This window comes from Pinus tabuliformis, chromosome 8 (assembly GCF_031772625.1).
Source record: "Pinus tabuliformis cultivar Carrire ecotype Pingquan chromosome 8, CPIR1, whole genome shotgun sequence".
In the NCBI taxonomy this organism is placed as follows: domain Eukaryota; kingdom Viridiplantae; phylum Streptophyta; class Pinopsida; order Pinales; family Pinaceae; genus Pinus; species Pinus tabuliformis.
In genome coordinates this window covers 194,953,241-195,097,419 of record NC_142294.1, presented here as the reverse complement: position 1 = coordinate 195,097,419, position 144,179 = coordinate 194,953,241, and the positions used below count along the sequence as shown (strand labels likewise).

Genomic DNA, 144,179 nt, shown 5'->3' with positions numbered 1-144,179 from the left:
TTGCAGCCTTGCGAGGAGTTCCCAAGTATCTGACGCTACGTGTACGAGGGACAGTACGTGGCCAACGAGTGTCAGTTTTGGTTGACAGTGGGGCTACCCACAACTTCATCGATGCACAGATGGTTGAGCGGAGAGGTATACATATAGAGAGCTTCGATGGGTTTTCAGTCTTGGTCCCAGGAGATGAGACCATGATGTGTGCTCACTATGTTCCAGAGCTTTCAGTGATGTTGGGCACCTACATATTGACCGACCACTTTTTTGTGGTTGATATTCCGGACACCAACATGACACTGGGTGTTCAGTGGCTTATCACTCTAGGGAAGGTCACGAAGGATTGGAAGACCCTAGAGATGGAGTTGGATGATGAGAATACAGGGAGGCATGAGAAGATATGGGGACAACACACATATCCGCCTCATACTATTTTGGCTCATCAGATGGAGGCAATCTTCCGGAAGGGAGACGTAGCATGGGCAGTAGAGTTGCATGCATCAGAGGCAGGGACTACAGGGCAAACGGTACATCCAGAGATACAGTCCATCCTCGATCGATATGCCATACTGTTTGGGGAGATTCCACCAGGACAGCTACCATCTTAGAGGTTTGAGCACACCATCGAGCTTGAGCAAGGAATACTGGCAGTGATCACCACCCCCTATAGGCACCCCAAGGCCTATCGGGATGAGATTGAGCGGGCTATCTAGGAATTGCTGGCTCTTGGGCACATTCTGTCGAGCACGAGTCCTTTTGCTTCTTCTGTGGTGTTGGTGAAGAAGAAGGATGGTACATTAAGGATGTGCATTGACTACAGGGCCCTGAACAAGAAAACCCTGAAGAATAGGTACCCCATACCCATGATCGATGAGTTGATGGACGAGTTGAGAGAAGCATGGTTCTTCTCAAAGATTGATTTGAGATCTGGGTACCATCAGATTTGCGTGAGGGAGCGGGACATTCCCAAGACTGCGTTCAAGTGTCACTATGGGCACTTTGAGTTCTTGGTGATGCCTTTTGGGCTAACTAACGTCCCCACTACATTTCAGTCCTGCATGAATCACATCTTCCATAGTCACTTGAGGAAGTTTGTGTTGGTATTCTTTGATGATATTCTCATTTACAACAGGACTTGGGAGGAGCATCTCCAGCACATTGAGACAATATTGCATATCTTACAGGAGCAGCAGTTCTATGCCAAACTCTCCAAGTGTGAGTTTGGGTTGACGGAGATGTTGTATCTGGGACACATCATAGGGGTGGACGGAGTGAGAGTCCACGAGGAGATGCTCAGGGCCATCAGAGAATGGCCGAAGCTGAGAAACGTGACGGAACTTTGAGGATTCATTGGCATTTGTACTTACTACCGGAAGTTTGTCAAAGGTTTCTCACAGCTTGTTGCACCCCTAATAGATTTGATGAGGAAGGGGGCATTCAGTTGGTCGGATACAACACAACGAGCCTTTGACAGGCTCAAGGAGGTTATGAGCAGCTGCCCAGTGCTTGTGTTGCCAGATATTACGCAGCCATTTGTTTTGGAGTGTGATGCATCGAGAGAGGGGATCGACGCAGTGTTGATGTAGGGAGGTCACCCTATAGCCTTTAAGAGCCGGAAAATCCTTCCGCATGAGAGGTTGTATTCCATATACGATAAGGAGATGCTAGCCATCATGCATGCATTGGCTAAGTACCGGTAGTATTTGGTGGGTAACAGGTCCAAGGTGAGGACTGATCACAACAGCCTCAAGTTCTTTTTGGAGCAGAAGAAACTACGGGAGAGGCAGTAGAAGTGGATCAGTAAGATCCAAGCATATGACTTTGACATTGAGTATGTCAAGGATAAGAACAACGTGGTAGCAGATGTCCTTTCACGTAGACCGGCCACGTTGTCTCTTATGAGCTTGGATACAGATTGGAGGGCTCGACTCTTAGTAGAGTACTCCAAGGACAGGTTTGCATGTGAGGTTCTGGATGGGCAGGTGGCATATGACAGGTACAGGGTGGTCGATGAGATCATCTATTACAAGGACCAAATCTTCTTGATTGAGGGGTCTCAGCTCAAGAAGAAGATACTCCAGGCATCACATGATTCACCATTGGCAGAACATCAGGGGTTTACCAAAACCTACAGGGCCATTAGAGAGAGGTTCTCATGGAAGGGCCTCAAGGAGGACGTACTCCAGCACATTCAAGAGTGCGATGTTTATCAGAGGAACAAGGGAGAGATGAGCCATCTCGCGGGTTTATTGCAGCCTCTTCCCATTCCGGAGGGGAAATGGGAGAGTATTTCGATGGAATTCATCACAGGGTTGCCTATGGTACAGGGCAAGGATTGTATCTTCGTTGTCGTTGATCGATTGACAAAGTACGCACATTTTGTTGCCATATCCGCACACTATACAACAACATAGGTGGCCGAACTGTTCTTCAGAGAGACCTTCAGGCTACATGGTCTTCCTTAGACCATCATCAGTGATAGGGACAGCCGTTTCATGGGTGGGTTTTGGCAGGAGCTTTTTCGGTTGGTAGGGACAGAGTTGACACCGAGTACCAGTTATCACCCACAGACAGACAGACAGACAGAGATAGTCAACAAGTGGCTGGAGGGCTACTTGCGTAACTATGTCAGTGGGCAGCAGCGAGCATGGCTGAAGTGACTGCATCTGGGGGAGTACTGCTACAATACTTCACATCACATGTCCATTGGTATGTCACCATTCTATGCCTTATATGGTTATCATCCTTTATATTTTGCTGATGTGATGTTTGGTAATAGCAAGGCTCCTAGAGCCAAGATTTGGATCCAAGAGAGTCAGGATATCCTCCGAGCTCTCAAGGATAACATGGCTACAGCGCAGAACCAGCAGAAGCTGTATGCCGACAGGGGTCGGGTGGAGAGACAATTTGAGGTAGGGGACATGGTCTACCTACGATTACAACCATACCGACAGTCGTCACTAAAGCAGAAGGGGGTTGAGAAGCTCAAGCCCCGATTTTATGGGCTATACAGGGTGATACATAGGATTGGACAGGTTGCATATGAGTTGGAGCTACCCCAAGGCAGCAAGATTCATAACGTTTTTCATGTATCATGCCTGAAAAAGGCATTGGGGCAGCAGGTAATAGTGACAAATGAGCTACCACCCATGGATGATGAGGGGCATTTGGTATTGCAGCTGGAGGCTATCATTGATACCAGGGAGAGGCAGCTGTGGAGCAAGACGGTCTGAGAATTCTTGGTGAGGTGGAAGAATTTCCCAAATGAGGATGCCACTTGGGAGAGTGAGAAGATCTTGTAGCATCCATCACTTCAGTTGCTTGAGGACAAGCAAAATTTTGCTGAGGGAGACTGTAATATTCCTAATTAGCCATGGCTAATTGGAATATTCGATTTTGTTTAATTTTTGCCTTCTATAGTTATTTGTAAATAAAAAAGTGAGGAAGGGGGACATAACTCACTTTTAGAATAAAAAGTCACTTCCTAGTAGCTCAACGTTGTGACTTAAAGGGGGGCCATGGGGGCCAAAGGGGGACGCAGAAGTGGAGCCCACGTAGGCACATGGAGGGACTACGCAGGAGGGAAGAAACACGTGGCAAGAGAGGAATCACGCAGGAGGAGGTGAGCCTTGGGATTGAGAGAGGCAAAGGCTATAAAGGAGAGAGGAGCCCCCTCATTTTGATCATTCAGTTATGTGCGTTTTGAGCTAGTCATTTTGACTTCTGAGCACGCTGGCTATTTAGCTAGTCTGTAGCACTGTTTAGTGCATTGAGTGTCTCCGTTCGGAGATCTCACCCTAAGTCCTGAGGGACTTTGAGTGCCTGCATGGGCAAGGAATTTCCATTGGCATTTCAGCAGTAGTTTTATCAACATTTCAGCAATAGTTTCATCAGCGTTTTGGAGGACTGCGCAACACTGAGAGAGGGACGCAGTTCCTTCTGGCAGTAGTGTTGGATTGGGGTTTGCAGGAGGATTTATGCTGGGTGATTGAGCAAGGGACCAGCCCTTGTCTATTGGAGGATTTTTGGTAGGGTTTCAGGCGGAGTTTCAGGCAGAGTTTAGAGGGGTTTCCTTCAGTGGCAGCGCAGAGCTTTGAGGAACTGCGCAGAACCCCAAGGGGGTGATTTTCGGGGGTCGGCTATTCCAGGAGAGCTTTCTGGGTTTTTTTGGGTTTCTTGAGTAGAGCCCGAATCCAGAGTTTCAGCTTATTCCGAGGAGGGGAGTAACCCCAAATCATCAGTTGTTCCCTAGCAGCAGTAGCAGCATAGCAGCAACATCCACGCAAAGAGGCCATTCTTTGTTATTCTGAGAGTATTTCTTTGCTTGCCTTGTGCAAGTCGAGGTGCCATCTTTCTGATCACCTCTTGTACTTATCTTATTGCTCAGTATAACAAAATGGCTTAGTATTTTACGCTGCATTTCTTGAGTATCTGCTTATATTTCCTGTCTACATTATTATACGTTGTACCACAGTTATTTTGTCATTTTTGGGTTATTGTATCATTTGCACGTATTTGGTCAGAGTTTTGCTAGGGTTTGAGGAATATTCCGGGTTAGGGATATTACATTAATGGAGAAAAAATAAATTAGGACAGTTTGAAAAAATTGAAAACTATAATTGTGAGCACTATATGAAAGGATGGTGAGAAAAAGAAGCACCAACGTCAAGGAACTTGCATGAGGAAAGAGTGGCACCAGTGCTTCAGAGCTCTCCTGCATTGTAGATTGTAAAATTGAAAATTACGGTTGAGAGGGTTTTTTATTTTATTTAACCCTCCTCTGGTGCGTTTTGGATAAACGCACCGGTGCAAGATATTTCCAAAAGCATTACATTTTTTTTAGTTAAAAAATATCATGGTGCTTTTCTTGAGACACCCTGGGGTGTTTCTATACAAATAGTGCACTTGTGTTGTGTTTTAACTATAGCACAACTATTTTTTGAGAATTTAAAAACCGCCTAGCGATGCTCTTCAGAAGATGCCTCGGGGGGTTTTGTTAATTGCACCGCACTGGGGATTTGTTGGAAATAACGCCACATTTCTCTGAAATTTAAAACTATAACAGTGCTCCTCACTTGTATGCACTGAGACATTTTACTATGTGAATGACACTAGAGCTATCAACTATTTAAGCATTGATGCATGATGTTATATAACGCATCGTGTTTTTTTATTTAAAAAAATTAAATTACTGACAGTACACCATGTTATTTACAACACTGGTGCTGGTATGGATAGCAAAGCACTGGTGCATTTGTATATTTTAGATGCACCATTAAAAAACATCCACTAAAACATCTGCCTGCCCACGTCCGCTAGTGACCTCTACTATAGATGGATTTTTGGGCTATTTTTATAGGGGCTTCTACAAGAACCTTCACTAGAGGGTATTTTCCTTGTAGTGATGGTTCCATTAACCATCAAAGTTCCTGGTGGTAGACTTGTAGTGTGTTTGGCTAAAAGTATGCCAGAGTGTTGATATCTCTGATAATGTGTTTGGCCTAGATTTCTTTCATGGTGGATATAATGATCATAATTCTCTAGAGCATGGATTTAAGTTTGAAGTGATCTGGAAAATTTTGTAGATACTCTTAAACACGAATATTCATCTATAGGACCTTTTACTTACACTTATATTTGCATGTGAAACATGAGCAATACATTCTCTAAACAATACTTCAGTAATCCATCAACATAAACAAGAAGCAAATAACCATGAAGCACACATAACACAAGATGTGATTACATATTTTGTCCAATGTGGACTACATCATTGGGCCCTAGGTGTAACATCTTTGGGTTAAATTTTCATGTAATAAAGGAAAACATAGACAAAATAAGACCAAGGTCACGGGACACGTATTCGAAGCTCAATGTTGGGAAAATACTATAGTGGGCATCACTTTTGGTTTCTTTATGGCTATAGAATTTGGCAAAGGAAAGAGGTAATAATTGGCATTTAATTATAAGAAACAAAGGAAAATAGGATAAAAGGAAGGTGAAGAGACATGTATGTGCATGCTAAGGAAATTAGAGGAAAAATGAAGGAAAATGAAGAAAAAAGACATCAATAATAAAAAGGCATCAGAGAAACACTTCACATCTTTTTGCCAGTTTTTGGCTTAGATCAATTTTGCGAGAGAGAGAGAGAGCTCCAAGAGGAGAAAGCAAGCAAGCAAGCAAAGACAATTAAAGGAAAGCAAAGGAAGGAAAATAACAAGCAAAGGAAAGCAAGGAGAAGGTTGGATCAACAACTTTAGCAGGAGGATTTTGCAGGTAACATGTTGCATGTATGATTTCCTAGTTGAGGTGTGAATGCATGGCACATGAATTTGTTTATTTGGTTAATTTATTGTCATTATCATGTATTTTTCCTGGTTTGACAATGGTTTCAACCTTTCCTTGTTGTTTCATTGATAACTATAGTGTGATGGGATTCATTCTTGGTTGAGCTTTGGATTACCTAAAGGTTTTGGAACCAGGTGAGGTGGTCTCAAGAAAATTCAAAAGGGTTTGGGGTGGAGATGGTTTTCTTGGGAAGCTCTCAACAAGTGGGTGGAGACAGGAAAATTTCTCAAGGTATGGTGAAGAAATTTTGAGGCATCCAAGATCGGTTTGGTTTTGTGATCTCAGACCCGGTTTAGGTGAGATCACAATAGCTTGAGAGTGGAGGTGGTTTAACCTATGGAGTCCCTTGTTGAGTATACCTTGGTTTATCCCATGAGATCCCACATTCATGCTTGGAATATGGAAAGGGGGTGATTGAATGAAAGAAATATTTGGTTCAACCTAATATATGGTCCAGTGGTATGTGGAAGTCACTGACTTGGTTGGATTTTGCATAAAGTTAATAAGAGATTTTTTCCTATTGTTATCTATGAGCACTTGTACTTGTTATTATATTGATTTGATGGCTTATTTGTCATGGTTAATATTCTGGTTATATGTTGGTTATAAGCATGGTTCTACAATGTGCTCTAGTTATGGCGCTTATTCATGTTTGATAAGTATTTGAATGGTTGATGAATGCATAGGCTAACAATTGTTGTTGCAACTACTTGAGAGGGCATTAGACCTTCTTGGTTATTCTCATATCAAGTTCAGAGATTTATGATCAGATACACATTCATGACCTTCAGCTTACATATTTACCATATGTTTGATGAAAAGTCTATCATGCTCTAAGTAGTCTAGGTCAATTTTTGGCTTCAAGTTTGAATTTTTGGCATTGTAGTTATGTTAATTATGATTATGGAAAGTTACAGGAAGTTCTGTGCAGTGGTATGGAGGCTAGCCTGAAAAAGTGTCTTAGATCTCAGAACTGTCGTCATAAAACTAGAGGATTTAGGTTGTAACCGCATGGATGCAAGCTTGTGCATGTGGTTGGGACCTCATAATTGCACTCTTGCCTTGTTATGCATGCAAATAGGGTGTTAGTTCAGTGAAAAATGGGTTCCAACTCAGGAATTAATCACCCAGGGTGGTTGCTCAGCTCCTAAGTGATTTGTAATCCTTGTGGGATGTCAGTAAGTGTTTACTTTGTAGGACCCACTTCCTTAATTGGAACTTGTAGGTTGGGTCATGTCATCGTGACACTCGTATCATGTTTACCCTGGAAAGCTTGTGAATTTGGTTAAATGTGGGAGGAGGCATTTGCAGGTTGGTATCAGAGCTTCCAGGTTCAAACACTTGGACTGGATGGGCTAGATGTGATTGTTATGCATGCATGTTAGTTGTATACATACATTGTAGTGGCTATGGTTTTTATTGTTGGGTGTGTGTTTTATTCTTTCCACGAATAGCCCTACCTATGGTTGTTAATTTTTTTTGGACCCTATATTAGGTGGAAGGACCGACCTATGGTTTTGTGCATGGATTCCGCACATGGTTTTGGGCATGATGGTTTTTTTCCCATGGTATTTTGTAGATTCGGTCAAGGGAACTACGGTTATGTTCTGATCTAGGGTTAATGGATTGGGGTTTATAAATGCTTTAGCGTATATATATATATATATATATATATATATATATATATATATATATATATATATATATATATATATATATATGTAACATTGACAGGAATATAATGAAAAATCAATTTGGTAGTCCCAGTTTTGGGATCCAGGGGAAATATCTGTGTGTGTGTAAATATACATATAATTTTATTTTTTCTTATGCTCTCATCATTGTTTATTTTCTATTTTTAGAATTTGTACGCGGGTAATTTCTGTACAGGGTAAAACCTAAGTTTGGTATTAGAGTTGTTTCAACTTCAAGGGGATGCCTTTGCTGTTAAGGGGTTTTGCTCAGGCTTGTGGTAGACCTATTCAGTGGGAGATCTACAGGATCAATTCTTTTGGTAAAAGAATATGGCAAGTAGTGGAAAGATAGAGATTGAGAAATTTAATGACCAGAGTTTTGAGTTGTGGAAACTCAAGATGGAGGATCTGGTGGTGGATAAAGATCAGTGGATCGCGTAGATCGGGTACTAAACCAATGGAAATATTAGATAAAGACTTGAAGAAGTTGGACTGGAAAGAAAAGAGCACAATGTGGTTGTGTATCTCAGATTCAATATCGTTGAGTGTATCAGGGGAAGCTTCGGTGAAGGCTTTGTGGGACAAGTTAGGGACTTTGTACCAATCTAAGTCTCTGGTGAATAAACTGTTGCTATGGAAAAATTTATATAATCCGAGGATGAAGGATGGAGACTCTGTGACAGAGCATCTGAACACATTTAATACTGTAGTAAGCTAGTTGTTATTTGTTGATATTAAAATTTCGTATGAAGATAAGTGCATCAGTTTGTTGTGTTCTCTACCAGATTCGTGGGATAGTCTGGTTGTTGCAATAGATAGAATTACAACTACCTTGCAGTTTGATGAAATAGTCTCATCCTTACTGTCTGAGGAGATGAGATGGAAAAATATGGAGGGACAGAATGGTGATGCCTTATTTGTATGAGGACAGTCCCAGAATAGAAACAAAAATAATTCCTCAAGTGGGCACTTCAAAAAGGACTATAGATCTAAAGTTCTTGAGAAAGAAAAGAGATTTGATGATGCTCCTTCTGTAGAAGTGAAAACCACCTTAGATGGAGGTGGGGATGTGTACTTGGCTTCTTCTTCAAGTACACATGTAGATCATGAGGCATGGTTGATAGAATTAGGTGCATCCTTTCACTTCACTCCCCATAGGGAGTGATTCCACGAGTATGAGAAATATGATGGTGGTGATGTCTTCTTAGGGGACGATAGGAAGGCTAGAAGTTTCGAACATGGAAAAGTCAAGCTAAAGTTACAAGGTGGAAGAATTATAACACTTCCGAGTTTTCTACATATTCCTGCATTGGCCAGAAATCTGATTTCTGTAAGAAATATGGATGATGCAGGTGTAAAAACAGTGTTTGAGAAATATACCTACAAGATGGTTTGAGGAGCACTGGTATTGATGTGAGAAGTTTGGATTGGAACTTTGTACAAGCTTCTGGGTAGCAATGTTATTAATGGGTGCAAAAATTTTGTGGTTCCTGAAAGTTGAGCAGAAAACCTTGTGGTCTTTGGACTAAAGACCATGCTATGGAATCGAAGGCTTGGACATATTAGAGAGAAATACTTTCGAATACTTCATGGTAATGGTATGGTAGAAGGTATGTCTAATTTCTCTCTGGATTTTGATTTTTGTGAACATTGTGTATATGGGAAGCAGAATCAGGTCAGTTTCCCCTCTAATGCTAAGAGGGCGAAACATATATTAGAGCTTGTGCACAATGATGTGTTTGGACCTGTGTCAGTTCTATCACTGGGTAAGTCTGTGTACTATGTATCATTTATAGATGACTTCTCAAGGAATACATGGATATATTTCCTTAGGAAGAAATCTGAAGTCTTTGATAGGTTTAAAGAATTTAAGGCTCTAGTGGAAAACCAGACAGAGAAGAAGATAAAGGTGTTGAGAACAAATAACGATGTAATTTTTTTCAGGAAGGAATTTGAAGAGTTATGTAAGAAGTGTAGTATAGAACGATATAAGACTACTCCATACACACCTTGAAAAAATGGAGTTGCAGACAAAATGAACATGATGTTGATGGAAAAGGCAAGAAGCATTCGTAGTGGTGTTGGGTTAGGACTAGAATTCTGGGCAGAGGTGGTGGAGACTACATGTTACCTGTTCAATAGATCACCTTCATCAACATTGGAGGATAAGTCTCCACAAGAGGTATGGACTGGTAAGAAACCCTCTCTTTCACATTTGAGGGTATTTGGTTATGATGCATATGTACATGTTCCAAAGGAGAAAAGAACCAAGTTGGATAGTAAATCTGAAAGGTACATCTTTATTGGGTATAAAGATGGTTTGGAAGGTTATAATGTTTGGAATCCAAAAACAAGGAAGGTTGTGCAACCAAGATGTGGTGTTTAGAGAGGTGAAAGATGTTACTAAACATGAAGTCCTACCAAAGGAACCTGAGAAGATAGAGTTTGAGCTAAAGGAGGAAGAATCAGAGTCTATAGTAGAAGATGAGTCAGAAGATGAAGAGTCACAAACTCTAGCTGTGAGAATATCAGTTCAAGAAAGAAGGCAGCTAGAAAGGTATAGTCCATCTGATTTTTGTTCAAATTTTGCTTGATCTATTACTGATGATGATCCTAGAACTGTGAGGGAGGTAGTAGATTCAGAGGATGGAAAACTCTGGAAAGAGGCCATGGTTGATGAAATGGCATCTTTGGACAAAAATGAGGCTTGGGATCTAGTGGAGTTATCGGTTTGAAGGAAACCCATTGGAAACAAATGGGTGTTTAAGAAGAAGATGAATGCAAAAGTCAAGGTGGAGATATACAAAGCTTGGTTGGTAGCAAAAGGTTACCCCTAGGTGCCGAGAATTGATTTTGGTGATATTTTTTCTCCTGTTGCCAAGGTAGCTTCTATTATATTTCTTTCATATGTTGTTTTTGCTTTTGATTTTGAGGTAGAACATATGGATGTGAAGACAACATTTCTTCATGGGGATCTAGAAGAAGAGATCTACATGAAGCAACAAGAAGGCTTTGCGTGGAGGGTAAGAAAGCACTGGTATGCAGGTTAAAAAAGTCTTTGTATGGGTTAAAATAGTCACCAAGGACGTGATATTAGAAATTTGATACATATATACGGGGACTTGGCTTCACCAAAAGCAAAGCAGATCACTGTGTGTATTTTAAATTAACTTGTGATCATGTTATTCATTTGGTCTTGTATGTGGATGATATGTTGTTGATTGGAAACAACAAAGAAATTATCCAGGAATTGAAGACCCAATTGTCCAAATTCGACATGAAATATCTTAGTGCTGGAAACTATATTTTGGGCATGGAAATTAAACGAGATTGGGCAAAGAGGAAGCTCTGCTTAAAGCAGAGGAAGTATATCGAGATAATATCGTAGAGGTTTAATATGTAGGATACTAAACTGGTGAAGGTTCCTATTCCTGTAGGTGTAAAATTATCAGCTGAATAGTGTCCCAAGACACAAGAAGAGGAAGATGACATGTCCCGTGCTTCATATGCAAGTGCAGTCGATAGCTTGATGTATGCAATGGTCTATATTAGACCAAACATTGCACACGCAATGGGAGTATTGAGCAGGTTTATGTCAAAACTAGGGAAGGAGCATTGGATAATAGTGAAGAGGGTTTTCAGGTATTTGCATGGCACCAATGATTATGGTTTGTGTTACCAAGGAAGATCAGGATTGGACAAAGTCTTGGACATCCATGGCTTTGCTGATGTATACTGGGCTAGAGATCTGGATTAGAGAATATCTACAAGTGTGTATGTGTTTAAACTATTTAGAGTTGCAGTCAGTTAGATGAGTAAGAGACAGTCTGTAGTGGCACTTTCAACTATAGAGGTAGAATACATGACAACCGCTCATGCAAGAAAGGAAGGAATTTGGTTGTAGATATTGTGTGCAAGTATGGGGTTAGTACAACGAGCTATAAGGACAGGTTGTGATAGCCGAATTGAAATTTTCTTGGCAAAAACCTTGCTTACCATTCAAATACAAAGCACATTGATGTTCAGTATCAATTTGTAAGGGATATGGTTGAGGACAAAAAGGTGTTGCTGGTAAAGGTGGACACTTTGAAGAATATTGCAGATGCATTGAAAAATCCTATGAGCACTGAGAAATTTTCTTGGTGTAGAGAAACAATGGGTGTTGCAGGGTTGGACCAATGACTAATCTCTCATGTGGCCCCTTGTGGAAAGAAAACAACAAGTTGGAGAATGTTGGGTAAATGTGGGAGGAGGCATTTATAGGTTGGTATCAAAGCTTCTAGGTTCAAACACTTGGAATGGATGGGCTAGATGTGATTGTTATGCATGCATGTCAATCATATGCATACATTGCAGTGGCTATGGTTGATATTTTTGGGTGTATGTTATATTATTTCCACGACTAGCCCTACCTATGGTTGTTAAAAAATTTTGGACCCTATATTAGGTGGGCGGACCTACCTATGGTTTTGTGCATGGATTTCGCACATGGATTTGGGCATGATGGTTTTCTGCCCATGTTATTTTGTAGATACGGTCAAGGGAACTACAGTTATGTTCTAATCTAGGGTTAATTGAATTGAGTTTATAGATGCTTCAACATGTATATATATGTATTGTAACATTGAAAGGAATAAATATGTCTCAGTTTTGGGATCCAGGGGAAATATCTGAGTATATTTCTTTTATGCTTTATGCTCTCGCCATTGTTTATTTTATGCTTTTAGATTTTGTATACAAGTAATTTCTGTATAGGGTCAGAACCTACATTTATGTATATAGTTGGTGTTACAGTTGAGTTATCATGCATGATGCCAATAGGTTGATAGGTTGGTGTCATTATATATATATATTGTGCCAATTTGGATTGATTTTTGTAGAGGAGATAGCCTCCCCTGAACTTCACTAAGGTATGATTTCCATTATGTCTATATTTGGCTTTTCTAACATGGTATGTTTGCATGAAGAAATCCAAGCCTCCTACATTTGATGGGGAGATGAAGAAACAACAAGATGCATAATCATGGTTGCTTGGGATGAAGAAGTTCTTCGAGTTACATGATTATACAAAGAATATGAAAGTTAGCTGGATAGTTATTTTTAGCCTCATATGAAAAGTAGATATCTGGTGGGAAGACGTGAAGCGTGTCAGAGGCATCAAGGTAGAAGAATTGAGTTGGCATGAGTTTAAAAGACTATTTGAGAAGAAGTATTTCTCATAGAGATATTATGATGGAAAGGATAAGGAGTTCTATGAGGTGAAGATGGGATCTATGACAAACAAAGAGTACACGACTAAGTTTCATGAGTTGTTGAGGTATGTGCCTTACCTCAAGGATGAGAAAATGAAGGTTTAAAGATTCATCAATGGATTGCCATAAGCCTTCAAGGATCAGATTGAGTATGATAAGGCTCGGTCATTGGGAAATTGAATCATTTTTATGAGCAGTCGAAGCGTAAGTTTGAGCCTAAGTGGGACTGGAAAGGGAATGAGAAGGCTAAAGTAAAATGGCCTCTGAAGTGAGAATGGCCTTAGGATGCGGGTGAGAAAGAAAATGTGGCTCCTTACAAGAAGTTAAGTACAACTGAGAAGGGACATGGATCTTAACCTAGAGAGCAGCAGAATAAAGGAAATGGAAGAGAACTATTGCAGTGTTGGATTTATGGCAAGGATCATTGCAAGAAGGATTTTCCATTGTACTAGGGTGGCAGGCCTCAGATCTATAGTGCTAAGGGGGCATAAATAGTTGGGGACGTTGGTCATAAGATCCCTCAGATTTATGCAACAGTTAATAACATGTAGGTGGATCATAAGGAATCCATTATTGAGATGGAAGTTAAGCTCTGTGATCGAGTTGTTTCCATTTTGATTGATCTAGGATCTAATTATAGTTATGTTAGTCATGACTTGGTGGATGGGTGTGGCTTGGATAAAGAATGCATGCAAAGTCTTGGTTGGTGTAGTTTGCTACAGGGACCAAGAAAAGAGCTCATCATTGGGTGAGAGCTTGTGCCTTTGAGCTTAATGGTATGCCTACATCCACACACCTAAATGTGCTTCCTTTGGGTTCACATAACATGCTTTTGAGTATGGATTGGTTGTTTACTCACAGGACCAAGGTAGATTGTTATGAGGAGGCTATTGAGTGCTTGGGTGATGATGGAGAGAAGAGAATATTGCAGAGAAAGAAGAATTCTGCATTAGTGATAATGGTTACAATGATGCAAGATAATCACAATTGAAGGAAAGGGTGTGTATTATTTGTAGTGCATGTTTCCAGTGACAAAGGGAAGGATGTTGAGGTTGATGAAGTCTTGAATAGGTATCCTATTTTGTAGCAGTTTCAAGATGTGTTTCTAGCAGATATTTTAGATTTACCACCTCATAAGGAAGTGTATTTCTCTATTGAGTTGGTACCAGGAGCAACACCAATATCAAAGGCACCTTACATGATGAGCACTTCAGAATTGCTGGAATTGAAGTTATAGCTTAAGGAGATGCTTGATAAGGGATATATAAGGCCAAGCGTGTCACCTTGAGGCGCACCAACGTTGTTTGTGAAGAAGGATGGTACTCTTAGGTTGTGTATTGATTATAGGAATTTGAACAAGGTGACTATCAAGAACAAGTATCCTTTGCTGAGGATTGGTGATTTTTTTATTAATTGAAGGGAGCAGCATCGCTCTCAAAGATTGACTTGAGATCACGAAATCATTAGGTGCGCATCAAAGAAGAAGATATCTACAAGACTGCATTTTGTACCAAGTATGAACATTATGAGTTTGTGGTGGTTCCTTTTGGTCTTACTAATGCTCCAATTACTTTCATGTGCTTGATGAACAGTGTGTTGTGTCCTTATATGGACAAGTTTGTGATAGAATTCATTGATGACATATTGATATATTCTAAGAATGAGGAAGAGCATGGATAGCACCTGGCAACAATTTTAAGATTGCTGAGAGAAAATTGTATGCCAAGCTCAATAAGTGCAGTTTCTTTCAGACCTAGGTTCATTACTTGGGGAATCATGTTTCCAAGGAAGGTATAATAGTGGACCCTGAAAGGATTAGAGTTATCATGGAGTGGCCAACTCATAGGAATGTGGATGAGTTCAGATCATTCATGGACTAGCAGGTTATTATAGGATTTTCATCAGGAACTTCTCACAGAGGACCTATCATATTACATCTTTTTAGATAAAAGGAAAGAAGTTTGAATGAACTAAGGAGTGTGTAGTGAGTTATGAATAGTTGAAGCATTTTCTTACAAATGCTTTGGTTTTAAAGATTGCAGATCCTTATAAGGAGTTTTTAGTATGTACGCTTGCAAGAGAGGACTTGGTGAGTCATTATGTAGGAAGGGTAGGTGGTATGCTATGAGTCAAGAAAGTTGCATGAGCATGGGAAAAACTATGTAACTCATGATCTTGAGTTGGAAACTATCATTCATGCCTTGAATATGTGGAGACATTATCTTCTTGGCATAAAGTTTATTCTGATGAGTGATCATAATGGACTAATGTTCTTGTTTGACTAACCTAATCTGAATGTCAGGAAATCTAGATGGTTGGCTACCCTCAGTGAGTTTGACTTCGAGATCAGATATATCAAGGGAAAGGAGAACAAGGTTGTAGATACTCTCAATAGAAGAGTGTAGGTAAATCATATTTCAATTATGAGCTCTTCTGGAACAGGTTTACAGCAGCGGATCTTGCAGATAGCGCAACATGATGACAAGTATCAACAACTAAGAAACAAGCTACAGGATTAAGGAGAAGGTGATATGGATGATGAGTATCACCTTACAACAAATGGCTTGGTGAGATTTAGGAACAAGATTTATGTCAGATTAGTGAGATCAAGAAGCTTATCTTGAGGGAGTTTCGTATCAAGGCATATTCAGGTCACCTAGGATATCAAAAGACATTGACAATAGTTAAGAAGTTTTATCATTGACTGAACTTGAAGAAAGAGGTGGTTGAGTTTGTTGCAAGATGTATGGATCGTCATCTGGTAAAAGTAGAGTGGAAGCATCCAGTTGGTATATTGCAACCTAAGATTCCATTGTGGAAATCAGAGGTCATTTCCATGGAATTCATTACAGGTTTTCGAAGAACATAAAAGCAGCATGACTCCATCATGGTTGTGGTTGACAAGTTAAGTAAGGTAGATCACTTCATTGCAGTTGTCTACAAATTCAACTAGTGAGGTAGATCAGATCTTCATCAGGGATATAGTGAGATTGCATGGTGTTCCCAAGAAGATACTATCAAACTAAGATGCCAAGTTCACTTCCAGGTTTTGGAAGGAGTTATTTGTAGGCTTGGGGAAAGAGTTGGATTTCAGTACAACTTATCATCTGAAAAAAGATGGACAAATAAAAGAGGGTCAGAAAGATTCTTGAGGACATGTTGGGGATGTATGCCATGCATCAATAGAGGAAGTGGGAGGAGTATCTTCCACTGGTACAATTTTCTTATAATAATTGGCATCAAGAATCCTTAAGGATGAGTCCATTTGAGGCTCTTTATGGATCGAGTTGTAATACTCCTATAACCCAGAGTGATCTAATGAACAAGGTGTTGATTGGACTGGATATGTTGGTAGAGATGAAACAAGAAATGTGGGTTATTAAAAGGAATTTGAAGGCAACACAGGACAAGCAGAACAATTATTCAGATCAACATAGGGCATTTAAGGAGTTTCGAGTTGGGGAGCATTTGTACTTGTGCTTCAAGCCAAAAAGGAGCTCCTTAAGGATTACATCATGTGCCAAGATGGAACCTCGGTATTGCGGGCCTTTTGAGATCATTCAGAGGATTGGACCAATGACCTACAAACTTTCACTACTGCCATTAGTGAAAGTCCATGATGTTTTTCATGTTTCATTGTTTAAGGTATTTGTGCAGGATGTTGATCATGTGATTGATTGGTTTGTATTGTAGGTGGAGCCAGAGGGAGAATTCCAACCAAAACCTCGGTGCATATTGCAACGAAAACAACTCATGCTCCAAAACCGAGAAATAGAGCAAGTTAAAGTGTAGTGGAAGCAATTTGGGGCCGACGAAGCTACATGGGAGATGGTTGATCATATGCGGGATTTGTATCCTTTATTATTTACTAGTTTAAGCATATGTGTTTTTGGTATATGTATGTATACATGTATGGTTTTAAATATCGTAATGAGTTATGTTATAAAGATCCAATACACAGTATGTTTGTTTTGCTTTCAACAATATGTCATTGTAAATATTGCAACGAGCTATGTTATAAGGCTCTATAAGCGGTATGTTTTGTTTTCAGCAGTTTATTGGTCATAAGTGTCATAGAATACCGAGGACGGTGTTCCCCCAAGGGGGAGGGGTTTGTAACAGCGCCAGGTTAAAGCTTAATGCAATAAAGGATAATAAAGACAAAATAAACCAAGGTCACGGGAAACTTATTCCAAGCTTAATGTTAGGAAAACACTATGCGAGTTTCTACCATACACCAACCTGATGAAAAATTGGGACCGCCTAAATTTTTTTTTCTAAGAAATTGAATGGTACCACCTTGCTCAGCTCGTCGTCCTGATTCTGATGGGCTAGATCACCAATAAGCGCCCCGGAAGATCTCAGACTTTTTTTTTTTTTGGAAAACTCCTAACGGAGTTTTACTCCTTCCTGATCAATACTGCAGTCGCCAAATCCTCAAAATGTCAATGCTGCCAAAATTCCTGTGAAAAGTATATCCAGGTACAGGAACCCTTCCGATCTGGTGGATCTGAGAGATCTGAATGGTGGAACAACTGCTGCTGCTGATCTGATGGAGCTGCTGGACTGATGTCTGCTGCTGCTGCACTTCTTTGCACCCGCTGATCTGGAATAGATGATGTGTGATCCCCCGATAGAAAGGGAACTATGGTCTTGAGGAGTGTCAGGTGCTACAGATCGCAATATACATAAGGGTCTGACAGTAGTACTCGGCCCAATGTTTCAGGGCTCTAACTAAGGAGGATCGACCGTACCCTTAGCCGTACAACCCGACTACCCTATCGTACGGGTGAGTAATCTCTCCGAGTGCTGTTCTCGGTGTACTGTAGCCATAAGACAACTGAAGGTTTATCTATGGCAAGGTTTCAAGGGAGCCTAGGGGGCTTCCTATATACCCAGAGGGTACGTGGAAGACAGTCCGTGCGCGGTTCTGTCTAATGCGCTACTACTCGAAGGGGTACCCACAGGGGTTACAAGGGAGTCCAACAGACGTGACCACCTCTTGTATTTCCTGCGTGCATGCCTCCCCAAATCCGCAGGTTTATGCGCTTAACGACAGATCCCGTGGTTTAAAGACGTCGGAACACATCTCTAGCCAAAATTTTTTTTTGCTAAAAATTGGAGATCCCACCGAGCCCTGGAAAGTGCTCTGATACCACTTGTTATGCTCTTAACCTGCAAAGTAATACCCAAACACAGAATATGCGAAGAAAAGATACCCAGAACACAGAATATGCGAAGAAAAGATACCCAGAACACAGAATAGCAATGATTTTATTATTCAAAGAGCAATGTTCACATGCCTCTTTGAGGGGGCAACCTCCAATAGAGCAGAGCTCGATTACAAAATAAGACACGATACTCCTCGCAGGGAGTCTCTATCCTTTATATATGACTCATACATGCAATACCATGGGCCAATACCGTGGGTTTTATTAATACCATCTATCTAATACTACTGCCCATTTGCAACTAACTGTGGTCCCGTCATTAATTGCGGGTTAACCACTTACAAATATTAATATGGGCTTTATTGACTCTTGACTATGACATGATCCCATGACATAAATAAGGGGGTTAGGGTGGGACCCTAACAAAGGACAAGCAGAGGAAAACAAGGAGAAGGTTGGATCAACAACTTCAGCAGGATAATTTTGTAGGTAATAGGTTGCATGTGTGATTTCCTGGATGAGGTGTGAATGCATGGTACATGCATTTGCTTATTTGGTTCATTTGTTATCACTGGCATGGGTTTTTCCTAGTTTGTCAGTGGTTTCATCCTTGCCTTACCATTTCCTAGATAGTCATGGTCTGATAGGATTCATTCTTGGTTGATCTTTGGATTGCCAAAAGGTTTTGGAACTCGGTGAGGTGGTGTCAAGAAAATTCCCAAGGGTTGGGGGTGGAGATGGTTTTCTATGAGAATCCCCTGATAGGTGGGTGGAGACAGGAAAATTCCTCAAGGCATGGTGAAGAAATTTTGATGCATCCAAGCTCAATTTGGTTTTCTGATATCGAGATCGATTTAGGTGAGATCACGGTAGCTTGAGGGTGGAGGTGGTTTAATCTTTGGATTCCTTGCTTTATTATGTCTTGGTTTATCCCATGAGATCCACATTCATGCTTGGAATATGGCACGAGGATGATTGGTTGAAAGAAAGATTTGGTTCGTTCCAATCTATGGTCAGGTGGTATGTGGAAGTCCCTGATTTGGTTGACATAAAGTTAATAAGAGATATTTTCCTATTATTATCTACGAGCAGTTGTACTTGTTATTATGTTTATTTGATGGTTGATTTGTCATGGTTAATATTTTGGTTATATGTTGGTTATAAGCATGGTTCTATAATGTGCTCTAGGTATGACACTTGTTAATGTTTTGGTAACTATTTGAATGGTTGATGAATGCATGGGTTAACAAGTGTTGTTGCAGCTAATTGAGAGGGACTTAGCCCTTCTTGGTGATTATCAGATAAATTTCAGAGATTTATGATTAGATATGCATTCATGACCTTAAGCTTACATATTTACCATATGTTTGACGAAATATTTATCATGTTCTAAGCAGTCTAGGTCAATTTTTGGCTTCAATTTTGAATGTTTTGCATTATCTTCATGTATTATGGTTATGGAAAGTTACATGAAATTTTGAAAGTGGTCTAGAGGCTAGCCTAAAAAAGTGGCCCAGATCTTGGAACCACAGGCATAAAACTGAAGGATTTAGGTCATAACCACATGGTTGTAGGCTTGTGCGTGTGGTTGGGGCCTCATAACCATATTGTTGCCTTGTTGTGTGTGCATTTGGGGTGTTAGGTCAGTGAGAAAAGCGTTCCAACTCACGCATTGATCCCATGGGGTGGTTTCTTAGCTCCTGAGTGATCTGTAGTCCCTGTGGGATGTCAGTAAGTTTTCAATTTGTAGGCCCCACTTCCTTAACTAGAACTTGGAGGTCGAGTCATGTCATAATGACACTTGTCTCATGTTTACCCAGACAAGCTTATGAATTTGGGTAAATTTGGGAGGATGAATTTACGTTGGGTCAAGAGTGGGGAGGCCGCTTCATTAGTCTCAACAAAAGATAATGAGTACATGGCATATTTTTTCAACACAAGTATAGATCTCTCATCTTTAGTGGAAATGTCTCTCCAATAAAAATAGGTTCTCCTAAAAAGAACTCTCATCCACAAAGTCTTCCTTTAACAAGATAAAGAAATGATTTCTCACAAAAGTGGCATAAATGGACACTCTCACATAAGAGGCAATGGGCCCCTTTGAATCCGTTGACCATATTCAAAACATCTCATCGTCATAATCGTCTCAAAATTTTGAGACTGGTGGTTGTAAACATGACTACTTTCACATGAAGTTTCAACATGGCCCTCTTTCAATTCTGTGCCATCTCAGTTTTCATACAATGGCTAAAATGATGAATTTCCTACAAAGATTCAGATCTCGTTGTCCTACTGTAGCATACATAGATTCCCAAAACCTGCAACATACATCCATCCTTTCACCAAAACAAAAAACAAGCAAAGTGGCCAAAATGAATCATTATACCTCCCTATCTGACAATGGTTTGGAAATTAGATGCTGAAGTTGCCAAAATAGACTGTTCCATCGTGATCCTTGTGAAAAATCATGAGATTTGAGTATAAAGGTTACCCTATTATGAAACTTTCAAATATGGGCCTCTAGGGAATCTAAGAGGTTTCTCATAGATTTTTGTGTTAATGTTCCACCCTTAAGCTTCCACATTCAAGGTTATACCTCTGGAAAATCATATGCTTAGATCAAAAAACAAAATCCAACATAACGATCCTTGCAATTTTTTGAATGATTTGAGTATAAACTTGATCCCATTTCATCACTGTCAATTCTGGGCCTCCAAGGAATCTAAAAGATTCCTCACATATTCCCTGCATCAGTGTCTTATCACTTCTAGGTTTCGTTCCCTGGTCTGGGTTCCATACACTCAGTTTCATCTAGCTTGTGTGGTTCCTTTGGTCCTCTCTTACCCCGTCGAATGGTAAGGATGACTTTTATATAGTTGTGTTGACGAAGTTTACAAAGATAGGTCTGTTGGGTCATTGGCTAAGCACATGAATTTGGTGGGGCAGGCCTAGGTTCCAACCCACGGCCTCCTAAAAATGGTCATAATTTGTTTTTTTTATTTTATTTTATGATGGGGCTGCCCATTGGGTGTGCTAGCCCTTGGACGATGCTGGTTCAAATCCCCCCAAGCCCATTTTATGTTGGACATTTGAGCCGTTGGGCGAGTCCCGGGTCACAGCCACATACCCCATCTCCTTGTATATTTTAATATAATATGAATTATGTGTGTGGCGGGTTTGGTGGGTTTCTGATGCTTTGCTTGATCTAAACTAATTATGCACCTGAGTGTTTGATGATGGATGAGATCTAATGATGGATCAGGATCATAAAACCTGAAACGACTTATCATTATGTGATCTGATAATGGATGGGCTAGATCTGAGTGCTAAAAAATGTTTTGTGCTTTAAATGCTATGATATGGGTATATCTGAAGTCTGGAATAGATGCGAAGTTATAAGTTATTATTTTCAGATCTATACGCTAGTTAGCCTTGGTGAAGGCCTGTATACACGTTGGTTCGACTCTTCTAAGTAGCATATGTAGAAGAAAATTATGTTGATAATAGATGACTGATCTATTTGATTAGTGTTACTGTTTTACTGTTGTTTGTCAATGATGTCTTCATTAGATCTGAAAGTAAAATTGATTGTATAAGGAGACTGAGTCTGGTTGATTGATTCATTGAGTAAGAAGGGTGATCTCTACTGCTATCTATTTAGAACTCTGTAATATGACATTAGATCTTCAGTATGTCATTGGTTGGTACAATTTTGATTCATAGTTTTTTAAGATTCAGTATTTTTGGAGATATACATAGGTTTGGATAAAGGAAGTAGCGTTTACATGCAGGTTGGCTTCACTAAAGCAACGTATACATTCTGACCTATGCTTTTTGAGGTTGTAGTTGGTTTTTGTTGTTAACGCAATGTTCTGGGTTTATACCTATGTTTTGGTTATAGTGATCTGACTGTTCACATTGATTGGTTGAATTTTGTTTAAGTATTGTTTGATTGGCTTTTAAGTGAATGGTTGATTCAGTTTGATCAGAGGTTCAATGTTTGTTTGATTCAATGCATCAGAGGTTTTAGTGATTGATTGATTCATTTTTGGTTGATTTAGTGATTGATGAGTGGGTTTTAGTTATATCAGAGATTGATGATTGGGTTTCAATGATTGGTTGATGTAGATATATTTGTTGACTATATTGCAGTGGTGATTGATTTTGAGCTTCAATGTTACTGATGGGTCCAGTATGAAAATTTGATGAAACGTGGCTTGCATATTGTATTGATGTGTACCAGGAGTATCCAGTCTGAAAATTTATGAAACGTGGTCCCTAGAGGATACTGAGGGTTGGAGCCTTCAGTGAGGAATTCGAAGCTTCATGCCAGTAGTGGCTAGTGATTAGATCAGGGGGGTTAGAGCTCCCTTCTAGTAGCAGCTGAAGAATGATAGAAGGTAGTAACCATATGTAGGCTGGCACCTATGTATTGGTAAACATATCAGCCAGTACAAGAGCTAGGGGGTTGTAGCTCACTTCCAGTAGAAGCTAGAGAATGAGACAAGGTTGTAGCCTTCTGTAGGTGGGTGCCTACATACTGGTATGAGTCTGCAATAGTACAAGATTGTAAATAGATTATTATTTATATTAAAAAGAAGACAAAGACAATAGCAGCAAGTGGTTTTTCTCCCGTATTGGGTTTCCACCTTAAATCTTGGTGTTCATGTGTGATGGTTTATTTATTACAACACATGGTTAATTTTTATCTAATAAAGTACTAATGCACTAGCTGAAGATAAACATATGATGGATCAACTTAAATTATAAGTTCACTGGATATACGCTAATTGGCTTAAGAACAATCATGTGCACACACAGGATTGATTTAGTAAAGTCATGTATAGAAATTTGAATATGAAATGTAAAAACTTATTGATTTGAAAATACTGATTCACCCCCCCCCCTCTCTCAGTATTTTTCCCAACAATTGGTATCAGAGAAGATCCTTTGGTAGAATCTCGATCGCTTGATGGAGATCTGCTGTAACAATGTGAAAGAAGCAAAAGAAGAAAGCACCTCAGAAGAAGAAGACATCTCAAAGGAATAGTGACAGCAGGAAAGATCATCAACTTCTAGGTACTTTAAGGGATATTGTTTTTCTTGCAATATATTTGGTCACAAAACCATTGATTGCAATAGAAGGAATATGAAACATATAAGCTGTTATGCTTGTAACAAGTTTGGGCATATATCAAAAGAATGCAGGGACAAGTCTATGGATCGTCGTAGACAATATGGTAATCAATCAAATAAGTAGATTTATATCAGACAATATGAAAAAGATGAATCCATCAAGAATCAAGAAAATGAAGATCAGATAAAGTATGATCTTGCTCTCTGCTCATTTGAAGACAAAGATGATAGTGGATGTGCTCATCACATGACTGGAGATAAGAGAAAAATGGAGTCTCTGATGAAGTACCATCATTGTAATGATATTCTTGGAACTGATGCTTCAACAAAAATTCTAGGATCAGGTACAGCCAGAAAAGACTCAAAAGGAACTGAAAGTATAAATTTTCAACGTTCTAATTCTCATACACAGATATTATAAGACAAGTTGCGTATATACGTGAGTTTGAAGCTGCATAGTCGCGTATATGTTTGTTTGATGAAAAAGTAGTGGGGCAGACTCAGAAAAAGGGTCTGATATAGTTCAGTCAATTATCAATTGTCTTTTCTACCTTGACGATTTATGATCACTTGATGTATAACCAGTTGGTGATGATGCCTTGATGATTCTTACTGATATTTGCAGTGATTAGATCTGATAGTGAACAGTTGGCACAGGTTCAGGGGGAGAATATGCTATGCTACTAATAATGCATTGTTGGAATTATATTTTGGCACACAATGGTTATTATCAATGGTGAGGATGCTTATGTTGTTGAAGTGTTTAAATGATGCATCATGCTATGCTGCGGTCTTCGGTGGCCCATGATGAAATCTCGGATGATACTTTGCTTGAGCCACATAGTTGTTATTCAGATCAGATTTATGGATGATTGAGATGATTCTTTTCATGATGCATATTGTTATGTCACTTACATGATGATCCTTGTAAGTTCAAGGAGAAGAACAAAGCTTGAGTACACATCTTCATTATTTGATGATGTCAAGTACCACTCATTTATGTTATACTACTGTCATCATTCCTTCAAAGATGCATAAACTACATATGTTGCAGTTATGAATGAGGATTCCTATAGTTCTTGACTCTCACATGGTTTAGGATTGTTGTTGTTGATAGTATCAAGAAATCTTGGCAAATTATTGTGAACTCCTGGTTTTCTCTTCACATTGATGAGAATCTAGATACACATTATGCTGGATTCATGGATGATTACTTAAGTTGTAATGTTGGTATAAAAGGTCCTCTTGTATGAAGAAAATTGGCCAAGAGAACAGTGTTATTGTAGGTGTCATGAACACACAATTATTTGGAGACATATCTTACTTATTCACATAATGATGATGATTTCTTACTTTATGATGAGAGGTTTGATACTCACATATGTTGATTATCATGGTTGATGCTTATCAGATGTGGGATGTTAGAAAATTCCCAGTGATGATTCATGGTTGATATATTGGGTTCTTGAGATCATGCTGTTCTTGCTACGATGATGATGTTATGGTCATAAATGATGTCTATGGTGTTTTCACATATATATGATATGATGAATGTTTTTGTATTACTGCTTGGAGAAAGGACATATTCTTAGTTGATTCATGGCAAGCCATGCTAAGGTTTTTTTATACTAAGGAAACAAAGCAAGTTGATCTTGATAAGATCAAGAGGATGAGTTGATATCTATATGTGACATACTTAGTCACAGGTTGATGATATTACAACTACATTGACATATCTTTCGAACTGATGATGGACATATACAGGTTGTTGTTCTAGATGCTGTTGATAGATGCATACGGTTTAGATCATATATGGTGCATGATAGTTGCTGATGACTATCTTGTTAGATCTTTTGTTTTTGTTATAAATGTCATGTATATCATTTGATGTAAAGTTCATGTAGAGACCTATAATGTAATAATTGTCATATTCAGTCATGTATGGACTTTTGAGATCATGTCAAATATGTAATCCCACTTGTTTGAGTGGTTGATTCATTTGGTGTATCCCCACTTGGCTGGGTGATTGATATATATATGAGTCATTAGTGATAGGAAGGTCATTATAGAGTCATGTTATTATTTTGAAAATATCTCTGCAGACTCTACATGTGCTCAGGGGGAGCATGGACAGTATAGTGCATCTCAACATGTACTAAGGGGGAGTTTGATTAGAGAATTAAACATGTGCCTAGGGGGAGCATGATTAGTGTTCATATTCAACAGTTCAGATATAGAAGTCTTCATTTAACATTGTTCGGTCAGCCCTTTGCCCTTGATGTCAAAGGGGGAGAGTAGCTTGGTGTTTGGAGAGTAGCTTGATGTTTAGAACAACTTGGTGCTTGTCTTGATGTTATTTACAGGTTGTGGTGACCAAACACCAAAGTAGTTGCCATCAAGTCCAAAGGGGGAGATTGTTGGAATTATGATGCATGTGTTGTCCTTGATGGAAACTCACTTGTAGCAAAACAACTCACTTGTATATGGTAACTGAATGAATCTACAGGATAGATATTAGAGATGATATAATGATGGAACACATAGATATCACAGGTGACATAATGATGGAACACAGAGATATCAGAGGTGACAAAATGATGGAACACAGATATATCAGAGGTGACAGAATGATGGAACAAAATAATGGTCAAAGGTTTGATACAGGGAGATTGTGTTAGTGTTGTCCTTGATAAGCAACCTAACTGATGAGTTGTCCTTAATGACAACATATTTGATGAATGGACTACTTGATAAAGGTATAAACAGGATGTGACATAATGCATGACAGTTGTGTTTACAAATGTGACAAAATGCAGGGCAGTTTAGAGGAATCAATTCGTAAGTGATGTATGATAGCAACTGACATTGTAACAGGTCGATTCAAAGGTAACTGAGTAATGGCACAAAAGAAAAAGATGATGAGACAAAGGATTATAGATTAGAACCAAGCAATTGAAGAAAAATAATGTTTTAAGTTATTTTAAGTTGTATACGTGGGTTCAGCTAGTCCAAGTAGCGTACACAAGTGGATTCATAGAACAAAAAGAGCTTATACGTATGCATGCACTTTCACAAGAGGAAAAAAACACATGGAATGGAAAATTAAGATTAATGAATACCAAGGGTCCTGTTATCACCCCAAAAAACTCTCCTAGGTTGTATATCAGAGATTCTCGGGAACATTACAAACTCAACAAAAATGTTGGAAAATGGTGGATGAATGGAAGGAATGATGCATATTCAAGCTAGATAACCACTTCTACTATGCTTAACCTCAGACATGGGTGAACACCCCCAGACTGCAAGGCTTTAGAGCACCAATTACTCATAGTTTGAGGATTAAGTGGAAATGGAGAATACTAATCACACCAGCAGATGCACATGACCCTGTGATGGCTAGCTGTAACCAGTAAGGAGGTCTGCAAATCTATTTCCGAATGCACAGATAAGATGACAGCTCTCTGGCATTAAAACAACATAAACCTGTATACACATTCAATAATACTTACTAGATTCTAACATAGAGGTGGGATGACAGCCCCTCTAATGCTAAACATCAAGAGCACATGAAAAATGCATAACAGGCACAGCCTGGAACAAAGAAGAAGTGGAAAGTGAGCAATTAACAACAAAATAAGCTTGCATTAGCTGAAAATGAAGACCAGATGCTACAGGTAACACAGTAGTTACAATCTCCAGAAGTTGAACCTTACATCAAAATAAAATTCATCAACCTTATTACATCTTGCTTTTGGGTATATATAGAGTTTGTTTACAAAATTGCTCTGTTGTGCTATGCGTGGAGGGGTCATAACTGGCCACCAACCACATTTACTATTAGATATGGTCTTTGATACAATTTGATTGTTTTAATGGACAAAATGAACTTTCTGCTGCTCTGTTGTACTTCATGAACAGGTGAAATGCCATGTTTATCTGCTCAAGGCTGTCCTTCTCGTCCTTGGCTGCGTTGCTCTTTAAATGTGGTTGCTGGGGATTCAATGCGCAGAGTACCGAATCATGGCTCCCTTTCTTCTTCGCGTGCACAGGACAGGCCCAAAACATGGAAAATGCATGGAAAATGGACGATGGGCTGGAATGAATATTAGTCGTTGGATGGCTCAGACGGACAGCCGAGATCTCTTGGCGGGCAGCGTCGAGAGGAAACAGAAGCGTGATTGAATATAAGCCATTGGATCTGACAAATTGGACGGCGAAGATCGGACTATGCGGGCTATTGGAAGGGAATGTGAATGGAGGAACGTGGACCATCGGATCATGGTCGGGCAGATCTGATGGCTGACGGGCAGCAGAGATGCGAGAGCGTTAGCGAGCGGGGACCGTACTAGATGGCGGTAAGCGGTTTCCCTGCACCGCTCACGGGAAAAGGTGGTAATCGTGTAGTGGGGGCGCGATCCAACATATTTGTGACACGTGGCAGGAACTACGACGGGGAAACTGCTTTTCCCGCGGGCTATCATTCGTGCGGTTTACGGGAGCGGGGGTAGCGTATGACGTTGGAACTTCGCGGGACGATTGGACGACCAAGGTATAAACACATGCTCTTTTAAAACTGATGTGACAAGGACAGAGCATGACTATATGAATATGGTCATGTGGGTTATGTAACGTTTAAACTTAAAGAACCCGAGTGCTAAGGAAAAATAACTTTTACACTAAATTCAGGTGTAAAACAAGGGTAATGGGGTTTAGATGGGTTATCGAGGTTTTAGGAGAATAAGGAGGATTAAGGGGAAGGAGGAAACAGAGGTGCGGGGAATTATCAGAACATGAGCAGGGTGAAGGGGAAAGAGGCGGGCTGGCCACTGCAACTCCTGTTTTATCATAGAAAACCCGATCAAGCATGCATTTTGGCCTTTAAATATCGAGATCAATAGCAGAGCTAAAACTGGCTCCTTCTGGGGATGAGATCCTCCCTGTGAGGTCTCAAGAACCTGTAGATCAATGCCTTTCCAGCCGAAACAAATTAGCCAAAATTCCTAGTGTTCCATTAGGCATGGAGTCTACTTTGTCTATACAAAATCGACAAAAACCAAATATTTACAACTTTTAAGGCCAAAAGACCTTAAACAACATAATTTTTCAGAAAATGCCCATTAACTGAGCCATCAAAAATTGCCTCTCCTCCCATAATTTTTAGTATGAAGTTGTTGTTCCCTTGAATTTGTGAAATGATGAAAGGGCCTATCCAGAAAGTTTCAAACTTCCCATGATTGCCTTTCTTTTCTTTCAATGCATCCCACTTCAAAACCAAGTCACCAACCTGAAAATTATCTGTTTTTTCCTTCTTGTCAAAGGCTTCCTTGATCTTTCTCTGATGTACTGCAACCTTTTCAACCAGCTATTCTCTAATCTGATGTACCTCTACTAAATCAGTGATCCTCATTGCCATTTCTTCTTCCTCGTTCTGCCCTTCTTGAAGAAATTTTGCCACATGGAGAGTTAACTAAATCGGGAATACAACATTAGTGCCATATATCAGCTTGAAAGGAGAATTCCTTGTGGATTTCTTAATGGTCACTCTGTCAGCCCACAGTGCATACTTGAGTTTTGAATCCCAATTCTTTTTATTTTCCTCTAGTAGCTTCTTAATTATCCTTATCAGGATTTTATTAGAGGATTCTGCTAGACCATTACCTTGAGGATAGTATGAGGTGGAATGAACAAATTTAATACCCATTGAATCACACATTTCCACTAATTCCTTTGCCCTAAATGCTGCTGAATTGTCTGTGATTCATCTATGTGGACAACCAAATCTGTTGAAGATGTTCTCTGTCAAAAACTTCATGACCACATTATGATTAGCCTTCCTGGTAGCGATTGCTTCAATCCACTTGGTGAAATAATCAGTGGCTACTAATATCCATCTGTGCTGGCCATTGGAATGTGGATTGATTTCTCCAATAAAATCCAAGCCCCACTGTTGAAAAGGTCCTTTTGCATGTATTGGTTTTAGGGGCAGGGACTTCAACTGTTGTTTTCCTTCAAATCTTTGGCACCTGTCACAAGATTTAACAAAAGCAAAAACATCAGAAAATAAAGTGGGCCAATAGTACCCAGCTCTGAGAATTTTATGTGCTGTAGTCTTCCAATAATGGTGCCCTCCACACATGCTGGAATGAAATTGTTGCATAACTTCTATTGACTGTTCTTTGTCCAGACACCTTAAAAGCACTCCAGATGGATCCCTCCAGTAGATCAGTTTTTGATTAATGCAATATTTAGCTGCTCTAATCTTGACAGTTCTAGATTGACTTTGAGTAAATCCTGAAGGGATTTCTAGCTTCAACAAGAAATTAGTTATTACAGAATACCAATCACAAGAAGCTAGATTCTCGGCCATTGACTACTTTCTGTCCGGTTCAGCTGCTTCCTCTTCTTCTGCCTGACCATTTTCTGCAATTGTGCACAGGAAATCAATATCTAAAGATCTACAATTTTCCTCTGCTAACAACCTGGCAAGACCCTAACCTCTGACAAGTTTGGTGGGCTTTAATTCTATATTAAATTCTATCATCTTTGTGATCGATTTTTCCCTTCTTCCATCAACATCAGGTTGTTTTAAGACATCTTTTATTGCAGCAGAGTGTACATATGCAATTATCTTAGAATGCAAGACATAAACTCTGAAAGATTTCAAGGATTTGATAAGAGCATATTCCTATTTTTCAATAATGTCATACCTCAGTTCAACATCCCTCAAATTCTTGCTAAAAAATGCCACCGGATGCTCTGAACCTTCTTCATCCGCCTGCAATAAAACTGCTGCAATGGTGTCTTCAGAGGCAAATGAGAATACTTGGAACTCCTTGTTGTAATATGGACTTATTAATGTGGGAGCTTCCATAATAGCTTCTTTAATAGACTCAAATGATTTTCTTGCTGCATCAGTCCATTTGATTTCTGCCCCTTTCTTCAACATGGAGGTAATATGGTTCACATATTCAGCAAAATTCGAGATAAACCTCCTCACAAAATTATTTTTTCCCAAAAAGGATTGGATATCTTTCTTTGATCTCGGGACAGACAAAGCCTGTATTGATTTGACTCTTTCTGGGTCAATTTGAACACCTGCAGCAGAAACAACATGTACTAACATCTTGCCTTCCTCTAAAGCAAATTGTGACTTTTTGGGATTGACTGAAATCCCAAACCTTCTACACTTCAAAAACACTTTTTTCAAATGTTGCAAATGGTTTTGATGGCTGCTGGAATATACTGTTATGTCATCGAGGTAGATAAGGACAAATTTATCCTTCTCCCCTACAAATGATATATCCATAGCTCTCTGAAAGGTGGCTCCAGCATTCATCAATCCAAAAGGCATCTTGGCATACATAAAAGTGCCCCAAGGAGTGATAAATGCAGTCTTTTCTTGGTCATCTGGGTGCACAACAATCTAATTAAAGCCTGAAAATCCATCCAAGAGAGACATTACTTTAGCTCCTGAGACCTTTTGCAGCAAATGCTCCATCTTGGGTAAGGGATAATTGTCTTTCTTAGAGCATTTGTTTAAGTTTCTGAAATCAACACACACTCTGATTTCTCCACTTTTCTTCCTCACCACTACCAAATTAGCTACCCATTTTGAATATCTGAGAGGGACTATGATCTTGGCAGCCAACAATTTTTTAATTTCTTTTTCAATTAAAGGAAGAAGCATAGGGTATATTGGTCCCAGATTTTGTTTGAAAGGAATGGTGTCTTTCTCTAAAGGGATTTATGATGGATTATGTTCTTATCATACGTTTTGAGATCACTATACTCCCAGGCAAACACATCAACAAATTGCCTCATTAATTTGCAATATTTAGCACTTCGATCAGCAGATATATGGGTGGACAGACTTATGTATCTAGGCTAACCTAGACTCCCTATATCATGCTTACAGACTGTAGATTGATCTTCTTTTTGGGCAGCCTTGTAAGACACATCATTTTGGTCAAACAGTCTTTCAAGAGGAATTAGACCCTTTGGAATATGATTGCTAGGAAGCTGGACAATGCTTTCTTTACCAATTTTATTTCTAAGCTGGGATTTGGGGTTTTCTTCCAAGGCTTGATTATCTTGATCAATTTGCATTTCAGAAAATTCATCAATGACTTGAAGGAACCTATTAATTCATCATCATCCTCAAAAGCTTTCCAATGCTGGACATTATCAGGCAAGGATGGTCTATATTTCATTTGGACTTCATACACTAGTCTGGGAGGCATGGGAGGAATAAATAGACTAGAAGACATAGCAAGGGAATCATCAAGCTGATTTTGGGCTCTAGGAATGTATGAAATACATAAATAATCAAAAGAATCTTTGATTCTCCATACCTCATCTCTGTATGCTTTTAGCCTTGGGTGCTTTGCTTGAAATGTTTTATTTACTTGCTGAATGATCAGATCAGCATCTCCAAACACCTTTAAATGCTTTATTCCTCTGTCTTTTGCTGCATTAAGAACCCAATAGAAAAGCCTCATATTTTGCTATATTGTTTATGACTTGAAAAGCCAGCTTAAAAGACAACTGTGTGCTTTCTTGCTCTGGAGATATCAGCACCACCCCTGCTCCTGCAGTTTCCCTGGAACATGCTCCATCAAAGAAAATCTCCCAAACCAGACTTCCTTGCTCTTCATCGGCCTGAATAATTGGTTTCTTGATATGGATTGAGGCCTTCTGAGATTCTTCTATTTGGAGGATACATGCTCCAAAATCAGTGTCCATAGCATATATGGGATGATTAGTAGGATTCTTCTCATCACTGATGATGTATGCTAATTGTGCTTCTCTACATAACCTCATGCTTTCTCCTCCAAACACTGGGACAGTGGCATAAGATAGATCATTCTGTAATGTCCCAACTAGTCTCTTAATCCATCCTCTAGACAGCAACATGCTGAATTTGGGAGGCACATCTGCTACCACAATATCCATCATTATACTCTTCATGGGTAGCTGAATTAAGATAATGGCCAAGTCTTTGATTAATCCTAAGCACTTCACTTTCCTTGAATCAAAAGAGAATAAATCATGATATGGTCTGGTGATATCAAGGCCTAACTCTTCCATGACAACTTTAGGCATTAGATTGTGGCTGGCCTCTGTGTCTAGCAGGAAATTGTGGAGGATTTTATCATGAATGGTCAAGGAGACATAAAAAGATGGAGAATTATTATCAGCAGGTTCAATCATAGGACTAAGCACAACAATAGGCTTATCATCTTGTAAATTGACAAAGTCAGTGGAGGTTTATGTGGTTTCCAGCTCAAGAGCTTCAAGGACAGGCTTTCTAAATACTTCACTCTTCACCAACTCTACTAGGGGCACATATATTTTTAATTTTTGGACTTCTGATTCAAAGCTGAAAGAAGAAGATAACTTATCAAAACCTTTTACCTCTTGAACTGGAGCTTTGAGAAAGACTGAATCAGCTGCTGGTCTTCTCTGTCTGATATCCTGTGACTCTGTTTGGATAGAAGCTCTTTAGGCAAAATTATCCTTGAATTTTTTTGCATTTGACCTCAGATTATGTCTTTGCCGCTCCTCAGCTTGCAGGACAACTTCTCTATCCCATTCCTGACTGTCTTGTTCCTGCAACAAAGAATCTTCATAAGCAACCAATGTAAAAAAAGCAGCAATGCCTTTATCTTCCATGTAGTGAATTTCATCCTCATCTTCAAATTGTTCCTCCTCCATGACTACATTTTGGAAAGGAGCTTTAACCTTCTATTCTTCTTTTGTTTCTTCACCCCTCTGAATAATTTGTAACTGCTCATTTGCTCTTCTGAAAGGATTTGGGTTTCTTGGAGGAAATGTGTTCTGCTGCCTTGTTTTTCCTGAATTTTGCTCAACCTTTAGCTTAGAAATTTCAGCAGCCAATGACTCTATCATCTTAGTCATTCTGTCTAATTTAGGCTCTGAAGATGATGTAGAGGAAGTAGAAGCCTGACCTCTTTTCCTCCTTCTATCAACTTGGTTTTTAAGCTTTTCTACAGCCATAATATTATATTCCACTTCTAGTGTTGCATCCTGCATATCAGCTAGAGTGGCACATCTTCTTTCTCTCAACAATAGGTAGAAATCAGAATCAAAAGCATTGGCATAAGTGAGTTTGGCCGAGGTGGGGGTAGGATTTACCTCAGCTAGTATCTTACTATACATACGATTGAATCTTTTTATTAAAATCAGGGAATGATTCCCCATTTTCCCTCTTCAGGTTACCAAACTTAGTATGATAATACAACAAGTCCTTTTTATCTCCCTAGTGCTTCAAAAATGCATCATCTAAGGCTTCAATATTAGTTATAGATCTCCGGGGTAATTCTCTAAACCACTTCCTGGCCTCTCCATCAAGACTCTGGACAAAAACTCTCATCCACACATCATTTTCACTTATATCTAAATTATCAGCATAACTGTAAAAAGCTTCTAGGTGTTCTTCTGCTGTTACTCCCTCTGTGCTAGTGAACTTAGGCATATATTTCTAATATCCCCCCACGGGTATAGGATTTAAAGGAACTGGCAAAACCAAAGGTCCATATCTAGCAACAACAATTCTCTCTATTTTCGTGGGTGCTTGCTGGCCTTCCATGACTGGGATATGTGGAAGAATACTGGCAGATTGAATGGTAGGAAGTAATGTGATGGATGACAGAGACAAAGGGATGTTCTGGACTGGATGGGAAGCTTTCTTTGGACTGAGATTCAAAGGGGAACTAACTGCACAAGGGGCTGAATTAATCTCTGAAGGAGTTTCCTTATTAACAGTGCTGGGCTCTGAATCTTCAAACTGTAAATCTTCAGCTATAACTTTATCTTTCAGAGATGACTGAGATTTCTTAGGCTTACCTGATCTTGATGCCCCTTTCTATGATGCTTTCTTCGATTTGACAGTCCTCTCAGGGTTAGGCACTGATTTAGCTGGTGATTTCTGAGGATTTCTTCGATTATGTCTCACAAACTGATCTAGAACTTCAATGTGGAGTCACCAAAGGTTGGTCTTCCCCCAGTGGAGTCGCCAGATAGATGATTACAACCAGAAATTGTGTTCAAACCTTGTCGATCATCAAAGCTTGAAACTGTGTCGTTCTCTCTGGGAAGCTAAGCTTAAATTCTCCTCTCCCCGGCAACAACACCAATTAATGTTATCACCCCAAGAAACTCTCCTAGGTTGTATATTAGAGATGCTCGGGAACATTACAAACTCAACAAAAATGTTGGAAAATGATGGATGAATGGAAGGAATGATGCATATTCAAGCCAGATAACCACTTCTACTATGCTTAACCCTAGACATGGGTGAACACCCCCAGACTGCAAGGTTTTAGACCACCAATTACTCACAATTTGGGGATTAAGTGGAAATGGCGAATACTGATCACACCAGCAGATGCACAGGACCCTGTGATGGCCAGCTGCAACCAATAAAGAGGTCTGCAAATCTATTTCCTAATGCACAGACAAGATGACAGCTCTCTGGCATTAAAACAACAAAAACATGCATACACATTCAATAATACTTACTAGATTCTAACACAGAGGTGGGATGACAACCCCTCTAATGCTAAACATCAAGAGCACATGAAAAATGCATAACAGGCACAACTTGGAACAAAGAAGAAGTGGAAAGTGAGCAATTAACAACAAAAGAAGCTTGCATTAGTTGAAAATGAAGACCAGACGCTGCAGGTATCACAGTAGTTACAATCTCCAGAAGTTGAACCTTACATCAAAATAACATTCATCAACCTTATTACATCTTGCTTTTGGGTATATATAGAGTTTGTTTACACAATTGCTCTACTGTGCTATGCGTGGAGGGGTCATAACTGGCCACCAACCACATTTACTATCAGATATGGTCTTTGATACAATTTGATTGTTTTAATGGACAAAATGACCTTTTCGCTGCTCTGCTGTACTTCACGAATAGGTGAAATGCCGTGTTTATCTACTCAATGCTGTCCTTCTCGTCCTTGGCCGCGCTACTCTTTAAATGTGGTTGCTGGGGATTCAATGTGCAGAGTACCGGATCATGGCTCCCTTTCTTCTTCGCGTGCATAAGACAGGCCCAAAACATGGAAAATGCATGGAAAATGGACGATGGGCTGGAATGAATATTAGTCGTTGGATGGCTCAGACGGACGGCCGAGATCTCTTGGCGGGCAGCATCGGGAGGAAACGGAAGCGCGATTGAATATAAGCCATTGGATCTGACAAATTGGACGACAAAGATCGGACTATGCAGGCTATTGGAAGGGAACGCGAATGGAGGAATGTGGATCATCGGATCATGGTCAAGCAAATCCGATGGCTGAAGGGCGGCAAAGATGCGAGAGTGTTAGCGAGCGGGGACCGTACTGGATGGCGGTAAGCGGCTTCCCCGCACCGCTAATGGGAAAAGGTGGAAATCGTGTAGTGGGGGTGCGATCCAACATATTTGTGACACGTGGCACGAACTATGGCGGGGAAACCGCTTTTCCCGCGGGCTATCATTCGTGCGGTTTACGGGAGTAGGGGTAGCATATGACGTTGGATCTTCGCGGGATGATCGGACGACCAAGGTATAAACACGTGCTCTTTTAAAACTGATGTGATAGGGACAAAGTGCGGCTATATGAATATGGTCGTGTGGGTTATGTAACGTTTAAACTTAAAGAACCCGAATGCTAAGGAAAAATAACTTTTACACTAAATTCAGGTGTAAAACAAGGGTAATGGGGTTTAGACAGGTTATCAAGGTTTTAGGAGAATAAGGAGGATTAAGGGGAAGGAAGAAACAAAGGTGCGGGGAATTATGAGAAAATGAGCAGGGTGAAGGGGAAAGAGGCGGGCTGGCCACTGCAACTCCTGTTTTATCATAGAAAACCTGATCAAGCATGCATTTTGGCCTTTAAATATCGAGATCAATAGCAAAGCTAACAGGTCCATACTATGGTATTAGCCCACAATATTGAGTGGAATAATGGTTACTCGATCCTGTCCAAGAATACCACAAGTTCTAAGTGTTGTTTTGGTCCGAGGTATTGAAAAAGGCTCTAAGTATATAAGGAGGTGAAGATCAAAGTGTGAAGAAGTGAAAACAATGTATATCTTATGAAGAGTTATGTCAAAAGAAAATATGCAGGTTATGGGTTTATGATGCTTTGCTTGATCTGAATTAAGTATGCACCTGAGTGTTTGATGATGGATGAGATCTAATGATGGATCAGGATCATAAGAGCTGAAATGACTTATCATTATGTGGTCTGATAATGGATAGGCTAGATCTGAGTGCTAAAAAATGTTTTGTCCTTTAAATGCTATGATATGGGTATATATGAAGTCTGGAATAACTGCGAAGTTATACGTTATTGTTTGCAGATCTATACATTGGTGTACCTTGGTGAAGGCGCGTATACACGCTGGTTCGGCTCTTCCAAGTAGCATATGCAGAAGAAAATTTTGTTAATAATAGATGACTGATCTATTTGATCAATGTTGCTGTTTAGTTACTGTTTGTCAATGATGTCTTCATTAGATCTGAAAGTAAAATTGATTGTATAAGGAGATTGATTTTGGTTGATTGATTTATTGAGTAAGAAGGGTGATCTTTGCTGCTATCTGTTTAGAAATCTATAATATGACAACAAATCTTCAATATGTCATTGGTTGGTACAATTTTGATTTAGAGTTTTTATGATTCAATATTTTTGGAGATATACGCAGGTTTGGGTAAAGGAAGTAGCGTATACATGCATGCTAGCTTCACTGAAGTAGCATATACATTCTGACCTATGATTTTTGAGGTTATAGTTGGTTCTGGTTGTTAATGCAATGTTCTGATTACAATGATCTGACTGTTCACATTGATTGGTTCAATTTTAATTAAGTATCGGTTGATTGGGTTTTAAGTGAATGGTTGATTTAGTTGTGTTAGAGGTTCAATGTTTGTTTGATTCACTGTGTCAGAGGTTTCAGTGATTGATTGATCCAAAGATTGATGATTAGGTTTTAGTGATTGGTTGATGCAGATATATTTGTTGACTGTATTGCAGTGGTGATTGATTTTGAGCTTCAATGTTACTAATGGGTCCAATATGAAAATTTGATGAAACGTGGGCTACATATTGTATTGATGTGTACCAGGAGTATCCAATCTGAAAATTTATGAAACGTGGTCCCTGGAGAATGCTAAGGGTTGGAGCCTTTAGTGAGTAAGTCAAAGTGTCCTGCCAATAGTGGATGGTGATTAGATCAGGGGGGTTGGAGCTCCCTTCCAATATAAGTTGGAGAACAAGAAAAGGTAGTAGCCTTTTGTAGGTCGACACCTAAGTATTGGTAAACATACCAGCCAGTACAAGAGCTAGGGGGGTTGTAGCTCACTTCCAGTAGAAGCTGGAGAACGAGAGAAGGTTGTAGCATTCTACCGGTGGGTGCCTGCGTATTGGTACGAGTCTGCAGCAGTACAAGATTGTAAACATATTATTCTTTATATTAAAAGGAAGACAAAGACAACGACAACAATTGGTTTTTCTCCCACATTGGGTTTCCACCTTAAATCTTAGTGTTCATGTGTGTTGCTTATGTGTGCTGGTTTATTTATTACAACACATGGTTAATGTTTATCTAATAAAGTGCTAATGCATTAGCTGAAGATAAACATATGATGGATTAACTGAAATTATAAGTTCACCAGATATATATTAATTGGCTTAAGAACAATCACGTGCACACGCAGGTTTGATTCAGTAAAGTCGTGTATAGAAATCTAAATATGAAATGGAAAAAGTTATTGATTTGTAAATATTGATTCATCCCTTCTCTTAGTATTTTTCCCAACACTGTTGAATTTTACAAAGTATATGCTAATTGGTTCATTAGCTATGCACACAAATTTGGTGTGGCAGGCTCGGTTTTGAAACCCACGACCTCCCCAAAATGGTTTTTTGTTTGTTTGTTTTTATGATGGTGTTGCCCGTCGAGCGAGCCGGTAGGTGACCAACACAAATTCTAATCCCGCCATCCTAGTTTTATCGTGTTCGTTTAAGCCATTGGGTGGTTTCCAAGGTTAGAGCCACAAACCCCAACCCATTGTATATTTTAATATATTTTGAACTGTGGGGTGGAGGGGTTGGTGGCATGACACCATATATATATATATATATATATATATATATATATATATATATATATATATAGATATATATATATCAATGACAACAGTTGGTTTTCCTCCCGCATTGGGTTTCCACCTTAAATCTTGGTGTTCATGTGTGTTGCTTATGTGTGATGGTTTATTTATTACAACACATGGTTAATGTTTATCTAATAAAGTACTAATGCATTAGCTGAAGATAAACATATGATGGATTAATTGAAATTATAAGTTCACCGGATATACACCAATTGGCTTAAGAACAGTCGCGTGCACACGCAGGTTTGATTTAGTAAAGTCGTGTATAGAAATCTGAATATGAAATGTAAAAGGTTATTGATTTGTAAATACTAATTCACCCCCCCTCTTAGTATTTTTCCCTACACTGTGTTGTTGAAGTTTATAAAGTATATGCTAATAGGGTTGTTGGCTATGCACACAAATTTGGTGTGGCAGGCTCAGTTTCGAAACCCATGACCTCCCCAAAATGGTCATTTCTATTTGTTTTTATGATGGGGTCGCCTATTGGGCGAGCCGGTTGGTGACCAACACGGATTCTAATCCCGCCGTCCTATTTTTATCATGGTTGTTTAAGCCATTGGGCGGTTTCCTGGGTTAAGGCCACAACCCCCAACCCATTGTATATTTTAATATATTTTGAATTGTGGGCTGGAGGGGTTGGTGGCATGCCACCATATATATATATATATATCAACGACAACAGTTGGTTTTTCTCCTGCATTGGGTTTCCACCTTAAATCTTGGTGTTCATGTGTGTTTCTTATGTGTGATGGTATATTTATTACAACACATGGTTAATGTTTATCTAATAAAGTACTAATGCATTAACTGAAGATAAACATATGATGGATTATCTGAAATTATAAGTTCACCGGATATACACTAATTGGCTTAAGAACGGTCGCGTGCACACACAGGCTTGATTTAGTAAAGTCGTGTATAGAAATTTGAATATGAAATGTAAAAAGTTATTGATTTGTAAATACTGATTCAGCCCCCTCTTAGTATTTTTCCCAACATTGTGTTGTTGAAGTTTACAAAGTATATGCTAATTGGGTTGTTGGCTACGCACACAAATTTGGTGTGGCAGGCTTGGTTTCGAAACCCACGAGCTCCCCAAAATGGTCGTTTTTTGTTTGTTTTTATGATGGGGTCGCCCATCGGGTGAGCCGGTTGGTGACCAACACGAATTCTAATCTCGCCATCCTAGTTTTATCGTGGTCGTTTAAGCCATTGGGCGGTTTCCTGGGTAGAGCCACAACCCCCAACCCGTTGTATATTTTAATATATTTTGAACTATGGGGTGGAGGGGTTGGTGGCATGCCACCATATATATATATATATATATCAGCAACAACAATTGGTTTTTCTCTCACATTGGGTTTCCACCTTAAATCTTGGTGTTCATGTGTGTTGCTTATGTGTGATGGTTTATTTATTACAACACATGGTTAATGTTTATCTAATAAAGTACTAATGCATTAGCTGAAGATAAACATATGATGGATTAACTGAAATTATAAGTTCACCGGATATACACTAATTGGCTTAAGAACAGTCGCGTGCACACGCAGGTTTGATTCAGTAAAGTCGTGTATAAAAATCTGAATATGAAATGTAAAAAGTTATTGATTTGTAAATACTGATTCACCCCCCCTCTTAGTATTTTTCCCAACACTGTGTTGTTGAAATTTACAAAGTATATGCTAATTGGGTTGTTGGCTATGCACACAAATTTGGTGTGGCAGGCTCGGTTTCGAAATCCATGACCTCCTCAAAATGGTCGTTTTTTGTTTGTTTTTATGATGGCGTCGCCTGTCGGGTGAGCCGGTTGGTGACCAAAACGAATTCTAATCCCACCATCCTAGTTTTATCATGGTCATTTAAGCCATTGGGCAGTTTCTTGGGTTAGAGCCGCAACCCCCAACCCATTGTATATTTTAATGTATTTTGAATTGTGGGGTGGAGGGGTTGGTGGCATGCCACCATATATATATATATATATATATATATATATATAGTAATCGGTTAAAGTAATTATTTGATCAACACCATTTGAATACTATGTTGAGGCATAGAATTGACAATATTCTTCCTATCAGTTGCCCATTTTTTTACCCCTCTTAAATCCCTACTTTTGTCCCTATATAGTCCTCTTCTATGCATAATGAAGGAAAAACATGTTAATTAGGATTAAAGGTTGCTAATGAAGGTTTGTGGGTGTGTTATAATCCTTGAGAGTTATTGCAACTAAGCTCCATGTTTGATGTGGATGTGTGCCTTCTGAATTGGAATGGACACATGGGTTCTCTCGAGGTCAACCTCAAGATGTTTTTCCACCTACTAGATTGGATCTCTAGTTCACACGCAATGCCCAACTAGCCTACCACCTCAGTGGTCAACCCTAGCAAGATATGGTTGAGACTGAAGGTGCTCTATATCAGATTTTTTCAACTTGGATTCAACCACTCAACCTTAGTTTAAGATCTCATTACTTTCTCGTTCCAAATTAGCATAGAGGTTGTTAGATCTCTTGGAGCCTTAGTCAGAATAGGCTTTCAACCATGGAGGATAATGATCTTATCAGGGAAAACTTTAAGGGATGATATTGACAGTTCGCATTTTCCATGCTTTTTCCAAAGAAAATATTCAACACTTTCTATTTTTTTTCTAAAAATGATCCGCCCAAATTTTATAATATAAAATTATTTTACCTTAAAATTTTCCAAAATTTTATACAAACTAATATAAAATCATCAGACATATATTTTTTTTTACAAAAATAGCGCTAAACATTTTATAATTTGCATGTTAAGGACTAGTGAGATTCATTAAGGTTTTTAAACTTTCAAATAAACTTCGATCCTTAAAATTTTCGCTAGATGTTATTTTGTACTTTTTCATGTGTAAATAGAGTATTGACTCTCAATATTTTTTAGTACTGACAGTTTATATTTTTGTTCTAAGTTTATAACACAACCCCCATATTGTGACCGTTAGGAGTGCTCCTACACATAGTTATCAATGTAATATGTGGATTATGAAAATAAAGCTTGTTGTTGATGGTTAATTTGTGCATTTCATGATAAATCACAGTTTGAGTTAATTTTATTCAAGGCAACACTACTAGTTGGAAAGGGCCCACGAACCCAACGCGTTTCATCATTGTTTTCTTATGCTTTCAATATGAGTGTGGTGTGCCATCAAGTTTAGTAAGTAGAAATATATATTAATGTGTGATCTATTTTGCTTCACAGCAGAACTATCGATTTAATATTCAATGTGTGAGTTTGTGTTGACAAATATGTGCTATAACAAATGTGTGGATTGATCATGTAATGGTCATGTTCATTTGTAAAGTAAGGATTTGGTTCATAAATTTTATATATGATGTTATGTTTTGTAGCACAGACATGTGTTCTAGTCTCAGGAGTTGTCACTAAGGCTAAGCGCACAAGAGAAGAAATTATCTCCAAGCCCAGTAAACTGTTCTAAGGAAAAATGTCTTAATTAGATATTAATAAATTTTTAGTATTTTTCCTAAATCTAACTTAGGAAAATAATTTAATTAATCAACATTAATTGAGACAAGTCGATTTCTCTATAGTGACTTCTAGAAAAGGTACTTGGTAGAGTCAATATTATTTTAGCCATTGATCAGGAATAAATCTTGGTTGTTGAATTTTCAATGAGATATTATAAGAGGAAATCAATGGACATCTTGGAGACACAACGATTGAGTTGAGGCGCAACAATAGGGTGGGGTTTGACACCAGCGAGGGTTTCACTAGTGATTGATTTATAAACATTTTCTAGAGTTTTTCTTCATTCGAGATACTTTTAACTTCATAGGGAGTTTCATTGGCCAGTTTATTTTTCCGTAGAGGAGGCTGAAATTGTCTCCAAAAAGCCAATGTGAATTACCAGAGAGCTAGAGTAAATTACTGGAGGGCAGCGCAAATTTCCATAGTAAGGCAATGCGAGTTGTCGGAGGTAGTGCGAGTTACCAGAACGACAATGTGAATTTCTAGTTAGTTTGTTTGAGTTGCTAGAGAGGTCGCGCATATAGCCAAAGAGGCAGTGTGAATTGCAGAAGAAGGGTCGAGGATTTATTCCCTTTCCAATTTGATCAACAAACAAGAAGATAAAATTATTTAATGGAGATTTTCCATTTTATAACAACCAGTTGTAATATTTTCAATTACATATTTTCCGAAGAAATAATAGAACCCTCATCTGAATAACTAGTTTTCCCCACATTGGGGTTTTTCTAGGGACATTTGTTCAAAAACATCAATGCTTATTTTATGTGTGTGATTTTCTCAATTCCTATGAATTTTTTAGAGGGTGAATATTACAATTCTGTTTTTATTCATTATTTGTAGTAAATATTTTTCGTTGAGACAAATAATATTTAAAAGATAGGAGGATAATAACCAGATAATTGTAATAAGTCCATATCAGAGTTATATCTGGGAATTTTCACATGGAATTAGAGCAGTTATGAAGTGCAAAATGTTATTTGAGAAGCTTAGCACAAGGTGTAGGAGAGGAAACTAAGGGTTTGTAAATCCCAGATCAATTCGTTACAGATTTACTTAGGGCTTACTTATTTTATTTCGAAGTTTTATGAGAAGTGGCTTTAGTTGGTTTACAAAATCATGACATATTAGGGGTAGCATATAACTTTGGAATATGGAAATCAAGAATCCTATTAATCTTGGAGGAGAATGTTCTAAAGGAGTATTTGAACAATGTTGTAGCCATACTGATAGATGCTACACAACTCCTCACCTATAAGAAGGAAGATGCCAAAACCATACATATAATTTTGGATGGGATCAAGGATCACATTGTGCCTCATATAGTTGAAGAAGATATGGGGAAGTAGATGTGGGATGCAGTTTGTAAACTTTATTAAGGTTCCAGTGTAAACATGAAGTTGATCCTAAGGGAGAAACTTTCAAACATGAAATATAGCAAGGGTGAGAACATTGTATCTTAGCTTACCAAGGTGAAACATTTCAAGGAAGAATTGGCAGGTGTTGGTGAGAAAATTGAAGACGATGAGCTCATCAGGACAACCCTCGATGAGTTTTCTAAGTAGTGGGATGTCTTCGTACATGTTATTATAGGAAGATGAGATATTCCATCTTGGGAAAGATTATGGTCATATTTAATCTAGCTTAGGAGAAGTCTCGTCAGTGGCATTAGTGGCAGTAGCCAAAAGGGTGGGGTAAAAAAGGAAAACATAGCTCTTGTAGGGAAAAAAATAAAGAAAAGAAAGGGTCCAAATCCAAGGGGGGACAAGAAGAAGGACCTATCGAAGGTCAAGTTTTATGGATGTCACAAATTTGGCCATTATTTCAGCAATTTCCCACAGAGGAAGAAAGGTGACAAGATGGGAAAGAAGCATATGATAGCTTCAGCGAATGAAAATGAGATTTCTATCTAGATGGAACAGGAGTTCACACTCATAACTTGCCTAACTAGAATAACCTCACAGGGTGTTTGGTATATAGATAGTACAATTTGCAGATGGATACTCAAAAGGCACTGGTAAGAAACAACAATCCAAGAGATTAGGGAAATATTTGGCATTGGATGATGGGCCATATCCTTCATAAGGTGCTTAAATTGCTCAGGGATAAAATGGCAAGTAAGCACAACAATGTAAGGGATGCATATTGGGGAAGTTTGATAAGGAAACTTTTCCAAGGAGTGACAACAAGTATGAAGGTGTATTGGATTTAATTCATTTGGATATATGAGGTTCAATGTTGACTCAATCGCTTAGAGGGTATGAATATTTTGTTACCTTTAAGATGATTTCTCTAGGAAGACCTAGATTTACTTCTTGGAGACCAAGGATGAGGTCTTCAGTTGCTTCCAAGAGTTCAGAGCTCCTGTGAAGAATTTGACAAGCAAGAGGATAAAGGTTCGATAGTCAGACAATGGAGGTGAGTACATATGAAAAGTCATACAAGATTTCTTTACTAGGGAGGGAATCAAGAAGGAATGGACGGTTCCTTACAAGCCATAAAGAATGGGGTTTCTACGAGAAATAATCGTACCATATCATAGGAAACTAAGGCTATGTTATGTGACCAAGATTTGCTAAGATATTTTTGACGGTGTTGCACCCACAAACATTTAGGGGATCTCTCTGATAGGAAGTCCCAATTTGACCTCACACTGTTTAGTGTAGTAGTCCCATCTAGAATATGACCTGGTTGTCGATGTAGTGGATTTTAATGATATGCCTTGGCTGCAATAACGCATAGAGTGATGTATAATGATTTTGGTGAGAACAAGTGTGTGACCATGTAAAGAGTCAAGTATGATGCATGAAGGTTCTGCCACACAGAAGGGAAAATAAGTGAGCCCCTTAAAAACCTGCAATAGTACGCAACTTGAAAGGAACACACGAGCATAATGAAACCACAAAATAATATGTGGAATAGTTCACAAGTTAACAATGACAAATTAACAAAACAACACGCATTCAACAAGATTTATACCAATGCAAATGAAATAGTTCATAAGCATAAGTGTAGGTTAAATAACATACATTGCAAACATAAAAGGAATAGTCCTACTATATTTACAACATATGCATGAAAATGTGTCGGCTCTGTGCTTTTATTAAGTGAAAGTTCCAACCATACATACACCATTGATGGACCGCTAGCCCCAATAGTGGAACGTGAAGTCAACATCACCTGCTCCTCTAAAGAAATATGCTTCCTCTACGCTATGGAGAAGTCAAGGCTCACATAAAACTCCCAACCTCCCGACTCTAAACCTAAGCCTTGCCAAAATCTTGGCTCCCAAAATCCCTTTACATGAGTTATGAGGTTCTATTTATAACAAGAGGGGGTGACTTTTCAACTCCCCTGTTGGGATGGGGTCCCTGGGGTCAATTTTGTTAAGTTTTGGGAAAATTTTGTAATATTTTTTGTAACGAATGTAAAGTCTCCGCGGAATGTGGAAGTGGAGCGCGAAGCTAGTAGAAGTAAAAGGGGCTTTAGTCCCTTAGTTGGGTAGATGATAGAGTTTTTTTGAGACCCGCCCATGGTCCGTGGTCCATGGTATTGTAAATAAGATGCTATAAATAGATAAGTCATAGCGAGTCTAAGGAGTAATAAAATAGTAAAGAATCATTGTAAAGGCAAGGTGCTAAGGCAGGAAAGGTCTGTATCCTATACTTAGGCGAAAGGGGAAGGCTCCTGCAGCTGAGTGTGCAGAGACCTTGGTAAGTCTAAAGGCCGAGTTCTTGGGCCCCTATAGCTGAGTGCGCAGGGAGAAGAAGTCTGTAATTGAACGCTTATACTAATAAAGACTGTTTTGGGCTGAAATTGATGCATCTGTGTCTTGTTATTTACCTATGCGAAATTTATGTATCTTTGCTCTGTGATATGTTTTATGTGAATTAATTCTTATTCACTACATGAAACTGGTGGATCCGTAATACATATACATGATAAGTACACTTAAATACCTTCGCGAAGATTTGCAAGTTGTTTAGATAGATTTGCAGTAGTTATCTGTTCAAAAGGATTGGAGTTGCGCGAAGGTAGATCTAAGTCATAGGAACTTCAGGAAACCATTACACAGGCCTCTAGATGCAAAAACCTAGTTCTAGCATCCCCCAATATTGCTTCGGGTGAGACTGTAACCTGTGATATGCAGGTTGTTGCCGAAAGGGCCAACAGTTAGGGTTTTGTTGGTTGGCGTAGTTAAAGTTGAACCCGGGTCAGGCACCATCAATCCAACAAATGGTTCTGTTTCTAGGACCAGGATCTATCTGAGGAATGTGTGATGTTGAATAAGTGGTTCCCTACTAATAAGGAAATCGAAAAGTGGCTCAATCGAAAGTTGCACATATTTGCAACTCAAGAGAATAGAAATCTGCAGTTATCCAAGGAGCAGTGGTTGAATAGATATATGTACAGAGATGAAACCGAAGCCTTTTTATGTTTCTTCCCTTGTGAATTGCACGAGTGTCTATCTAGATTAGTGGATAGTCAGGGTACGTGGAGACTTGATGACCCTATTGTGTGGAATATATTGCTGGTGAGGCACCTAGAAGCTTTAGAAAACAACATCACGCGGTCGTTGATCATTGGATTGATCGCATATTAGGAGGATTTGTCACTGAAATCATGATTGATATGACCATCAGCTATAGCAAAGCAGGGTGCAGGTTCTTCAAGGGACCGTGAGGTATGTACTTAAAATCTCTGAAAACTTGGATTAAGATGTTGTTGTGTGAAAAACGGGTTATACCATTACCTTGATGTTTGGGACTACACGAAGCAAAACATCCTTAAGAAGGAACGAAGAATCAGGCCCTCAATACTGTCCGCTGTTAGGATCCTCTTCCGGCGACAATGAAGGAACTGTTCTGAGTACACCACGAAGCATGCTGCAGATAGTAAGTCAAGGTATCCCGAGGATACCTCTTCCATCCACTCCACCCCCACCTCCACCTCTGTCGCATACACCTACACCTACACCTTCACCACCACCTCCAACTTCGCATCAACCATTCAACATGGCGAACACAATGAATATGTCGATCTTTAAAGGGGTAGAAAGCGAAGACCTTGAACAATTCTAGTTTATTGCAAACATTGTGTGGACAACGCATCAGATTACTGATGATAATATAAAGAAAGCGCAACTGGTCACAACACTGTAGGATAGGGTGTTGACTTGGTATATTAAATTATGTCAATATAGACCTGGCGCAATGTTGGAAGAGACTCCGCAAGGATTGAAAAATTATTTTAAGAAGACTAAGTCTTAGGCGTAGTCTATAATAGAGTTTAAGGAGATACAAAAAAAGGTAAATGAGTCCTCATGGGATTTCGATCAGAGGCTAAAATGCCTAATCCGACAGGCTAATATGAACATCACGGATGATCAACACAGAGACTGGTACATTGCTTCATTGTTGCCTCATCTAAGATTACCATTATCACAATAGAAGATAGGAACACAAGCAGAGGCTGTGGAGATCGCGATGAGGTTGGAAGCCTCGCTAGTACATGATACAAACATTGGAGTACAACAGATTCAGTCGCAGCTGGAAAGTCTGCACATGGAGTTGCAGAGCTTAAAGATAGGGAAGGAAGCTCATTCAAAGGTGCGGGCTAAAGTATGGTGTATAAAATGCAAAGACAAGGGAAATGAATAGGATCACTGCCCTGTTTATCAGAGTTACTTGATCAGGGGAGGTCTTGTGCCTCTAAAACCTGGTAACACTACAGGATCAAGCGCAGGAGTACCATTATGGTGCATTATCTGCCAGATAGCTGGGAAGCACGCGACTGATAATTGTCACCTCTTGCAAAAGTTTGTTCAGACGCTGCAACAATTGTTTTGTACTTTTTGTAAATCGGTTGGACATGATGAGAGAAACTGTTGAAGCTATGAATTGATGATGGAGCGGATCCCTACATATCAAATGCAAGCAGAAAATCAGCCTTAGTATAAGGGCACGAGAACTGCGTGCGAGAGATTTCAAGGCCATGGAAGAGGAAGGGGAGCAGGAGTTGGCAGAGGTCACAGACAAGTTATTTGTTATAACTGTGGCGAAGCTGGACATTTTGCGCGCAATTGTCAGAATGCAACGCATCCATCCCATGAATCGTGCAGACAGTTTGATCATGTGATATAAGATTGTCTTGATCTAGATTTAAACAGGAACGCAACAAATTACAGAGATAACCATAAACACGGAGATGTAGCAGAAATAATACTTCATTTCATTAATGTAAAATATTGAAATATGCTTACAAACAGGAATGGAAATAAACAAGCTGGGCAATGGTAACTTATCTCTGAGAAGAGATGTTGTGGCTACATGCCTCTGAAATGCCTTACAATGAGGCTCAAAGGCCTTTTTATTATTGAACAATAAGAGCAAACCCTAAACAACCAAAACCCTAACTCGAGGAGATGTAACACCAAGAGTTTATGGGCCCCTTTGTGTTGAGTTGGACAACCAACTTCTCGGGGTCTCGACTTGCTCATATTTTCTTCGTTTGACGTGCATGATAGCCCGTTGGAAAGATCTCTCCGAGGATTACAACGAAAAATATGATTTTAGACCAGAGAAATTGTTGGCGTAGATTTCCAAAAAAATGTCGTTTAGGGCCTCAAAACGACTTCGGAAGTTTAAGACCCGAAAAACTGCTAACAATAATAAACTGTGCTACATTTAAGGAAACTGAAAAACTGAAAGAAGCAATGGTTGGGGTCTAAGTGGATATGGTGGGTGGCCACCAATATCCACCTGGATCATTCCTCCCCCCTTAGGAAGCAATGGTCCCCATTGCGTTGAGTTCCTCCATGAGATGAGGGAACTTTTGCTGAACTTGGTCCCTGGTGAGCCACTTGCCCTAGTGAAGGAGTTGGCCTGCTTTGACAACTCGATACAATTGGATATTCTGCTGGCAAGTGTGCTTGATCTATGTGTCCATGATCCGATCAGTTGCAGCTTGTTCCATGCAATCTGTATTTAACTATGTGGGTGTGAGTTGTTCTACAATGTTGGATATGTCTAGTAATGATGGAAAGTATGGCTGAAGGTGGTCCACATTGAACACTAGGTGCAGGCCAAGGAATGGGGGAATTCTGAGCTCAAATGCATTATCTCCAATAGCCTTGGTAATGGTGGAAGGACCATATTGGAGTGGTCTGAGTTTCCAATAGGCTCCAGTAAGGCATTCCTTTTGCAAATGCAACCAGACTTTGTTACCCACCTGAAACTTGTGTGGCACTCGATGTTGATCATGTTGCTGCTTGTACTTGGCATTTGATTTCTCCAGAATGTCATGGACCTGCTGGCGAATATTTTGGATGTGCTCAATGAATTTGTTTGCCTTATCTGTTTCGGACTGGACATGATTCAAATATGTGTGAGTAGTTGCAAATGGCATGGCCACATCAATGGGACATAGTGGCTAGAATCCCAAGCCCACTTGAAAAGCGATGTGGCTAGTCGAGCTGTGGAGAGCCTAGTTGTAGTTGTGCTGAACATAGGGGAGGCTCTTGTCCCATGTGCGTGGATGATTTGAGTTGTACATGCGCAGAATGTGTACGATCATCATGTTGACAACCTCTGTCAGGCCATCAGTTTGAGGATGGAAGGTTGTGGACTTAGTGAGTTTGGTGTCCAACATTGACTAGAGACTGGATCAAAATGTATTGAGGAACCTGCTGTTCCGATCTGAGATGATAGACTGTGGGATCCCAAAGTGTACCCACACTCGTTCAAAGAAGAGTTTAGCAGTGGCTTCTGCTGTGATATTCTTCTTATAGGCCGCCATAATGGCCATCTTCAAGAACCCGTTGATGACCACAAAGACATAGTCATTTCCATGTTTAGTGGAAGGAAGGCCTGACATGTAATCCATGGAGATGGATTCCCAAGGTTGAGTAGGGGTAGGCAGCAGGGTATAGAGGCCTTGCTTCTTGATGGTCGGTTTGGAAATGGCATAAACAGTGCATGATTTGATGTACTTCCTGACATCCTGTCGAAGATTCGGCCAATAGAAATACTTCTGCAGTACTACCACCATTTTCTCGACCCAGAAATGCCCAACAGCCTGACTATAGTGTGCTTCCAAAATCATCTTGGCACGCTCGCTTGAAGGAACAAAAATGTGACCCAGGTGGCATAACAAGGCATCCTGAGGTGAAAAGCTGGAACATGCTGACCCTCCAAGAGTGTCTGGTATGTGTGGCTGAATTCTGGGTCATTTTTGTAGAGAAGTGGCCAATCAGAAGTCTCGTGCCCACAAGAGTTTAGCACGGTGGTTAATGCCATGATCGGTGGCAGACTGAGGCAATCTGCAACATTATTGGTGGTCTGTGTGGATGATCGTTTCCTTCCCCAAAATGTAATGCTTCCATTTTCGACAAGCCTGCACAATGGAATACATCTCTTTGTCATATGTGGGATACTTCCAAACTGTGTCTAAAAGTGTCTCACTGTGATATGCCACTGGATGCCCGTGTTGAGTAAGGACTGCCCCAATAGCATAGTCAAAGGCGTCTGTCTCGACCTCAAATGGTTGTTGCAAGTATGGTAATGTGAGAACTGGTGCCGAGCAGAGGCAATATTTCAATTATGTGAATGCCTTCTGTTGAGATTCAGACCAAAAGAATTTTTCTTTCGCTCTTGGTGACTTGACTCAAGGGCCAAGTTATATGAGAAAATCCCAACACGAACCTGCGGTATAAATTGGCAAGACCTAGAAAGATGCGAAGCTCAATCAGAGTGGTTGGAGATGGCCAATCCCGAATGACTTAGATCTTGGCTGGATCCACATGCACCCCTTTTTCATCAATAATGTATCCCAGATACTGAACCTGGGTCATGCCAAAAGTGCATTTCTACAAATTGGCACATAACTTGTGTTGTTGTAGTGTTTGGAGAACCTGTCGGATGTGGTGGAGGTGCTCTTCCCAACTCTGGTTGAAGATTAGGATGTCATCCAAGTATACCACTACAAATGAGTTGGTGAATGGCCGTAAGATGTCATCAATTAGCCTCATGAAGGTTGCAGGAGCATTCATCAATATGAAAGGCATAACCAACCATTCGAAAAGGCCCTCCTTGGCTTTGAAGGCAGTCTTCCACACATTGGAGGGTTCGATTGGTACTTGGTGATATACTGACTTCAAATCGATCTTGCTGAAATATTTTCCCCTCTTCAGTTGATCCAGGAGGTCATCAATCCGTGGGATCGGGTACCTATTATGGACAATGATCTTGTTTAGTGCCCGATAGTCAATACAGAGTCTCCAACTCCCATCCTTCTTCTGTACCATCACGATCGAGCTCCCACAGGGTGATGAACTCAGATGGATGTGACCTTTTTGCAACGGCTCCTGAATCTGCTTCTTGATTTCATCGTTCTCCAGAACGAAGCATTGATAGATTGGTCCATTCGGCAGCGACGCACCTGGGGTCAGATCGATGAAGTGCTTGACCTGACAGTGCAGAGGAACCCCTACGGGGGAAGTGAAGATTTCCTCATACTCCTCAACGACCTTGTCCATCTGTAGTTGTTGTGCGGAGGGGCCCTGTTTGGAGGTCATGGCCACTATCTTCTTCTTTCCTCGAGGGCATATCATAAGGAAAAAAAAATTCATGGTTTTGGAAATGAGCTCACTGCATTGTTTTGCAGTAACCAAAGAGATATTGGTAGGCGGTGCTACATCTGGTATCCTGTACAACTTATTTCTCAAAGTAACAATAACAGCATGGGGCCTTGATTCATACACAACATGTTGCTTCCACAAGTATGGTTGTCCTAATAATACATCACAAACTTCAAGGGGAGTAATGTCATACAATACCTCATCTGTGAAGGGCTTGATGTTGTATGGAAGGTGACACTACTAGCTCACGCGAAGATCCCGTCCTTGGTGAAGCTACCTGATGGTGTACGATTATGGATGTGTTGTGGTCGGTAATCCCAGCCGCTTCATGACCTCTGCCGAAATGAGGTTCTTTTGGCTCTTGCTGTCGACAATGAACTGTAGCGGGGAGCCCTTTACCCACATCTGGGAGTGGAAGAGACGCTCCTCCTCCTCTGGATCTTTGGGTTCCTCCTTCTGGATCTTCGTGGTGGCAATTGTGGCATTGGGCTCTGCATCGATAATCTACTTACCTTTGTCATTCTCCTTATCGGGTTCTGACTCAGAGTCGGAACATGCATCTGATTCTGAAACCTTTAGCTTGGCCACTAGTGACTGCTTGGCCCGACACTCACTTGCATTGTGAGTGGAGCTCTTATGGAACTCACACCACTTTCTCGTGTCCTTTTTCGGCTTCGCGGCGCTGTTCTTTGCTTGTAGCTTTGGTGGGTTGTCTTGGGTTGCCCCACCTTGGCTTTGTCCTTTGTTCCTGTAGTTTGGGGGCACTTTTCCCTTGCTTCAGATTCGAAGATCCAAAGTCTTGCTTCTTCTGTTTAAACTTTTGCTTGACCTTGACAGCATATCAGTATGCCGTGCCAAGTGAGGAGATGTTTAGGAATTTATTTCTTCCTAGATGTACTTATGCAGGCAACCACAATATTTGAGTACCAAATGCTGCTCTGTATCCTTGATACCCAACTTTGTGTGAAGGGTATGGAAAATATTGGTAAACTCTGGCACATCTTGGTCCCTTCCCTGCCGCAGCGTGGTCCACTTTATGTATTGATCCTCATAACTTTTGACAGGGTAGTACTACTCCTTTATGGCATCCCGAAATGAATTCCAAGTGGGTGCAGCTGAAAATAGTGAACCTTTACTTTCATCTTTCTGCTCGCAGTAGGGTTCCCGCCAATCCTTGACATGGGGGGCTGCTTTGAGAAGAGCGAAAATAATCTTTTCCCGAATGGAAAAATCATGAACAAAAAAATAACCCTCTAGCACATTTAACCATTTATCGACGGCACCTGGATTTATCTGACCCTGAAATGTGGGGATTTCAAAATTAACTTGTACCATAAATGTGTGGCGTTTCTAGAGTAGCTGTTGGAAGCCGATGTGTCACCCTTGGGTAGCCGCTGAAGGATCTGGGCAAAGTTGTCCATCATCGCATTCCTTTGTCACTCAAGGGCTTCTTTGAGAAAGATTTTGATAGGATCTCCTGCCACCTCATATTTCTTTTCATCTGCCATTGGAAGCCATCGGGATTTCCAAGGCTGGTCTTGTAAAGGTTCGACCAGTTCAAGCCCTAACTCCTTATATCTCGACCTCATTGGGGACATGCAAAGAAAAACAGAGAAGAAAAACAGATCGCTCTGATACTACTGATCCAGATTTAAACAAGAGCGCAACAAATTACAGAGATAACCATAAACATAAAGATGCAGCGGAAATAATACTTCATTTCATTAATGAAAAATACTGAAATATGCTTATAAACAGGAATGGAAATAAACCAGCAAGGGCGATGGTAGCTTTCTCTGAGAGGAGATGTGGCGGCTACATGCCTCTGAATTGCCTTACAATGAGGCTCAAGGGCCTTTCTATTATTGAACAATAAGAGAAAACCCTAAACAACCAAAACCCTAACTCGAGGAGATGTAACACCAAGAGTTTATGGGCCCCGTTGGGGTGAGTTGGACAGCCAACTTCTCGGGGTCGCGACTTGGTCATATTATCTCCGTTTGACGCGCATGATAGTTCGTTGGAAAGATCTCTCTGAGGACTACGACATAAAAGATGATTTTCGACAAATTTTTATTAGTGATAGATTTCCAAAAAACCGTCGTTTAGGGCCTCAAAACGGCTCTAGAAGTTTAGGACCCAAGAAACTGCTAAAAATAGTAAACTGTGCTACAATTAAGGAAACTGAAAAAATGAAAGAAGCAATGGTGGGGGTCCAAGTGGAATTGGCGGGTGGCCACCAATATCCACCTAGATCATTCCTGCCCACTTAAGAAGCAATGGTCCCCATTGCGTTGAGTTCGTCCATGAGATGAGGGAACTTCTGTTGAACTTGGTCCCTGGTGAGCCACCTGCCCTGGTGAAGGAGTTGGCCTGCTTTGACAACTTGATACAGTTGGATATTTTGCTGGCGAGTGTGCTTGATCTGTGCGTCCATGATCCAATCAGTTGCAGCTTGTTCCATGCAATCTGGATTCAACTTTGTGGGTGTGAGCTGTTCTACAATGTCGGATGTGTCTAGTAATGGTGGAAAGTATGGCCGAAGGTGGTCCACATTGAACACTGGGTGCAGGCCAAGGAATGGGGGAATGCTGAGCTCAAATGCATTATCTACCACAACCTTGGTAATGGTGTAAGGACCATATCAAAGTGTTCTGAGTTTCCGATAGGCTCCGGTAAGGCGTTCCTTTTGCAAACGCAACCAGACTTTGTCACCCAATTAAAACTTCTGTGGCACCCAATGTTGATCATGTCGCTGCTTGTACTTGGCATTTGATTTGTCTAGAATGTCATGGACCCACTGGCGAATATGTTGGATGTGTTCAATGAAGCTGTTTGCCTTATCTGTTTCGGACTTGACATGAGTCGAATCTGCATGAGTAGCTGCAAATGGCATGGCCACATCAATGGGACATAGTGGTTGGAATCCCAAGCCCACCTGAAAAGGGCTGTGGCTAGTCGAGTTTTGGAGAGCCCGGTTGTAGCTGTGCTAAATATAGGGGAGGCTCTCGTCCCATGTGCGTGGATGCTTTGAGGATGGAAGGCTGTGGACTTAGTGAATTTGGTGTCTAGCATCGACCGAAGATTGGACCAAAATGTACTGAGGAACCTACTGTCCTGATCTAAGATGATAGATTGTGGGATCCCAAAGTGTACCCACACTCATTCAAAGAAGAGTTTAGTAGTGGCTTTCGCTGTGATATTCTTCTTGCAGGCCGCCATAATGGCCATCTTCGAGAAGATGTCAACGACCACAAAAACATAGTCATTTCCATGCTTAGTGGAAGGAAGGCCGGACATGTAATCCATGGAGATGGATTCCCAAGATCGACTAGAGGTAGGAAATGGGGTATAGAGACCTTGCTTCTTGATGGTCGGTTTGGAAATGACGCAGACAGTGCATGATCTAATGTACTTCCCAACATCCTTTTGAAGATTTGGCCAATAGAAATACTTCTGCAATACTGCCATTGTTTTTTCAACCCCCAAATTCCCAGCAACCCGACTGTAGTGTGCTTCCCAAATCATCTTGGCATGCTCGCTTAAAGGAACACATATATGACCCAAGTGGCATAACAGGGCATCCTAGAGGTGAAAATCTGGAACATGCTGACCCTCCAAGAGTGTCTGGTATGTGTGGCCGAATTCTAGGTTGCTTTTGTAGAGAAGTGGCCAATCAGAAGTCTTGTGCCCACAAAACTTGAGCACGGTGGTTAACGCCATGATTAATGGCCGACTGAGGAAATATGCAACATTATTAGTGCTACCCTTCTTATACTTGATATTCAAATGGAACTGTTGTGGGTATGTGGAACACTTCTGATGGCGACCATTTTGTAATTTCCCTTGGGTCTGTATGAACTGCAGGGGTCGGTGGTCTGTTTGGATGACCGTTTCCTTCCCCAAAATGTAATGCTTCCATTGTCGGCAAGCCTGCACATTGGAATACATCTCTTTGTCATATGTGGGATACTTATGAACTGTGTTTGAAAGTGTCTCACTGTGATATGCCATTGAATGCCCATGTTGAGTAAGGACTGCCCCAATAGCGTAGTCAGAGGCATTTGTCTTGACCTCAAATGGTTGTTGCAAGTCTGGTAATGCGAGAAATGGTGCCGAGAAGAGGCAATCTTTCAACTCTGTGAATGCCTTCTGTTGATATTCAAACCAAAAGAATTTTGCTTTCGCTCCTCCCTTGGTGACTTGACTCAAGGGCCAGGTGATATGAGAAAATCCCAACACGAACCCGTGGTAGAAGTTGGCAAGACCTAGAAATATGCGAAGCTCTAACGGAGTGGTTGGAGATGGCCAATCCTGAATGACTTGGATCTTGGCTGGATCCATATGCACCCCCTGTTCATTAATAATGTATCCCTGATATTGAACCTAGGTCATGCCAAAAGTCCATTTCTCCAAATTGGCACATAACTTGTGTTTCCGCAGTGTTTGGAGAACCTGTCGGATGTGGTGGAGGTGCTCTTCCCAACTCTGGCTGAAGATCAGGATGTCATCCTAGTATACCACTACAAATGATTTGGTGAATGGCCACAAGATGTCATCCATTAGCCTCATGAAGGTTGCAGGACGATTCGTCAATCTGAAAGGCATAACCAACCATTCGAAAAGGCCCTCCTTGGCTTTGAAGGTAATCTTCCACACATTAGAGGGTTCGATTGGTACCTAGTGATATCCTGACTTCAAATTGATCTTGCTGAAATATTTTTCCCCCTTCAGTTGGTCCAAGAGGTCATCAATCCATGGGATCGGGTACCTATTACAGACAATGATCTTGTTCAGCGTTCGATAGTCAATACAGAGTCTCCAAGTCCCATCCTTCTTCTGTACCAACACGATCGGGCTCCCACAGGGTGATGAACTTGGACGGATGTGACCTTTCTGCAGCAACTCCTGAATCTGCTTCTTGATTTCATCATTCTCCAGAACGGAGCACCGATAGATTGGTCCATTAGGCAGCGACGCACCTGGGGTCAGATCGATGGAGTGCTTGACCTGACAGTGTAGAGGAACCCCTACGGGGGAGGTGAAGATGTCCTTGTACTCCTCCACAACCTTGTCCATTTGTAGTTGTCGTGCGGAGGGGCCCTGTCTGGAGGTCGTGGCCACCATCTTCTTATTTCCTTGAGGGCGTGTCATAAGGAAAACAAATTTCTTAGTTTTGGAAATGAGCATACTACATTTTTTTGTAGTAACAAAAGAGATGGCGGTAGGCGGTGCTACATCTGGTATCCTGTACAACTTATTTCTGAAAGTAAAAATAACAGCATGGGGCCTTGATTCATACAGAGCATGTCACTTCCACAAGTATGGTTGTCCTAATAATACATCACAAACTTCAAGGGGAGCAATGTCACACAATACCTCATCTGTGAAGGGTTTGATGTTGTATGGAAAGCGAGACTGCTAGCTCACGTAAAGATCCCATCCTTGGTGAAGCCACCCGATGTTGTACGGTTGTGGATGTGTTGTGGTCGATAAGCCCAACTGCTTCATGACCTCTGCCGAAATGAGGTTCTTTTGGCTCCCACTGTCGATAATGAACTGTAGTGGGGATCCCTTTACCCACATCTGGGAGTGGAAGAGATGCTCCTCCTCCTCTGGATCTTTGGGTTCCTCCTTCTGGATCTTCGTGGTGGTAACAGTGGCGTTGGGCTCCGCATCGATAATCTACTTCACTTTGTCATTCCCCTTATCGGGTTCTGACTCAGAGTCATAACATGCATCTGATTCTGAAACCTTTAGCTGGGCCACCAGTGACTGCTTGGCTCGACACTCACTTGCATTGTGAGTGGAGCTCTTATGGAACTCACACCACTTTCTCGTGTCCTTTTTTCGCTTCGCGGCACTATTCTTTGCTTGCAGCTTTGGCAGGTTGTCTTGGGCCGCCCCGTCTTGGCTTTGTCCTTTGTTTTGCGTTTGGGGCACCTTTCCCTTACTTCGGATTCATAGATCCAAAGTCTCGCTTCTTCTGTTTAAACTTTTGCTCGACCTTGACGGCATATCGGTATGTCGTGCCGAGCGAGGAGATGTTCAGGAATTCTATTTCTTCCTAGATGTACTTATGCAGGCAGCCGTGGTATTTGAGTACCAAATGCTGCTCCATATCCTTGATACCCAACTTTGTGTGAAGGGTATGGAAAATATTGGTAAACTCCGGCACGTCTTGGTCCCTTCCCTGCCACAGCGTGGTCCACTTTATGTATTGATCCTCATAGCTTCCGACAGGGTAGTACTACTCCTTGATGGCATCCCAGAATGAATTCCAAGTGGGTGCAGCTGAAAATAGTGAGCATGTAATTTCATCCTTCTGCTCGCAGTAGGTTTCCCACCAATCCTTGACGTGGGGGGCTGCTTTGAGAAGAGCGAAAATAATCTTTTCCCGATTGGAAAAATCATGAACAAAAAAATAACCCTCTAGCACATTTAACCATTTATTGACGAAATCTTTGTCTATCTAACCCTCGAATATGGGGATTTCAAAATTAACTTGTACCTTAAACGGTGTGGCGTTTATAGAGTAGTTGTTGGAAGCCGATGTGTCTCCCCTGGGTAGCCGCTAAAGGATCTGGGCGAAGTTGTCTATCATCGCGTTCCTTTGTCATTCGAGGGCTTCTTCGAGCAAGATTTTGATAGGATCTTCTACCCCCTCATCTTTCTTTTCATCCATCATGGGAGGCCGTTGGGATTTGCAAGGCTGGTCTTGCAAAGGTTTGACTAGTTCAAGCCCTAACTCCTTATATCCCAACCTCGTTGGGGACATGCAAAGAAAAAAAGAGAAGAAAAGTAGACCACTTTGATACCACTGATTTGGATTTAAACAGGAATGCAACAAATTACAGAGATAACCATAAACATAGAGATGCAGTGGAAATAATACTTCATTTCATTAGTGTAAAATACTGAAATATGCTTACAAACAGAAATGGAAATAAACTAGCTAGGGCGATGGTAGCTTATCTCTGAGAAGAGATGTGGTGGCTACATGCCTCTGAACTGCCTTACAATGAGGCTCAAGGGTCTTTTTATTGTTGAACAATAAGAGCAAACCCTAAACAACCAGAACGATAACCCGAGGAGATGTAACACCAAGAGTTTATGGGCCCCGTTGGGGTGAGTTGGACAACCAACTTCTTGGGGTCGTGACTTGGTCATATTATCTCCATTTGACACGCATGATAGCCCATTGGAAAGATCTCTCTGAGGACTACGATGGTAAGGATAAACATAAAAAAAAATTGCTGGTGGTAGATTTCCAAAAAAACGTCATTTAGGGCCTCAAAATGGCTCCGAAAGTTTAGGACCCGAAAAACTGCTAAAAATAGTAAACTGTGCTACAATTAAGGAAACTAAAAAACTAAAAGAAGCAATGGTGGGGGTCCAAGTGGAATTGGCAGGTGTCCACCGATATCCACCAGGATCATGTCTAGTACTGATTACCAATATGTAGGAGAAAAAGATGCAACAACCTACACAAAACATATAGATGATAAGGGAAGAGGATCATAGCATCAATATCGTAATGCACAGTGGTGTGGACACATGAGAAGATAAAGGAAAGTAGGCAAAGATCGAAAGATGGGTGCACAAGGCTGCTGAAAAGGAAGTCAGGTTTGACCTGAACTGGGCTAAAGAAACTTTTATGGAGGACAAGAAGAATTTTGTTGAAGCTTCTACATTAGGGAGTCAAGAGAAATCAATTGGAAACAATGAAGTACAGGACGTGGATCTCTCACTATTAGCCACTTTTTTGAAAACTTGTATGAAGTTGTTGAGGGATAAGAAGGTAGTGGAAGGGCTCTAGGAGCTAATCAACAATTGTACGAGAAAAATTAAGATTCCTTCAGAACATTGCATTGTGAGGAAGCTAGGTAGACATAGGAAGTGAATAGGGTGCGAGATGAGGCTAACCGCATGGATTAGAGAATATGAAATGGATCAAGTCATCCTGGATTTGGGTTTTGACGTGAACGTACTAACTAAGTAGACATGGGAAAGGATCGGGAGACCTGCGTTACAATGGTCTCCTATATAACTACGCATGGCCAATCAGCAGAAGATCATTCCTATGGGGTGCCTGTATGGGGTAACAGTAGACATTGAAGGAGAAAGTGCTCTGGACGATTTTGAAGTAATTGAAATAGTGGATGACAACAATCCTTACCCTGCACTATTAGGGATTGATTAGGCCTTCGACATGGATGTCGTAATTAACTTGAAGAAGCGAAGGATTACATTTGAAAGGAAGGAGCTGCGAGTTATTGTACCACTAGATCCAGCGGAGGGAGCGTGCTACACTGAACTGGTCCGCGACAATGTGGATGGTGACTTGGATCAAATATAAAATATTACTGCGTGTGATGAAGATTGGATCAATCCCACTACAAATGGGCAGATCACGTGGGATAGAAATAGCTCTTGTACCTTAGATTCAGATGAAGAGCTCGAACACTGGTAGAATAGATTTCATGAAGTATCTACGCTACAGTGCAATACGATGAAAAAATCCCTACGATGTGTACCAACGGAGGTAAGGAATCTCTTGCATTATGATAATTTATTTTTGGATGAGTTTGAAATGGAGGTGCCCGAGGAACATCGATTCCAAGCATTGGATCTGACACTGTGTGCTACACTTTCCCATTGGTGGGGTTTGCATAAGGATAGCTTCGTTGAATGGAAAGAATACAAGTGAATGATGAAGATAAGGTTTGGATACGCAAATATCCATATGACTGAAAAATACAGTGGAAGGGTTGATTCACGCGAGCATTTTGCGTGGTGGCCTAAAGCATGGGGCGAAGAGCCACAACAGGAATGGGTGCATATCTTTTGTCATACTCTAGATACGATTCCAATGAATTGGTATTTAGAAACATAGCTACTCCATGGGACAGCTGAATGGGATATCTTGAGGGAAAGTTTCTTATTAACCTTAAGCTTTCATGATGGATTTGAGTGCATTGATGAAGCGCTTCAGGAAATTAAGGCTTCTATTTTTAGAGCGCGTGCAGAGCCGGTAGAATGGGTTCAATCGGACTAGAGTACCTAGCTGTGCCATGCGCTGGAGTGCTACAATGTGACTGCAAAAGAAGAAGAAGAAGATCTGTGAAAAATCAACATTATGGAGACCAAAGGACAACGCAAGGTCGAAGGACCTAAAGCAGCGAACCTTGATATATCAGAACCTTTGAAGACTAGGCAAGTCAACATTGGGTCCAACATGCAGCCTAAGTTTACAAAGACAGGTGATTATTGGGATGAAGATACAGTTGATAAAGTTGCGGAGCTACTGCGCGAGTACCAGGTCTTATTTCCCACCAAGTTCTCGGACCTGAAATAAATAGTAGGGGATATGGGAGTCATGAAGATCACCTTAAAGCCCGATACTAAGCCCATAAAATAGAGATCTTACCGTCTAAATCTGAAGTATAAGGAGAAGGTGCGCAAATAGCTAGACAAAATGTTGGAAGCCAGAATTATTGAGCTAGTAGAAGAATTTGATTTGGTGAGCGCTATGGTTGTTCAAGAGAAGAAGAAGTAGGGTGAAATTAGAATATGCATAGACCTAAGAAAGCTCAATGATGCATGCATTCATGACCCATTTCCAACACCATTTACATATGAGGTTTTGGAGAATGCTGGAGGACAAGAAGCTTATTCATTCACTAATGGGTTCTCAGGGTACCATCAAATTAAGATCATGCTGGAGGATCACAGCAAGATGAACTTCAGGACGGAGTGGGGATTCTTCTAGTACACAATAATTCCATTCAGGCTGAAGAATGTTCCCGCAATCTTTTCAATGGTTGTAATTGTAGCGTTCAAAGAATTCATCCATAAATTATTAGAGCGCGAAGGATTGGTGATGGTCTATGCATTGCAGAAATTCCAACATTACCACTTAGGCACACATTTTAAAATGTATACAAATCACTCCACTCTCAAGGACCTGGTCAACAAGCTTGTGTTGGGGGGAAATATCTGTAGATGGTTATTGTTGTTTTAGGAATATGACTTTGAGGTGATTGTGAAGCCTAGGCGGTTGAATGCAAGACCAGATCATCTATCCAGAATTGAGAGAGGCAAAGAACCCCAATAATTCAGAGGAAGGATTTTCGAATGGGAAACTCTTCATTGTACACATCGCAGATGATCCTTTTGGTGATATAATCAAGTTTTTGTCTACTAGAACAACCCCGGAAGGATACTCTACACAACAGAAAAAGGAGTTGGTGGTCTGAGCAGTTGACTTTTCTATGATTGCGGGACACTTATACAAGATGGGCACTGATTAAATTCTGCAATGGTATGTTCCAGAGTTTGAACACTCTATCATCCTCACCGAAGCACGTGGAGGAGTGGTGGGAGGACACTATGCAGGTAGAGCAACCGCACAGAAGATTTTGCATGTAGGATTATGGTGGCCGACGGTGCACAAGGATTTTAAGGCATATTGTAGGGCATGCGATGCATGCCAGAGGATGGAAAACCATCGCGAAGAGACGAATTGCCCTTAAATCCTCATATTTATTTACAGGTGTTTGAAAAATGGGCGATTGAATTTGTGGGTCCAATACAACCACTAGGGAAAAAGATGGGCATGTGGTACATTATTATTGTGACAGAGTATTTGACAAGATGGACAAAAGCACAACTGGTGAAGGACTGTAATGCTACTACGACTGCGAAGTTCCTATTTGAATATGTCTTAACAAGGTTTGGGTGTTCGAAGTTACTGAGGAGTGATAGGGTTACCCATTTTCTAAATGAAACTACTGTTATGATGCTCGAAGAATTTCAGGTTTATCATCAAAAGAGTACACCTTATCATCCTCAGGAAAATGGTACAGTTGAATCATTCAATAAAATTTTGGAAAATGCATTGAAGAAGGTCTGCAATGTGCAGAGGAAAATTTGGGATGTGCACATACCAACTGTCCTATGGGCATATAGGATGACATGCAAGAAATTAACAGGACAAACCCCGTTCAGGCTGGTCTATGGGATAGAGGCTGTGATGCCCATGGAATATATTGTGTCGAGTTTTTGAATTGTAGCATTAACTGATATGGTGGACCGTGAGACTATGGAGGAGTGCCTCACATAATTATTGGAGTTAGAAGAAGACAAGTTTTTAGTAGGATTTCACCAACTGGTGCAAAAAGAGTGCAAAAAGGCATGACATGATCAAAATATTAAGCTGCGCACCTTGAAGGTGAATGATTTGGTCTTACTTTATGATAGAAAATTCACGAAGTTTCTTGGGAAGTTTCAAATGCACTGGTTGGGACCCTATGTATGTTGGGTTGTGTTATATTCTTTCCATGACTAGCCCACGTAGTCAACCGGGGGGTTAGAGGGGGGGTGAAGCCCCCCCTTCGTTGCATCAATTGTGCAGTAGGGGGGTGGCAGCCCCCCCCTGTCTGGGGGGTTTGAGGGGGGCGGGTAGACCCCCTCTACAGGGTCCGGGGCAATGCCCCAAGATTTTTTTTTTTTTTGGACCCTATATTAGGTTGGGCGGACCTACCTATTGTTTTGTGCATGGTTTTGGATGCGATGGTTTTTGGTCCATGGTTTTGGATGCGATGGTTTTTGGTCCATGGTTTTGGATGCGATGGTTTTTCGGTCTATGGTATTGGATGCTTCAACATCTATAAATATGTATTGTAACATTGAAAGGAACATAATGAAAAATCAAGCTGGTAGTTCCGGTTTTGGGATCCAGGGGAAAATCTCTGTGTATATGTGTTTTATGTGCTATGCTCTCGCATTGTTTATTTTCTATGTTTTAGAATTCGTATGCAGGTAATTTCTTTATGGGGTTAAACCATACATTTGGTATCAGGGTTGTTTTGGCTTCAACGGGACGCCTTTGTTGCTGAGGGGTTTCGCTCGGGCCTGTGGTAGGCATTGTTAAGTGGGATATCTACGGGATTGATTATGGTGGTGAAGGAATATGGCGAGCAGAGGAAAGATAAAGATCAAGAAATTTAATGGTCAGAGTTTTGAGTTGTGGAAACTCAAGATGGAGGATATGTTGGTGGATAAAGATCAGTGGATCACGGTAGATCCAGGTACTAAACCAATGGGAATGTTTGATGAAGAATGGAAGAAGTTGGATCGGAAGGCAAATAGCAAAATACGATTGTGTGTCTTAGATTCAATATTGTTGAATGTATCAGGGGAAGCTACAGTGAAGGTTTTGTGGGACAAGTTAGGGACTTTGTACCAATCTAAGTCTCTGGTGAATAAACTGTTCCTACAGAAAAAGTTGTATAACCTGAGGATGAAAGATGGAGACTCGGTGACAGAGCATCTGAATGCATCTAACACTGTGGTAAGTCAGTTATTGTCTATTGATATTAAAATTTCATATGAAGATAAGTGCATTAGTTTGTTATGTTCTCTACCAGATTCATGGGATAGTCTGGTTATTACAATAGGTGGCAATGCAACTGCCTTGCAATTTGATGAAATAGTCTCATCCTTGCTATGGAGGAGATGAGACGGAAAAATATGGAGAGCCAGAATGGTGATGCCTTGTTTGAACGAGGATGGTCACATAAAAAAAACAAAAATAAGTCATCGAGTGGGAGATCTAAATCTAGAGGCAGATCTAAATCTGTAGGAAAACCTGTAAAGGTGGTGTGCTGGAAATGTGGAAAGGAAGGGCACTACAAAAGGGAATATAAATCTAAAGCTCTTGACAAACAAAGGGATCTGATGATGCTCCTTCTACAGAGGCGAAAACCACCTCAAATGAAGGTGGGGATGTGTACTTGGCTTCTTCAAGTACACATGTAGATCATGAGGCATGTTTGATTGACTCAGGTGCATACTTTCACTTCACTCCCCTAGAGAGTGGTTTTGCGAGTATGAGAAATACGATGGTGGTGATTTATTCTTAGGGGATAATAGGAAGGCTAGAATCATTGGTCGTGGAAAAGTAAAGTTGAAGTTGCAAGGTGGAAGGGTTAGAACACATTCGGGGGTTCTGCATATTCCTACATTGGCCAAAAATTTGATTTCTATAAGAAAGTTGGATGATGCAGGTGTAAAAACAGTGTTCGAGAAGGATACCTGTAGTATGGTTTGGGGAGCATTGGTATTGATGCGGGGAGTTCAGATTGAAACTCTATACAAGCTGCAAGGTAGCACTATTGTTGAAGGGTGCACCAGTTCTGTGGTTCCTAAAAGTGGAGCAGAAAATCTAGTGGTCTCTGGAGAGAAGACCATGCTGTGGCATCAAAGGCTTGGACATATTGGAGAGAAGGGCCTTTGAATACTTCATGGTAAAGGTATGGTAGAAGATATGAGTAATAGCTCTTTGGATTTTGATTTTTTTGAAAATTGTGTATATGGGAAACAAAATCGGGTGAGTTTCCTCTCTGGTGGTAAGAGGGCGAAACATATATTAAAGATTGTGCACAGTGATGTGTTTGGACCTGTGAAGGTTCCATCACTGGGTAAGTCTGTGTACTATGTATCATTTATAGATGACTTCTCAATGAATACATGGATATATTTCCTTAAGAAGAAATCTGAAGTCTTTGACAGGTTTAAAGAATGTAAGGCTCTGGTGGAAAACCAGACAAAGAAGAAAATAAAGGTGTTGAGGTCAGATAACGGTGGAGAGTTTTGCAATAAGGAATTTGAAGAATTCTGTAAGAAGTGTGGTATAGCACGGCAGAAGACTACTCCATACACACTTGAGCAAAATGGAGTTGCAGAAAGAATGAACAAGACATTGATGGAAAGGGCAAGAAGCATGCTCAATGGTGCCGGGTTAGGATAGGAATTCTGGGCAGAGGTGGTGGAGAGAGCATGTTACCTGGTCAACAGATCACCTTCATCAGCGTTTGGATAAGACTCCACAAGAGGTATGGACTAGTAAGAAACCCTCTCTTTCACATTTGATGGTATTTGGATGTGATGCATATGTACATGTTCCAAAGGAGAAAAGAACCAAGTTGGATAGTAAATCTGAAAAGTGCATCTTTATTGGGTATAAGGATGGTTTAAAGGGTTATAAGCTTTGGAACCCAGTAGCAAGGAAGGTTGTGTATAGCCAAGATGTGGTGTTCAAAGAGGTGAAAGATGTTATTAAACATGAATTCCAACCAAACAAACCTGAGAAGATAGAGTTTGAGCTAAAGGAGGAAGAACCAAACTCTACAGCAGAAGAGGAATCAAAAGATGAAGAGCCACAAACTCTAGGTGTGAGAAGATCAATTCGAGAAAGAAGGCAGCCATAAAGGTATAGTCCATCTGCTTTCTATTCAAAATTTGCTTTATCTATTACTGATGAAGTTCCCAAAACTTTTAAGGAAGCAGTATATTTAGAGGATGACAAACTCTAGAAAAAGGCCATGGTTGATGAAATGGCATCTTTGCACAAAAATGAGGCATGGGATCTGGTGGAGTTGCCGGCTGGAAGGAAACCCATTGGCAGCAAATGGGTGTTCAAGAAGAAGAAAAATGCAGAAGGAAAGGTGGAGAAATACAAAACTCGGTTGGTAGCAAAAGGTTATTCCTAGGTGCCGGGAATTGATTTTGGTGATATTTTTTCTCCTGTTGTCAAGGTAGCTTCTATTATATTACTTTTATCTATTGCCGCTTCTTTTGATTTTGAGGTAGAACAGATGGATGTGAAGACAACATTTCTTCATGGGGATCTGGAAGAGGAGATCTACATGAAGCAACCTGAAGGTTTTGCGGTGAAGGGTAAGAAATAACTGGTATGCAAGTTAAATAAGTCTCTGTATGGGTTAAAACAGTCACCAAGGATGTGGTATCAGAAATTTGATACATTTATATGGGGACTTGGCTTCACCAGAAGCAAAGCAGATCATTGTGTGTATTTTAAATTAATTAGTGACTGTGTTATTTATCTAGTCTTGTATGTGGATGATATGTTGCTGGTTGGAAATGACAAACAAATTATCCAGGATTTTAAGAGCCAATTGTCCTCCAAATTCGACATGAAAGATCTTGGTGCTACAAACTATATTTTGGGCATGGATATTAAAAGAGACCAGGCAAAGAGGAAGCTCTAGTTAAACCAGAGGAAGTATGTCGAGACAATACTGCAGAGGTTTAAGATGCAGGATAGTAAAACGGTGAAGGTTACTATTCTTGTAGGTGTAAAGTTATCTGCTGAACAATGTCCCAAGACAAAAGAAGAGGAAGAACATGTGTCGTGTTCCATATGCAAGTGCAGTCGGTAGCCTGATGTATGCAATGGTCTGTACTAGACCAAACATTGCACATGCAGTGGGAGTATTGAACATGTTTATGTCAAAACCAGGGAAGGAGCATTGGACAACAATGAAGTGGGTTTTCAGGTATTTGCGTGGCACTAGTGATTATGGTTTGTGCTAGCAAGGAAGACCAGGATTGGATAGAGTTTTGGATATTCATGGCTTTGTTGATGCAGACTAGGATGGAGATCTGGATCAGAGAAGATCTACAAGTGGGTATCTGTTTAACCTTTTTGGAGGTGTAGTCAGTTGGATTAGTAAGAAACAATTTGTAGTGGCACTATAAACTACAGAGGCAGAATACATGGCAGTCACTCATGCAAGCAAGGAAGCAGTTTGGTTGCAGAGATTGTGTTCAAGCATGGGGTTAGTACAGGGAGTTATAAGGATAGACTGTGATAGCCAAAGTGCAATTTTCTTGGCAAAGAACCCTGCTTATCATTCAAAGAAAAAACACATTGATGTTCAGTATCTCTTTGTGAGGGATATGATAGAAGACAAAAAGGTGTTGCTGGTAAAGGTGGATACTTTGAAGAATACTATAGATGCATTGAAAAAATCTGTGAGCTATGAGAAGTTCTCTTGGTGTAGAGAAACACTGGGCATTGCAAGGCTGGATAAATGACTAAGATCTCCTATGGCCCCCTGTGGAAAGAAAACAACAAGTGGGAGAATGTTGGGTTGTGTTATATTCTTTCCATGACTAGCCCTACGTAGTCAACGGAGGGGTTAGAGGGGGCACGAGTAGCACCCCTCTATGGGGTCTGGGGCAGCGCCCTGGGATTTTTTTTTTTTTTTGGGACCCTACACTAGGTTGGGCAGACCTACCTATGGTTTTGGACGCGATAGTTTTCGGTCCATGGTTTTGGATGCGATGGTTTTTCAGTCCATGATATTGGATGCTTCAACATGTATAAATATGTATTGTAACATTGAAAGGAACATAATGAAAAATCAAGCTAGTAGTCCCAGTTTTGGGATCCAGGGGAAAATCTCTGTGTATATGTGTTTTATGTGTTATGCTCTCGCATTGTTTATTTTCTATGGTTTAGAATTTGTAAGCAGGTAATTTTTGTACGGGGTTAAAACCTACAATGTAGTCAAGGAAATCTGAAATGGTGGCGTAGTTAAGTTTGCGAAGCTGAATGGGGAATTATTCATGGGAAGAATCAATGGAAGTGGACTGAAGTTATATCAAGGGGATCCTGCCCTTGTGCAATGACTACATGATGGCCAGACTGCCTTAGTACTCCATGCAGTTGCAAGGAAGTACGTGACTATAAACTACACTGCCCAAAGACTGGGAAAATGAAGTAAGGGGGTTGCACGAGGGAAGCCAGAGGCATGCCAAGAGGAGCTACGCCAAGAGAGTTGCACCATGGAGGATGATGCCGCACAGATGAGTCTAAAAATAGACGTTGGATGCACTGTAGCTGATTGTATGGCAAAAATCCAATTAGGAGGAGAAGGTACGCTACATTTATGGCACAAATATTTAATCTACCGCCAAAGATGCATTTATGATCAAAAATTGGAGGGAACGGTCAAATTTGAATTTTAAATCACTTATAAATCTGGTATGTTTGCCTGTAGTAGAACACTTTGCCTTCTGAAAATCACTAGTGAATTTTCTTGCCTTAAGTCTATGAACTGAGAAGACTAGGAGGAACTTCTTTCACGGTTGGAGTTCACAAACTTGCCTGATTGGAGCTCTAAGATCATCGTTGAGAAAATCACTGATCCTGCAGAAGCCGCTATCTCTAAATTCGCAACCCCTAAAATTGAGTCAGAAATGGAAGCTACACCATCTGTGCCTACGACGCTGAGGTCGCCTAGGCCTAAACCATCTATTGCTAAGGAGAAACAGAAGAAACCACAAGTTGTACTAGTGAGGCAGTCACTAAGGAAGAACCCTACGGAGGTTTAGCAAAAAGGAAAGATGGATAAGTCGAAACAGCCACACGAACCCTTGGATATTCATAAAGAGGAGCTTCGTGAAGGGGTTGAAGAGTTGGATGTTGAGGAGGGAGATCCTATCACTAGGGTCTCAAAGTATATCCATTCGGGAAAGGGCAAACCAAAGGTCCTGAAGGATGCCGATTTTGGCAAGTTTATGGTATATACATCACTATTGTCGGAGAAAGTGCCATTTGAAGGCATACTCTTAGGGCACATTCTGACACTCAAAATGGAGTATTGGGATCTAACTTCATGAGAAATTCCTGAATTTGGCGACAAACAAATATTTGGAAAAGATATACTATGAGGAGACCAGAGTCACGTGATTGGAGCCTATGAAGTGGGTTGCGAGGGTTGAAAAGGTTGGGTTGCTAAATTTGCTATGTGTACCACATTTTAGCAGAACCATTATCAGCACGGTATGCATACGATAATTGCTTACATTGGTTCATGATGGGTGTCTTTGGTTGGGAGAGCCCATCCCCATCATAGATATGTCAATCCACTGTATCACCAGGTTGCCCTACCAAGAGGTGGATCCAACAGAGGATTTTGGAGGCAAGAGTAAAGAAAAACAACTCACGGACATAATGAAGAGTGAGTTTGGGTTAGTGAAGAAGTCATGTGGATACTCTGTCTGTTTGATCATAGACAAGGTGGTGTAGTTTTTTGCCTAGATTTTGGCTTGAAAAGTCATGAGAAAGTATCGTGCGGATGAGGTGCTAGCGCTAGTCATTTCGTTGGCTACACAATTCGCAAAGGGGGTGCAGTACAACAGGGAATAATATCTCTGCAAAGAGTTTCTATTGAATTGTCGCGAAGCACAGGACGATGGCAAGGCATTCCACTATGCCTGGTTGTTGTTGTTAATTTCCCTAGTTACATGGAGACTGCCAGAAGACAGTCAGTTCCCTCCACAGGATGTCAATTTACCAGAGGCCATGAAGTTCACTTTGCTATGGGAAACAAAGGATCCGGAGAGGGTCATGGAAATGAAGATATTATGGGTGTTGGTCAAGATGGACCTCTGCATGGTGATCAGCCAGAGGCCAAGGCTGTCACCTACCCTATTTGGGCAGTTAGAGGCTTCGTGGATTTTAAAGCAGATTTTCACAACGTATCCATTCGCGTGAGACGAGATCCTAAGAAAGTATGGTACAAGTTGTAGTACCTAGTCACTAACATAGATGTACAGGAAGTTGTGGGAAGATGGCGAGGGGAGTGGCTACACCCCATAGATCTTGGCATAGGAACAAGAAGAGGTAGAAAAAACTCCTCCACGCAGGCCGAAACATTGCAGAAAAAGAAAGAGGCTGAGCAGGAAACAACCCAAGAAAAAGCAACATAGAAAAAGAAGGAAGTTGATGCCAAGGCAGCTGCTAACAAGGAGCACATCGTGAAGGAGGCCACATTGGAGGTTGACGAGTTTGCTTCTCAGCATACTATGGACAAGGAAGGGCTTGAGGAGGAAGGAGGTGGTGGCGAGGAGCATAACACTCCCTTTAAATTGCAGAAGCAGACTAGGGAGACCACTTCCGGGCCCAGAAAGAAACAAAGATCTGATAAACATGCACATGTGGATCCAATGGTCCTCATTAAGGGGGACTTGGATGAGATAAAAAACAAGGTCTGAGACACAATGACGAAGCTATGGACACAGTTCAAACAACAATACATGCAGATGTTGGGGAATGTGTAGAAGGATCTGCATGACTTGAAGATTCAAACAAGTCGACTTCAGGCGAGCGTGGGACAGGATAGTGGGATTCAAGCAAGCATGAATATGCTAGAAATAGATAGGGCTTTGGACCTCAGAGTCATTCCATTACTAGAAGGATCACTGTGTGAAGAGGTAGATGAAGCAAACACCCAACTCGGATAGATCAAGGATGTGGGTTTCAACTTAGCCATGTTGCCTATTCAGACCCTCCACGCACTTCATCAGGGTGTATCAAATGAGTTCAGGATCAGGGAGTAGCCCACATTATCAGTTATCAACCTGGTAAATATGAACAATGAGTAGATCTTCGCCGAAAAGGTTCAAGTGCTGAATGAAAAGGAAGAATTGGCCGCATGAAGCCAGACTTTGGAGGTATCTATTACGTAGGTATGTAATGAGCTTCTAGAGCTTAACATTCCTAAAGATGCAACATCAGTAGTGAAGATTCAAAAATTGGTTGTGGCAGTTAGAGAATCAAAAGAGGAAATCAGTCGATACTTATTTGAATTTAACATGCAGATCTCAAAATTACAACGAAAAATACAACCAACTACTCCGCGAAAGGTAAGGGAGCAGCGTGAAATAGCCATCTAGGAGAGCATGCCCACTTTGGATGGATCAGTCATAGGATGCACACTGATATTCGAGCAGGCAATGGAACCATGGACAAGTCTACAGGAGAACCCAAACCTACAAAAACTTGGCACAGATATCCGGGAGACGCAACAAAAGTTTGATGAACTCAGGGCGATTGCGCGCACTTTGGTGCCAGTCTAGCGCCTTGCTCGATTGAAAGAAGGAAAACACTTGCAATCATAAATTGAAGAGTTTAAAAAGAAAGAGGTTGTCTTAAAAGCCAACATATAGCCATGGATAGAGGAGGCTAGCCAACTTACTCTGTAAGTCCAAGAAAAGTTGAATACACTCCAGTAAACACAAAGGATGATGCATCTCATGATGGAAGGCTCGACTAAAAAAAATCTGGTAGAGGAAGTGCAGCAGGTCGCAGTACAGGGTTCTGCTAACATAGAGGTGTTGAAGGTGTTTTTCAGTGACCTCCACAACAAGATTGATGTGCCAACTAAGTGACTCGAGGGAGAGTCACCTAATTTGTGTTAGGGGCCTATTGGGATGAGGTCCCTAGGGTCAATTTTGTTAAGTTTTGGGAAAATTTTGTAATATCTTTTGTAACAAATATAAAGTCTCTGCGAAATGTGGAAGCAGAGCATAAGGCTAGTAGAAGTCAAAGGGGCTTTAGCCCCTTAGTGTTAAGGGATAAATTCCCCTAAGGTCTTGGGTTGATACCCTAGCAGATCGGAGGTTATTTACACAGAGAAACACTCATTCCATATAGCCGTGATGCTAATACAAACAAACTATACAAAAATGGGGTGCACATAAGGTCCTTCGTTTGAGAAGATCCAGTTAAGGTCTAGACCCTCTTTTAGTTCCTTTTAGTTCTTCAACCTACAAAAAAAACAATTCCAGAAAGTACAACAGTATATTGACGAAGCATCATAAAGAAATCATCTTCATAACATAAGGAAAGGTAGTTAGTTATATGATTAGAAACAGCCATTCACATATGAATTATAACATTGACATCATGAACATGAAGAATATTTAAATCAGGAACGAGACAAGTGTTTCTTTTATTATAAATAACTAAAGTACATAAAGGAATGATTTCACCTAATTCGTCCTTTTGCAGGCTCCAAGCAGAACCATCCTTCGGATTCATCCAGTCTCAAGCCTTCAACAAACTCCTTCCATGACTTACTCCATGATCTCTCAAATAGAAAGACACCATCACACAAGGAAACAAGAGTTTCCTGCAAATGGGGGAAGTGTTGGAAGCATAAGGATCTTCATACCTGGTTAGGGAAAATCTCAGCAGAGTGATCTTTCTCTCTATTCTCTCCTCCCTTAGGCCTTCCCATTAAAGCCTTTTTATACTTCTCCCAAAGTAGTTTTTTAGCTGGGAACAATTGGGCCACGGGCACTAATAGGTAATAAGCAGCTAAAACCAGCGATCTCCACCCGAAATCAAGGATTTTTAATTTTTTTTAAGTGTTTTAAGACATATACACGGGTTGGGTATACACGGACCCGCGTACACACGTGTTTAGCTCAGGGAAATGTTGCGTATAGGGAGTAAAACACAGTTTTTTGAATATTTGGACCAGGTCTGGAAGGAGGGGTTGCCCTAGGCCATGAGTGCAACATCACAAACATCAAGAGTGAGGTTTGGAGCTATAACAGATGCCCCCTAATATATGAGGTCAGAAGGGGTACATGATGGCCAAAATATATTAAGCAAGTTCATGGAAAGGAAATCTGCCCAAAACTGAGAAGGACTTCACCAGAGTTCAGCCTGCCAAGCCACAAAAGGAGATCAGAAAGAAACACTGTCTGAGATGGGCATACCCATGCTCAAAGAAAGTAAAGCATGTCCGCATATCAAGTACAAGTGGATCCACTAAGTATACAAGTATACAGAACTGGAAAATACATAATGGATCATCTGATCACGATCGAACAAGTACATGTCTGAGTATCACATATAATAATGTCAATGATGCTGAATAATGAACTGGATCACTGATATCAAAGACTGATCATGAAAGGTACCAAATGAACATGATGGAGTAGGATGGTACTACACTGAAAAATCAGGTGCCAACATATAGAATGTCGCCATAAATGACTGCAACATATAAGGTAGAGTGGTATCAACTAGCAGCAATAGGAACAACTGTCAAGTGACCCAAATGAATGCTGATGCAACCTGAGGTCTTCACCGACCACCGTGGTACATTTCTACACTATGGGAATAAATGATTTGGAGTTGACCATATGAGAAATCATTTGATTACCGGTCATTGATGTATACTGTTAACAAACATGAGACTACTCACCGATAATGATAATGAGCATTAAGGTACCCAGTACAATCTAACAAGTGTGAATAGATGAGATGGAGTTGAACACCTGTAAGAATCTATCAATCAAGAGACAATGATGGTTTCCCACTGTCGATAGTGAAGGATCTACCACTGATGACTGCAAACCCCAAGGTACTTCCAAATGGAATCTATATCTTTTCCCCAGAGCAATGTGTCGTAGTAAATAGGGAAAGATCCGCTAGAAGGAAGGCATTAAGGCATCTTCATCAATCTAGTGTGAGTGTAACCCGTAGGGCAATAATGTGGAAGGAATCGGATGGAAAAGATGTAGTAACCTGATCGAAGCACGTTTCCGACGTACACAAGATGTGGCTAGCGCACGACAGAAACCCTCTGAACCAACCAATAATGAAAGCTGAGATAGACTCAAGGTATCCACCAATAGGGTCAAATGGAAACCAAGGTACTGCATGAATCCCAATGTGTGATAATGTAAGCTGACGTTGAACACAAGGGAAACCACTTAGTCAAAGACCCATGATACTGATCGATGCTGAGCACAAGGTGACCTATCAATAATGAAAATAGGGCCAGGGTGCAACTTTAGGCTTGTCCTCAAAGCAAGATGTCGCCGTCAATAAGGACAAGACCCACCAGCAAGAAGTCAATGGGGACCTTCTCAAACTGGCACGAGTAAAGGACCAATATAACTGATGTGATGATAGACATGATACTGACAACCAGGGATGGCCGACTGAAAAATGAGTCAACAGACATCGCAGAGAGGCCGACTTAGGCTAACATCCCTTGAACAAAAGCATGACTCAATGTGACTATGTGGCAGCATATGATGACTCTGTATAAGTTCATCATGCAGGAGGCACGAATGAACCCTCCATATGATTGGAAGAGATAACTAATCGGGGGAGGACTGACTCAATAAAAAGGTTAAGGCATGCCTAGGTCAAACTAAATCCCGCCCAAACGGAGGAGACTTTGCTTTGAGTGCTTTGTTCAAGGGCGACATGACTGACTCTAGCTGCCAACAATAAGTGGAAATATTGTCCCGTTCCCGCTCTTTTTTTGGAATATATAATTTTTTTCCTTTTTCTTTAAGCTGGAAAAAGAATAAAAGAATGCTATAATACAGTGGAAAGAACGAGTGTCAGTGAAACAGATGATCTAGTTCCTGGGATCAAAATGTTCCTATGCTCAATGCAGGGAGGTGAAAACTGGTCAAAGACACTCAAAGGTGTGTTCCTTCCATAGATCAAGGTATGTCAAGTTGCAGAAGGCAAGGGCATGCAAGTTTGATTTCTCTGTAGTCATGGTCAAAATTTGGCTTAAACACGAGTCCAAGTGAAGCCGGCTTAAGGCCAAAAGGGTGCAAATGGTCAAAATGAAATGTAGTAGTACAACTCAACACAAAGGAGCCTCTAGGGTATAAGGCCAGAACGAAGCGAAGAAGCAAAGAGGAATGAGTCTTCATCACATAAGTCATGGCAGGACTACAGAGGACTCCCGAGCCTACTCAGATTGGAGCAGCATGGGCAACAAATGTCAGTGAGGTGCTAACTACAATGCCCATGAAAAGGATGGCTCTACCATCATGTCATGATTAAAAAATCGGCGAGTGAAAGTGGTTTACGAACCATAACATGACGGGATCGACCCTATGGCAAGTTTATCGACAAATGGAGGCTAGTATGCATAATGCAACAGAAAAAAGGCGTCTCTAACCTATATGCCAGTGAGAAAAAGATACCTGCCATGACGGGTCCACAGTCATGGAACCGTCGAAAAACGTCCAAAATGTCCTGAAAATCAAACCATTCTCGCCATTCCAAGTTCCCAAGTTAAAAGTTACATGAGTCCAAACAAAATCAAGTTTTGAAAAAAAAATTGCATTTTCAAAGCCTATAAAATAGTTTTTGGACTCACCATTTGAGTTTGAGAGCAAAGGATTGGAGTAAAGGAAACAAACTTTACCATATGCCAAATTCAACTGTTCAGATCCTTCCAAAATCACCAGGTAACCTTTATACTTGTCTTGCATTCAATTGTGACTAGTTTTAGAATTTTTAATTTAAGTTTTAATTTTGAATCTTTTGTCAAAAATTTCGCCGCGACGTATACGTGGGTTGGATATATGAAACCCGCGTACACGCAGGCCCTACACGCGACTGTGTGTAAATGGACCCGCGTATACGCCGCAAACATTTCAAACAAAAAAACTAACGGTCCAAAATCATTTTTTCTTCAGGATGCTAGTCACTTGGCGAGAAAGAGAGCATACCTCAGTGGATGATGAGGTCATGAACGATCCCAATGCTTTGGATGCCTTACGGGGATGTGGTTTGCTAAAATTCTTCAAAATGCCAAATATGAAAGCAAACACACACCTACTTGAGATGCTCATTCACTACTGGAGCATCGAGGATGATTCATTTATGATTGACCAGATGCCACTCAGGATAGAAGTGGACGACATTTATTTCATCACGGGCCTTTCCTGAAGGGGAGAGGTAGTACATTCGAGGGGCAGGACATGAGGCAGTCTCTCGATCGAGGACTACGTACATATATATTTCCCGGGACATCCAGAGAAGGTTGGAAGTCAAATTCCAATCAAACATGTGGAGAGTCTATCGCTGAGGATAATCTTGTTCACTATAGCTAGAGTGAACGGATCAACTTCTCTGCACCAGGCATCACGGCCAGCCATGAGCTTGGCGGTAGATTGTCTCACCACTGTATTTGACTGGTGTACTCCTCTTCTGGCCAGCCTGAAAAGCCAACTTACTTCCATCAAGAGAGGGCAGACCAAAAACTTTGGATATGGGACTATTTTGTGTTCCTTCTCTTTTGAGAGGGTCCCTGCACTTCGACCTAGAGTACTGGTTTCAATCAGCACCCCACGAGATCCACGAATGGGCAGGTGGGCTGACTTGATGAAACGTCTAGGAGGTGGGGACATCCCACGGACTGCATTTGATGATGACTTCTTCTCCTGGTGGGAGGATCAGATCATTGCCATAGATGACTACCCTTATGCTGGGTTGGATTTCCGAGGGGATCCCGATCTAGTATTACCACCGACCGCAGCATGGGGCGACATAGGTAAGTATTTTTATTTTTGTGATTTTCTTATGATTTTTTCAAATTAATGAATTTTGAAAAATGTTTTTGAGAGGATTCAAATGATTAATGTGATGATCATGTTCCAGATATTGGGCCGGTATGACCAGATGAGTTCCCACAGCACAGACGTTGCGATTGAGGGACCGAAGAGGCAGCTGCAGACACAGAGCGATTGCTACACACAGTTCAGCGGCACTTGGTGAGACTCACTCATGGAGTACCGATGGCTGTCATAGAGGATCTTCCTGTAGATATGCAGCGTCATGTGGTTGGCATGCCACGTGATTGGGTTCGCACTCTTCGGCGTGTGGCCAATGCGATAGTTACCTACTTAGCCGCTCATCCTGAGCCGGGGCATTAGATGTACTAGACATGATTATGGACATTTGAGTCCCAATTTTTGTATATTATTTTGGACACACTTATGTACACTCGAGATGTTTTATGATATATATATATATATATATATACAATTCAACTTTTTGATGCTTGATTTTATTGTGATGAATGATTGATGTGCCAGTCTAATGCTTGATTAGCGATAGAATCAGCTAACCAATTATGAGATCTTGGAATGTGAAAATAATTAATGTAAGTAAATGATATTTGCAACAACCTCACCCTTAAATACTGGCGATATAAACATGGATCCCTTACCCGATAAATGTTATTTAATTGTGACACTATCAATTATGAATCAAGATAGACTACCAATGGATCAATTTCATAAGAAATGGATTCGGATAGTAAATTAATGATGGAAGTATACTCAGCTATATTGTTTAAAGCAGGACCAATGCATACTCCCCTTGACACCATCAATTGACCAGTTGGATAGTAGAGTACCCAAGCTGCGGAAGCGAGGTTCCGAGTGTGCCGACTAGCACCATTGGTGAATCCAAAATAGACCAAGTCGTCCATCAACTCCTGCCACATCAGACCAAAAGTGTCGATATCAAAAAATCTCGACGAGATATGTACAAATATACAAAATGTACAAAGAAGCCATTGTCTGGTTACTACTTAAGCAAATTACTTCTTAAGGTAGAGCCCGTTTCGAGGCTCCGCCAACTTGTTTCCTTCAAAATCGATTAACTCATGTGCCCCTTTTTCTAAAACTCGTTTAATAATGAAGGGACCATACCACATAGGCTTAAACTTGCCTACCCCAAAGGTGTCCTTATCTTGGTCATAGACCAAGACAAGGTCACCTTCAGCAAAGACTCGAGGACGGTCAGCTTTATCATATTGCGTTTTAACCCTTTTCTTATGAGCCTCATTGATTGTGGCGACATCTTGACGCTGCTCATCGAGATGTTCCAAATGAAGGAGGCGCTCTTCGAGAATAGAAGTCTCTGGAAGGAGCTCAATAGCTAACTTGAGAGATGGAATTTCACATTCGATAGGAAAGATAGATTCCATCCCGTAAACTAACTGAAAAGGTGTAAAACTAGTAGCAGTCTTTACGGAGGTTCGGTATGCCCAAAGAGCTGGATACAACATAAGATGCCAATTAGACCGATTTTTGTTGATTGTCCATTGCAGGATCGTCTTGAGAGTTTTGTTGACTGCCTCAACCTATCCATTGGCCTGAGGATAATAAGGAGACGAATGTTCCTGGCGAAAACCCAATTTAAGAGCCAATTCAGACATTAGTTGATTCTGGAAATGACTGCCATGGTCAGTGACAATCTCTCTCGGGATACCGAATCTTGAGATAATATGATTAAAAAGGAACAATGCTACTGTTTCACTATCATTTTTATAAGTGGGCATGGCCTCGGCCAGCTTCGTAAAGTAGTCTACAGCCACGATAATGTACTTGTGATTCGCCGCTGAAGGCGGATTACAAGTTGTAAAATTAATACCCCACTTAGTAAAAGGACTGACAGTGACAACGGGAAAAAGAGGAGCTGGATGTGCGCGCATCTTCCGAGTATAGATTTGACAGGGGTGACAACGTTTGACCGCTTCAACACAATCTTTGAAGAGCGAAGGCCAAAAATAGCCGGCACGTAAGATACGCTGGGCTGTAGCAAGCCCTGATAGATGGCCACCAAAAGCTCCACTGTGGCAGTCATTGAGCATTGACTCTACTTCCTCTAAGGTTAAACAACACTGAAGGATTGAATCAACCCCTCGACTGTATAATGTATCACCTATGATAACATAGTTCTTGGCCAGGTGACGTAATTTCCGGCGTTCATCCTTAGAGAAAGTAGAGGGAAACTTCGAAGTCTGGAGATAGACAATGATATCTCCATACCAAGGGTCGAGTGAAGAGATGAGGAATAAATGTTCGTCGGGAAAACTTTCCTCATAAATAGTATCCTCTCCACAAGGCAGCTCGAAAATTAGCTCGGCGAAAACCATGGATTTCTTAGACTTGGCGGACAAGAACTCGAGATCAAATTCTTGTAAAATGACTATCCATCGATTATATTTGCCCCCAATCACTCGCCTACTGAGGACAAATTGAAATGGATTGACCACTGCTAAGACAAAAGTTTTGCGTAGCAAGATATAATGACGGAGCCGCTGGACAACATGGACAACTGCCAAAGCCAACTTCTCAACCGGAGAATAGCGAAGTTCAGGACCTATCAAGCCTCGGCTCAAATAATAAATCACATGCTCTGTGAGAGCATCGTCTTCCTGAACGAGAACCATACCAATGGTTGGTTCTTCTGCAACGAGATATAAAAGGAAGTCCCTACCATAATCCGATGGACTCAAAAGCAGGGTAGAGACTAATGCCTTTTTCAAAGCATCGAACGACCGCTGCACAAAGTCGTCCCATACAAATAGAACTCCTTTGCGTAGCAAACGCATAAATCCTTTAGTGATATCAGCATAGTTCGCTATAAACCTTCTTAAGAAATTAGCTTTCCCTTGAAGACTTTGAAGTTGTCGAATTGAGGGCGGAGGAGGTAACTGAATTATTGCCTCAACCTTGAGGGGATCAACTCGAATCCCTTCATTTGACACGATGAACCCTAATAACCGACCAGATGTAACCGCGAAAATGCACTTATTGGGATTCAACCGGATCTTATAAAAATGACATCGCTCAAAAACCAATCGAAGGTGACTAGGATGATCAGTTCTCTTTCGAGAACGAGCAGCTAGATCGTCCAAGTATGCTTCAATGATATGTTTAATGTCGTGGAAAGCATATGACATGGCCCGCTGGAAAGTAGCTCCAACATTTTTAAGACCAAAAGGCATCTTTCTGTATGCAAAGGTACCCCAAGGACATATAAAAGTTGTCTTATGTTGATCTTCAGGACGGATAGAGATTTGATTATAACCGGAAAAACCGTCCATGAAGGAAAAATTCTCATTACCCGCACACTCGTCAATAATATGATCAATAAATGGTGTGGGGTAATTATCTTTGGGACAAGCTTTATTTAGGTCCCTAAAGTCAATGCAGACTCGCATTGTTCCTTGCTTTTTATCTACCGGGATTGGATTAGAAACCCAAGCGGTAAGAGGAACAGGGTATATAATACCTGCCTTGAGCAGCTTCTCTACTTCAGCTTTAATGGCTGTTGCTTTCCTGGGATTAACTGGCTGAAGCCTTTGGCAGACTGGTTTGGCATTTTGATACGTCTTGATCTCATGTTGAACTATAGATGGATCAATGCCAAGCATTTCTTCATAAGACCAAGCAAATACATCTCGAAATTCCTTGAAAAGCTCGGCGTAAACTTGAATTTCTTCAGGGGAACATTTGACTATGATGAAGAGATTCTCGATCACGTTAGGTTCGTAGAGATGTTTATAGATATCATTTTTGAAATCACCGACATATTACCTTCGGCACGAAAGTGTGCTGGAGCCAAAGGATTTGATACCGTACAAAAATCCCTACTAAAGAGCTCAGAGAACCTAGATTCTACTTCCTGCAATGGAGGAAGAAAATATGAGCGATGGTGTAAGTCTTCCCAAGGTTGATCTACACCCATCATTACTTCTAGGATTGCTTCTTCAGAAGGTAAAACTGTATCTAAGTAGTCCAAGGCGGAGGTAGAATCAAGGGTCCAGGCCGGGGCCACATCACCATCTAGCTCCTCAAAAAAAGGAGTAGAGTGGTCGTCTGCAGAGTTAACGATAGACTGGTATCTAAGCTCAGCTGCAGATATAGGGAATGCCATTCCATTAACTTTTCCTTCAGCTAATGTGGTCATAGGTGAAGGCAAGGTCCAAGGGTTTGAAAAATAATGGGTTCGAAAGAACTATTTTTGAGGAGACTCAGATGACGAAATGACATTGATTCTAGTGATAGGAGAGGGAAGATCAAAGGTACCCATCAATGAAGAATACATCCCAACTCCTAGATTCTCAGTATGCAGATGAGGGTTATCCACTAAAGGAATAGTAGAGTCAGAAGTTGCTTGAGGATCGACTGGACAATAATCCAATTGATCAACCTTAACAATTTTCCCTTCATGAGGAAAGCAAATGACACGAAACATAGTTGAAACAATGGTGTCCATTTCATATACCCAGTTCCTTCCTAAGAGGAGATTGTAGTCTAGGTTAGCATCAATGACTTCTACTTCAATATTAACGACCTTCCACCCAACACATATGGGAAGGGCCGGGATAATCCCATGTGGCTTATGAGAATGTCCATCAAATGCAGTCAAGAGGGTAGGTGAAGGAACAACCGAAGGCGATCCAATAGCCTTCTAGCATGACATCGACATGACACACGTGGAAGCTCCTTCATCAATAACGATATGAAAAATGTTAATTTTCCTATATGTAGACTTTATTTGGAAATCCATATGATGAGGGAGTCACATTTTGACATTTAACATGTCGAAGGTGAGCATTAAAGGGTTAGTTGGATCAACTGCCCCAATCGCGAAAGTAAAGCACTTTGTTGAGCTAGACACGACTGGAGAACCTCTAAAGCGGACATGGCACATGGAATCTGAGCCAGATCCTCAACAATGGAGTAATTCTGGGCGGCCCTAGCATTATGATTAATAGTCGTGCGTTTAGCGGAACCTTTCGGTATCCGTGGTATAGTCTCGACAGGGGGTCACTCAATATGAAGGTCGGTATTTTCGGGAGCAGTTTTGTCCTTGGAAGTTTCTGCTTCACCATAGTCACGTGACCGAGTGGCCACATGGACATTGGAACCCATCATGAAAACATTTGATGACTTTTCCCCTTCCTGGTTGCCCCTTGCGGAGGTACTAGGGTTTGAACTCGCACCAACAAGAAGTTGCTGTCCTTGGGGAAAAGGGTTGGTTAACACAGCTTGAGAGCTAGAAGTCCCTTGCTACCCTAGAAAGCGCTGAGCATCTTGAATCTTTGGGCAGAGATGAGTTAAATGGTCTCCATTGCATAACTTGCATGGAAACTTGACTTTCTTTTTAGACTCATTTCTACCACCACCAGCATTATTGCTGGATTTATTTGCGTCAGTCTTCTCATCTTGACTCTTTTTCTTACCTCGTCCTTTCTTCTTCCCATTGGAATTTTTATTTCCTTTGGGGTTGGCAGATTGGACGACATTAACTGAAGAGGGTTGGGAAGACGAAGGGTTAGACGATGTGACCTGGTTGTTAGAAGCAGTTTGTAAAGACAACTGCTGCAATTGACTCAATAGGTTCACCGCATTTGTGTCTACCGATCCAACGATACCATCCGCATGGGGACCTGGCTTTGACTTGGCTATATCAACCTTGGTCCCGGGAGCATCAGGCAAGATTTTTGTAGAATCCGAGACTAAGAATAAATCAACTCTAATTGTTGGGCTCTAAAAATAGCTTGCTCCTCATAATAGACTCTGGATAGGGAGACATCCTTAGAGATTTCAGGTTGTAAAGATTTCAAAAACCATTCGAGACGGTATTCCGGGGGAATTTTGGCTTTAATAAGCCTCTTTCTCCGTCTCCATTCCTAAATGTGGTCAGAAATGTGAGTTGTTGTGTCCTGATGGAAATTTGCTGGAAGTTCAGTTCCGGCATCATAACGGATGGGCAACTGGAAATGATTTAAGAAAATATTAGCTAAGTCAGAAAAATATGTAAAGCTGCCCCCTGGCAACTCTATATACCACTTGGCTGCATTACCAGTCAAGGTGTGTTGAAAAAGTCTCAACCTAATCAAGTCATCAATAAGGGAGTTTGATGAGCACCATAAATGGAATGTGGTTACGTGGTCACCCGGGTCTTCGCCACCCTTCCCTTCGAACTTTGGAATGTCTGAAGGGAGTTTAGTTGGGACTGGAGGCCAGGTCGGATTGTATTTGATTAGATCATTTGTCAATTTCGTGAGATTTGGCAACAAGTTCAACGTTACCAAAAAGGGAAGCCTACGAGGACCTTGGGGATTCCACCTAGACTGGGCGGAGTTCCCAAAGTTCTAAAAATATTGGCCTGGATTCTGGAAGGCACCAGGCTACCTGAAGTAACCTGCAGAACCAGCTGAACCAAAAGGCAGACCTTGTGATCCAGTAAAACTCAGAGTTTGACCAACTCCAGCTGAAAAACCTCCATAACCGGCAAAGCTCCCTCCTAAAGGATTATAAGGAGTCGATAACCCCTTATAAGGATTCCAAGCAGAAGCTAAGGGATGAATACTTCAAAATGAACTAACTGTGGAGTACGACCTATTCCCTTGTTGGCTGAAAAACGGATTCCCAGTTCCCATGCTACTAACCACAGGGTTAGTCCAACCTTGAAAGGGACTACTGCTTTGTCCTGTAGCAGAAAAAGGCATAGATCCTATCATCGGGTTGGAATGTGGTTTATGACCACTTCCAAAAGGAAAACCCTGAAATGAAGCCGATCCACCCATCATGGATGTGGAGGCACTAAATGGAACTAACGGAATACCTTGTGAATGGGTTCCAAATGGGAAGAATCCAGTACTAAAAGCATTGGCTTGGGAATTTCCACTTGTAGAAGGAATGGAGGTAGACCCAACTAAAGATGTGCTAGCAAAAGACCCAAATAAATATGCAGAGGGGATGGAGATAGTTCCTCTCCCTTGTACTAATGTTGGAGTCTGCATAGTTATAGCACTTGTGGTAGAAGCCATGCTTCCAGTAGTATCCATCGATGGTAAGTGCGTAATATGACCTAGACTTGACGGTCTATGAATCAGAGACCCAGCGTATTGTAATACTTCTGGATAGCTAGAAGGTCAGGGAGAATTCGGAGCCGCTAACAACTCTTGAAATTCTTCTACTTCTATGTTATCTTCCGATTGAAAGAGAACTCAAGAAAGAACTGGAGTGTTCCTCTCTTGTTCCGCGGAAGTACCAGGCCTATTTTGAACACTAATGTCCCTGTGAGGAGGATCAATCCCCGACGTGTCAGCTACCACAGGACGAAATCCACCGGCAGTATTACCTCTGCGCCTTCTAGGAGAAGGCTCTAAACTTGGTGGTGAAAGACCACGAAGTCTTCGACACCGTCTAGGTGATTGGTCAACCACTTTGAATTTTTTATTAAGTTCTAGCTAAAGACTCAAGAAAAATGAAAGCTAGGCCAACTAAGAGCAAAGAGCACACACTAAAAAGTCCCTAAAAGACATCAACGAGTCAAACAACTTTCGAGTATTTCTGCTCTGGGTGATGAGGACCGGACACCAAAATACAAGAAAGTGAAGTAAGGGGCCTTCCGAGGATAGCCTAGGATAATGATGGCCCACTCCTACCAATGAAGGTAACAGAGGAAGTTACGTTGACCTCCTAACAACAGCTTGCGCCGGTGCAAGCCCCTAAGCTTCGCAAGGGTGCCCACTAGTAGTACCATTGAGAGTGATACAACGTCGACCTAAGGTGCCATGGGATTCCCCTCCGTAGCCACCTATGTAGATCCCTAGGAGTAGCAATTAAGGTTACCAACTCGTATCAGAAGCCAGGCAGAATAGTCTTGAGGTTAGATCCGATAAGTAGGAGAGGGGGTATCTCTCTTCCTTATCTTCAAAAAACCTTGTGCTTAACTCCAAGATTCGGTCCTGGTCTCCCTAATGCTATTGGATTTTCACTCACTATTCAGACTCCTATGTTTGACAGTTTAAATGACCTTGGAGAGTGTTACACAGCAATTTGTCACCATTTGTCACCGTCCCTATTACCTCTCACCCGCACACTGGAGGAATCATTTCGGGACCTGTGAGAAGTGACATGACCTGAAACCACTTGCATTATATTCCTCTAAGTGTGAGCTTCATATGCCCTGAAGACATCTCCTGCAGAATACCCATAAAAAGACCTCTTTTTGCATTAGCGCGGTTCCACAGTGTATTGCTCGCGCCAATGGGGCAAAATCCTCTAAAGAGGGCGCGCCAATGGCGCTCTGTCTCAGAGTCACACTCACACCAACCGAATTGAGTAAAGTTTTTAACGAACGAACTTCCGAAGGTTCTCCTTAACCCATCCACCAATTGAATCTATGTTGAGCTAGGATGGTTTGGCTTCGAATCTCCATAGAAGGGAAGTGGTTTGCCACCTTTCATGGAAGTTTCCAAGTGATAAAGCCAATCCCATGAATAATGTGGTTGATCCTATCTCTTTCCTCTCTATCTATAAAAGCTTGCCTCTATGCCTTGAGCAAGCTAGTCAGTAGTTCCAGCATAGTGATAGAGAATACCAGGAGTTCAAGAATTTGAAGCTGCAAGAGCCTTCTTTGCACCCATAAGGCAAAATCTAAGTAAGGAGATTCTTGTCACCCAAAGAGAGAGAGGCTTGTTCCCTATCCCAACAAGCTTTGCAAGACTTGTGTAGCTGACTACCCAGCCAAAGGAGGATTTGACGTCAGAACAATGGTTGTATTCTTCTTTGTTATTTATCAATAATAGATCACTATCATTATGGTTCCACTCTCATTGTCTTATGTTCGATGTCGAGTTATATCTTTTCTGACTGATATATAATTGCATCTACTAGATTTTATGCTTGTATTCGTGTTATTCTTTGCATGTGCAGGTGTCCAATCACGGAGATCGTGGGGATCGTGACCGGCTGAGGCAAAGGAACGAGAGCGACGTCTCTTCTACGAACATTAGCGTTGGAATCCAAGTAGGTTCTCACCATCCACTTTTTATTTTCAATTAGGAACTTGCGTGATAGCATTGTGTGATTATTGCTAGACCCGATCTGGGCTAGTAGGGATCGTCTCTGTCCGTAGAGAGGATTTACCTGGGTTGGATGCTCTGTTGTCTCTTGCTGCCTAGTCTGTCTGGATACTGTCGACCAAGCCTTGGACTGCTTGTTTTTATTTTTAAGCTAGCAAACTTGATTGGCGCTCTTTTTTGCATGACAGTCGCACCACTTGCCAGTGTACAGCCCACGCTAATCCTCAATTGGCGCTAGTTTTCCGCCTGACAGTTGCGCTAGGCCTATGAACTTTTCCAGTTTGCTTGTTTGTAGCCTTCCAGGCTTGGGTTTTGTGTCTAGCTACACCATTTTCAATCACTTGAGTGCGTCAGAGTCTTGTTTGACTGGTTTTGAGTTTTTTTTTTTTTTGGCAAATTATTAATTTGATTTCCTTTGATCATTACTTGGAGGTTTGTCTCAGTCTTTTCATAATTTTGCATCTTTTTGCTTTTGTTTTTGCAAAAAAATTTCCCCCTCATTCGCCATGGAGGCAAGAGTTTGCTGCGACAAATTTTTCATCCAACAGTTCAGGGACATAATAACATAGTACCAAGCTTGGTATCAGTTCATCATCGAAGATTACCGCAAGAAGGTTACCGAGTCGGTCTTTCCCAAAGATCTCAAGTGATGTTGTTTGTCTTGTTAGGCCGACTGAAGCCTATTTTTGTCCCACATGGGTATATGTGGAAATTGTATTATTGCAAATATGTTGTAAGTGGAATTCCAAATGTCACTAGTGGAATGTGAACAATCACTATTGTAATGTGAAGAGTCATGAGGGTAGTCCAAGAGTCAAAGAGGAATGTTAAGGGTCACCCCACCCTTTGATATATATATAGAACCTCATAACTCATAGTAGAGGCTTTTGGGGAGCCAAGCTTTTGTCAAAGCATTACTTGAGTATTGTGACGAGCCTTGGCTTCTCCACAGTGTAGAGCAAGGACATCTCTTTGGAGGAGTAGGTGGTGTTGATTGTAATGTTCCACTATTAAGGCTAGTGATTGTCAATGATGTAGGTATGGATGGAACTTTCACTTAATAATATATAACAGAGCCAACATATTTTCATGCATATGTTGTTATTGTAGTTGGACTATTCTGGTTGCTTTAGCAATGTATGTTATTTAACTTACACATTTGTGTATGAACTATTTTGTATGCAATTGTATGAATCTTGTTGCAATCGTGTTGTTGGTTTAACCCGTCACTTTGGATTGTGGACTATTCTGATTTCCATCTTGTGATGTCATTCAGCTTGTGTGTTCCTTTCAGGCTATGTACTATTACAAGATTCTAAGGGACACACTTCCTTTTTTCCCTCCGTGTGTTAGAAACCCCCATGCATCTCACTTGACTCGTGGCAAGGTCACACACTTGCTTTATACAAAGATATCACACTTACCTTTGTGCACTATCGCAGTCAAGGCATTGCTCGACTACCCACTGTTGGGACTCCTACTCTAAACAGTTTGAGGTCTAGTTGGGACTTCTTACTGAGGAGATCCCCTGACATGTTCGGGGGTCCAGCACCGTCAACAAGCCCTTGGCCATTAAAAACAAAGAAAAGGTATCTCTCTCTCTCTCTTTTGTTGGAAATAATACTGAGAGGGGGGGGGGTGAATCAGTATTATCACATCAATAAAACTTTTTCATTTCCATATTCAGATTCATATATGCTACTTCCACAACTTCTTATGATTCAGGTAGTTGATCCTTAATGAGTGCATTAGAACATTATCAACCATATTAACAGTAAACAGGTGCAGTAAAATAGAACAGATCATCACACATAAGTCACACACATGAACACCATGATATAAGGTGGAAACCCAATGTGGGAGAAAACCACCTGCTGCAAGTCATCTCAATCTTCTTCTTAATGAGAAAAACCTTTTACAATATTTATGTACTGGTGCAGTCTTATACCAGTACGCAGGCTTCTACCTGCAGAGAGCTACAACCCTCTCTCGTTCTCCAGTCTCTCCTGGAAGGGAGCTACCACCCCCTTAGCTCTTGTACTAGCTAAGATACTAGTACGTAGGCGCCGGCCTACAATCTTCTCTCCTCCAGGTACCACGTTTCATGCATTTTCAGACTGGATATTCCTGAAGCACAACACATAATCTGAAAGGCCACGTTTCATCCAATTTTCATACTGGACCCATTAATATCATTGAAGCACATAATCAATCAATCTTCTAAATCACCCAAACACCAGATCAATACATATACAAGGATAATATATGTGTTAGCACCCAGATCTAGTCCATCAGATCACATAAATATGAGTTATTATGATCCTGATCCAATATTAGTTCTCATCCATCAATACTGAAGCTAAACACAATCAACCAAACAGGATATGCAGAATACTGACACCTTTAAACATTTGATCCCGATCTATCCTTAGATCTTGTTCTCCATCAACCGGTGAGATCCCTCTTTAGCTCAGATCTAGATCTGCACCATAACCCAATCACAGTATTCCAGATCTAGCACTTTATCAGATAATCAGATAATTCGAATGATGCTTTGTCAAATGATCTCCTTCCTCTTTTATAGCCTTAGTCCTTTCTCAATACCACGGTCCAAAACCATAGGATCAAAAAAACTGTTGGACTAATACCATGAACCAACCATGAAAGTGCATGAGACCAACACTTTTGGATGCAATACCACGGGCCAAAACCATAGGATCAAAAACTGTCGAACTAATACCATGAACCAACCATGAAAGTGTGTGAGATCAACACTTTTGGATGCAATACCACGGGCCAAAACCATAGGATCAAAAAATTTTGAACTAATACCATGAACCAATACTTGGTATCAACACTTCTGATGAGGTACCATGGTCCAAAACCATAGGTTCAAATACCAAGGACTAACTACCATGGACCAAAGGTAAGTTCTCCGACATATACATGCTTTTCCTTGTGAGATCAACACTTCTGATGAGGTACCATGGTCCAAAACCATAGGTTCAAATACCAAGGACTAACTACCATGGACCAAAGGTAAGTTCTCCAACATATATGCGCTTTTCCTTGCATGAAAGTGCGTGAACTTTTTCTCTACATGAAATAAACTTTTCTCTGCATAAAAGTGCGTGAACTTTTCTCTACATGAAATAAACTTTTTAACTACCATGGACCAAAGGTAAGTTCTCCAACATATATGCGCTTTTCCTTGCATGAAGATGCGTGAACTTTTTCTCTACATGAAATAAACTTTTCTCTACATAAAAGTGCGTGAACTTTTCTCTACATGGAATAAACTTTTCTCTGCATAAAAGTGCGTGAACTTTTTTCTACATGGAATACACTTTTCTCTGCATAAAAGTGCGTGAACTTTTCTCTACATGGAATAAACTTTTCTCTGCATAAAAGTGCGTGAACTTTTCTCTACATGAAGGAAACTTTGTTGCACTATAATTTATCAAATAAATTTGCTGCACTATAATTTATCATTTGTGTGATTTTCCATCAAGGACAACACTTGTCTCATAATGCCAACAATCTCCCCCTTTGGACTTGTCATACTGAGAATTGTCATCTGATATCTCTTCCGTAGATTCATCTAGATATATATAAGTGAGTTGATCTTCTATGAGTTGTTTGCCATCAAGTACAACACATGCATCATAATGCCAACATCTCTCTCTCTCTCTCTCTCTCTCTCTCTCTATATATATATATATATATATATATATATATATATATCTATCTATATCTATATCTATATCTATATCTATATATATATATATATATCTCTCTCTCTCTATATATATATATATAAAGAAACTATCTATATAATTAAAAACTAATTGATTAAATCAAAGATAGAAAAAAATTATTTTATTTTATTTTTAAATAATAAAAGTAAAAACACAAAAAATAGTGTGGTCACACAACCACCATGGACAACTTGCAACAGTGGATGCACAACCACCATCAACAACCTATAACAATGGCTACCACTACCAACTGAATTTGACTATTTCCTGTTGAAACCCACATCGTTTCCTCATCGACTCTCCACATGCTGCCAAATCCCCTCGTCAACTTTATACCCTCAGGCATCATCACAATAAGTCATCATGTCACTACATTGCAATTTTTGCCACACACAAGTGATTCCCTAGTCGATGCATCTATTTTCTACCATTTTTGTCAGACATCCTCAACGGTCCTGCTCATCCACCACCCTCTAACATTACCAACAGTCAGTTTTTCTCTGCCTAACCACTATCGCAACCATGTCACTTCTACGCAGTCGCAACCACTCTTTACCTTGCATCAATCTCTACCAATCGTCATACTCTATAATTAATCATTAATATTTATAAAGTTATCAATCCGCAATCAAATCATATACCTAAATAGTCGTTGCATAATTAAATTTGTATTCAATAGTTGGTGCATGATCAATTCTATGTTCATACCATTTTTGACACGTACCTTTTAATTTTCAAAAAAAACACAATCTAAAGGTGTGACCTTTCATTATAAGTATGTTACTTATGTTATAGTAAGTTGTGAAGGGTTTGTTTAAAGATAAAAACATGATTATATCTATATCTATATCTATATATATATATATATAAAGGTTTCGCTTAAGAAGAAGTAATTCAAGATTTTAAAAGGAATTATACTTAAAAGAAGTTTGAGGGATTAATAAAAGTTTAAAAAAGGTTACTTTCAAAACCTTAAGCTCATCTCGAAAAAGTAAAATGAGACAGTAATGGAAGATTTTCTAAAAGTTTTAATAAAAGTGTTAATGCACTATTTAAAATCAAAGGATCATTGCAAGAAAGGTTATTATAATCTCTATCAATCCTACTCAAGATAATAATTATATTATTATTGAATGTGCTAACCAATTAGTGACTCCTTAATCGAATATAAATGAAACTATGGATTCGATGAATAAAAAACAATGTGACATAAGCAATCTACAACTAAGTATTGGAGACTATAATTTTATATGCAATTCACCGTGAAATCCTTATTTTGCAACAATAGCGATATAATTTTGGGTTTTCCATTGATGGAATCACTAGGGTCCTTCATTCTAAATACGAAAAAGGAAGTTTTTGGCATTCTCCTACAAAATGAAAAAAAATAATGCTAGAGGATGTTACATTGAAGCCAAATTTTGTAACACCAGAAAACATAAAATATATCTCAAAAGTAATTCTTTAATAAAAAACAAAAGGAAATGTAAAATATGTAGAAAAGACAAAAAAGAAGAAGTTAATCACCTCAAGAACCACAAAAAAACTTATGGATGCAAATTAAGAAGCTTATGAAGGACAAGAAGTTGTTGGAAAATAAAGTACAACAATTTATCGAGAAGGAGACGTCAAAATATTTAGATGTTTAAGTCTAAGAAAAAGGAACAAATATTGATCCAGTCAATATCACAACTCAAGACAATGACAAACAAATTGAAGCAAAAATATATCCACATGTTGCAGTTCAAACAACAGAAATTTCAAGTGAAAATATAACGTTTAACTAAGCAACTTCAATACGTGAAGCAAATCAGATACTTCAAGTAAATCAATAAATCACGAACATGATAAGGGGAAATCAAATCACAAGAACTCCTTATCGACACCTAAATCATAAAATCAGGCATCTCAACTAGTCTGCAAATCCATTTCACTCATACTAGAAACAAGTGACTTATGTTCTAAAGAATATTGATGTCACAATAATTTAGTCATATGATAAAAATTCATCCCAAGTTTCTAGTAGCTGTAAGATTCCACTGAAGATTAATTTGGGTGGCTAAAAAATTTTACTATGTGACGATTTTATACCACACTTAAAAGTTCATATCATCTTGTATTTTCGAAGATGATAGATCCACAAATTGAGAAGAAGAAGAGACATTACGAGATAGAAAAATATATCAAGACTTTTCATTGATAAGCTTCTAGGAAAATACTTTTCTAAAGGGAAAGGAAATATTATGAATGTAACTAATTAATAATTAACAGTGATTAATATACTGAGGAAGCTTGTCTCAAAATAAATGATTGTTCATGAAGGGGTCCTGCCTAGGTAAATATATGGGACCCTAAATTGTAACCAAGCCATATTCTCATGCATGCATTTTTAATATATATGTGTATCCTTAATGGACATCTTTGTATTCCAAGTGTTCTGAAGATGATTGCAAAGTACAAACTTTGTTCGTTACAAGACTGCATTTATGCAATAGTATCAAAAAAATATGAACATGTGTAAACAATGCTAGCTCTAGTTGAGTAGTCTAATTAGCATCATGCATATACAAAAAATGAGGAAAATATAGGAGCGTTGTAAGAGATTGTCCATGGAAAAGATGTTCATCATGTTGGTGCCAAATACAAACTACCTCTGTGCAATAGTATCAACAAAATATGAACTCGTGTAAGCAACGTTTGTTGTAGTTGAGCAGTGGTATTAACATTATGCATGTAGGAAAAATGTCACATACCTCCTTGACCCATTGTCAACAACCACCTGCAAATGCTCCAATCACTACATCTAACTTTTATTTCTTTTATATATACATTAATTGTCACATGCATGAGTATTCAATCATTTTACATACCAAGATATCACTTGCAATTATACTCATATGCTTAAAGATTTGACAACATAACATAAAGAGTAAATAGTCAACATAATAAACATACGATGCACTTAAATCAACTCGGATTAGTGGAAAGAATGTCACTTGGAAAACCAAGCACTGCCACCCTACCTAGAACTCACTTCCTCTAGTTCACCCTCGAGCCGAGAGTTCTTGCCATGGATCAAATGCCTCTTGTTGATCTCATCAATGGATATTAAATTCCTTCTTTCATGATATGGTTTCCTTTATCGGCAACCTGCTTTTATGGATCTTTTTATCCATTTGCCTAGGCATTTCTCAGAAAAGCTCGCCTTTCTCTCCCGCAAGACATTTCCTCATAAAAGCATTCATTTCTCTCCCGCAAGGATTTTATGTTTTTCTTAAACTTAGCATATTTCTCCAGCTAAGTAACTTAATGGATATTTATCTCCCAATCCATTAAGCTTATCTAGATTTATATCTAGAAGTCTTATCATGAAAGATTTATCCATTACCATTCACCAATGGGTTTCCATTTGGCAAGAATCCCATATCTTGGTGTCTCATTTTCCAAGTGATTGCATTATATTTATTATTTATTTAATAATAAAGTATTTATTTTCATTGTTATACCTCAGACCTAAATTTTCTTAGCTTAGGTCAATAGAGTGTTACATACTCCCCCCCCAAATTTACACCATCCTTGGTGTATTACTGCATCTTACAATTTATTTCCTCGTTCAGAGGTAGTTGTTTCTTAATTTTCAAGTTCCCATGGCCTTACCACCTGAAACAGATCTTCTAATATATAGGTTACAAAGGAGTCCTACCTCAATTCTCCTTCAATTGCTACTTGTAACATTTGTTCAATCAATTTTGCGAGAGACTTTGCCATAAAAACAAAACTCAAATTTGTTTATGACAGCTAATTTCATAACTTGATATAACAGTACTACTATTTGAGTAAATACATGCGAATGGTGCCTGCCATTTAACTATGATTCCTCATTTTCATTTAATTATAATAGGAATAAATGCATGTTCTTCCAATGCATTTGTGTTCTTTCCGAACACTTGCTTCCTACAATCTCCCTGCATCAATCACAACAATTCAAACTAGCACATTTGACCAATCAACATGTATAACAATATCACATCCAGTTAGATCAAAGCATAACCATCAAAACCATAAATCATATGTAACCATCAATCATAGATCAGATGTAATCATTGTAGACCAAAATCATAAATTTCATGCATACTAAAACTAAAATAAAATATGGATACTTATGTTTTAATCAATCCTTAACTTCCACTTGTGTCTTTATTCTGCACACACCATGGATTGGTGACCACATCAGAAAACCACCCGGTGCCTTCTCCTCAACCATGTGCACATACACATAGTGTGCCTCACACACATAAATCTATACACGTCATCCAACCTCATGCAATGCTTGCATACACACGAGTACCATATGTACCACATGTGCATAGTACCAAATGTCCATAGCATTAAATGCACGACATGTACCTTGTCCACATTTTTCAAACAATGTTACTATAATTAACATAACATCAAATCCATGCCATAATTTCCTTTATTTATTCCCACTACCTTTAGGCAATTCCAATCAAACCATGCTAGGTTTTTCGATTAAAGAAGAAGGAATTCATGGACCTATTCAGCTTCTGCAACCAGAGCATAACTGAATAATTTTGTGTCAAAGTATTCAAGTGCTTTATTTAGCTAATCCTTTTCATGTATCTTGTGGTTGCAGAATTTTTTTAGCAAAATGATAACATAGAGGTGATCAGGCTAGTACCACTTTACAATACCAATAACTTTGAGTTTTGGGATTGAATCTATCACTTAGACAAGGTTTTAATAACAATGAAATATGGCCTCCGCCCAATCATACATCAGGCTGACTATGATAGTTAGTCTAGTATGGACTTAAATGTTATATTTGAAGTTTAATAATAATATTAACCTTGTCTTTAACCAAGAAAATAATTGTTTAGTACTCAAAAGTACTCCACACATAATCTAGTTATGCCTTTTGATTTCTTGTTTTCTCTTTTTACCACTACTCCCAACACCTTGTTGGCCATGAATAATTTAGTGTATATTCAAAATAAATCAAAAAATCAGTATGTAAGTACATACACCTCCTATACATGAGTCATAAGTGAAGGTTACCATGTTCTCAATTCCACACCCACTAAATTTTTAGGCACTATGTGTACTAGGGTGTGAACCTAGGTCATTAGCATGTTGATACCCCACTTTACACTAGATCATGACCTAGTAGAATATCATTCATCAATTTTTAAATTCCTTAAAATAAATTGTTTATGCAATAATTGATATGTTTTCATATTCAAAACCAGACAACACTATCCATGCAATCTGACAGGTAGACTTCCCAAGATTTCTTGATAGGAAATAGTGGTACAAAATATGCATCTCAGATTGTACAATTGTCAATTTATTTGAATAGATTGTTAAATATCATTTTATCGAAACCAATTATCTTTGTACACAACAATCTTGCTTACTAGTACCACTTAGCCATCCAATATGGTTAAAGCATATTATTGATTTAACAATGAGTTGTTGCATGGTTTATTATTCTCTCTCTTCTAGAACCTTTTATATGTCACACCTTACTTGGTGCATGTATTATTTTACTACTAGCATAAGATCCTTAGATCATCATAAGTTGCATTAATATGAAACCTTTTGGGTTTACCAAGAATTTGTTTATTAATCCGGACAATCATGTTTTGAATCTAGTGTACAATTCCTGTTATTCATTACGCTGCTCTAAATTGCTCTACCATATCTAATCTGTTTGTCATTTATGTTTTTCATAAAGCATGTATAATTTGTTTATATATAGTAGAAGCATACAACTTATTTCAATCTTATCCGTTTCCCGAGAAAGTACATTCTTAAGATCTACCAACATTCTACTGGAAGAAACTTTTCTTTGTTATAGATTTGCAAGGTTTTTATTTTTGAGATATTATTAATGGAACCCATCTATGCACATCAAGGTTGTGGAGTTTGAGGTTTCATACCGTGAATTGTAATAATTGACATATTAGAATTGGAGTGAATTTGATAATGTGCCCTTGAGCTTGTATTTAATATTGTCTTACTACTATTAATCTAGAAGCACTAGGAGTTGCTTTCACACTCCCATCATGTATTTACTCTAAATGTACTTTTGGGTGCCAATCCCATTGACCTACTTATGAAGGTCATAAAATTATTAATGTATGATGTCTTCTTCCACATGTATATAGTAAATTGTATTACATGTGTATCACAATTCTAACCCTAGTTCAGTCTATATTGGAAATATAACTTATGCCTCTTGCATATCTCAGTTACAATTATTAGAATATTGCTTTATTCAAACAGAAACTTGTAGGTTCCAAACTATGCATATCTAATTACATATGCATGTTACTACTGAATATCAGAATAATGAACTGGTAAAGTTTAGTTCCCTTCAATGGTGTATATTTGGAGTATTTTCCCCATAAGGGTGAATTAAACGGTTCAACCAGTGGAAAAACCACATCCAAAAATGAACTGCATCCTTACATGTAGATGCATCAATTAACACATAAATATTAAATTGAAAGAAAATTTAAAAAATACGTACTCTCGTACCACATACAAAGACTTGTCTTTTAGGAACTTAACGATGTTTCATGGGAAACTTCATGAATAGATACAATTTAAACAAAACCTTCAAAATTTGTTCTTGGAGGGAAACCAATTAATTAACCATCAATTTCTGCTAATATTGATAGAATGTCATGAACTTCTTTCGTATGACCTATATAGATTCCATCTATATACTTTTATTTTTTATTTTTCCTCATGTTGGCCATGATCTATGGAAAGAGCACTTGTCATTTTATCTATTTTTGTTTGTCAATTACCTCATAAGAGTTCAACATTTCTTCCCTTGATGTTTCATCCCTTCCTAGGATATTTATAAGTATAAAATCCCTTCCATTAATCTATTTCCTTGGACGGACTATCTTTACTGACATTAGCTTGTATTTTAGTTATGTCCTTGGATCGCAATCATACAACTCATAATTTAATTTTAATATGGGAAAATAATATGATGACAGTATGGAAGAAGAGATCTATTGGCCCAAAGTTAAACATAGGATTCAAACTTTTTTTATCCATCATTACTTCTTTCAACCCTTGCATTCACTAAACTCCATCATCTGAACTTTCAATACAATAACCATACTTTAAAAATCACTTATTCACCACCATTATTTATTCATAACTTTCATTACATAATATATTAATTATTCTTCCTAAAGTTGTTTATACGCTTTACTCCTCTTATGTCGAGGCATTTAGTATTTGAGCCTTCTCTTACCTCAATTTCAATGATATATATTATTCTTACATATATACTACATGTTATCTAATTGGATATCTTATTATCACTATGGGTATAACATCCCACTTAATTGCATGTAATTCCTAACACTCAATAAATAACACAATAAAACAGTAAATTTATGGTTGACCATTTCTACTTATTGAAATAATCAATATGTTAATTATTGTCCTTTCTTTGCATTACTCTCTACTCCACTACAACACTGCAAGGTTTTATGTTATATAACGCATTACAAAATTATTTGTTCCCATATAACCTTACAGGGTTTCTCCTCCCCGCAATGCTACTATAGTTATCCATCATGGTGTATGAAATATAATACTTAGACTTTAGAAATTCAATAATAAGTGAAAAGATTACTATGAAGTGCATATAAAGAATAAACTTCTTAGAATGTTGGCATAGGTGGCCTACTATAAATTAATTAATTAATTAAAAAAAAGTAATGCACAATCGTATTTCTGGAAATTTGACTTGCAATATCAGGGAGGAAATTATTACTATGATGCTAAAAGTACTACGTCAATCATTCAACAGTGATGCCTTCTAGACCAATTCCCTCCAAGCATTAAGTGAAGGCTTGGATGGAGGTGCTTCACCATGAAGCCTACCTGTAGTCCTAGTTGCCCTCGAATTTGCGATTGCGAGACAACAAAAAACAAAACATACTCTGCAAATTTGAGCCAAGTCAATATAGAAAGTATACCTAAAAACTGTCGTGAGGAAACATGTTCCATAGAAAGCCAGTCCTCCACTAGAATAATTTTTTTTTGTCAACTTAGGATATGTAAGCGATGCCAAAAAGGACAATATCTTGTATATTGTTCACCAGGGGATAAACTAGAAATAGGTCTACTACTTGGTTGTTCATGCAATTGAATGAAATTTGTATCATCTTCATCCTCCTCATCATCATCCTTCTCATTTGCTTGATGACGAAGGTCAACCCTGAATGATAAGAGTAGGAGAAACACTGAAAGAAAAAGAATGATGATAAATCCACATGCATGTGACCAACATATCTAATCTTTGCAGTAAGAAATATGTGTCAAAGTAAAGTAAATAAGGTAACCTAAGTTAGAAGTGCCAATCATGAAATGGAATACCCTCCATAAAATGAACCTTGCAGTTCCTGAAATAATATTTAGGAAGTGAAAGTTAAAAAAATGCATTGTATTGTAATCACTCGCGAAGAGCTTCTAACGAGTCCATCAAACATGAGGGTTTCGCAATTGAATCCCTAACAATTGTACAAAGGAAACCATGGCAATGAGACCATCAATAACGGCCAGGGCAACATTAATGATGGACATAACAGGCAAAGGCAGAGACTCGAGATCGTCGCGCCGAACTTCAGCCTCAACTTCATTTCCCCCCACCAATTTACTGAAGCGCGGGCCCCGTGGTTCCCCTTCAATATCGAAGGAAGCCTCCGACTGATAAATGAAAATGTCAACACCATTGCTACTAAAGAAACAGATCTTCATCACCTCATTTCAACGTCCATAGTTGTAAGCCCCCTAGATACACGAAAAGTGCAACGCAAAGCATTTATGACAGAGCTAGGGATTGCCTTCATTCATCAACCTTTTCTATGTTAAGTAGCCCACCGATACTATGATGTTTAACAAAGATATATTTTCAGATGGAGGAAAGATAGAGTTTTACTTACAATCAGGGAAATCCTAAATGATTTATGTTGTTAGATGGGAGAAATCTGGATAAACATTATCCAACTGAATGCTTTTATGACGTGATAACCAGGATGACCATTATCCACTGAGTGCTTTTTTCAGGTAGAATATTCTGTAGCAATTTAGTTGTTTCTGGAATGTGTATGTACATATGTGCAACTCGATAAGCCATTGCACCTGAACACCTCCCACTCAATGGATAAGGCATGCAAAAAGATCGACATGGTGGATCGAAAAAGGAAACCAATAATCCTTACTGGGATTTTCACCGTCCATTCAATTGAAAAGGTGTTGTTGTGCTTTAAATCACACAATTTAAAAAGCTTACATAACCACAAAGCTCAATAGCACGGGGTTTTGAAAAAACTTCAGAAGCATTAACTTATTTCAAGCAAAAGGCAGAAAGAACAATAGGTTGGTAATACCATTCCGTCTCTATGGTGCGTCATAGCCTCCCACCATTTGGAAGAATTATGACTATGAGTAACCGCAATAGTTGTCCACAAATCTTCTTGCAACAAATCTCGACGTGTGATCACTCCATTCACCATTTGCTTGTAAATTACACAAGAAAATATACCAATATGTATACATAAGCCATTCAAATTGTAAATCGCTCTTTACTTGATAACACTCTTAATACGGCTACTTAAATCAGTTTGTGGTCTCGAGGCTACAGGGAGGAGCATGATGTTGACTATTCAGGCTAGGTACCTGTGGTGGCACAATCCATTGGGCGTGGCTCCTTGTTCTGTTTTCATGTAATACCATTCAAGTATCGACCATTAAATATAGTTATAACAAATATCATTTATGTCAATCTTTGAAAGACAAGATATCAATCGGCCTTCAAGATTACGCACATAATTCTCATGACACTTCGACCCTCACTATTTTTAGTGATCCATGCACACAGTAATCCTTTGTTAGTTCTAAAAATCACTCCATCAAACCTTGCAACGGTCATTAAGATATGTATTTTAACTCCATATATATAGTGGCTACACTGGATAAAATGATGTGGACTTTTAGGTCCAAATTAACATATTTATTTACTACATTCCAAATCAACCCTTCCACATTTACTATGCATACATTACATCCCGAAGGAAAGAGTCAACATGGGCATTCAACATGCTAATATTATGCATTTTGTTTTCATTCCTTTGATAACCAAAAAAAACATTAATGCATTCCATACAAACCACAACTTCATATTTAATGGGTAAGTTTTCACACACCATGCTTACATTGTCATAACTAACATGAGCCTCAGTGGATGCAATTCAATCCATGATGCATAATGCATAGCATAGATAACCTGAGCCATAGGCTATACCATTGCAAACCTTAAAGATATAAAGCAATTCACATGTTTTTCTTTGAGCATAGTGATTCCATATGAAGAATGCAAACCACAAAGATCATTGAACTTGTATCCTTCACGGCACACTGGCTAGGATTAGTTATTCCCTTCTAATTAATTATCTAGTGATCTGATGGACTAATTTTGTTTTTAATTGATCCCTTTATGCAATTGGAAAACACAATTAGTTACATGCTTGACAAGCAATATAGGAGATTTCACTCCTCATTAAAATATCAACCTTTAGCTCTTTCAAAATCCATAATTTCAAACAACCTTAGTTCAAAATTACCTTTGATTGTAAGTAATCAATATAATATTCACATGCTATGGCTTCAAAGTCCTCCTCCAAACTATTTTAAGATTTAGTTTCAACCTTTATGGATTCTAATGCCTTAAGGCACTACTCTAAAACTCATTGGAATATTTTTTTTATAACAATTTTATGACCAAACCCTTCAGTGAAATCTGTTATTCGTTTAGGACCTAGTTAAGGACCTACAACCCATTCATATCTTACTGATGCAGGCTGGACCATAGGCATAAAAATTTGAAATTAGAGCTCTAATACCATTTGTCACATACCTCCTTGACCCATTAGCAACAACCACCTACAAATGCTCCATTCACTACATCTAACATTGATTTCTTTTATATATACAGTAATTGTCACATGCATGAGTATTCAATCATTTTACACACCAATATATCACTTGAAATTATACTCATATGCTTACATATTTGACAACATAACATAAAGAGTAAAGAGACAACAAACAAAACATCTGATGCACTTAAATCAACTCGGATTAGCAGAAAGCATGTCACTTGGAAAACCGAGCACAACCACCCAACCTAGAACTAACTTCCTCAAGCTCACCCCTGAGTCAAGAGTTCTTTCATTGAGAAGCTAAGTGCAATGTAGTTTAATGCATGATTCCACTTCTTGATAATTGCTTACGAATTTCAGATGTGTTATTATTACTTCTTATGTCTTATTCATCAAGAAATTATACAAATGTTCAAAACATAAAGATCACAATGAGACAAAGGACACTAGAAATTAGGTCAGAGGCTAGGGCAAAACCCATAAGGGGAAAACCCAACAATCCTTCTTTTATAGAATTAGATCAAAATGAGAGATATCCAAGACCAAGAACAAGATCAAAATACCACAAAGATTCCAAATCAAACCTTCCTCTAAGTCCCCTCCAATAGTCAAAGTCAATGCTAGTCAAACTTCTTCAAATTTGGTTAAACTCAGAATTTCGGCCCTCTAGTAGAGGCCGAATTTCGACCTTGTAATTAGCTCATAGTTTTGGCCCTATTCCACAGAAAGTTCACACATGTGAGTTGCAGTAGGGTAAAAACTTCGACTTTCTTCTTTGACTTCCTTCTCTCTCCTTTGACTTTGGCCTTCTTATTTTTTTTTATAGGTGCATAAGACACTTGTTGATGTAATGAATGAATGAGCTCTCCAAGGGGTCAAATTTATTCTTATATATAGTTATCCAAGAGGGTCGAGTAGGTTCTGCTAGGTCGAATTGTCTAAGGAGGGCTAACATGATCATCTTGTGAACTTATGACTCACAAATTTTATTTTATTTTTCTTACAAATATCCAAATGGGACATGACTCAAAGAAAAAAAAAATTGACTCATAATAAATTATTTTTTAAACTTTTTTGACTCTATAATCATGAAGAACATGCTTTGACAAAAATATAATAAATATAAATATAATAAATACATTAATGATAAATTTATATTATGAAGAATTACTCTAGTTACAACTTCAACACTCCTTAACTAGGGGCATATTCATAATGACTCAACAGGATAATCTCGAGTTGAAATATTCATATATGAAAGGGTTTGGATTGATAACATCATATTAATCAACATTGTTAAAATACCAAGGCATTGAAAAGTAAGCTTTATCTCTCCACTAGATCAAAGCACAATGTTGGGATGCATTAAATAGTACACCACCACCTCTCAAGGCACATGCTCAACCTAGGTTCACCATAGTATGTCCTCACAAGACCATTTCCTAATCCATTGTTACAATACTTGACACAAGGAACTATAAGTCCCCAGATCATTCTTATACCAAATCAATGTAATTGACTTAAAGTCGTCAGTCCAGGTCACACTACATGTCTCAAGAATATCAGTCCATGGTGCTTATCCAATCTACCATTTTACCTATCCATGTTCATGTACTTACAAATTTTAGTCCTAACCATAGTACATGACACATGGAGAACAAGGTGTCCATCCTCACTCCCTCATAATCTGGGAGGAGATATACATAAGCCCAAGCATGTCTTGAAAATACTCATGCTTCCCATTAGGAAGGGACATTGTCAATACATCGTCTATCATCTACATGTTCGTCAATGGAGATATATTGTAGCTTCACGTCTCCATCCTGCACCATGCTTTGAATGTAGTGATTCTTATTCATAATGTGCTTCGATCTCGCATGAAAGACTAAGTCTTATGAAAACTTATTTAACTTTGATTATCACAACATATATTGGTTGAATTCAATAATCTTTCAAACAAATTAGCAAGCAGTTTACAGAGCCAAACCACTTCATGACTAACTTCACTCACTGCCATATATTCAACTTCAAAAGTACTTAGTGCAACCAAATCCTATTTTTTGCTCATCCAAGAAATCATAGCAGATCCCAAACAAAAACAACCACCAGTAATGGTTTTCTCATCATCAGTACTACCTGTCCATTGTTAAATTGAGACTTCGGTGATCCATAATAGTTGTAAGAAGAGCTTCGGCATAAATCACATAAAGAGAGATCTTTGTCGATGTGTTTCGAGCCAGCAAGTGTGGCTCATCGTCAGGACAAGTTGAAGAAACAGATCCAGCTTTGCAAGTTAAATAGTCTGAGCAGGGCCTCCAACAGCTATCTAGATCAACGGCTAGATTTGACCAAGGGACAGTCAAAAAGTCAAATGGATTATTTAGAGGGTTACATTATTAATTTAATAATTAAAAATTATTATTAAATGGGAAATAGTTATAATGGAGACCTAATATTTTATACCTAAGGTAAAAGTAAGAGGATAGTAAAATAAATAAAAATAAAAATAAGCAATTAAATAAATAATAATAAATATTCGTTAGTAGATAAATAGATTAAAATAATAAAAACATAAATAAAAATGAAAATAATATATATTCGCTAAAATATAAATTGTAAAATAACCCTATATAAAAGTTAGTTACGAAAAATTAGCTAGAAATAACAATAATAATATAATTAAATAAATTAAGATATAAAATAATATAAATTAGTCATGAAAGAAATAGTAAAATATATATTCGTTAATAACTATATAAAATAATAACAATATATAAAGGTTAGTTACAGACATAAAAAAAAAAAAAAAAAATAATAATAATAATAATAATAATAATAATATGTATACGTTAAAAGATAAATAAAATAAATAACTTATATATATATATATATAATAAAACTAAGTAAATATATATTTGTTAATAATATAAGTACCAATATCAAATGGGAAAAAAGGGGGGGGCGGGGGGGGGGGGGGGGGACGACTAAATAATACTGATATTATTAATATATTTGTTAATAGATAAAAAATATACATAAAGATCATATAAAATAGATAAAAATAAAAATAATAATGAGTCAATAAAAAACTGATAAGAATATGAAAACCAATATCAACTCGGCAAAGGCGGGAAAGGAACGATACAACTCAGAAGGAGAAGGACCGGAAAGAGTCCAGAGCAAGAAGGATAAACCAAAGGAGACAGGAAGGCTCCAGGGGAACGATGAAAGCGAAAAAGATGAAGGGGGGGGGGCGAACTAAGATGAAAGGGCAGGGATCCAACACCTACTGATCTTCCAGCCGTCATCTCTATTGAGATTGTTAGGTCTTCTTTCAATCTCAATAGCTTCCCTGAGTTTACGATGATGGAACTGGGCAACCTTGGCAACCACCTTAGCCTCCTCAATACAAACATGATGCTTGGTCTTCACCACATGCTCTGCTAACGCTGAAGACTTGGTTCTCCCATGTCTTAGGTCAGCTGCATGTTCACTGATCCTCTGATGGATGGAGCGCCCCGTTTCCCTGATGTAGGGGGTCCCACAAGAACAAGGGATCAAGTAGACACCCTTCATGTCCTTGGGGTCAACGGGATCTTTCACAGATCGGAGGGAATTACGAATCGTGTTGAGGGGTCTAAAAGAAGAGGGAATATCATACCTCTTAAGGATTCGAGCAATCTTGTCCGTGGTTCCTTGGACATAGGGAAGGTGGACCCCTATTCGGCGTTCCTTAGGTTCTTTTTTAATAGCTGCATTCCTAGATGCTTTAAGGAAAGCCTTCTGACCTAGGCGTCTACTATATCCATTCTCCACAAAGACATCAAGGAGATGGGATCTCTCCTTATCAAAGCTCTCATTATCAGAAATCCTGAGGGCTCGAGTAGCGAGGGTGTTAAGGACACCTATCTTCTGAGCAGGGAAATGATGGGAATCGACATGCAGATACTGCTCAGTATGCGTTTTCTTCCGGAACACAGAGTGGGAGAGATAGCCGTCCTTATTCCTCGAAATAAGAATATCTAGGAAAGGGAGGCAACCATCGACTTCTTTCTCCATGGTGAACTTAATGGCAGAGGACTAACCATTGAGGTGATTGAAGAAGCGATCAAGCTCCTCTTGGCCATGGGACCAGATGACATTAGTGTCATCTACATACCTTTTCCAAAGCTTGGGAAGGAGACGAGCCGAGGCTAAAGCTTTGGCTTCGAAATCTTCCATAAAAAGATTCGCAACAATCGGGGAAAGGGGGGAGCCCATGGCAACACCACAAGTCTGCTCAAAGAATTCACCCTCGAAACAAAAGAAAGTGGAAGTGAGACAGATCTCGACCAAATGCGCGGTATCAGGATCTGTTAGGCGATAGATCACTTCCAAGGCCTCCTTAATAGGGATGCAAGTATAAATAGAGACCACATCAAAGCTGACGAGAATGTCCTCAGGGTCCAGCCTAATATCCTTAAGCTCCTTAATGAAGGAAGTAGAGTCTTTAGCAAAGGACTCAGTGCGGCCGACAAGGGGCTTAAGTTTAAGGGCAAGGAATTTAGCAAGAAGGTAAGTTGGACCACCAATGGTGTTGACGATAGGCCTCAGAGGGGCCCCCTCCTTGTGGATCTTAGGTAACCCATAGATCCTGGGAGTAATGGGACTGCTCTCAATGAGCTTGTGGCCCAGGGAACTCACTGAGTTACTAGACTTGATGGCAAGAGCCACGGTCCTCGAAATCTTCTTCAGAGGGTTCTTGGGTAGTTTTTTATAACTGCCACTATTGTGAAGATGATCTAACATCTTCTTACAGTAATCATCCTTGTTAAGGATGACCGTAGCCCCTCCTTTGTCAGCCTTCAGAACGACAATATCTTCGTTCTGATTTAAGGATTTCAGGGCAGAGAATTCCTCATTGCTGAGGTTCTTCCGAGGGGGCTTAGCATTACGGAGGACGACAGCACAATCCTGCCTAATAGTGTCCTTGATATTCTCAGGAAGATCTCTAATCCCGTATTCCACGTCGCAAATAATGTCATCCACCGGGATGCTTTTAGGGGCAAGGGAAAAGTTTAAACCCTTGCTTAAAAGACTAAAAACAAAGGGAGAGAAAGAAAAACTAGAAAGGTTAACAACCTTATTATTCCGGGAAGAAGGGGGAGGAATAACAGGGTCCCCTTTCAAAACCTCATTGCTATCGAAATCCTTGCTATCTTTATCTTCATGTAATGAAATATTATTATTAGTAATATCTAAACTGTTATAATTCATACTATTAGTGTTAATAGAATAATTATTATTCATATTATTCATGTTATTCTTACTAATATTACTATTATTCATATTGTTATCATTATTATCTGAATAATTAATAATATTATTATTGTTGTTGTTAATAATATTATTAATGTTATTGTTAACAATATTCAAACAATAATCCCTCGAATTGATATTATGGTCATTATTAATAATATTAATATTATCGTTCTTATTAATAATACTAATATAATCGTTCTTATCATATGAACTATTAATATTAGTACCTATATCGTTCCCAATATTCGAATCACCCTTATTAAATATATCATAATCATTAATGGTATTAATATTAGACTTTTGTTTATTACCGAGACCGCTAGCGCAGTTATCATTATCGCTACATCGACCACACACAGGTTTAAAAACGTTACCGCAGGGATTGACCAGGCTGTTCGACGGACTCCTGCACTCGAAAGGATGCAAACGACCCATGCTGGAATGCGAACTATCACTACGGCTGGTAGCGCACCGGTTAATGGAGCTCCTGTAGCATGTGGACAGATGAAACCGATCATGATCATCCGAAGGCGAACCTCCTCTCTGGTGAGCAGCGTCATTGCACCGGTTAATCGAGCCCTGAGGTGGATAAAAGTCCATCGAACACGAGACAGAGCCATCCTCCCGGTCAGCCACACAACTATTCCGGGCAATTGAGCACTGAAGCAAATCCAGCGAAGGAATTTCACTTCGGTCAACAGCGCTAATCTGATGGCAGCGTGCGACATTCTGCAATAAACCCCGATCTTGAGATGGAGATACAGAACATTCCCGGTCAGCAGCACAACCATTACGCATAAGATGAACCGGAGAACCTGAGGGAGTCGCGCCATCAGGAACCATCGCCAAGGAAACCTGATCCATCGACCGAACAACCTCAGACGGGCCCGATCTCTGGATAACAGGCTGATCCGGAGAAACAGGAGGATAAACCCCAACTGAAGAAGGGGTCGTCCCAACTCTGCCACCAGAAGGACAGCAATGCGGAACGGAAAGAGCAGGCTGCCTGGGACGAGGCTCAGGAACAGCAGAGCGCTCCCCAGAGGTCCTTTGACCTTCTACGGGAGAGGAGAAAGACACCCAAGAATGGAGGGCCGACTTTTGGCCAGCAGAAATGCAGCTCCTCGAAAAATTAACCACTGATTCACCACCAGAGGATTTCCGAGCTAAACTCTGAAACTTCGCAGCTTGCTTTTGTCCCCTGATCTCTTCCAACCGTAACGATTTTAATGCAGAACATGCGTCTATCCTGGCCCACAGGGAGGGGGAGATCAAGTTCGAAAGCTCCAAGTGCAAACCCAGAAAATCATGAGAGAAATGAGAGAGGTCTCTCCTAACCAATCAGAATAAATATAACCTAATAATAAAATCTCACTTACTGCAACATATCTCAAACAATGATGTATGGTTCCATGAAGATATCTCAAGGTGTGCTTCACTGTTATCCAATGATCATGTCTGGGATCCATCTAAAAGTAACTTAGATAATTTCTAACAAAAAATATATCTGGTCAGGTGTTCACTAAATACATAAAAGAACCAATCAACTAATGGTATGATGATGGACAACAAGATTTGAATCTGAACATCTCAACTTCTTCAAATTGGTGATCATTGGTGTTTCCATAGGTATATAATCCATTAACCCAAATTTTTGTAGAATCTTGATCACATATTTTCCTTGACCAATAAATATCTCACCAGATTTCTATCAAAATTCAAGTCCCAAGTATTAGTGCATTAGTCCAAGATCCTTCATGTTGAATTCAATTGCTAGTTCCTTCTTGCATTGATGAATAAGATGATGTATATTCCATCCCATAGAAGTTTCAATAGAGATGAGGTTTCTAATTGTTGTGTATCTAGTTGTAGGAGAAAAAGTTTCACCATAGTCAATTCTTCTTATTGAGAGAATCCTCTAGCCACAAATCTTATATTTGTTGATGCTTCTGTCAGCTACATGCTTAATATTATAAACCCACTTGGAAGTCAAAATATATTTATCTTTTGGTCTAGGAGCAATTTCCAAAACATCATTCTTCATTATTGATTGGTATTCTTCCATCTTTGCATTCTTCTATACTTGTTTTTCAGTAGCATTTTCATAAGTAGAAGGTTTTGATTCAATGGGTTTGGTCATGTATGTTGCATAACCAAAGTAACTCTTAGGGTCTATTTCTTTCTCTAAATGTTCCTCTTGGGGTTGCATGTCCTTCAACTTCTTGAAAGGTTGTTCTAAGCCAAGCAAGTCTCTTTCTAGTTTCTGGAATGATGGCAGGTTCTACAGGCTCGCTTGGTCCTTTTGGTTCTTGATGATGATCAACTACGAGTCCTGGAGATTTGTTTTGTCTTAGACTATTGTCATTAGGAAATACAAGTCCTTCTTCATCATAGTCAAATGGGATATTTTTGGACTTCTTGTATGGAACACTTTCATCAAACATGAAATCTTTGCGTACTTCAATATGTTGTTTTTCTTTGATGTAGATTCTATATGCTTTGGATGAGTTGTTGTAGCCAATGAAAATTCCTTTCGTACCCGTAGGATCCAACTTCTTTCTCTTATCGTTAGTAATATGAATGTAGATCACACATCCAAAGATTTTGATATTATCAACATTAGGCTTCTTTCCTGTAAAATCTTCTTTCAGAGTTATGTCACCAAGAATTATGTGAGGGCTTCTATTTTGAATGTATATTGTGATCATGGATGTTTCTCCCCATAGGAATTTGGGAAGATATTGATCATGTAAGATGGCTTTACAAATTATTTGATAGATCGATTCTTCCTTTTAGCTACACCATTGTTGGCGCACTAAGATGTCTTTTTACAGACAATCTTAATTCCTACATTAATTGTCAAACCAAGATAAGTATTTTTATCTCAAGAGTGTCAGGACAATATATGTAGTGAATTTATAGGTTATCTAATGGTAAATTGTTGCAATCTCTAATAACTATCTCTTCAACTCAATCCACACAATTCTGAAAGAAATAACTATGGAATAAATAACTCTGAAAGAACTCTTAACACACTCTGCAATTTTGTTTAACTTATTCCGAAATCAAATGAATCTGAATGTGAATGCAAAGAATCACACTTGGCAACCTTCAAATAGAATTAAGACTAACTCACTCAATCAAGAAAGAGAACTATAACAACTGAATAGCAATGATAATCTATAACAAATCCGAATTGAACAACAAATCTCAATTGAACAGAAAATCCTAATTGAACGACAATCTCAATTGAACGGCAACTGATAATTGAACAGCAAGCAAGCATATAACGATAAATGATCTCTAAATAGCAATTGATCTATGTAAGCAAATTATGGAAATCAATTAATGCTATCTCTAAGATCTATGATAACATAACTCAGAATGAACAACGATCTACTATTGAAACTAACATAACCAATCCAATCAAAGTGTTACTCAAATATGTCACACGGCTAAGTCTGAATCTAAATGAACAGTAGTATGAATCAGAATCGTCAATCTTCACAATAAGCAAAATGATATCAACTAAACATTAACAATCAATAAAGACTCAGTAGAAATATTATAACACAAGAAAGCAGTAGAACTTCTCTTGACTGGGCCCAGAGTCACCAGAAGTCTCCGCTAAGAAATACTCAGAATATAAGTATGGATCAAACATAGTCTTTCTTCATTAATATAAGTAACAAGATTACAACATAATTAAGATAACAGTCTTGTATGTCTCAAAAAGAATAATTACAAATTATGAAATTCTACACTCTTTTTGTTTGCCTTTTGGCCTTATATATAACATTAAAAGAGCAAACTAGATAAAATCGAATCCTCGGGATCAAGGGATCCTGAGGATTTCACAATACATGATCTGATTCTGTCATGAAATAGCATCAGTCTGCCTAGTCTCCCGCTATTTTGCCTACCTCAGCTGTTGTCTTTTCCTTTACAGCCTGGTGCTGCTCTGTCGATTGAACGACTATTGACCAATCCACATCTTCTGCACACAAGGATTGTAAAAAGTCAGTTTCTAGTGCTAGATTTATCTAATTTGTTACCAAGGACTTTTATCCAACTTTAGCTACTATTTCCTTTATTTTTATCCATAAACAGAGATAACCATGTAAGGATGAATGCGAAATAAAGCAATTACCAAGGAGAAAACATACATTTTTCTTGACCCAACATACTCCCTGTTGGGGCAAAGTGATTGCCTATCATTTAATTTGTCAACCTGTGGGTTTCATAAACTTGTGAAGCATGCATGCACTATATGTGCTAGAAATTGTCTTTTAGTTTAGATCAATCTAACTACAAAATAACGAAAACCAGTTCATCTAATCTATGAAATCAAATAATGAAAATGAAATTCAACTAACCTATGAAATCAAAAACAACTAATGTATACTTAGTTACTCCAGCATTCAATTATGAAGTGTTACCTTCTTGAGATGATGTGTAAGCAACTATTTATACTTTAACTTCTAATGTCCTAGAAAAGCAAGTAAAGTGTGCAGAAAATAACTCAGTAATTACATGTATCAAATATTCAACCATTCAATCTTGAAATATGATTAAATCAATTTCTTAGAGTGATCTTTAGGAATATCAGTTAATGCAATTAAATGAGGATCTTAAAAGCAAATATAAAAGCACAGAAAAGTAAAGCTCATTGATTGCATAGGTTGAACATTCAATCACCCAATTCGAAGTCACCTTCTTGGCCTGATCCTTTATTCAATTATACAATGAATTGATGGTTTAATCTAAGAAAGTAAATAACAGAACATGAAAGGAAACTAAATAACTATGAGCCCTTGCCTCAAACTTAATCCAATTAGAGAATACATAAATCTTCCCTATTGAAATGTTTTTAGAAAACCAAAGATTACATAGTCATTCTAAAAACTAATGCTAAGAAAGCAAATGAACTTTAATCTATAAAAGCAATTAAATCTCACAATCATTAGATGGCCATTCCAATGGTGTATGAGGATGGCAAGTGAAGAAGCTCCATATGCAAGCAAAACTAAATCTTCAAATCTCCAAGTATGAGCTCCAAATTCTCTATTAAAAACATGAGAATTTCTCCAACTTTACACATGCATTTCGAAGGAAAAGGCTCTCCTATTTATACAAAAACATAAGAAGCTACCCTATCTAATGAGGGTCTACTAAAATCTCATATAGTTACAACCAAATAGCTCATAATGAGACACATATCCCCTAGGTGTCTCATAGAGTTCTAATCCAAATAAGAAATGATGAGATGCCTCATAGAGTTACAATCCAAATAGGACACATATCTTTCTTTGACCTTTATCCAAATATCCTTTGAAGGGAATTCGAGTTTGAGCATTGGAGGCCACATAAGGGTGCCTTGGAAGCTTCCAAATAACCTACACATGTCATGAAACTCAAGCCACATATATAGATACATGAAACCATGTTAATTTCCTATTTTTTAATCATAAATTCACTTTAAACACATAAAATAAATAACTTTGGTAAATAAGGATCATAACCCATATATTTATGAAAATGGTGGCTAATGAAAGGTTATATGGTTATGGAGATGTGACATGTGAGTGAAATGGTGGCGATAAAGTTGAAAGTGGATGTCATTTTAAAGACATTTTGGAGGCCCAACATACCCCCAAACTAGAGTAATTGCATGTCCTCATGCAAATATTGCATTAATTCCTTTGATTTGCTCGCAACGTCTTTGCTTTTGAATGAGCTTGGCTTATATCATATGTCCTTAAACTTTGCATTTGACAATTTTATTTATTTATGCAAAATATTCCTTGTCATATATTGAATTGCAACATGTTTGGTTGGTTCTTGTGTTTCAACCAAATTCTAATTGGTATTGGTTCTTGTGTTTCAATACCTTGTTTCTTTTTGTTGCTGCAAGATTCATTGAACATATTTAAGAATGCATCTTTAAAATCAGCCATATAGTGTGATCTTAATTTAGACATTATTTGCAAATCATATAACTTTTTGAACCATAATGCAATCATAATTGATTAGGACAAGTATGTTAGGATGAAATGAAAATTTGTGATGGTGTATGATATGTGAATATGAAATGATGTCCCTTCCCCCCAACTAAATATATGACAATGTGAAAGAGGAACTGAGGAATTTCCCAAAGTTACAATTTTAGTATTTTAAGGAATTGCATGACTAAAAATTAGAAAACCACATACCTTCACTTACCTTCAATGTGCATGAGTTATGGAAATTGGAGAGTGTGGATGCTTCTGGATCATGGAATGAAATGTAAAATTCATCTGCTTCTTAGTTGCATAAATGGTGGATGAGGTTTTGAAGTTGATTCTTTATTTCTGCTGCTAAATCTGTTGTATCTATTGCAAAATGCTGAAATGATATAGTCTTCAATTTATATAAAACTAATGGTACAACTCTAGTCATGCGAATAAATGTGTCGGTGTCGAGGATGAAGAGAGGTCATTGGATTACCAACCATTGATGAATGTCGTTAACCAATCCGAGGCAAACTTGCCATTAATGTCAACAAGTGCCAAGGTACCTAAGTACATCTTGTGAAGGGTGAATAAATGAGCCGATGTCAAGCCACTTGCAAGATTCAACGATCAAGGGACATTGATGTATTCCCATGATTATTGGCGAGAGAGCCTATCATTAAGGCATACAAGCTTCAAGGTATTAATGGGGACTCTAGCCTTGGACTTAGATACTGTGTCGATGTCGATAGGCCAAGGCTTGTTAGAAGGAAGGCCTTAAGGAATCCTCTGTCATCTAACGCAAGCATGAAGCAATGATTTTGAAGGACTATGAATGGAAAATTTTGCAGTGGATCAAGGTTTATTTAATGGAAAGGAAAATGACAAGTGAATGGAAAGTAAAAGGACAAATTAGCGTGTTAGCGAGCTGAATGTCTTTATGAAAATGGGTTATGAGTTAGTGAAAGCAAGGCATGAAAATATGAGATGAGAATTTTATTGACTGACTAAGTGAAATGAAATGCGACTACAAAGGAAATGAGATGAAGGTTTTATTGACTGAAGGAGTATGGATGCAATGAAAACACTGGCATTTGAAAGGCTTGCAACTACTAGATCTAATATGCATTGGCATGTGCTCATGCATTGATGTTTCATCTTTTTTACTGCTCTAGTCATTTTCTTGCGAAATAAATGTGGTCTTTGAGAGACAATATTTGCTTATGGTCATCTGTTCTTCCTCCTGGAACCTGCAAAAAACTAGTACTTCTTCTCGAATGGATTTTAAGGTTATCAAATAGAGAGATGATCAAATTTACATAAAAAAATAAGAATCGGTACTATTAAACAAGTTCATGAAAGAAAACCAAAAGATTTTATACCTGTGTCGAAAGTAATGCCTCAAGTTACCTGTTACTTATTTTTAGCAAATTCTTCATTCTTTACTGTTTCAAAATATAATAATAGCTTCCTCATTTTGTAGATCTCGTTGAGATCTTTCCAACGATGCTTGAATCATTGAATTCCGATGTCATATGAGAAAGTTAGACTATTTTGAATTTTTTATGAAACAGTGAAAATTGTCATGTAAAATATGGCATGGGAACATGATGCTATAGTGAAAGATGACGTAAGAAGATGAAATGGTTAGAATACATTGTTTGACAAATAAATAATTGAGTTAAAAGCACATTTGAAGAATTGTTTTCTAGTTGCAGAATTGTCGATTAGCTGCAGAATCATTGTACAGCTGCAGAATGTGAAAAAATCCTGAACAAACAACCCAAGTTAGTAAATAACCAAAAATGAATTCAAAGAGCAAGAAACAATGTCGTGGTTTACTGGAGCCAAAATCCAGTGATAATTGCAATGCCTCTTATTACCAATTTTTTTTTTTTTTGCCTGAACTAAACTATACCCTTTTTCCACAATAATGTAATTTACATTTAAAACCCTGGCATCACCATACTAAATATAGATGGTGAAGCACTGTTGCAAAATATGCATTATGAAAAACAAAAGAACATAAGTTTTAACCCCAGTGTCCATTCTGAATTTGCAGCAGTGGAAACAATAAGTAGAAAATCCTCAATGGTGGCACTGGAAAACGAGAAATTCGGTCAAAAAAGTAATGCATCGTCAAAATTTCCAGAGATACAGAGTGCGGTAGGCGAAATCATACATACAACCAAGAGAAAAACAAGTTCATGCCTAATATTGGTGGTGTATAGTTGCTAAATCTTGCATCATCTAAAATTTGAACCCAAAAGGGCGCTAAAATCCTTATGAACAGAGCCATGAAATAAACCCAAACTTAGAAGGGAGGAGTCACCTGAACACTAGAGGTAACACGCTGAGATGTGGTCTCGGCTGACTCCAAGTGTTATCGGGAAATCTAGTGTCCACTCGGAGCTGCTAGTCCCACTAAGACTGGTAGCTATCTTAGAAACAAACAAACTAAAACTACTTTCGTTTTCCTTTATGAGAAGTAGATAAGAGTGGAATGAAGGACACCAAACTCAGTCTTGCACTTGGTTCCTTGCTCGATTCCTCTCCCTTCTGACAAATCCTTGCTGCTTCTCCTTCGTCTACCCAGCTTCAAAGAGCACCTGTGGAATCAAAGCAGCATAATACTATCGAAGAACCGAGATCTACAATCATAAACAATACAGGACCAGATATATATTGACTACACAAATGCATATATCATCAAACATACAAGAATGTGGAGGAAAACTTGAATATCTTTATTAATAATCAAGAATAGAAAAGAGGATTACAACCAATTGTTCTGACCCAGCGTCATCCTCCAGCATGAAAGCCCTTCTTTCACCTCATGAAAAGCTTAGATCACCCAACACTATGATGTTCCAACAAGAAACCAACAACACTTCCTTACAAGATACAAAATTCCAGCCTCTGGATCTCTGGGATGAGGGATCCATAAATAGATGATTGCAGGGGGGTGAGTCATCTTCTAGGATTTTGATTAGTGTCCTCTCTCTGATAGTTCTTGATTCCACTTGGAGATTGATGATCTCTTACTCATCCCTGGGCGAATTCAAAGAGGCAAGTGTCACAGGAGAAGTTTCTGGAAGATTCCATGATCATCCACCTCACAAACTATCTCTGCCATTTGTCCACTCTCACCCATCGCACCCTACAGAAGGGATTTTCAGTATGCATCGCACCCTTTTCACTGGGCAGGTGGGATGCATCGCACCCTTAGCACTGAGCAACCTGTATGGTCCAGTTTTGACCAGTTCTGAGCAGTTTCCTGTGGAGAACTTTTGGGAGATGATGTAATCAGCTGACCTTGTTCCTTTAGGGTATGAAACAACACTTTTATGGACTTAGGAGCCCTTAGTTTATGGACATGTTTGATTGGGGTTGTAGTGCCCAAAAATGTCTATAACAGTTGCCCCCTAAAGCATGAGGTCGTTAATCTTTTGATGTCGGGTGAAATTCTTTATCATGAGGATCCGAAGTTTTTTCGAGCTGGAAGGCGACCTGTAATAAGATACAATACAATACATTATCTTCATAATATTTTTCATGATCTAGCTGAGGCGAGGATTCCCATGCTCAGCTTTATAAATTCATTTTCATGTACATAAGACAGACAATCGTCTCTGCGGGAGACCGATGATTTTGATAGAGTCATCATCCTTTGATTCGGATGATTATTTGTGTAGCAACAATGTACATTTGATGTCTTTATTTTCCTGAATATATCGCAGCCCGGATGGATTAAACTAGATCCAGGGTCTTCAAACTTGTTCAATTTTCACTCAGAGCACAAGTCGATCCATGTGAAAGATGTTCTGGAGTCGAACATGGAAAGACATCGCCTGATTACTAGCCAATGATGTAAGCCGTTAACAAGCGCGAGAGGAATCACCGATAATGATGATGACCCTCAAGGTACTACAGTACAATTCGCGTGGTGTGAATAAGGGACTTGGCATTGAACACCACGCAAAATCTTTCGGTCAAAGGCCATTGATGTAAACCTGTCGCCAGAAGTGAGAAACTTGCCATTAAGGCATGCAAGCTTCAAAGTACTAAAAGGGTTGTTCCTAAGTTGACTTCTTGGATAATGAGCTAATGTCGACAAGAAGCGACCCGCCGTAGCAGGGCCTTAATGAATCCCACATCTATGACAAGGAACGGAGTAAATGATTTTGGAGGTGAAAACGATCTGATGATACAGAGTTCAGGGTGGCAGTCATGAAGGAATGGAGCGTGAATGTATTACAATGGATGAGACACAGGGGAATTCTCTGAGCGACTTCTCTTGAACATACCGACGACACTGACATGGATTGGTAGCGTTAACCCCAAATATGGATGGTGTGATGGACCAATGGTGATATGACCAGTGAACGGAACAACCCAAGCCGACTCGGATGCGGAGTGAAAGTGTCATGTTTAAGAGCGACTTGCTACCAATAAAGTTTCTTCAAGTTTTCTTCCCAATTTTTCCCCAACCATTGCTGACTAGTACCTCTTTATTTTTGTCAAGCTTGAGGAGGATAACATATGCTTGTTCTATAATTTTCCCTTCAGGCAAACCTGTTGCTATATTTTAACGAGCCTAGCGACAGTGAAACTCGTTCTTGTCTGTATGGACAAGTTTGTCGCTATTTGGTTTTAACAAGTTTAACGACAAAGATAACTCGGTCCTTTTCAATTTTAGAGAGTCTGAAAGGGACGTAAATGAAACTCCAATAATCCTTTTTTGTCATGTAATCCCTTAAGTCTGAAAAAGTATAAAATAATACAAAAGGGATGAATTTTCGGTAATTTTAACGAGCCGAACAAAACAAGCACTCGATCTTTTTGTGTAATAATCCCTCAGGTCCAAAAAGATTAAAATCTAGAGGAGGGATAGCACTTTTGGTCGCTTTAACGAGCTGGAGAGGCCAATCGCTTGGCAATCTTTTCATATTTTACGAGTCAGGTGAAAAGTGTTTAAAGGAGACTTGTTTTTGAGGAACGAGTGATAATTTCAGGTAGCAACTGGTTCCAGGTAAGGTTTGGAATTTTCTAGTCACGGCAGTGTCACAAGGATGGCTAACAGGATCACTCTTCGCAGTTGTTCCTCAAAAAGGGGCAAACAATCAAATGGAGGTGAATGATCGGCTAAAACAGAGTGGAGGTGATGATGAGAACACGACCAGGGCTCAAAAGCTAATGATAATGCATTCACAATGGTTATTTACCGGAAATTGGTTCATTTTTTAATGAGCTTAAACTCTGGGGGAACGTTTGCTCATTGCTTATGTTTAATTTTTAACGAGCTTGAACTCCACATAAAAACTGCTCGTGATAATGGTCATCGATTTAATTTCACCATTAATCACTTTGTTCCTTCAAAGGTTGTACCACCTGTTTAATTGCTTCATCAAACCGATTAGAAATGAACAATATATGTTTCAAAAATGAGTTAAAACACTAATATTTTACTCGAATTACATGAAAAGTAATTTAAAATTGGTTTTTTACCCCTCATTTTACCATTTCATTTGAACTTTGGTTTGTTGGAGCTCTGGAGGTGCTTTTCCCCCTTGATTTTCACCACATGATTTCGGGAGATTCTGTGGATGATTCTCGGCGCCGTCTGGACCACGTAGGAGCTAAACCTAAGCTCTTCAGTTGCATTCCTTCCTTTTTGAATTCTGTGCATGTTTCCCTATTTTTTTGAGCCTCTGGGGTTTGAAAAATTTGCCCTGGCTCCATCACACCCTTCCTATATCGAAAGGTGTGATGCATACTGGCTTGGCCATTGGCCAATCAGTATTCATCCCACCCAATACACTGCTGGGGGTGCGATGGTCACGAAAAAGGAAATTTTTGCATTGTTTTCTCATAGGATTTTTACCTGTTTTTTGCCAAATCAGGATCCTGACTCTTCTCTTTCTTGTTTTGCAGAGATTTATCAGAGAAAAATGGTTGTTACATGGTGAGAACGTGAGCATGAAGAAGAGGACATGCTTGCTTTACATGATCCGGTTACGGTAACTGCACTACGAAACTGTGGCCTGTTGCAATATCTTCTCGATGCATGGGATCCTACCAACCAGGTGTTTCAGATCAGAGGCAAATCTATCCCCTTGACTGTCGTGGATATCTATTTTTTGACCGGTTTATCGAGGCGTGGTGCCCCTCTTTCACTATCAGGTTCCGCCCATGGGGGCGAATCCGTGAGAGATTATATTCGTCGGTATTCCAGAGAGGGATGTCAGTTGAGTAGGGACGGCAAGATCAACATCCGAGATGTCAATGACCGATCCTTGAGGACCATTCTATTCACTTTTTCTAGACTGGCTGGTAGTGTGGCTCCTCACGTGGCTAACAGGTCCTATATGCAGTACGCCTTGGAATGCCTTGAACCAAAGGTGTTCAACTGGTGTGACACAGTACTCCTTGTGATTAGAGAACAACTGACCAAAGTAAAAAATGGAAGATTGAAGAACTTCAGCTATGGTTCTATTTTGACCGCTTTTGCCTTGGAAAAGATCCCACTGATGCAGCCGCAGTACATCTCACTTGGCTTACCTCCACCGCTTGAGCCACGGATGCAGAGATGGGTCGACCTTATGGCCCGACATGCTGGTCAATCCCAGGTTTCCTTTTCTGATACCTTTTTCGAGTGGTTCAATCGTCAAGAGATGGTTTTTTCTGAATATCCATATGCTGGTATGGATTTCCAAGGTGATCCAGATTTGGTGTTGCCGGTTGGTGAGCAGTGGGGTGCTATCAGTAAATTCTCTGACCATATCTCTATCATTTCTTTTTATAATGTTCTTGTGTTTTCTTCTATTAGGACTAATCAAAACTCATGTGCTCATGCAGATATTGGACCAGTTCGACCAGTAGTATGTCTGAGAGTACTAGCTGCCGCTCCAGCAGGAGAGGCTGTGGGGAGGGATATCCTTCAAGACCTTGATGTGGCCGAGACTCTTTCAGCATTGCAGGATCAGGACGAGGGCCTCACTCTTGGTATTCTAGATGTGAGGACCGACGAGCTGTCCTTGAGGTTGCAGCGACATACTACTGGCATGCCGAGTCGATGGACTAGGCTTTTACGCATGATTGCACAGGCGGTGACTTGTTATCACCAGCATCATTAGACTAGGGTGCCCCCTAGCATTTTGAGTTTTGGGTCATTTGACTGATTTTGTCCTGGTTACAGAACATTATGTATGAACCATAAACAGTTATATATATATATATATATATATATATATATATATATTTGACTTTCGGAGCTTTATTTTGGTTGAGTTGCGTGATCTTGATGCAAATATTTGATGAAATGCTTCTTTTATAAATGTTGCAAATGTCTATCTAACACATAATTTTCCAATTAGTTTGTTAATGTGTTTAATTTTCTGGAAATATGCTGATATTGAATAGAATCAAACTGCCTTTCCAAAATCTTGACCCTCAGGAACATGCGATAGATAGTTGGATTCCGTACGGAGTAGATACCAGTGAGCTTTAGGATGACGAGTTGTGAGTCTAGCCTGACGATTAGTCGGCGTATGCCACGTGTAATGGCATTAGAGAGGATCTCTATCAACGCGTTGTATTTAGAAATATTGTTTGTTGACCAACCAATACATACCCCTCTGAAACTCACTAACTCGCCACTTGGATCGAAGATGGCCAAGCTGCAGAAGATAGGTTCCACGAACTACGACTCGCTCCGTCGTCATATCCAACAAATGATTCCAATAGGTCTGACATCTGCAACAAATGTAAAAGCGGATCACTTAACCAAAACAATTACCCTTAGCGAAAGCAAAAATGTAACAAAAGCATATGGGTTACTATCTTCAGTCAACCATAGTAATGTTAAAAGTACAACCCGTTGCAAGGTTGTGTCAGTGGAATCCCATGATAATCTACTAACTCGTAGGCTCCTTTTGCTAATACACGTTTAACAATATAGGGGCCCATCCATAAGGATTTGAACTTACCTGCTCCCAATTTGTCGGATTCCTGGTCGTAAAGTAAGACCAGGTCACCTTCTGAGAAGACACGGGGTTTGACATTCTTGTCGAACTACGCCTTGACTCATTTCTTATGGGCTTTGCTAGCCAAAGCGAAATTACGACAAGTTTCATCCAATTGTATTAGTTCCAAGAAACAAGCCTCTTCTTCTGAAGTTCCGAGGAGAAGGTCGACTGCGAGTTTGAGGGACGAGATTTCACACTAAACTGGTAAGATTGCTTCTAGGCCATACACCAATTGAAAGGGTGTAAACCCGGTTGCATTCCTCACCGATGTCTGGCATGCCCACAAGGCTGAGTACAAGATCAGGTGCAAACTCCTTTTGTGGACTCCAATCATCCTTTGCAGCATCCGCTTCAAGACCTTGTTGATTGCCTCAACTTGTTCGTTAGCCTGTAGATAATACGGAGTAGAGCTATCGTGGGACAATGCTAACTTGGCAGCCAACTCAACCATCATGTGATTGCGAAAATGCGATCCATGATTTGTGACTATGGCCTGTGGAACGCCGAATCTGGAGACTACATGATTGAAAAAGAAGAGGGCAGCCGTTTCGCCACTGTTGTTGAATGTAGGCATCGCCTCGGCCCATTTGCTAAAATAGTCTAATGTGACTATGATATACCCATGCCCCCCAGCCGAGGTGGGCTTACATGTCAAGAAATCTATGCCCCATTTGGAAAATGGCCCAACAGCAACTACTGGTTGCAGAGGTGAGGGTGGTATTCTGGTTTTTCAATCAAAGATTTGACATGCATGGCAACTTTTCACTGCGGTTATGCAATCTTTAAACATTGTTGGCCAGAAGTATCCTGCTTGTAAAATCTTTTGCTCCGTAGCGTAACTGGATTGATGCCCCCCACATGCGCCTGAATGGTAATCATTCGGTACTTTTTCGGCCTCCTTGTGGGTGAGGCACCTCCTCAGAACTGTATCGACACCACAACGGTAAAGTGTATCACCGACGATCATGTAGTCTTTTGCTTGGTATCGAATGCATCGTTGTTCCGAGCGGGAGGTACTAGACCTATATGTTTGGGTTTGGAGATAAATTATTATGTCTCCATACTACGGATTGCTTGAAGATATCAAAAATAAAGATTCATCCACGATCGCTTCTTCTGATGTTACATCGTTGGACGACGATGGGAGATCGCATAGTAACTCCGCGAAAACCAGGGATTTCTTCGATTTGGATTTTATAAATTCCAGATCAAACTCTTGCAGAATTGCTATCCATTTTGAATATTTCCCCCCAGCAACTGTCGCGACAATATAAGTCATGGGGTTTCAATCTGACAGAATGGTAGTTTTTCGAAAGAGGGTATAGTGTCGAAATCTCTGTGTCGCTTGAATAGCTGCGAGGGCTAGCTTTTCAATGTAGGAGTACTTGCTTTCTGTATCATTTAAGTTTCTACTTAAATAATATATAGGATGTTCAATTCCATTGTCTTCTTGAACTAAAACCATTGCGATGGTTGTATCCACTGCAGCCAGATACAGGTTAAAGTCTTTTTGATAATCAGGGGCGTACATTAATGATGCTTTTATTAGGGATTCCTTTAAAGCATCAAGGGAAGCTTGCGTGACCTGATCCCAAATGAAGGGTACTTCTTTTTTCAATAGACGAGTATAACCTTTAGAAAGTTCGACGTAATTTGGAATGAACCTCTTTAGAAAGTTTGCTTTCCCTTGGAGTTTCTGAATCTGAAGCAAATTTGAAGGTGGAGGCAAATTGACGATTGCCTGAACCTTACATGGGTCGAGATGAATCCCGTACTTTGAGACCACAAAGCCTAGTAAACGACCAAAACTGACACAGAACACACATTTGTGTGGATTGAGTCGTATCTTGTAGTGTCGGCAACGTAGAAATATCGCTCTCAAATGCTGCGGATGATCTATCCACTTTCGCGAATGAGCCGGAAGATCGTCAAGATATGGTTGAACGATGATTTTGATGTCATGGAAAGCATAATTCATTTCCCTCTAAAATGTTTCCCCTGCGTTCTTTAAACCATAGGGTAGCTTTCGATATGAAAATGTGCCCCACGGACAAATAAATGCAGTCTTTGACTGGTCCTATGGGCGGATGTTTATTTGATTATACCAGGAAAATCCATCCATAAATGAAAATATTTCACATCCGGCGCATTCATCAATTATCTGGTCAATGAAGGGTGTAGGGTAGTTGTCTTTCTGACAAGCTTGATTTACATCCCTATAATCGACGCATACTCTAATCGTTCCTTGTTTTTTCATTACAGGAACAATATTCGATACCCAATCGGTTAGAGGAATCGGGTAAATAAAACCAGTGTGGAGAAATTTTTCAACTTCTGCCTTGATGGCAGCGGCTTTCTTGGGGTGCACCTACCGTAGTCGTTGTCGTACCGGTTTGACATCTGGATACATCTTAATTTCGTGTTCAACTATGCTTGATTCAATGCCTGGAATTTCATCATACGACCAAGCAAAGACATCTCTGAATTCATGAAAAAGAGCGTTATATATTTCCAATTCTGAAGGAGAACAAGATTTGCCGACATGAATATTCTCTACAACATTTGTTTTGGTCGAGATATTTATGGCGATAGTCTCTTCAATATTGGACAAGTTTCGCTCGAAATCCACCATGTTTACAGTATTTGATAGAAAATCAAAAACTGAGGGATGATGAAGGTCACTAGGAGTATCTTCTTTGTAATCCAGAAGATGGGAACGATGGTGGTAATCTTCCCATGGTGCCCCGTCAATCATCATTGACTGAACAATTCCTTCGTCTGTATAATGTACTTGCGACCAAGGATCTGAAGGGGTACCATATTCCTTAGACCTATCTATCCAAACGCTTGATGAGCGTTGATTTGGGTTTGCCTCCCATGCCGAAAATATTGATTTCTACAAGATTTCTATTGGGCAAGGAGGCAATACCTGCAGATGATCCATTTTAATATCATTTTCAGAGATCTTTTAAATAGAAGATATCATATTGTAGGTTCCCACTGTTGCCACTTCCTCCAAATTGATTGGAGGCGGTAGGGAAAAAGTCCCCATTAATATAGGGTCTTTTAGTAGGCCTACTCCGATATTTTGGAGTGAGTGAGGGCTTCTGTGGATCATCGGAATGCTACCCATAACTTGTGAACTGTTGGGGAGAAATGTCTATTGGTCGACAATTGTAATTCCTCCTTGAAAGGGGAATGCAATCTTCCTGAAATAGGTCGACACAACAGCTGCCATAGCAAATATCTAGGGCCTTCCCAGTAGGATGTTGTAATCGAGGTTTCCGTCAATTACTTCAACATCTATTTCTACTGTTTTTCCCCCCAGTTCAACTTGCAAGTTACTTAATATCCCGTATGGGGTGTATGTTCTTCCATCAAATGCTTTTAATGTCGTCGAAGATCACGACAAGGGTGGAGATCCTAAATTTTTCCAGCAACTCATCGACATAATACATGTAGATGCCCCCTCATCAATAATTGTTCGATGAACAGTTTTGTTGAGGGCTTTCACTTGAATGAGGAGAGCTAGTTGAGCTGGCAACTGAGATTCATATCCTTTGTGATTAAAGGACACAAGATTGGAATCCGTTGGGTCAATCCCACCTATCCTAGATAATAAAGCCTGCTTTTGAGAGGGGAAATTTTGCAGTACCTCAAATGTCGACATAGCGGATGACGATTGGGCCAAATATTCCACTATATTATAATGTTGTGCTACTCTGGCATGAGGATTAAATGTCGATTTGTGTACTACTCCATTTGGCGGCTTTATCATTAGTTCAGGAATGATGAGTGGCACAACTTCGGTCAAAGTTGTTGTCGAACTACTGGGTTGATCATTGGCCTTGTTGTCCGATGGTTGTGGATTCCCGTAATATTTATTCCTTTTCGATATCAAAGCATCGTTTTGCTGCTTCGGAACCAACAACATTAGCACTTGGGACGGGGAAGCATTGTCACTAGCAACCAGATTTGTTCCTAGATTTGGAAACGGGTCAGTCAATACTGCCGAGGTTTTTGAATTCTTGAAGAATTTTCTAAGCTCAGCTTTATACAAAAACTCTCTTGTCCAATGATCCTCATCACATATTAGGCATGGACGATTTGGTTTCCTATCTCTAGAAGGGTTTGCAGAAGATTTTTCATGGGACGACTCCTCATGTTTTTTCTTCTTCCCTTTCTTTTTCTTCTTGCCTCCTGGTTGCTTGGTTTCTTTGCCTTTGTCAGTCGATACGGCATTTACTTCCGAGGCGAGAAGTTCTTCATTTTCATTTTGACCTATAACCATACAAGCCTTTTTCAACTTAGCCTTTACGGTTTTTGTGTTGGTTGTTCCTATCACGCCGTCTCTGGCATGAGAGTCTTTGTTTGATTTAGGAGAGGGAGGAACGGAAAATTCCGGCCTAGGAGCATCAGGGATTTTATCGTAGAGCGTGCCAGACTGAGTATAGATCAAGTCTAAATATTGCACACGAGAAATTACTTGCTCTTCAGTGACGACCCCTCCCTTTGCCACATCTTCCGTAATAGAAGGTAACAATGACTTAATAAACCATTCAGCCAACAGTTGATCAGGAACATATGTTTTTACCATTCTACGATGATGTTGCCATTCATGAATATGATCGGATATGTGAGTGGCTGTCGTTTGCTTGAAATTGGTAAGAATCTCTGTTCCCGTTTCGTACCTTATAGGTAACTGAAAATGGGTTAAAAAGGTTGTGGCTAGGGCACTGAAGTTATCAAACAAAGCCTCTAGGCAATTCGATATACCATTTTGTTGCCAGACCAGTTAACGTTGGCTGAAAAAGGTGAAGCCTGATTGAATCATCATTTAGAGTGTTAGATGAACACCACAGGTGAAAGGTCATCACATGATTCGACGGGTCTTCACCCGGATTTGAATTAAATTTAGGAATATCTGACGGAAGTTTATGAGGAATCGCTGGCCACCAAGGGGCGTAAGCGATTGGATCGTTTGTTAGCCGATTTAGATCTGGTAACTCTAAAGTTGCCATGAAGGGAAACTGTTGATTCAGGTTCGGCGAAGCATACCCAAGATAATATGGGATTGCCTGAGCAGTGGGTCTTTGCATACCAGCATAGTGCATTTGATGCATTTGATGGGCATAACCATTATGAAATGGTTGATGTTGACCGTTTTGAATATACAGCTGCCCATTACTTGCAAAGACTTGGTGCTTAGATCCTTGGTAAACTTGTTGGAATTGTGGTTGTTGATATTGCACCAGCCATGGTTGTGAGACCATGTGTTGTTGTCCAATACTGGTTGCTTGACCAAGATGAGCGGTAATGGTACCCGTTTGAGCCTAGGTCACTCCAGTTAAGGAGCCACTAACCGATGATTGTGGTGGTGTCGCAGGGACAAGGGGCTGTTGGATTGCGACCTGAGAGACTTGAGGTTGGCATACAATAGGTAACGCTTATACTTGCGACACCGTCACAATAGCTGGTGTAGTGGGGATATTTGACATAGGCATACTTTGTTGCATTGAGTATACAACTCTTGGTTGTTGAGGCAGTATTGGTATCCAACCACTGGATGTAATTCCAGCATAACCTGAATTCTGTTGCGAACTCTTGTATGTTTGACCTCCTGGAGGTGACAATGAAAGGGCATATTTCCCTCCATACTGCGGTAATCTGGTGCTTAAGGGGATTATTTGCCTTTGAGGACCGAACTGCCCAAATTGACATTGCGAAGGATCAATTTGTTGAGACTCAACATAAGAGATTCCAGATATTATTCCGGATGAACAAACGGGAATAGACCATACCGTCGAAATAGCCCCTGGATGGATCCCATCCAGTGATTGAGAGCTAGTTGCGACAGATGGTACACCGGTAAACATTGTCGGAGTAGCAGCAGGAAGTTCTGCCGCTGCTGTGTCAGATGACACAGTCCTAGATGTCGACGGTTGTTCAGACATATCTAGTCTATCCAAAAGGTTTCCTAGCGATTCTACAGGAACTTCTGATAACAGTAGACTAATTTCTGATGAAGAAGGATATAGAGTGACCCCTACTCCAAATTGCGATGGAGTACTAGATGGTGGATCCTCCACAATCTCTTCTATAGCAATCAAACCGGGTGGAAGAGGTAGACCGTCAGGTCCATAAAATATTTCCAATGCCGAAGAAGGTATAGATTTTGCAGCGACTGATGTTTGGGGAACAACACCTTCCAAATCAGCTATGGATGGAGCCGGTTCAGGTATAGAATTGTTTACCCCCACATTAGGATCAGTTCTATTGTCCTCTCCTGGCTGCGAAACTTCTTCTGTAAAGGCAGGGGTACCAGAAATGTTTGGAGTAACCGGAGTCTCTGAGGGTGTCGGAACACTTGTTCCAATCCGACCAGGGGACTTTAAGCCGGTTAAACGAGTTCACTTTGTCCAGAATAGTTTTGATTCTAGGGACAAAGACAGTTGACTCGTAAGTCTCCGCGAACGACAGGGTTTCAATTGAATTTCTTCAACGATTGTGGATTACTCGATCAACTAAAAATAAAGGGGAAAATGTTTTCAAATTAAATGAATTTTAGACACTTTGACACAACTTGTTTTTTCAATTTTTGAGAGTCGAGAAAAAAAAAAGATGATTCTAGTCGCCTTCGATTTTTAATGAGCCTGAAGTGACAAGTGCTCAGATGGACCTTTTCCTTTAAGGAGTCTGAAAAGGAATGAAAAAGACTACTCTAGAAATCTAGACAGAGGGATTACCAAACCAATCACAAAACTGTAGAATACTTTTTATGGTACGGTAGTCAATCTTCCTGAATGTTGTGTTCAGTGCATTGCGATCGATAGGGCGGCAGACACGGCTTCCTATGGATAAAGGATATAGCCTATTGTGGTCTCCCAATATATACTCGACGGTACGTGGGAGCACAAGTCCGTACTAGAACTTGTCATCTCAAAGAGGAGGAATCACCCAACCAATAGTGAAAGCGACAATTACCAGGCTTTACGACACCGGAATATGTCTCTAGCCTAGACTTCTAGATGTTGTGCGTTAGGTTCCAAAGCATTTTTAGGTTCATTAAATTTATTTTACAGTTGATCTTTCTTAAGAAATTTTCCTTTCAGGTTCACCGCGTGATGTAGATGTACAATTCCTAAAATGTAATCAAAGATGATAAACAATCATTTAATCTTCTTTTTGCAATGAAAATCCAAGCTACTAAAGAAAGAGAGATGATATTCTTTCAACATAGAGCATAGAGCACACACTAGATGCACTATCCTAAATCAAACCAACAAGCAGTCTAAATGCAAATGCACATGCATGTATTTTTTTCAGCTTTCTTAATGTGTGAATGACAAGAAGAATGCTATGTACAAATCTGAATTATCTTTTCAAAGCGACAGTACTAACAAATTTCTCTTCAAAAACGAAAGGAAGATAATGACGACACTTTACTGTTTTGAATTGAAAACTGCTATCGACACTTGAAAAAATACTAATTCAAATCAAATACAAGAGTAACTGTATAATTGACCATCAAGAACAATAGAATTCTTTTCTTTGACTGAAAACGACACTTGCGACACTTTCAAACCAAAAGACGACAGTTCAACTATGCTACTACTTTGTAAAGGAGAACTGAAAATGGCAGAAAATACATAAAAACATTCATAGTTCTTTGCACAATGGAGGTGGAATGATGAAAGGAAGGGGGTTTCCACAGTGGTATATTGATCACAGACAGCAAAACTCCTAAGTAGAGCTAAAGAGAGTGAACACAGAAACCAAAATCTGAGAGCAGAAGAGGTCTTGTCTGATCAGTGCACCTGCAACACAGGAAAAGTGCGATGCAGTGCACCTACTGCACACGGGAAGTGCGATGCATCCAAATTCCCAAGAGTAGAAGGTGCGATGGTCCAGGGACGAGACTTCAACTAGGTTCTGGGTCACAGTTTGCAGCTCAGTTCAGGGATTTAGGCCGAGTAAGTGATGTACAGTGAATAGAAATCACAGTGGCTGATCTAATGAGGTTACTAGAGCCACCACTAGGGATATTAGAAGGTTTTCAAATCGATTGTTCAGTTTATAAACAAAACCCATAGATAGACTGAAGTAGCATTGATCTACTTTGCACTTGCATAGCAAATGCAGTTCGAAGGCTAGCTGGCTTGACTTCAGGCTCCGTCTATAAGTTTATAAAACAAACAAATATAGAGAAGCAAACAATCTATTCGCTCCCCAACGGAGTCTCCATTTTGTTATCGGGAAATCTAGTGTCCACTCGGAGCTGCTAGTCCCACTAAGACTGGTAGTTATCTTAGAAACAAACAAACTAAAACTACTTTCGTTTTCCTTTATGAGAAGTAGATAAGAGTGGAATGAATGACACCAACCCCAGTCTTGCGCTTAGTTCCTTGCTCGATTCCTCTCCCTTCTGATAGATCCTTGTCGCTTCTCCTTCATCTACCCAGCTTCAAAGAGCACCTATGGAATCAAAGCAGCATAATACTATCGAAGAACCGAGATCTACAATCATAAATAATATAGGACCAAATATATATTGACCACACAAATGCATATATCATCAAACATACAAGAATGTGGAGGAAAACTTGAATAGCTTTATTAATAATCAAGAATAGAAAAGAGGATTACAACCAATTGTTCTGACCCAGTGTCATCCTCCAGCATGAAAGCCCTTCTTTCACCTCATGAAAAGCTTAGATCACCCAACACTATGATGTTCCAACAAGAAACCAACAGCACTTCCTCACAAGGTACAAAATTCCAGCCTCTGGATCTCTAGGATGAGGGATACATATATAGATGATTGCAAGGGGGTGAGTCAGCTTCTGGGATTTTGATTAGTGTCCTCTCTCTGATAGTTCTTAATTCCACTTGGAGATTGATGATCTCTTACTCATCCTTGGGCGAATTCAGAGAGGCAAGTGTCATAGGAGAAGTTTCTGGAAGATTCCATGATCATCCACCTCGCAAACTGTCACTTCCATTTGTCCACTCTCACCCATCGCACCCTACAGAAGGGCTTTTCAGTATGCATCACACCCTTTTCACTGGGCAGGTGGGATGTATCGCACCCTTAGCACTGAGCAACCTGTATGGTCCAGTTTTGACTAGTTCTGAGCAGTTTCCTGTGGAGAACTTCTGGGAGATGATGTAATCACCTGACCTTGTTCCTTTAGGGTATGAAACAACACTTTTATGGACTTAGGAGCCCTTGGTTTACGGACATGTTTGATTGGGGTTGCAGTGCCCAAAAATGTATATAACAGCAAGGGAGCCAGATAACTCCATCTGACGATATTATAACCCTGAAATGGAATTTTGAGCCAACACAAGTTCCATAGCCTTCTCAAAGAGCCAGATCGAATCCAGATTATCCAACCATCGTCAAGCAGTTTCCTTAGTGCAATCTCAAGGCAAATCCCCAAACCTCCTTTATAGCTCCTTTTACACGTTTTTCTTATGTGACAACAAATCCATGGATTTCAATGACAGACAATCGCAATCTTGATTTCTTCAAACAACCATAGCATCCAAAATTGGATTTGCATGGCCGCAACTTCTATTTGTGCATTAAAATATAAATCCATTTTTCATGCAATCAGTGAAACAATGTCTTAAAAAAACTCTGATTTCTCTCAAACTGTTGCAAAATTAAGGAAATTGTTTTTGGGTTATTTAACTTGACTATCCTGAGAAAAACCCATGTATCGGTTTTCCTAAATTCGTTTTCATTTGGTCGGAAATCACGTTTAAAAATTGACGTTTTTCAATTGTTACGAATTTCTGGCAAATACTCAAGTAACTGCTTGCCTTGAAATTAAATAATGGTTGTTGCTTCTCCTGCCAATCTCACGTTGCTTTGAAGCACAAAGCTCTGTTGCCTCTGTTGGAAAGCAATACATTCAGGAGTTGGAAGATCTTAGGTTGAAAGTTCAAGCTTCAATAAATGCGAGCATCAATTCATTTAGTAGAATCTTGATTTTCACATTATTATTTTTTTACAGAGATAGATAAAAAGAGCAAGGTACTAGAAGAACATGAGAAGCACGCTTATGAAAACAGTTTGCTGAGTTGAATGAAGATCTTAAAACAAGGGAGAATTTTCAATGTTCAACAATTCAAAAGACATGGAAAAAAAAGGTATGCGTGGGTGTACACCATAGCATTTGAGATCTTCACATATCACATTTCAAGGATGAAAAATATGGGCCTGCTAATCCTACCTAGAAAACTCTTACCAACTATTTATCCTCAAGAAATATTACTCAACAGATTGGAAGCTCTAAAATTTATTTAAACGTTGATAGGGAGGTGAACCTCTTACAATTGCATCTGATCAATTCGAACATCCAAGCATAAATGAGGGTAGGGATCTGAAAGCTAGCTCCAATTCTTTGCATAAGTCTGGCACAACAGAGTGTTCCTTGAAGAATTCAAGGCCAAAGGTTGAAAGGGATTGCATTGAAGGTATTAATAAATCTCTGGGAAGTGAATGGCACAGCAGTAACAACCATGACAGTGGCTGCAAATCGCCAACAAATATTTTCCTCTCCTGTTTTGCAACCTCTTCGAGCAATAATTTTTTTATTATGATGGATTTTTGAATTTTGGATTCCAAGCTAACAATTTTTTTCTTTGTAGGTCGCATTAGAGCCAGTTATCAATTGATCATTTTTATTTAAAATTCTACATTTCTCTTATTCAAAAACATGAAAAAAAAAATCTTTTTTCTTTTTTTATTTTTTTTTAATTGAAAATATAACATGATTTTTTTATTTTTTTAAGAATCAAAACATGATTTTTTTATTGAAAATATTTTTGTGAGATTAATGAAGAAATGCAAGAAAATAAATAAAATTCTAGAAGATTTTAAAGTCTAAAAACTTTAAAAAATGCAATAAATAACTCTAAAAAAATGCAATCAAGCTTGATTTTATTTCCTAGTTTATCCTACTTGAAAGATTTTTTTTTTAATTTTTAAGTATATGTATGTTTCCAATGGAGCCATTTACGGATTAAACTTCCTAAAATGTTCATACCCAAATTTGCAAAATGTACCTGATTGTGCATGAGGACATGAGAAATCGTTTTAACCTTTAGATTTGCCGCAAGGATCTCTTTAAGAATTGATGAATAGTGTGGCGTAACCGCTTCTTGATACCATTCCTCAATGTAGTCTTTGGGCTACTTCTAGATCCTTTGTCCATAAATGGTTAGTAAAAACAAAAAAAAATAAAATACACTCTAAACTAGAAGTTAGTTCCTATGCACAATTCCCCAGCAACAACGCCAAAATGTTGGGGCAAAGTGATTTCCTGTCATTTAATTTGTCAACCCGGGGGTTTTGTAAACTTGTGAAGCATGCATGCACTATATGTGCTAGAAATTGTCTTTCAGTTTAGATCAATCTAACTACAAAATAACAAAAACCAATTCATCTAATCTATGAAATCAAATAATGAAAATGAAATTCAACTAACCTGTGAAATCAAAAACAACTAATGTATACTTAGTTACTCCAACATTCAATTATGAAGTGTTACCTTCTTGAGATGATGTGTAAGAAACTATTTATACTTTAACTCCTAATGTCCTAGAAAAGCAAGTAAAGTGTGCAGAACTCAGTAATTGCATGTATCAAATATTCAACCATTCAATGATGAAATATGATTAAATAAATTTCTTAGAATGATCTTTAGGAATATCAGTTAATGCAATTAAATGAGGATCTTTAAAGAAAATATAAAAGCATGAAAAAGTAAAGCTCAATGATTGCATAGGTTGAAAATTCAAACACCCAATTTGAAGCCACCTTCTTGAATTGATCCTTTATTCAATTATACAATGAATTTATGGTTTAATTTAAGAAAATAAATAATAGAACATGAAAGGAAACTAAATAACTATGAGCCCTTGCCTCAAACTTAATCCAATTAGAAAATACATAAATCTTCCCTAATGAAATGTTTTTAGAAAAGCAAAGATTACACAGTCATTCTAAAACTAATGCTAAGAAAGCAAATGAACTTTAATCTATAAAAGCAATTAAATCTCACAATCATTAGATGGCTATTCCAATGGTGTATGAGGATGGCAAGTGAAGAAGCTCCATATGCAAGCAAAACCAAATCTTCAAATCTCCAGGTATGATCTCCAAATTCTCTATTAAAAACATGAGCATTTCTCCAACTTTACACATGCCTTTTAAAGGAAAAGGCTCTCCTATTTATACAAAAACATAAGAAGCTACCCTATTTAATGAGGATCCACTAAAATCTCATATAGTTGCAACCAAATAGCTCATAATGAGACACATATCCCCTAGGTGTCTCATAGAGTTCTAATCCAAATAAGAAATGATGAGACACCTCATACAGTTACAATCCAAATAGGACACATATCTTTCTTTGACCTTTATCCAAATATCCTTTGAATGGAATTCGAATTTGCGCATTGGAGGCCACATAAGGGTGCCTTGGAAGCTTCCAAATAACCTACACATGTCATGAAACTCAAGCCACATATATAGATACATGAAACCATGTTAATTTCCTAGTTTTTAATCATAAATTCACTTTAACACATAAAATAAATAACTTTGGTAAATAAGGATCCTAACCCATATATTTATGAAAATGGTGGCTAATGAAAGGTTATATGGTTATGGAGATGTGACATGTGAGTGAAATGGTGGCGATAAAGGTGAAAGTGGATGTCATTTTAAAGACATTTTGGAGGCCCAACACTCCCCAGCTTACCTTGTTGCATGTCCTCATGCAATTAAACTATTGATGTGTAGCTGAGTTAGGGAGTAGGCGGGATATACTTCCTCCTTATAATTTCTGCAGCCATTTTTCTTCTTTAGTATAATGAAATCTTGGGTAACATCTTGATCCTTCAAGGTGTAGTCACAACGATACTTATTTGGAGGATACCATATGATTGGAGTCTTATACCGACATCCTATCCATTCAGGCCCCATGGTTAAGACCATGTTACTGTACTTGTAGAAACGAGAGGAGGCAGCTTTAAAGTTTCGGTATCCAAATGGTTCTCAGTTTCTAACAGTAATGCTGGAGACTTCCCACCTTTGTCTATCTATAGACAAGGCTTCCTCCTTAATCTCTTGGAAGTACTCCTTTTCAACTTGTATAATATCCATATGAAATGGCCCTAGTTGGCCCACAACACTGTCTCGCTTCATGAACTGCTTGTGTCTGACTGAGAGATGCAGGGGTTTGGTTAGTTCCCCTCTCACCCATAAATCAATTCCTTCTTCACACCTCCTAAAAGTATTGTGAGCCTTGGCCCACTTGAGTTGATTAGTGGCAAAAGAGAGGAATGCTTGGAGTTGTACATCCCCTATAAAGGGGCCAAGGTTGTTGTCTCTGTCATCTTCTAGAATGAAATTGTGCATATAAATTTCACAAGGAGGCGTTCTACCTACTCGACCTGTTCTCTAAAGCATTTGACAAAGTCCAGGGTAGTTTCGATTTCCATAGACTTCCCAGTCGTAACAACTTTGACTTTCAGTAGGAGGTATCTATTCAGGAGGAATAAGGCATAATTTGTAGCAGGGACTCTGCATGACAGGGTATCTGAATAAAGAGAGCAGACAGTTTCCAACTTCTCTTTAGCCTTTTGTAATTTGTCTCGTGATTTCTCAACCTTTTTTGTTTAGCCTTATACTGAGCAAAGGTCTCATCCTAGGTTATTGTAAGTGCCTCAAACTTTTTCTTTAGCTCTTGATGTATCCGCAAGGGTGTTATGTGGAATTTTGAATCTATGGATAAACACAACTTCCCTAGGTGGGTAGCTACATCTAGAACAATATATTTAAAGAGTTTAGCCTTTTCCTATAGAAGATAAATAAGACAAGGGACCTACTTGTTATCTTTTGCTTCCCTTTGTCTCCTTTGAATAGCTCTCATCACTCCTTCTCGAACTGAATCCGCTCGATAAGTACTTGCAATCATAAACAGAGGACAAAAACCAATCAAAGAAAGAGATCTATCTACTATAAGAAAATTGAATCGAAATCATTTACACATATAATCATCATACATAAAGACAATAATACGGGAAAAGGTGTAAAAACTTTATTAAGTAGAATGAAGAGTTACAACCAAAGAAGTTTGATCCCATGTCACTCATCCAACTTGAGTTCCATCCTTCATCACACCAAAAGCACAACACTCCAGCAGCATAACAATACTTGTTTACAATCTCAAACCTCAAACCAACAGTATCTACATACAAATTCTCAAAGTCCAGCCCCTGTTCACTATGATGAGTGCTCAATTTATAGGGAATGGGGGTGGTTTTGTCATAAATTGGGCATTGAATGGATTTCCAATTTTGGAGTTAGTTTCCATGGAGGAAGGGATGAGAGCATAGGAGGTTATTCGATTTATTTCCTATCCAATTTCGAGCTCATAGGAGAGGATAAGAGGTGGGAATCTTCTAGAATGGTCTAGAATAAAAGAATATTCCGAGAACCCTATGAAGATTTCGCTCAATCTCACCCAACGCAGGTCAAAGTGGGCCTAGGTGCTCTGCAGAGTAGGCTTGAATAGGCCTAAGTGCTCTGCAACGCATTTATCCATGACCAAGGTTGTGCTAGTCCCTCAAGGAGTCATTTCAGGATGTCTTCAGGCCAGGAAACTCTCAGGAATGATGGCATTCAATGTGATGACTTAGCTAAAGCATGTAGCAACTGAATTAGGGTTTGATGAGCCTTAAAAGTACTAATCTGAATTATGGGAGTGATGTGCCCAAATAGACCTATAACAAGGGTCACTAACTTTTTTTTGTATTGGGCTAATTCTTGTTGAACCTTCAATAGTTCATTCTATATTTTGCTAATAAATGCCTCCTAGACTAGGCCAATATAAGCAGGTATCTCTCATGTTTGGGTTTCTCCATCCTAAGTATCTTGGGATCGATCTGAACAACAAATTCAGTTGCCTCTTGAATCATGAAAAGACCAATTTGAATGTCCTCTTCAGCATCTATTTGAACAATAGCATCCATGATAAGGTAGTCCATTTGGATCTCTTGTGAGAAAACACAAGGGTTTTCAGTTTGCATTTCAGTGTCTTTTACAAGACATGGCTCTGTCTGAGTTTCCTTTGGACAGGACAAAAGATCCTCAGTTTGGGTTTCAGCATCCTTTCTAGAACAATGTTCTATTTGTGTGCTTGTGGTCTCTTTTTCTACTTTCAAATTCCTAGCTCTAATGGCTTCTTTTAACCACTACCTTAGCTGCCCAATTATTCGCTTTTTTTATATACTTCTTAAGCATTTTTCTGAGCCTATCCTTGTAGGACTTCTTTATTACAAGACTTCCAACCGGTGGTGGGTTGACTGCATTTTCCTCTAGTTCCTGTATAGGTGGTATTGTGTCAGCATCAGGGAGGGTTCCAACTGGAACTGTATCTCCCAATGGAGCTTCACCTTCTAGCTCCTCTTTGTCATGGATTTCTTTTTCAGGAGATCCCAATACAATGGTGTCTCATGAACAATTTTCATTCTCCTGGTTTTCTTCCGGGTAGGCCTTTTCCTCACGAGACTTAGAAAAAATAATATTTCATGGTTGATATACATCTCCCAAGGTTTCATCTACAGGATTTTCTTCAGCTAGGGGGTCCACTAGAATGGTGTTTGCTGTCTGATTTTCTTCTCTACTAGCTTCCTCTTCATGTGCCTCTGCTTCAAGGGGTTTTTCCACAGAAGGGATTCGTTCCCTCTATTCCTCCACGGAATCAGTGAATGGCATGGTTTTCTCCCGACCAGGGCTATCAACAGGGACAGACTGGTTGGGGGTACAATTTTTTTCAACACTCCTATATTGTTTTATACCCTCGCCAAATATTCCCATGTTTTCCAATACCCTGGACACTTCCTCCTCATAGTCTTGCAAAGGGGAATTTTTCAGACTTGGAGGCAGTGTGCAGGATGTTCCATCCTCATTAGTTTGAACTGGGATCCTTTGTTGGGCTCTCACTCACACAGAGGGCCTGTGTTTTGTTGTGTTCAAGAGCACAAAGGAATTCTTTCTTTTCAGTGTCCTTCTCGGACATCAGGTTCTTGGCCCTTGTTGCTCTATTACTGTGTTTTCTAAGGGTGGAGCCAAAGTAGGATTTACAACATTGTCCCAAGTGAACTACTACTGGGCTAGTACATTCATGATAATCAATTTAATCAATCCATGATGACTGATTACTTTGTGTGGGTCCTTAGTTGTCCTAACTCGACGAGTGACGAATTCAAATAAAATGATAGATCGACTGAAATTACTGTTTTAAAATGGATAGAAGTTTCAATTGGCGGGGATTTACCACATTGTGCCGACCATCACAGGAATGTACCTTTGCACGATAACGGCCAATTCTTTGCACAATTGTCTTAACGCCGAAGGATGAATCCCTTTTCCTGTTCACAACAGTTGCTCACCTAGATCTTGAAATACTTCAATTGCATTATGTAGAAGGACGTGTTTTTCTGTCCATTGACTTCGGATATGACCACTTCAGAGACCGTTATACTTCTGCCTCTTACCATTGTGCTGTCGTTCTGCAAATTCTACAGAAATTCCAACGTCAACTCCTCATGAAATCCCTGCAATCTATTCAAATATTGCAGCCATCCTACGCGCTCAATAATTGCACGGGCTTGATCCAATACCATAAGCACTAGAGGTTCATTCTGAATAGCTCTTCCTGCCATGGCTATTGTACCTTTGACTGCTTCACTTGTATGCAATTGTTTTACACTTCTACAATTCAGAACAACAACAGAGAACGTTACAGCAATTAATAGAGAAATGACGATGATTTGAGAATTAATATCATATTTAGTTAATTCATTTGTCACGTAATCCACACTTAACACAGGATCATGAGTCTGCATGCCAGCCATAATGGTTTTCTTCCTTTCCCCAATCAGAAATACTTGTTAATTATTACACATTCATAATCATCATGCAGTCCTTACCTGGAAGTTAATTCAAATTATTATCACACAATTATCCATAATTGTCACACATGTTGTGCATATGCAAGCCATCCCCCCTCTGACGAGAAAAGGGCGTCCATGTCCTTTAAGCATGTGAAAAGCAAGCGAAAGCATTGACAATCCATAAATGTCGGCAACCAATCCAAAAAACAGTGTGCTAATCGATAAGGCAATTAAAGAAATACACGTCATCGGATGTGAAATGGCCAAAAAAAATAAAACATAGATTTTAATTCATTATGTCAAAATATTTTCACCGTAAGCGGTATTAATAACAAAGGCATAATCGGCAGTATGTATTAATGACTGTCGTAAAATGATTGGACAATTAGAATATAATGAATATATAGCATAAGTTACCATGCAGGTTGGCTTGTACGAGTATTGCTCAAATGGAAAATTCCCTTTAGAAACAAATCCATAGCTGGTAAGAGCTAGAGAACATTTGGTAGTGTCAAAGGATACTCCAATACCACAAGCAGAGCCACCGCTGCCAGTAGGCATTCATAGCCTCGACAGGGTTGCTTTTTAACCCCACAAATGAGCAAGAGTCCTCCTTTTAGTATGTATATGGTTCTTCTTTTCTTGTCATAAAGAGACCACTATTCTAGTATGGTGACCAGATGACCATAGTTCCATTCACCAGGATATAAAAAAGTGATCAGGCTGGCTCGTGATGAGGCCCCCTATCCTTCTGAAAATTTTAAGAACCTTGGTTTGGTGGCCAAATTGGAATGTCACCCGTTACATCTTTATGATCATGGTACGTTGGCTCGAGATGAGACCCCCTATCCTCTTTAAGACAATTTTTGATGCATTTCCATATCTCATTATTTCCATTCTTTTTTATTGTAAAAATTGGAAGGCTCATTTGCTCCTTAAGAGTCAGGGATGGTGTAAGAAGTAAAAACATGTCAATGAAATTTTATACTCTTATCCCCATATCATCATGTCAATGAGATTTATCCATTTTAAAGTGTAAACATAAGCCAGCATGGTTTGAAAATAATGAATCATTTTATGATGTTCCCTAAGAAGAGATGTTCAGCCAGTCATTATAAAGATACATTGTATCAGGTTTTGAATAAACATAACCATCAAAATGTTTCATAGGTCATAATGGTATTGTCATTGCTGTTTTCCTTATATCAGGCACAAATACATTCAAATGGTGTTTATTCACAGTACAAAAGAAAAAAAGAAGATGGCATAATGAGTTTCAATCAAAGAATTCACAGTTTATCCTATTTAAAAAGACAAAAAGTGTTGTTCAATGGATTGAACAACAGAAATTAAAAGAAAAGAAGAGAAAAACACACACAAGTGTTGTTCAACCGATTGAACGGCAATCGTTCAATTGTTTGAATGGCAAAAATCACAAATGTAAAAGTGATATTCAATCGATTAAACAACAATCATTCAATCATTTGAACAGAAAAAATCGCAAACAAAAAGTGTTGTTCAATCAATTGAAAAACAAGTGTTCAATCGTTTGAACAACAAAAATCGCAAACAAAAAGTGTTGTTCAACCAATTCAATAGTAAAACAAAAACTGAAAAAGTGTTGTTCAATCGAGTGAACAACAATCGTTTAATCATTTGAACAACCAAAGAAACAAAAAAACGCAAAAGTGTTGTTCAATACATTGAATAGTAACTAAAAGACCGCAAAATTGTTGTTCAATCGATTGAACAACAATCATTTAATCGTTTGAATAGCCAAAGAAACAAAAAAATGCAAAAGTGTTGTTCAATCGATTGAACATCAATTGTTCAATCGTTTGAACAGCAAAAACCAAAACGCAAAAATGTTTTTCAATTGATTGAACAGAAATCATTCAATCGTTTGAACAGCAAAATCAATGAAACGAAAATGTGTTGTTTAATTGATTGAACATCAATCGTTCAATCGTTTGAACAGAAAAATCAAGAGACACAAGTGTTGTTCAATCGATTGAACAACAAGCGTTCAATCTTTTGAACACCAAAAATCAAAAAACGTAAAAGTTTTGTTCAATTGATTGAACAACAATCGTTCAACCGTTTGAACAAAAAAAAAAAAAAAATGTAAAAGTGTTGTTCAATCGATTGAACAACAATCATTCAATCGTTTGAATAACAAAAATAAAAAAAACGTAAAAGTGTTGTTCAATAGATTGAACAGCAATCGTTCAATCATTGAAAAACAAAAATAAAAAAGGCAAAAGTGTTGTTCAGTCAATTGAACAACAATCGTTCAATCGTTTGAACAGCAAAAACAAAAGACACGAAAGTGTTGTTTAATCAATTGAACAACAATCGTTCAATCGATTGAATAACACTTATCAAGCACACAAAGCAATAAAAATTCTCATATTTACATGGTAATGCCTATTCTTAATTGCAATCAATCAAAAAGAATATATACATTATTTACAATTTTAAAGAAATTTCAATTTTTTGAAAGAAAAGTTACTCAATCATCACTCCCCGCAACTAAAATTTGGATGGAGGTCTCCTCGCTTACCTGCTCGTAGAAAGACTCCTTGGTGAGCGATTTGTGATAGAAACACACTCGGTGCCCATTCAACTTAAAAGAATGGCTAGATCCATCAATGGTAGTCAAGGTAAGAGTACTATTGTTATGCACTTCTTGAATCTCATAAGGACCAAGCCATCTTGTTTGCAACTTGCCCGGGAAATCCTGGATTCTAGAGTCGTAAAGGAGTGCCCAATCCCCTTTTTGAAACATTTTCTTCTTGATAAGTCTCTCATGTCGTTTTGTCCTTTGTTGCTAAATAATTGCAGTTCGTTGCAAAGCAAGCAGTCGAGCCTCGTCTAGTTTGTTGATCTGCTAGAGTCGCTTGGTCTGGGCTTCTATTAGATCCAGCCCCACTTCCTGGGCCATTCTTAGAGTTTTTATTTCGAATTCGATAAGAAAAATAGGTTCTTTGTTGAACACGAGCTAGTATGGAGAGTATCCAGAAGCATTTTATAACGTATAACCTGAAAATTAAAAGTGATACACCCTATCCTATTCTCCTTATAGAAGTAGGTCTTTCCCCTATTGAGAGCCTAGCTATGATTAGGCTTCTACTGTACAAGCACAAACTCAATAATCTCTCATTATTATTCTTTCTTATTTGTCCTGATGATGGACCCCCTTTGGGGTTTGAAACGTTGGCAGAATGAAGTGAAGACTGTGGTTAATCCGCATCAGGAATCAAAAAACTCCCACAGAAGCCTAAAATCTAACATCATAGACTTGCTAAGCTAGCTTTAAATTCCAGCCAAAACCACCTAAGGCTCAAACGGGGGTGGTATAAAGACACGAGGGCCTGGTTAAACTATTAGAAGATCAACGAGAATGACGCATTGCAAAACATTAATAACATTAAAGATATTGTTACTTCTAATTTCAAAGAAAAAATGTGGTGTGAGAAAGATTTAGCGGCTAAAAGAAAATTAAGTTATTATAAGAAGGTCATCAACCCCACCCTAGAAGATCAAAACTAGCTCAAGAAGAAGATTAATATAGAAAATATTAGAACGAATTCTCATGAGCTCCATAGTGAAACAGGTTGTTGGGCAGTTCCTAAAACACCATGGATGGAAAGGATCTGCCATCTATGTGAGCATAGGAACATGGAGGATGAAAACCACTTCCTCTTAGAGTGCCCCGCATACAACCACATTAGATCTTAGTTTCATAATATTTGTCACAATACTAACCTTCCTAGCCTTTTACAATGTCAAAATTATAGTGAGCTCGAGAGGCTTCTCTCCAAGCTTTTTGAGCATAGGAATAAAATCTTAAATCAAACTAAATATTTTTTTTCTTTAGGTCCGATAAACCAAAGTTTGGTCTCAGCAGACGTTAACCATCATTATCATCATCATCATCATCTATTAGTATTCCTCCAAGTCATGTGATAGGCCCACAAGGCCTCTAGTAGTCTAGCAACCCAGTCTCACCAGTGTGTTGAGACTGACTTGGTCAGAATCGCTTCAATTACCTTATTGGTGCTTTCGACCTACCCATCTTCTTATGGGTGATACGGGGAAGGGATCATGTGCGTAATATGACGATTTCTGAGAGTGGCAGTAATATTGTGTCCTACGAATTTCCCTCCCCCACCTGTGATCACTTCTCACGGTAAATCATGCCACACAAATAGCCCAAAAGAAAGTTAATCACAACTTCCTCTGTGGCTCTTGGTAAATCTATTATTTCCACCCATTTTGTCACTTAATCTATACCAACCAGTATGAAGGCCTTCTGATTGGATGGTGGATGGAACGGGCCCACAAAGTCCGATGCCCAACACTCGAAGGGTTCTATGACTAGTTGGAGCTGCAAAGGCATTTCATCAGATTGGCCAGGCCAGCCCATCTTTTGGCAGCTATCACAAGTCTGGGCATATTTCTTAGCATCATTAAAAATAGTGGAACAATAATAGCCCATTTGTAATACCTTATGCCCTGTCCTTCGAGATGTGAAATTCCCCCCAAAGGGCTCGTCATGGCAAGCCCTCAAGGTTTCATAAATCTCGTCCTCGTGGATGCATCTGGGTATACACATGTCGGCCCCTGTGTGAAAAAGATATCCGCCTATTCAAGAGAATCGGGCATTGTGCTGAATGATTAGTTTCCTCTCTCTTGTCGTCAAATGCCTAGGTAGCTTCCCTACTGCCAGATAATTTGCCACATCTATGTACCATGGCATCTTGACTGCCACAGCAAATAGATTTTCATCTGTAAATTGGTCGTTTACCGCTAGAGGAACATTCACCTTTGGGATTCGAGATAGAAAATCAGTGATTGAGTTTTCCTTCCCCGAACGATCCTTAATAGTAATGTCAAACTCCTGCAAAAGCAATAGCCACCATGTTACTTGACCATTTGTGATAGGTTTATTAGCTAGATAACGAATGGCAGAGTGATCAGTGTACAAAAAGACTTGGTAGCCAGTTATGTAGTGTCTAAATTTGTTTATTGCATAAATAACAATTAAGAATTCTTTTCTGTCAGTGTATAATTAATTTCTATAGAATTGTTTGCTAATATAATATATATCATAAGGTTTCCTGTCCTCCTCCTGGCCAAGGACAACGCCTATAGCTACATTTGATGCATCCATGGATATGTGGAAATGCAGCTCCCAATTTGGTCTACGTAATATTGGTGTTGTTGAGACTAGTTTCTTTAAAACTGTAAAAGTTGTGTCACATTTTTCAGACTAGTTGAAATCAACATTTTCAGTTAAAGCATATAGAGGCGCAGCAATTTGTGAAAAAAATTTAATAAACCTACGATAATAACCTACATATCACAGGAAGCTACGTACCTCTGTCTGAGTGCAGGGGGTAGGTAGTAAAATAATTACCTGTATTTTTGCTGGATCTACCTGTATTCCTGCTACAAAGATATAATGTCCCAAGATTACGCCTTCGGTCATCATCATGTGACACTTGACATTGCTTAGACATAACCTGGCAGCAATGCATCGTTCTAAGACCTTTTCTAGTGTTTGCAATGTTTGGTCGAAGTCATCCCCATATGGATTAAAGTCATCCATATACACCTCAAGTCCTTCATTGGTTAAATCAGCAAAGATATTGATTATAGCTCTCTAGAATGTAGTTGGAGCATTACACAAGCCAAATGGTAATACTCTGTATGCGAATGTATCCCAGGGATAGGTGAAGGTTGTTTTGTCCTGGTCTTTAGGGGCGATCTAAATCTGATTGTAGCCATTGAAACCGTCTAAGAAGGAAAAGAACTGCTTCCCTGCCAAAGTATCAAGGACCTGATTGGTGAATGGGAGGGGGAAGTGATCTTTCCGTGTCACCTCGTTCAACCCCCGCTAGTCTACACAGATACGCCATTTCCCATTCTTCTTAGGGATGACCACCAATGGAGAAACCCATTTACTGTCCGAGATAGGATAAATGAAGTTTACATCCAGCAGCTTCTATAACTCTTCTTTCACAATGCCCTTGAGACGTGGATTCAATCTTCGTTGAGGCTACCAGATGGGTCGAGCATCCTTCTTCGTATATATGTGGTGTGTACATAGTTGTGGGTCTATTCCTTTCATATCAGGATAATCCTAGGCAAAAGCCCCTTTATATTTTTGCAAGACCTGTATGAGCTTTTGCTACTAATCGATATCTAGACTATCATTAATATTTAGAATTTTGCCTGGTTCGATCTCAACAGGTTTGTTGTTATGAACAACAGTCATCTAAATATGCTAGTCGTTGGTATCCTTCAGAGGATCCTCCATGGCTTCATTATCAAGAATTGCTTTCAACATTTGACACTTTACATTGCTCACATTAGCTGGCTGATTTATAAAATTATTGATAATGTCATCTTCAGTCTAATCTTTAAATTCCAGTGCCTCTGCTACTGTGAGTGGTGAACAAATGCTTTCCTCCAGGTACGCTAGTGGTTGTTTACATATTTTTAAAATGGGAAAACTTGGCTTGGCAGGAGGATATAACACAATATTTTTTACAACATCCCCCTTTACAATAGTCATGTTGCCTTCTCGGCAGCCAATATAAGCATCAGCTGTCGCCAGCCAAGGTCAGCCCAAAATCAGAGGGTGCCCATCCAATCGACTCTTTGGGTTTATAACAAGAAAATCTACTAGATATTCCCATGAATCAACAGAAACTATAATATCTTGTAAGGTTCCTTCTAGCCTTACCACCGAACGATCAGCAAGTTCTAATAAAGTGGTGGTTGGTTCCAGGGCTGTAATACCAAGTGCTTGACAGGTTTCTGCTCTTAAAATATTAAGGGTTGCACCCAGATCAACTAGTGTGTTGGAGTTTCCCCTCCCAAGAGTAGATCAGATAAGGTTCCTACAACGAATGGTGGGTGAGGTTTTTGATTTCCTCACAGGCTTCTTTACACATAGCTCTTTGATTGTTTTATCATAGATGGGAATGTCTTGAATGGCCTGGAGGAGAGGAATTTTAATACAAAGATTTTTTAGTTCCCCTACAAGATCGAAATCTGGGT

The 144,179-nt window shown here is 39.4% G+C and overlaps 1 pseudogene; it reads right to left on the bottom strand.

The window, feature by feature from the left end:
• Window positions 1-33,096: 33,096 nt before the first annotated feature.
• LOC149234796 (uncharacterized) lies at window positions 33,097-98,605 on the bottom strand (annotated as a pseudogene).
• Between the last annotated feature and the right edge of the window lie 45,574 nt (window positions 98,606-144,179).